General features: G+C 47.3%; 2 protein-coding genes, 1 long non-coding RNA gene and 2 pseudogenes across 3 annotated transcripts; 1 reads left to right on the top strand and 4 right to left on the bottom strand.

Annotated features, from left to right (window-relative positions):
* Positions 1 to 15,368: 15,368 nt before the first annotated feature.
* LOC120842808 lies at positions 15,369 to 63,408 on the bottom strand (annotated as a pseudogene).
* On the top strand, positions 20,160 to 30,676 carry LOC121838317. The gene is made up of 3 exons (XR_006078461.1): positions 20,160 to 20,261; positions 22,522 to 22,676; positions 30,545 to 30,676. It is a non-coding gene; the product is annotated as an uncharacterized LOC121838317 (long non-coding RNA).
* Positions 63,409 to 74,291: 10,883 nt separating the features above from the next.
* Positions 74,292 to 75,341, bottom strand: LOC115332294 (annotated as a pseudogene).
* Positions 75,342 to 108,017: 32,676 nt separating this feature from the next.
* On the bottom strand, positions 108,018 to 108,722 carry LOC120842810. The gene has a single exon (XM_040213988.1). It carries the CDS (start codon positions 108,720 to 108,722, stop codon positions 108,018 to 108,020), a length of 705 nt encoding a protein of 234 aa, XP_040069922.1.
* Positions 108,723 to 118,762: 10,040 nt separating this feature from the next.
* Positions 118,763 to 120,307, bottom strand: LOC115308240 (the record flags this gene model as incomplete). Its single annotated transcript, XM_029966084.3, has 1 exon — positions 118,763 to 120,307. A coding segment is annotated over one exon (1,128 nt), but the record flags the coding sequence as incomplete, so codon positions are not given.
* Between the last annotated feature and the right edge of the window lie 3,611 nt (positions 120,308 to 123,918).

Here is a 123,918-nt window from a genome sequence, read left to right as displayed (position 1 = left end):
AGGTAAAAGAGAAGTATATAAACCTTGACTGCCAATGAATCCCTGACATCGACGAGCATCCCTGGCTGAAACTTGTAGCCTTCCGGATGACGCTGTAACGTCCGCTCTCCTGGTAATGGCCTACCCGATCTCTCTCACCAAATCATACCCTCGTGAGCCAGAACTTAACCTGATCTTCAAGGCTTTTATCAACGTCTCCTGGCTCCATGACGACCCTCTCATTGTCTTTCTTTCCAGGTACCTGAACTGGTCAGGGTTCAAGTGGGATTTCGGACCCGACTTAAGGTTCTCCATTTCATGCATTGCTGAATGTTTTTCCTTCCGAGCTTTCACGAGTTGTCGCTGCTTTTGTTCAAGTTGTCGTTCAAGCTGAGCAATGCGCTTGTTTAGCGCGGCTTGCATTGATGCAGCTGCAAAGTGAAAAACATGTATGTGACACTTTTTACCTAATAACCGGCGCTGCAGTAAGGGGATTATTAACAGTACAATGGTGTAAAACTCACAATCAGAGCTTTTGGCTGCAGCAGGCATCCTGTGCTGATCCTCTCCCAATATGGTTGCATCTAGAACCAGAGAAAGAGCAAAGAACAATACTTGTGAGAAAATGTTCTGCCAAAGTGCTATACAACTATGAAAATGGACTCACCAGCATCAGTGCTGGCTTCACCAGAATAGTGGTATTGCTCGTCGTCCAATGGAGTCGTGCCTCGAGCTGAAAACCGGCCGAGAGCGCCATTTGTAAGAAAATGCAGGCGTAAAAGTGTGATGAAACGATGGAAACGGACTCACCAGCAGCAGCGCTAGCTTCAGCAGAAACGTTGTATCCTTCATCGTCCGGTGACGTTGTGTCTTGAGCTAAAAACAGGCTGAGAGCACCATTTGTGAGAACATGCAGATGTAAAAGCGTTATGAAACAATAGAAACGGACTCACCAGCAGCACTGCTTGCTTCACGAGAATCGTGGTATTGCTCGTTGTCCAATTGGGTCGTGTCCCGAGCTGTGAGGCCACTATTTGTGAGAACTTGTAGCTGCAAGAGTATCATGGCTTTGGAGAAAAGACTTACCATCCCGAAATGTCTGGATCTGCTGAACTAATGCTGATGCTGGTTTTTCAGCTGAAACGCAGAGGTGTAAGGCAAACTATCTGAGGCTAAATAAACTATATAAAATTTGAGTACATACCACACATCTCTTGATTTCTCCGAGAGAGTCGTCTTCTTGGTTTCGGTGGAGGATTATGAGCAAAGAGAGTGGGAGTTGCATCCCGTTTCAATTTTTTCTCCCCTGTCTTCGCGAGTATAAGGGGTTCAAACTGATCGATAGTGAAGAGATCCTGTAATGTAAGATTGAAGAAATTTATCTTTCACGCAATTGAGACAACGTTGGAATTGCGACTGTACTCTAAATTATCGAGGGCAGTAGCATTGTGAAGTAACTTAACACCTGTACCGCGTTGTTGATGTAATGAGACATAGCACACAGCGTAATCAATCACTAAATCGTACTCGCTTTCATGCAACTTCGTTGGCAAGCGGCGAGTTTATCAGATCAGCAAGACGCGTGGCAGTCGATGGTCGTTAACTCACGCGAGCGCTGCGAGGAACAGGCATGTGAGCTGACCGATTTCATTATTACCATAGATTGTCCGTTCAGGAGGTCTCGGTAATGAACGCGTGAGACACCATGAGGGCCAGGACAGGCCGTTCACTCGCGGGCGATCGAATCATGCCCCCACCCTTTCATTCGAAGACCTTGTACTCCGATCATGTTTATGTTGACAAGTCAGCGAAGAACGCGGGCACAGCACAAGATCGCAACTCAGAATTGAAGCCCAGCAAAGCGTGGAAGTGGGCCGGTTTAAGGCCAGTTGGTTGTTTACGACGTAAGAACAGTCTTGTCTCCGCGCGAGTCGAGCACTCGCGCCGCCCAACTTCTTGAGTTGTCACCCACTTTAGTGTTCTGTGAAAGCGTAGCTCCCCCAACCGCATTCCACATTCGTACCGACAGGCATTCTCCATGCGGTCAATATATAAAGGTCACATGTTTGTGGCTTTGCTTTTCTTTTTTGTACATTAAAAGCTGCGTTTAGCGCCGCCTATACAATATCATTGGTTGCAGTAACTGTTGTGACTAGGCACTGCGCAAATAAAAAACGCATTGTCATGTCGCATGCGCTTTAGGATTAGTTAGTTTTACCTCCGTTGCAAGTAGTAAAAACACGGCTTTTTTTGTGTGTAGTTTTCTCGAAATACAAAAGATCTCAAAGTATACAAAAAGCAGGGAGGTAAATGAGAAAGCATATTGTGTAATTGCGGTGAAAATCCGATTGACTACAATTATTGTGGTTACTCTCTAGGTTCACTGCAAATATTCGTACGCATCCCACTCTCCCTTTTACGGTATTTCGGACCGCAGTCAACACCACAATCCGACGGAGGCAATCTGGCAGCGCCAAAAGTGCACATTCATGGCGCTCGTCCTCTTTGTGCGTCTGCTGTTCACCGACTGGACCCGATCACTCGAAGAAAAGACACTTAAGACTGCTTACGTGTAGGAATGCGAAAGCATTCGTATACGTAGCGTATTCCTACAAGGCGTGCACCCCATTATAACCTCTGCAGAGGCCGGCCGACCGGCCTCTGGGGAGCGGCGGGTGTGCGCAAGCTGCTGCAGCGGCTAGGGAGGCTCAAGTGAGGGTGGGTGCAACTGCTAGATCGGCGATCACGGGACATGGACGCCATTTAGTTGCTAAATTTTACTGGGAGTCTATGGGGCAAAGGGTCGTTTTCTTTCCTAACTCGGGTCTTAAAAGCCCATTAAGGTGCTTGAATCATTTACACAAGGTATAAATGATTACTTTTCCATAGCCACCAGTTTTGTTGCGATAGGTTAAGTATTTTTTTAACGCGAAAAATGGTAAATTCCGCCATCTTGGACGTTGCTGCTTGTCTGGCAACTTTGCTTTCTCCGCTCGACGTTTGCAATTCTCGGAGCGAGAAGGAAGCGAGAGAGGCTGCGCCAAGGCGCTCGTTGCTTGCAATGGGAGGCGAGAGGAGGAAAGGCGCATGGAGCAACAGAGTTGCAACAGAGCGGGCGCCTGCTCTCGTGCAGGCAACACTGGCGCATATCCTTTCCCGAATCCTCTCCCTCTGGCGCCGCCATTAAATTGCAAACGCTCTCCAGGTTTTGAGTTGCGCCCACCCTCACTACAGCCTCCCTAGCAGCGGCGCGAGGAAGCAGCGCCAGGAGTGGCGTTCCTTTGAACTATCCGTCACTCACGCCACGTCAAAGCCATTAGAGAGTTTTAGTAATACGTATAGGGGCAAACGCAAACCCCCTACGTTAGCGTTAACGTTGCGTCGACGGAACGTTACGGAGCGTGTCGAATACGCACTTTTAGTACAGCGGAAAGAAGAACGCATACGTAAAGGCTTGTAGCGCCATCTAGAGGTGCTCCTGTAAACTGCTTCAAACAATCCAAGGCGGGTATTCGGTCAAGCCAATCCAAAGCCCCGATTCTCCTCGCTTTGTTACGGAAGTGCGTGTTTCCGTGTGCCTGTTGTGCACGTGTTTTGCCTTTTTTTTTTTTTTTTGTACCGACCGCACGGTAAACACCTTTTCGGGTTCGACGGCGTCGCCAACGTTCTTGGCTATCGACACCCATCTTTGTGAGTGCTCGAAAGGGTTCGTCGCGTTGACTTCTTTGAGGAGGTTGATGTCATCTTCAATTATAAAGCGAACCCGTACAATGCGCGTAGCACTTCCGCTGGTTTGCCTCACCGCCGCCATTTTTCGAACTGGACTAGTCTCGCGCTCTCCCGTGCGCGACAAGAGCAACGAGATGGCACGCAGGAGACCGCTAGGTACGTTCGCAAAAATCGATAGCGAGCGTACGTACGCAAGGCTCGCCGCATTACGTACGTATGGCGCATGCGCAGTGTGGAGGACGCAACGTCAACGTTAACGTATGGGGTCTGCGTTTGCTCCTATACGTATTACTAAAACTCTCTATTTAAAAAAAAAAACGTTCCGCGGAGGGAATTTTTCTGCCATTTTTCGCGGTTACGGACAACACCGGCTCCGCTCTATAAAATAATTAATGCTTTCGCAATAAAAAAAAAATCGCGGGATCGCGCGCAAATTTTTTTACGGAAAATGGCTATGGCCAGTGATATCAGACGTCCAAAGACGACGAGCGCCATGACGGTGACTTTTTGGTGCTGCTTGATTGTTATATACTGAACGAGTATATAACAACTAAAGTCTCTGACGTCGGGGCACCGAGGTGGCGCTGCTGTCGGCAGTGCGCATGCGCAGACGCATCACTCCTCCCGATATTCGGTTTCCGCGCACGGGCAATAACCACGCTCGATGTGGGCAAAGTGGACTTGTTTGCGAACAGTGAGTTGCTGTATACAGAGTGAATATTGCCAGATATTCCAAGTGACGACACTGGCCATGAACGTGAGTGAAAGAGATTCGCTGTCGGAATGCGCTGTTATCTGGACGACCGTCGTAGAACTGCTAGCAGTACAAAATTAATTCTGCGACGAAAGCTTTTTTTTTTTTTTCGTGAAATCCGAGCTATATATTTTCACGTCGGGAAGGTGTGCTGAGTACCTTCGTTCTGGTGTGAATCGTCCGAGACAGGGTGTCTCCAAACGTTAGGGGCCGGATTCGGGGACCTATCACAGTCTCGAGTCCGAAAAGTAGATCTGACAATATAAACGAGGAAATACTAAATAAATAAAGCTTCAATAAGCGCTCAAATACAAAATTTGAAACGTGAGCACAAATTTGTAAAGAAATGATGAGGTGGCTGAATACGTATGTATATATACATTATATTTAAATGCAATGTGTTGGAAATGAAAGTATTTCAAAATAATCGGCAGAAATCACAGCGCATAGGATTTTTGCCGTATTCACACGGAGGAGAAAACTGCTAAGAAGGGTAGATCTGACGATGACAGTAGGCATTAGATAGGACACCGGACACTAAGCTTGATATACATGAGAATGTGAAGGAATTTTAACGTAGTGACACACACATAAGACAGTAATGCTGGTGATGACAATGTACTGTACATAAACTGATATAACAAAATAAACCGCGTTTTGAGTAGGGAGGCCGCGAACTTTTTTCGATCGAAGTTTCGATGATCGAATCAAGCGGTTCGAAAGGTTCGAAAGATTTCGAGTTTTCGAACTTTCCATATCGAGAAATTCGACGGAAGTCGAATTTTCGAACTTACTAAACTAAGAAGTTCGACGCTTTTCGAATTTCGAACTTTCGCTGCAAAATTCGATGCTTGTCGAACTTTCGACCTTGATAGACAAAAAGATTCGATGATTTTCGAACTTTCGAACTTCTTGCACTAAAAAGTTCGAAGCTTTTTGAACTTTCGAACTTCCTAAGCTAAGAAATTCAATAATTTTCGAAATTTCGAACTTATTATTCTGAAGAATTCGAAAATTGTCGAACTCTCGATTCCTGAAAAGTCAAACGTTCGACGAACTTCGAACTTTTAGGGTAAAAGTTCGAAGCTCGTCGAACTTCGAAAAACCGGCGGGCGGTTTCATTTGGATTCAAGCAGTAAGGTACATTATTAATTTTTTTTTCTCAATTTTACATGGGGTGACGCATTCCTTGCGAAAGACAATACCGTTTATTTCAATCATCTGGCATGCTTGGTTTTAGAAAAATAGATTCCCGAAGGAGCGAGGAAGGACGACGGGTTTGTGACAATTGTCGTTTGTGCCATATTTGAAGCGCGCTATAGCCGAAGCTATTTATGGTAGTGATGTTAAACTTTTTAAGAATGATCTATGTATAGCCTAGGTGAGTGTCCTCTGAAGATATGATTATTGTTGTTCAAGACGAGTTTCGAATAAATATCCAAACATGTACCTATGGACAATTATGCCCTAAACTTGGTAATTTTTTTCGGCTACATTGTTTGGGTATCGCATTTAAATTAACACCAGAGACAGTACATATCATTAACATCTGCAGAATACAAAATAATGCATTTATTGTTTTTTTTTTCACGTTGAGGAATAAATTAACTCATGGGGAAAGATTTCTAAAATTGTTCAAGTTCAGCGCGTCATAAAAAAAATATTTTTTTTTCTCATTTTACGTTTTTGGGACGTGTTTCTTTCGGCCTGTACATATTTTGGAAGGAGAAACTTGTTTCATAGTTCTGGGCCTCTGAATATGCAAGAATACAACACTTCCGGCGGGTTCTTAATAGTTTTTTTTTCTTCTCTCCAGCCTTGTATTTTTGCATTTATTGATATGTTTATTTATTGATTATTTTTTACCAATGGCACAGTTATTTAGGTCGAAAAGACATAGCTTTGAACTTTCGAGCCGCCGAGCATGTGACGAGTAGTGCCTCCTCACAACGCGTTTCTAAAGGCCTGTTCACACATGCAGCGGAGCGCGACAAGCATAGCGCTGACCTCGTGCTAAGCACGTGCCGACGGGAGCGTTCACCAGCTTTGTATCGCACCGTCAAAACTGTTGCTCATGGCATACGATAAGTACCTGACGGCACGTGAGCAGCGTTACATCAGCGCTTCGCTGCATGTGAGAACCGGCCTTAACAATTAATGACCATCTACGCGATCTTTTATGCAGTGAAGAGCGACAGTAGCTATACATATGCATAAATAATTTCAGATTAAAATAAGCTCGACCATGCACTCTTTCCCGTATTGTTTTCTTTAACAGTCCGAAATATGTGGCAGGAGGGGGTGAGAAACTGGAGCTCCCTCCGCCCCCGTTTTTCCTCTTCCGACGCCATGGTATGGTAGAACGCTCCTCAACCTCACGTTGCGTCAGCTTCTGTGCTTTTTGCTCAGCATTTCTTCCGCCCCCGAAAATAAACCTCCAAAGCAATTACAAACAAAAAAATTCTCAAGGTGCAGTCGAGCTGGTGTATGTTGATCATGATGCACAATCCCGAGACTGGAAATGAAATTCGCAAGAAATAGTGTAAGAAGAAAGAAAAAAGGGGACAGGACAACGTCTCAAACTCAGCTGAGTTGAGTTCGAGATGTTGTCCTGTCCCCTATTTTCTGTCTTCTTACACTTTTTCTTTCAAATTTCATTCCAGTCTCAGGATTTTGCATCATGTCACTCGGGCGGCGTTCGATCGGATTACTACCAGCGTGCAAGGGGGTAGCGGGGCAGTTTGCCAGATCACTTCAAGTTTTTTCTGTACCTCAACCATCTGCCTGCCCCTGGCCGTTTCGAACTGGATAAGTATCATTAAACAGTGCGTTCGTAGGATCACTACTTCGTAATGCACGTAAATGAGCACCCCGGGCTGGCGGTCACATTTACTGATCTATTGTTACACGACACTGCACTGGCAAATATTCCAGCACATCCGGCGTACTCGTCGTCTCATTTAATTGCCTGCGCAGTCTAAATATCACACCTTCGCGCAGTCTAAATATCACACCCGAACTTTTCTAAACCTGATTTCGTGAAAACCAGTGAGGCGTGAAAACGTTATTTGAAATTGAAACTGTGGCGGAACATGAAAACCGGACTTCGAACTTTCCGCACTTGGACTTCAAAGAAATCAAAAACCTTCGAAGTTTTTTTCTTTTTTTTTCGAATTTAGCATTAAAAACCTTCGAATTTTTCGAAGTTTATGTAGAAAGAAAATCGAAATCTTCGAATTAATCGAACTTTGTCTTTAAAAATTCGAAACGTTCGAATTTTTTTCGATTTTTAAATCCAAAGAAACTCGAAACATTCAAATCTCTCGAATTTCACATTAGGAAAGTTCGAAATCATCGAATTTATCGAACCTCAAGTAAACAAATATTCGAAATAATCGAACCCGAACTTTTAGAAACCGTGAAAGCTTCGAACTTTTCGATTTCGAAACCCCACGATTTTGGAAAGTTGCGAATTTTTCGAATTCGAACCTCCCTACGGTCGAAAATATCGAAACTTTTCAAAATCGAACATCAGTTCGGTTCGAAAATATCGAAACCTTTCGAATTCGGACCTAGCGTGGTTCGCAGCATCCCTAGTTTTGAGTTTCTTTTGTATATCTTTGTTTGCGTCTTTAATCCGCGTCGCAACGCGATTTCTTTCTTCTTTTCTTTGTTTATTGCGCGTTTACATTTGCATTGGTTTGAGGAGGTTTGCGCCACACAAAGACCGCAGGCCGGCCCGATCGCCTCCGCGGGCCGGTGTTGGGACAACTCTGATCCTGGAGTAAAAAGCGCGATTTTCACACCGCGGTACCACCATTGCTGAAAGTTGCGAATGGAAAACCAAACACTCGCTAGTCGATCCGCGGGTGGTTCCATCACCGTTTGAATTTCTAGAACGGCCAACTCCGTCCTCTCCAAGCCGTAGTACTTGCTAAGCGCCGCTCGTGTCAACCTTCACCGCTTTACACCAGCGCTCTCACGTGAAGCTTTCGGCTTTCCACGGGCGCGAAGCTCTGCACGGGCGCTAGCACGTCAAGCTTCACCGTTTCGCATCGTTGTTCTAGGAGAAGTGGCTGACGAGGTGCGGCATCACTTTCTTTCTGGTCGATGGGGCCGGGGAGTTCGCTCAATGTTATCGAGCCACCCCTAATGTAAATCAGTGCCGTAAAGCAGAATCATTGATCTCCAGGGCTACACATTCTTTCCGTTCGAATAAGGGAGCTGAACCTCCGTGGGAATTTGATGTCAGCGCTGGTGAAAGATCGGTAAAGGTTTTATATCATGACGTTACCTCAATCAAAAGATCCAAGAGAAAGGAGGAATTTAGCTAGGATCCAACGTTCGCTTAAGGCAGCGCTCCCACGGCCCCAACCATAATACTGGTGGCAGCTGCGCTAACGCGCCTGTTTGCGGTGCGAATATCGCGTCTGTGCGCGTGTTACGTATTTCGTTCTTTTTTGCAAATAAATCACCAATTCATCATCACTCTTTTAGTGCAAAATATATTACGCATGTTTCAAAACTTAACGCGCATAAGAAAACAAAAAGTGCAAGTTTTGATATTTTCAAAGACAAACCTCTATGCATTCCAAGTTTCTAGACTTGTAATGCATCCCAGACGAGTTCTTATTTTTTTTTATTGAATAGAGGAAGGACTCGTCTAGTTTCGTGTATACGGGTTTTTCTTAATTAGCACACCCACATTTTTTTTATTATTTATTCAAAAAGAGCCTTTTTTGTATGCGATTTTGAAGTCTCGTAGCTCAGTTTCACATCATAACGCAGCAACGAAATTTAAGGGCATGCTCCTGGGAAACATAGAAACTCAGCATATGAAATATTAGAAATGCAACGCCACCCGTTTTCTTGTAAAGACAAATTGATTGTGATAAAATTTCAAAGAATTTCCCTCACGCCTTCTTGGTTTTTCTCACACAGCGTTCTGGGATCTCATCTATTTCTTTTTTTTTTTTTTTTAGTTGTATGCTAGAGGAACTGAGCTAATTCTCTATAAGCGTGATTTTTTTTTTATTCATATTCAGATTTATTTAAAATAATTTTAAATCATGGGACTATTTTGAAACTCGACTCTGTACGCAAAAAACCGGTTTCAAAGAAGAGGACAGCTATTTAAACAACGATTCTTTAATTAGAGCTTTTATCGTTCTGATTAAAATCACTTTTTATTATAGTAATTTTTTAAAACATATTAATTGTCCAAAATAATAAAAAGAACCTAAATTGAAGCAGACGACGCACACTTGCGCCATCTTTTGAAAGGTGGCTGAAATTCGAGGTTGAGAAGTTTAGGCAAAGCGGCGCTGATTCTGTCCCTGACGCAGAGGATTCGTTTCTCAAATATTTCCTCGCGCTACTTCCTCGTTCTTGCAGTGAGTCCCAATTAATCTTGCAAGAAAAAAAAAAAAAAAAAAAAAGAAAACACGAGCAGCGCGTTACAAGGGTCTCAAGCAAGTTCTCGAAACCACTTACTGCATATAAATAAGCCGCTGCCTGCCATGTTCCGACACCACGAAAGGTGCAAATATTGAACTCCATATGATGGTGACGAGGAAGGGGAATTTCTTTCTCTTCACTCCAAGATTTTTAACAGACATTCTTTTTAAGGTTCCAGCTTTCCAACCGCGCTGGTTCTGTTTTCTTCGCCATCGTGGGCGATTTGAGATTTTCAGTTTTAACGTTATTCTACTCGTAGACAACTAACGGAGTGTGTTATGTGGAAACAGCAGTGACTGGTCTTTATGGTAAGGCTACAAACAGCCAGTCGTCGTGGCTCAAATCTGTGGCTCAGGAAAAGGGTCTAATAAACACCCTTTGCGTGAAGTGCCCTATCAAAAGCGTTGCCCATGTGCGAAACCCTTACTAGGGCGTCCTTCTTTGGATTACTCTTTATTTAATTTATTCAAATAAGAACAATGTCAGACGATCAACTCTCATGGTGTTGGTTTAATCATGCAACGACTCCAAGCTTCCACTTTGCGCTTTACACCAACCAGGACTCTTGTCCTTTGCAACTAATTATAAGCAGCCAGGTCCGACTTGCTAGAAACAGCGTCTTAGTTGAGACTGAGTGAAAGAAAGCGGTGAAAAAGGTGGGGCGCGCGACTGTCTCGAGACGCTGTTCTAGCAAGCTGGCCCAGGATCACAACTTGTAAAGTTTCCTTGCGCTTCCCTTTCGTTCTTGGGAACCCCACAATGAGTGTTGCGAGATAAAATCAAGCGAGATGCTCAGTGATGCCCTGACATGTTCTTCCATGACCGGGCTAGAGAGCGGTTCCCTTGTGGTCTTCACTCCTGCCGGGCAGCAATTGGACTTCTCTTGCCGCGTATGGGTGTGCGACGACACAACCATGCCCAACGCAGCCTGAGCCATCCTGAACAACTGTTCCCCGACAACTGCGATTAAAAATGTGTGCAAATATACTTGCTTGAAATAACTGTAGTGAGCCGTTGAAATAAGTTCCGGCTTACAATAATTAAATGCTTGAATATACAAACTTGTTTCTTGGGGAGACGAAGAGAAAGACAAAAAAAAACTCCAATTGGACGTTTTAGTGATTTATACAGCGTAAGGTCGGTCTGCCAGTAGGGGCGACACTGGTTTACACTGTAGATGAATGAGCAATTTCGCCAGTGCAATACGACTGCTAACCTGGGGTCTTTTGACGTGCTCTCACGCAGTAGTGATACACGACCGCACGCCGGTGCGATGCTCATCGAGATCGAAACGGGCAGGGGTAGGGCTGGTAGGGCTCGAACCCAGGATCGATCCCTGGGTTCTGCAGCGCGAGCTTCCGCTCCACGCGCGTCGAGCTGGGTGTGCGCTTTTGCTCACTCGGCCACCGATCCCCCGAAGAGAAATACGTGTTCTGGATAAGTCCCCGAAGGCAGCTATATAAAGATACATGTAAGACGTTGGTATATTTTTTTGAACCTCAAATTATCAATAGACTTAACTATTACTGAAAAAATCCATAGAAATATAAAAAGCACTTTGAAATATTCTACCCGGTCGCCTAACAAATTTTAAGTTTAGGTCACTGGGGCTAAAAAATACTTTTACTCTTCTCTTGAAGATGCAGAATCTACGACCTCGGCGTACTATTTGAACAATATTGGGGTGGTATTTATAACGTCAGATATTTGGTAATCAAGTTTAATCAAACTATCATCAAAATGATAAGTTATATAAAGGAAACTTCTGAACACCCGTCTTGAAAAAAAAAGTATGCTATTGCTCGTTTTATCATGGATTAAGATGCAGTCAAAGACTATAAGATACACAAGCACAAACACGCATACTAAAAGCGCAAAACCATGATGCATGGTTTGCGCTTGATTGCTTTGACCGGTGACAACAAAAGCACTATAGGACGTTGAGCTCTGTGACTTAATGTTTTCTGGCTCTGCTTCATTGGCCTCATTGACCTGTTATATCGGCTGCGCTCTGACTTTCAGCGAAAATGATTTTAAACGTTCCTCTCGTGCAAAAGCTCTTTCATTCACGAAATGCTGACAAGGCATGTCTTATATATGTTCTTTGACGTTGATAACATTCTCCACTGATTGATTGACTATGTTTTTAATTCTTGAATAGTTAAAACGATAGCTACTGGTTGTGAGTCTCTAAAGAAATCGCTTTGCCAACCCTGCAGCGCGGAACAAAGTCAGTATTAAAGAACAAATTTTGCTCAGCTAAGCACTCTCGATCGGGTGGATGAGCTAGCTGGGCTCCCCTTCTGTGCGAACTGGGCACTACTAGCACCACTGGCACGTTTGCTGGCATTTTTGTCAGCGGGAGCACGCGCTGAGCACTGAACGTGCAAGGGCGAGCAGCAGAAAGGAGGAAATTAAGAGCAGAAGAGCAATATCACTGTCACGAGCCTGTTTTCTGGTCACACTAGAGTTCCTGTATAGGCTCCCTACTGGAGACAGAGTTGCGCGTTTGATTCCACGTGCCGCGTGCCGCCCTGATCCGATCGCGTGAGAAGCCGTATCACGTGTCGTGCAGCAAAGTAGACGTTGCACGCGCCCCGGCGTACGTTCCCCGGCTTTTGAGCGCGCCGCGCGCCTCGAACGCGCGGCGCCGCTATTCGCCGAATTCAGTCACGTGAGGAGCTGTATCCACATGCCATGCATGAACGCGCAACTCTGGCTCCCGGACTCTAGGTCACACGGATGAGTGCCGCCATCTAGTGGTTGAACTAATGGCTAGTTCAAGATGGCCGCCGTGGGACCGTCGTGTTAAGTCTAATATTTTCCACACAAAGAAATGACTGTGGGCAGCTGTAGCATTTATTTAAGAGAAAACAAAATAAACACTTATCACTAAGAAATACGTGCGATATTGTTTTCTTTCATGCTGTCAAGTTTGTTTCTTAGTCACAACAGTTTGAGCTATACAATTCTGCAATATGTCGAACTTATTAGATTTTGAATCTAGAAATGAGCAAAGAATTGAACTGTAGTTTATAAGATCTACAAAAGAAGGTGATACCCTTTTGTACTGAGAGTCTGTACAGCGCTTTGTTCGGTTCCAAGCCGGGCCCGTGAAGTCTAAGTTTTTTACGAAACCATTTTGGTGCACTTTTGATTACTAATGTAGCATCTACGTCTTATTAAAGGGGCGATGCAACAATTTTTGTAGTTTGCGCAAATACCGCTTAAAACGGATCCCTGACGTTCATTGTCCCCACAGCTCCGTTATCAAATTTCGCGAAGGAGAGACTGAAAGAAAAGCTCTGCTTTCATCCTTTGAATTCCGCCGCGACGGAGACGCTTCTTGGTCAGTGGTGTTGCGTTCGAGTATTCTTGGGTCCCACTAGTGCCAGGAAGCTGGTGTAAAGTAAGAAATACTCCTACCGAATGTCGTCGCACAGCCCCTTTAACTGTCGAAACAGTCTTCCCTTTTCGTTTTAAAAAATCCAAATACTCCTCAAAGCCCCTCACACTCTGATGCCACCAAGATAACCCAAATCAGATATTGTCAAAGCTCACGTAGGACAAAAGACGTAATCGCTTTGTCAGATGCAAAATAAGCGGTTGGCATTTCACAAGAATGTACCATTTTCCGTATCATTTGTATACGGAAAATGTAAGTTTTAGAGAGTTTTGCATGTGCAAAGTTGCGTGGACGTGGTACAAGCGAGCTCGGACGTGCTTTTTAAGCAAGGCAATTATATCACGTTTGCTCAATCGAGCTACTGTAACTTAGATTGAGATTTTGAAACATTTTTCTAATAATAAAAAAAAAACATGTTTCTGAATTTCTTTCTATAAAATCTTTTACATTTTTTTTTTGCCTTTCTCCACCAGGTTTTTACAATGAAGCTTTTACAGTGACAGCTGTTATGGGCCGCTCCCTGGTTTTTCGACCGTGTATACGTAAACGCCGTCAGTCGGGAGTTTTTGTAGACCGCATTCTTCCCTCCGATAAGCCCCCCGCAAAGAAGAGGCCGTAACCGCGCCTGCCCGCCAATGGCATTGACTGTAGAGTTTCGGGTATCGCAGCGGGTTGCGGAGAGCCCTTGCGGGACAAAAACTATCTACAAAAACTCCCTGGTTTCTCCACTAAATTTAGCGGAAAAATTCACGTCACGTGACCTATGCGCCAATTCGGTTTCCCCGCTAAATTTGGCGGTAAAATTTGTATCACGTGGCCTGACGTCACGGAACCTACAGACAAATTCAGGTTCCCCGCTAAATTTAGCGGAAAAATTGTCGCCACGTGACCCATGCACCAACTCAGTTTTCCCGCAAAATTTGGCGGGAAAACACATCGCGGCCTAAAAATATTTTAATCGTCAGCAACGCATCGATGTCAAATCAATGCAGTGTTATTTCAATATTAGATCACCGTATGATACACGATCGGTGCGATGTCAATCGATCGTCATCGTCTTATCGTCATCGTCTTATCGTCGAATAGAATAAGCAGCACGCTGTTGCTGTCTGAACGCATAACGTCGTGTAATCATCGCACAATCTTTTTTTCTATCCTCTCCAATGGCGCCCTTTGCTTTCATAAGTTTCGTACCAATAAATCCTCCCAGGAACGGGAAAAAAACCGAAAGTGGTGGATTGAGTGTAAAGGTGATTTGAGCCGGATTCAGGTTTGTTTAAAAGAGCAGAGGTAAGCTGTTTGAACGGTTATTAAAGAAGCAGTTGCTACATTACCCCTCAAATGTTGCACTGAAAGGCCTTTGCACTATGCTCGGACTTCACAATTCCAGCTCGAAACCAAACAAGTCATGTAAACCGTCCAGACAAAATCTGAGCTCCAATCTGAGCTCGGCAATAATCGTTTAATTATTTTGTTGTTCAGCAAACTTATTGTGTGTATGTTCATACAGCCGGAAGTTAGTCTGTCTCAGTGGGCGTCTGGTGTCTCAGCTGTAGATGAGCAATCTAGCCAGTGCGGTACAACCGCTAACCTGGGGTCTTTAACGTGCACCACGCGGTAGTGATACACGACCGCACGCCGGTGCGATGCTCATCGAGATCGCGAAACGGGCAGGGGTGGGGGATTTGCTGTTCGGAAGATATAGAAGCTGATAAAGTGGGGCATACCGCAACGCGTTTAGCCTTAAGATGTGGTGACAAAGTATTCGTAGACCCAGAAATAGCAAGAGAAAGTGTTTGAAAAAAAAAAAAAAAGTGACGGTAACAAGTAATTTTATTGGTGACAAAAGTAATCGTGTTGCTTTGGTGATTACGAGCTAGTAAAATAATAAAATGATTATTGCGAACATACTGTGCATCGTGCGCTATTTAATTAAGAATTCTTTTTATTCAACCATGAATGAAAAAACCGTGTCTGGTTTGAACGTAAGTGCACGACTTGAACAGCCAACGCACCTCCATTTCTCTCAACCGGAAACGCCGTTCACCCAACAGCATCTGCAATCGCACTATTCAGATTGTTCGTCTGTCCCTGAGCTCGCCTTTGTTTCATTCAAAGTGGACTTGCGGCAGTGCAGACGATGGTACACAAAATCGCTGTAGCCGTACGTCGATCCACAGTTGCTACACGGTACCGGCTGGAATCTGCAGCCGCGAAAGTGTTCTCCCGCCTCTTGCAAATACCCCGTATACTCGCAGCCGTGGCCGGCGTTAGGGCACCGCACACGACTTCGGTTTAGGGCGTCGTTTCCTTCCACTTTGCAGAGGCTGTCTGAAAACAGTCTGTTGTCATCTAAGGGGCATATCGCGAATCCGTCGTATTCGATGGTGATGCCGTCGATGCAGTCTGTACAGTAGAAGTGTCGACAATTTGTAACGAGCGTGCACTTCGTTACGATCCCGCACAGGTCGCAGACGAGTGCTGGAGGCACCGGCGTAAGAAACTCGAGCTGTCTCCAGTTCAGGCACTCGTGAAACCCCTTGAGCGTCCTCCTTTCGGTCGCCTCTTCCTTCTCCATCCACCACATCACTCTGGCCGTAGCCTGAACGGGGCTGTGGGTCCTTACTCCTGCGAACAGAAAAATGGTGTGTCGGCCGGTTGCCGTAAAAGAGAGAGGAGAAGGAGGGGAAATGCGGCAGCGGTTTAAACATTTTCTAGACAGCACCACAGAGGTGTGGTATGGCTTTCAAACCCCTAGCTTTTCCTTTTTTTCGTATTGAGCGGGAGATCCACAAAAAAGAAACCGACCGGCTCCCTCCACCAGCTCCTCTCTTCTACCTCCTCTCCTCTGAGTGTTTTCCGAGAGGAAGGTGTTGGAAAATACGGCACATTGATACTTTAGACCCATGTTGTTGTAAAAAAAACTATCTCTAAACTCCGGTCTAAAAACATGCTTTTCGTGCAAGGCTCGTCAAATTATGAGGCGCTGGAGAAATGCAGCCTTCTGCGTTAAGTCCTTATTTCGAACTCTTTTTGTTCGCCTTCCGCCCATTAAAAAGCATGCGGGAAGGGCTTTAGAACGCACCTGGTATCGCTGCGCCGCAGCGTTCTTCCGCAATATAAAGTTCGTCTGCTTTCCTCGCCGTCACCATGGCAACGAACGCCGAATGAATAGAAGCACGCACGGTACCGCCGCGTGAAGCCAGCAACAGCTGACGCCATTTTACGAACGCCGTCTGCTAGCCAAAGCCGAACGCGGTTTGGCCGATCAACCGCCTCCGCCGGTGCGCCGCTAGCAAAGGCGACGGAGCTGAGACACGCCGACGGCGATCGAGCAAGCAACAACACCGCGGGGCGACTGCAACGGCGGCATTTATTCGGATCAGAGGCCGCCTTCGCCGGTGCGCTGCTAGCAAAGACGACAAAGCTGAGGCACGCCGACGGCGAATGGGCGAGCAACAGCCACCGCGGGACGACTGCAACTGCGGCATTTAATCAGATCAAAGGCGCGAAATAAGCAAGAATAATTTTTATTTGAATCATAACACCCGATATCCAAATTCGGGACCACATACCTTTGCTGAGTCTTTCCTGTGAACTTTTTACAGAGACACGGGTGCCGCATTCAAAACACAGCTCCGTTTGCAAAGTATGGGGGCCCTGAAAAGGGCCTTTTAGACCGCTACCAGAACCTATAACTGACGTAACGAGCACTTGACGAGCGGTTGGCGCATAAGTCGTCTTTATGCATGCAGGCGGGTGACGGGCTCAGCGCAGCGGATCCCTCGAAGTCACCGGGGCCGTCAGAATCCTCGCCCTGTCTGCGTCGGGGCTCTAGATTTTGGCGGCCGCGGCGACGAACGACTGGAATCTATCAGTGTTTCCGCGCGCCCTGTCTCTCCTCTAAAACATGAATTTTGCAAGGTGACCAGTGAAATGGTGGCTCTCGCGCCGTCCAGATGGAAGAGAGCTTTTGACATGGGCCCAGGTGCAATCCACCGTATTGGTGTGCGCACCAGTGTTCGCGTCGACAAAGTGCAGCTTGTGGTTGACGGTGAGGTGCGTGAAGCGAGCGTCATCTGCAAGCTCGCGATAGCCTGTCCAACAATCAGTGATTATTTTTGTTCCAGGGCGGACCCACCCGGCTATTAGCCGTTGCAGGGTTTTAGCGTCACGGGTCTCCACCCGTGACGCTAAAACGTCGGTGTGGCGGTGTGGCGCGTTGCAGCACCTGCTGCAACGCGCCACACCGTCGAAAACCGCGATGGTACTTGTGCCGACCGAACATACTCTCGTCTAGTTCTACAGTCACGCCTTCGCCACCAATCATGTCTGAATGCTTAAAGACGGCATTTACCACAATCTCCCGACAAAGGGTCGCACAATCAGTTATTGTCTTACTTGCGATATCAGCCTCCCGCTGAATGACGGCGCACGGTAGGTTCTGGCATCCGGAGGATGATTTTCATGAGTTGGAGAAGCGTCAGGTGCGATCCTTCGAAAAAGGAACCGCTCCGTACCGAGACCTCGCCCCGGCACTGAACTTTGACCGGCTTCCACTTGGGCACCTCACAAGTCATCCACACACCGCGCACCCCCCCCCCCCCCCCCTCCCCCCCGTGTAGCCATCCGCAGAACAAGCGCGGACTTATGGCGCGTTCACACTGGAAGCGGATCCGCGTTCGCGAAGCGGATCCGCGCGTTCTCAACCGCAAAGCTGCTAGGATCGAGCGGTTGGAACGCGTTTTTGCCAACCGCTTCACGAGCGTTTCGCCGCAGTAAGGTTGCAACGCCTATTGGCTAAGAGAAAAAGCAAAAACAAGCAAAACAACACAAACCGGAAGTGACGAAAGTTTTTTTGTTTTGTTCATTTTTGCTTTTTTCAATTTTATTTTTTGTTTTTACTTTTTGTTTCTCCAAGTGTTTGTTGGGTGCTTTTAGGAGCGGTCGCGTCGGTCTTTCTTGTATTATACGTTGTCGTGTTATGTGCCGCCGTATTGCCGAGTGGAGTTGGTCGTGATATTCAATGCTTGGGAACGAGCGTCGGCAGTGAACTTCACAGCGCATTCATGCAAGCTAGCAGGCCCCGTCTCGCTACATGGAGGCCCGTGGAACGCTTGTTCGGAACGTCAAAGGTGAGTGGAATTTACCTACTCTGGTGGCGTTCGATCGTCGATGCGACACCGCAGTGGTGGAATCTGATAGCGCTTGGCTACCTCACGTAGCGTCGGGGACAAAGAAGATAGTAGAGATAATCAACGGGAGTGGCATGTGGCTCCCGGGTGCCGCCTGCGCCGCATTTGCATTCAGTAATCGCACTTAAAGAAGGACCAAGCGCGTTGGGAATGTCAGCTTTTGACGAGCTCGTGCAGTCACAAAAGCGTTCTGTCGAAAGACGGGATTTACAAGCAGATCAGGCTTCGCGAATTTCCCTCCCGGCGCGTCGAATTTGTGGCGGGTAATAATGTTACTGTTCATCCTGGTAGGCCTGCGATGGTGTTTCCTCGTGGTACATTCACACCTGCAGCAGAACTGCTAAGCGATTCTGCTACAGGTTAATCGCGAAGAGTTGTGCTCTTCCATAATGTGCATGTTAAAGTGACAACAAATAAGTGCCTCTCTGTTGTACTTCTTTTTTGGTATTCAACTGGTTGTATTTTCTACTACATTTTGTTCAGAAAGCCACTGCGAGACAGGCATTATTGATGTATACTATCCAAAATAATGCTTGAGCATGAGACGAGGTAACAGAAATACTTCTTTATGTGCCTGCTTTTTGTGTTTTTGCAAGACAAGGTTTTATGTGCCTGCTTTTTATGTTTTTGCAATTCACCGGCTAGACCACTGTTCTCATGGTTATTGTTTTGTTGGGTGCAAAATTTTCCACCGCAGGTGTCCGATGCTTGCGGCTGATGGCTTCTACCTACGTGCATCAAACAGCGAGCCTGCACCTTCGCCGAGACAGCAGTAAAACAGTTCTGGGTAACTGCAGCGACTGAATCACCGATGCCGTTCCACTTCCTGCACTGCACTCCGCGTGGGTCAGAGGGCCAGCGCATGCCTTTTATGGGTTGTCGCCAGCCATAGTGAGTATGGCTTGGAGTCACGTCATGCGAGTGAAATGCTTGTCACCTGAGTGACGTCAGTGGGGGGGAGGGGGGGGGGGGCGGCCGCCGCCGCCCTTGGTGGTGGTCTGCGATCACAGACCACCAAGCACCATTGCACTGTTCCTGGATGAACTAGCCGCTCTTGAGGAAGAACAGGGTGCTTTGGAAAGAGCTATGGTGTCCGCTTTTTCACTAGCTCCAGCTGTCGCCACAGACATTTTGTCGAAAGGAGCAACATCTATGAATGAGTAGACGGCGCTGAATGGCCGCAAGGGGCCTCGCTTCTGATCGAGGGGGTCAAGATAGTTCCGTTTCAACAGAGGTACCTCTTGGGGTATTGTACAACACAAGAAATAAATGGCCCGAAAGTTTTCTACCTCGACGAGGCGTGGGCTATGGCAGGACCAATTTTCTCAAAGGTGCGAGTTGACACAAATGCGGCTTTGTTCCGTGGACACCTTCATGTTTGGTGGCACGAGGCAGTCATTGCTTAACCCTGCTTAAAGATCAACGACTGGACTGGTCAAGGGTGGCATGCCTGAGAGTGGGACAGTAGACGGCTGTTATATGCCAACTTTAGACTTTATTCACCCCTTAACTGACAGGGCACTGGAGGCTACATGCTCGGTGAACCAGCCGATTGTCAGTCTTGCATCACTTATCATGCCCCTTTCTCATACCGATGTGCAGGTCGGACATGAGGCAATAAAAGCTTGGCCCACCAACCACATGGCTCCTACCGCCCTGTCAGCGTAGAGCTGAATGGAGCGTAGGGGCGGCAGAGTTGGTGGGGTCTGCTGAGTGCTTCTGGCGTAGCAGTTCGGCAGTGGTGAGTTACTAGAGCACAAAATGCAATACCGCACTTTACTCTGAATGCTGCGAGCCATCGGAGTCAATCCAGTGCCGAAGGTGCGTCACGTGGCCTGTCCGTTGGGCGGAACGGCACGTCGAGCACAGTGTCATCTGGCAGCGACAAAGAGTTGGATTGGCTCCGGTGGCTCGTTAGTCGGCTGCGGTACAACACAAGGTGAAACGGAGTAGAATGTGATGGCGTGTTGCATCACAGAAGGTGAGCAAAGTAAACAGATAAAGGTTTGATTTTTAGAGTGTCTATTTTAGGTTTTTGTTGCCCTCTTTCGGTGTCCTTAAAGGGGCCCTTCGGAGCTTTCTGCGATCGTCTTTTTATGTTGTTATATTGCGTAGTAGGTGCAAGTTAATATGTATCCAAAGTTTTAGATTACAAAACCGTTTATTAAGCAGACTGCAGAAGAAATATATCGGGACTATTTTCTCATGGAAGACAATCCCCCATTCCCTGCCCATCGCTAAAACTTGACCAATGGAAATGCTGCATCTCGGAGTGAATGCGAATGTTATTATTGCAACACTTTTTAAGCTTGTTTTCAATTAGAGTTTGAGAAAAACGTAACATGATTGTGGTGCAGGAAACATAGTCCGCAATTATCGCTCCAAAACCAGCGAACTATGTTTTCTCCCCGCAAGCTTCTTGCTAGGGGGTGATGTGTCGGCTGTCTGCTTCCCGGGGCGTCTGCAGGCGTGCGTTTGCGGGACCCGTGTTCCTTCTTCCCATGGATCCTGACTCCGAAGCCAGCTTTGCGATCCTTCCACGTCAACGAGTCAAACTTTTCCTTGTCATCTGTGCAATGTGACTGCGTATTGCAGCAGCAGCGCGACGGTGCGGTGCGACGAACGACGACTGCCGAGCACTAAGTTCGGGCTCCTTGACGACGACGGTCCGCGCGTTTTCGAGAGATTCCTTTGCGGATCGGCGGTCGGCCGCGTTGGTGACGCGCAGAGACGCCAGAATCCTTCGCTTGCTATTGGCTGACGCATAAAGAGATGCCCCTCCCATTTTCCGGGGTCATCTCAGAAAGGGGGGCGTGGCGGGGACTTTGATAGCAACTTTGATAGGGAAATCCGCCACGCATGACCATAATTTTATGATTTTTAGGATCCTTAGGGCCTGTAGATTGAGTTACCGCCTTAATTAGACCATCGCAGAACGCTCCGGGGGGCCCCTTTAAGAGCCCAAAGACCTGTAGTCCCTATATTTCCGGACTTGAGTGACTGCACGACCGAGCACCAGATCAAACTGTTCCAAATCCTGAATAGAGGTCTGCACCTTTTTCAGTAAGAAGTTTGAGGGGAATAAACCTATTGGTGCAGGTCCGTGCCCCTGGCAAGCACTCTCGCTCATGCAGCTGAATCACATTCAAAATGAGGAAGTTTCACCCTTTTCTCAACGACGGGCTGTTTTTGGCACAGTTGTTTGACTGGCTGCTAACACAGAAGCACAGTTTTTCAGCTTGGCAAACACCATGGCAGAGACTCAATGCTGGACATGGAATTTCATTCCAACTCTAGTAGCACTACAAGCAGCAAAGGTAGCCCTAGGATTACACTTGTAAAAGTTCTCCAACAGAATGTGTCCAGGACGTTGGTGCTTGATGGGCAACCAAGCGTTCGGGGGCACGAGTCACTATGCCGTCACTTGACGAGGAGTCAAACAAGCTCTTGTTGATCGCACCACGATTCTGATCAAAGCAAGTTGCGCTGCCTCTCCACAGTCCAGCACTTTTTAAAAATTATGTCTGGATTCTCGAGGGTAATAGCTTGCGTTTGTAACAAGTGTCACAGAGCTTTCTGGACAAGCGGCGATAATCAAGAATGAAACGTGCCGTACAGCTAGCTAGCTTCGAGAGTGTTGCACATCGCAGTGTCAAACGAAATGGCAATATCAGTCAACAAGACCGAGTACCACTTTACGACGAGACTGAGCCCGCCACCAAGTTCACACCCATCCAAAATAGCGTGAAACTGGTAAACAATATTCTAACCCTAAAATTAACTTGGGCTGTTCGTACAGAAGGAGCACGCTTCAGAGAAAGCGTCGTGTGGGCATCCTTTTGTTCCGCAAGGCGTGCCTAGCCTTCCAATTTCTTGCGTTTGCTCTGATCAAGCTTTTGCGCAAACAGTTTTTTTCCAGTGTATCGTTCAACAAAAAGTTACAGCTGTTTTGTACTGAGCTTGTGACAGGAACTAATGCCATCTGTAAATATCTCTTACAGCCGAGCTGTTTGAAGTCATCACAGATATAAACTGCTTGTCGCAGCAACTCACAATCGCATTCCTGCCCGTCATGTCGAACAGCGGAGCGCTAATTTCAGTTTGAGGTCTGCACTCTTACTACAATGCAAATGGTGACAGCATCAGGCTGCACTCGGTAAGTTAGTTTGAGACCGGTTCTTCATGCGGCACTCCGCGAGTGCGGTGCACTCTGGGAGATGACTCGCATAATGCCAGTGCGTTTGAAACGAGCTTGCTATAACGCCCACTACTCATGGGATAAGTTACTCATATAGTTTTTGGGCAGCTGATGAGTTATTCCCCCCTCCACAGCGACACGCATTGCTGGGTTTGGGTACGACTTGAAACCGGTGAGCAGCTCTGACAACTCTAAGGTGTTTGAAGCGGCAGGAGCAGTTCAGGGACACAATATTTCTACGTGACCTCCCTTGCAGTAGTGGTGATGGTGCGTTCAGTAGCGGCTCCCTCAGCTCCGAACGGAGTAACTCAGTTGGAGTTCTCGGTGCACCTACTGAACGTCAAAACAAGCGCAGCTCTTCAGCAGCTGAGCACAATTGCTTTATTTGATGGCTGTATTAAAGAAGTCTCAATAATTTTGTTAATGGAAAAGTGAATGTCTGTTGTGGGAGCCACTGGTTTCCCTCCCCCAAGGGAACGTAAGCTGCGGACGTGCAGACGTTCCTTCTGGGCCGGTTTGCTCATCTTGCGGCTGCGGCTGCGGCCGCGGCCAAGAGGGATTTTTACGTCACGTGACCAGCTCCATGGGGACAAGGAAGTACCTAGCCTCCCTGCCTAATGGCGGAGAGATCCGCATCGCTTCAAGCACAAAAGCTGTCGCTCGCAAAAACTGATTGCAGGGACTTGCAACTGGAGTTCGATTGACCGGCCCTTTATACTGTAGGACCGGCAGGTAAAGTTAAGGCCAGGGAGGGTAAATAGGAGCCAAAATAAAGAAAGAACCACTCGAGGTAACAGCAGTAGCAGTGAATTTATATACCTCCGCCGGCGTCGGAGCCTCGCGCCTTGTCCTATGGTCGAGAGGTTAAAGCGCCGGTTCTTGTCGTCGCGGCGTGAAACCTCCGGGTTCAAATCGCCCTAGGGACTTCTTTTTTTTCTTTTTGTATTTTGCACGTGTCTTACTCTTTAACTGTGGTCTTTTTTTAGGAAATCATCCACTTGCACTACTGCGCCTTACTCGGTTTTAACTGTTAGTCCCATCTGTTCAATCGAAACACCGGGAAGAAAAAAAAAGATCAACGCAAGTTAAGGCGCTAATACAATCATTTCATAATTTTCATTAAAAGGAAAATGTAACAGCATCGGTACGGCTTTCACACAAACGGAGCCGAAACATGCATCCTTTCCTCATCAACTGCAATTTTATCTGTTTTTAAGTAATGCTCTTGCTTCGATTACTTTCTATAACAAGAGACGCCTATTTAGGACTAATAAAAACTGCAGTTGTGACAATTAAAAAAAAAACTCCGAAAACCAAGCAAAAAAAAAAAAAAGAAAAGACTAGCAGCGGTGGATACATTGATTGAGCGAAATCCTACAGTCAAGGCAGCAAGTCAAACGTCTGAGAAAGTATTAAACCCGAAACAAAAGAGATCATACTTCTACTTGCATGTAATGTGATAAAAAGTATATTTAAACTCTTTAAATTTTGTTGTGGCAATCGTTTTGTAATATTAACACATTACTTGTTGAATTTTAGTTAGCATAGCAGACGATCACGACCGAATGCAAAAATGAATCAGGCGTCGACATCGCAATCCTCTCTCTTATGCAAACCCCTAAAATGACTTTGGATCAAGAAATGAAAGTAATTATAATTAATTCTATATGTTGATCCTAAGTCATTTTAGGTGTTTGCATTGGAGAGAGGGACCTAAAATGACTTTGGATCATAAATGAAATTAATTATTAGGAATTCGATTTGTTCTTTCAAAGTCATTTTAGGTGTTAGCATTAGAGAGAGGGTTTGCGATGTCGACACCTGATTCATTTTTGCATTCGGTCGTGATCGTCTGCTAATCTAACTAAAATTCAACAAGTAATTTGTTAATATTACAAAACGATTGCCACAACAAAATGTAAAGAGTATAAATATACTTTTTATCACATTCCATGCAAGTAAAAGTATGATCTCTTTTATTTCGGTTTTACTACTTTCTCAGACGTTTGACTTGCTGCCTTGCCTGTAGGATTTCGCTCAATCAATGTATCCACAGTAGGTAGTCTTTTTTTTTTTTTGTTTTGTTTGTTTCTTTTTAATTGTCATAACTGCAGCTTTTATTAGTCCTAAATAGGCGCCTCTTGTTATTGAAAGGAATCGTAGCAAGAGCGTTACTTAAAAACAGATAGAATTGTAGTTGCTGAGGAAAGGATGCCTGTTTCGGCTCCGTTTGTGTGAAGGCCATACTGATGCTGTTACCTTGGTTTCCTTTTAATGAAAATTATGAAATGATTGTATTAGCGCATTAACTTGCGTTGAACTTTTTTTTTTTTATTTTGTCCCGGTGTTTCGATTGAACAGGTGGGACTAACAGTAAAAACCGTGTAAGGCGCAGTATTGCAAGTGGATGATTTCCTAAAAAAGATCATAGTTAAAAAGTAAGACACGCGCAAAATACAAAAAAAAAAAGAAATTAAAGAAGAAGTACCTGGCGCGATTTGAACCCCGAACCTTCACGCCGCGACGACAAGTACCGGCACTTTAAAGGGACACTGACAGGGTGTATATGCTCGCCGAGGTTTTTAGTTGTACATGACATATGAGAGCCCAACTACCCAGAACACAATTTGCGACTCGAAATTCGGTTTCTTTCCGCCCGAAAACTGCCGATCAAGAACTGGCCGGTTCGAGCCTCGCTCACTCTCTTTTCCGCGGTCACGGGCCGTTTTCTAAGGTATCGAAGCGACCACCAAATTTAATCAAAGTCGTTGGTCACTGAAGTCAGACACTCAATATTAAAAATAGAAAAAAATATGAAACCCATTTTTTGTGACTTCTAAAAAGCTGCAAATACGTTGATTGAAAAAAAAGTTGCACAGAGAACCGGAATCATTCTGTGCGTGCGTCGTTTCGCGTATCGTGGGACTCGCGGGGACGGCGATGGCAGCGGACGACGGGCGTTGGACCTCTACTTCAGAACTGTCGTTCGCGGTACCGGCGAATTCTGTCTGCCTTTAAAAGAGAAATTTGGGACTCATCAAAAGAATTGGCATTCATCCCGTACAACACGCCCGACCACCAAGCCGATTTGCACGAAGACGTCGCCGAGCCGTCGCTCTTTTCTCGTGGCTGAAGACATCGCTCGCAGAAACGTCAAGCACGACGGGTCTACTTCGAGTTGAATATGCACGCGTACGATTTCTTTACTATGTCGCCAATGCGTAGTGCCTCCCGATTTTGACCCGGGAGTGCTTTTGCTGGATGAAAATCGGCAGCAAACTTTCCAAATTACAGTTTACTGCATTGTTACTAAGGAAGGAAATCACCCAGTGAAAAGAGCTCAGTGGGAAAGACGTCCGCTTCACACGCGGTAGAACCGGGTTCGATCCCCAATGAATTTTTTTTTTTTTTTTTGATGTTTACATTTCTCTTTTTTTATAATTATCACTGAAGAAACAAACAAAAAATAACAAACGAATGTTGTGGACGACACGTCGCTGAATTAAATGGCATGGGATCTCCTTTTTGACACCTGCGAACTCAATGTAATCACTCTCCACAAAATGCAAGGAGCATATAAATCAGGTAGCGTCCGCTTTCCGAGGTGCCCACAAATGTTCTACAGGAATTGCAGCCAGCCATTGGTCCCGATCCCGTTGATCTTTCGGAAACTCTTTCGCACAATGCCACTTTTTTTCGGATGCAGGACATGTGAGCCAGCTCTTCACGCAACATCTTGGGCGTATTCTTTTCGGAGCCGATCATGGAAATTCACCACGGGGACTCACTACTCATCTCCAACTCCTCAATGTACAGAACAGCTCATCTCGGAGTACAGAACAGCGAGCGGAACAAACATTACTGCAAAAGAATCGCGCGGCAAACAGTCCCCACTACGCCGCATGTCGTCTGCTACAAAAAGGAGAAAAAAAAACAAAAAAAACAGCACGGTCGGATGTAGCCACGTGACTTCCGCCACTCACTCTCTTCTCTCCACTTCTCCGACCTCCGTGCACGGGTTTCGGTTTCGGTTTCAAGCAGTTGCGTCTTTTGGCTTTATTAAAAAAATACGCTACTCTGCTGCAAAATATTAATTGGGTAGTCCTCCGGCACCACAATGAAGCGCCTGGCAAAAGATGAAAAAAATATTTTGGGGGGTGTCAGTGTCCCTTTAACCTCTCGACCATAACAGAAGGCGCGAGGCGCACGCGCCGGCGGAGGTATATAAATTTACTGCCGCCGCTTTTACCTCATGTGGTTTTTTCTTTATTTTGGCTCCTATTTACCCTCCCTGGTCGTAACTTTACCTGCCGCTCCTACAGTATAAAGGGGCGGTCAATTGGACTCCAGTTGCAAGTCCCTGCAATCAGTTTCTGCGAGCGACATTAGGCTTTTGTGCTTGAAGCGATGCGGGTCTCTCCGCCATTAGGCAGGGACGCTCGGTACTTCCTTGTCCCCATGGAGCTGGTCACGTGACGTAGAAATCCCTCTTGGCCGCGGCCGCAGCCGCAGCCGCAAGATGAGCAAACCGGCCCTGGAGTCGTCTGGCTTTAAGCCTGCTCGTTCCGAATCGTGTCAGGGAGAGTATGCCACCCTGCTGGCCTATTCTCGCACTCCTCTGCACGTCTCCCATTTTCGGGGGACCTGCGAGATTGTGTGGGACGGTCTTCTGAATTGACGGTCGTCTGGCGATTAGTCCTGAAGTGTGCTACAAGCGACGGGTCAAGTGCGAAGAGATCCTATGAGTGCTGTGCAATTTAGAACACCTTTAAAAAATCCCAAAGAAAGCTGCTTTTTTTTTTTTGTGGATGTCATGTCGGATTTTTCACTAGCCACTGTTGTTAAACTTCCAGAACTCTATGTGCCAAGAAATTGAGAGAGAGGAGAGGATGAGGGTGCAGGAATGTCAAAACGCAGAGCTCCGATTGGAACGATTAGTGGGTAGACCTAAAGCTAACTGCCTTTGTCTGTACTGCACGTGCAGAACGTCGGTGTCCAGCATTTCGCATTTGCATTCAAATGCGTTTGACGAGTGCAGTGGGGATAAAGGCAGCCTTTGTTTCTGCTGCACTCGTTGAACACGTTCGACTGCAGAATGCGGGCGTCCAGTGTTTGGCTCTTGCATTCAAACGTCATCGACGAGTGCAGTGGAGACAAAGGCAGCTAGCTTTAGGTGTACCCACCAATCCTTCTAACCAGAGCTCGGGTGTCCTGACCCGCGTGCTCTCTTCCACTCTTCTCCCTCATTTTCTTGACACATGCATCATGGGCAGATTTTAAGGGTGGGGGGACTAGGGCCCCCAGGGTTAACTTTTTTCAGTGAAAAATCTACATATGCCAGCTTTTGTTAGTAAGAAATGATTAGTGGCTTCCATCCATACTCGAGAACCAAATTAAACGCAATAGACTACTTCCATAAATTCCTGCATGCAACACGGCACGCATTGCACTCTGGGAACTAGTTAGCCAGGGAGGAGAGTGGCATGGTTTCGGTTTCGATCGACACGTCGACAAGAGATTATACACGGAGTGTGGACTATAAACGGCCGTTATTTCATATTTTCTGGTCCCGAGAATGCCATTTGTGGTCTTTAAACTAACCTAAATGGCCAGACCTCGAAGCTTTAGCACAAGCCTGAGATGTATAAATGCTTGTTGTATTTTTGTAGTTGAGCCTTTTTGTTAGCGTTTCGTGGTATGTGGACAAGCCAGTGCTGGGAATCTTGACGCTGCGAAGCTGGGGGATCTTGCTTGTGTACAAATCAACAAGCAGTAGCAACCAATAAGTATGCATACATCGAGCTCGCGCCTTTACATTAGTGTTGTAGATCAGGAAGTTTTTTTTTGTTGTTGTTGTTTTTCGTGCATCCATAGACGAAATATAACTTTTTGCAATTACTGTTTTTCTTAATACGCCTGAGTATGCGAAGTAAAACTCGGACGCGCCATTGAAAAGCTCCATTCGAACACACTTCTCATCTCTTATCTGTACTGCCCCACAGCACTGCACGAAGTGAAGTAATCCGCCTGCTCCCCTTCCACTAATATTCAACATCACGTATGCTCATAAAGTTATCCTGCAGTAATATAGGTACATTCGCACATACAAAAAAAGAAAGCAGAAGTCGAGCACTTGTGTGAACAATGTTGCACCGTTCACCGGAAGTGCACTGGACGGGCATGAATTCTGCGGTGCGCCGAACGAACGAAATTATTCAAAGCGCATTTGACAGTTGCTAAAAGCCATAATATTTGTTATGTGTTTGCTTTGCTCCTGACTGAGTATGCCAAGATAATTTCAGACACACCGTTCAGGCACAGATCTTGGGCGTTAGTAAAAGCTCGTCCAAGAAGGCTTAGTGAGGAGTAGGGGACGCTTGTTAGGGCCTCCGTCGTAGCTAGCCGATCTTAGCGTTTGCGAAAATTTAATCTTCTATCAGCTTAAAATTTGAGTGTGAGATATGTGATGACATGAGGAAGACATCATAGTAACTTTTGTGTAGTAGTGAGGTTTGAAAGTAAACATCTTCGACAGAAATCTGTCTGGTTTGGGGAACAATTCGAAAAAAAGAAAACTCAAACCAAAAGTTTAGAAACAACAGTTCCCAGCGTTTCGGGAACTGTTGTTTCTAAACTTTTGGTTTGAGTTTTCTTTTTTTCGAGTAGTGAGGTTGAATTTAATGTGTTTCCTTAAAAGTTAATGCGCCAACGGTGGGCTCCACTTTGATACTCCTGTGAGGATGTGGCTTGCTTTTCGCCCAATGAAGTAACAAGAAGCGTACGTTTGGCAAACAAAATATGTGTAGGGCTCAAGGTGACCAAATTTCAGTTGTAGTTCACTGGTACTGGACGGGATTACTGACACTGAGCTCAAAGATGCACTCGTGGGGTGAGGTGACTAAGCCACGTCTTAGTACATTTGCATATGCACGCATAATATCCGGTGTTTTTGGAACCAAGGAAAGTGCCCCGGTCTTCGTTTTGTATCGCTCGAGAATGAGTGTATTGTACATTCGTAAAAAAATTCAGATAATCGAAAACGCGAGCAGCGTATTCGGTTGCGGCGTGATAGCATGAGATGAAGCTGCTCAGTCAAAACCAAAACTAAGTGGCCAACTAGTTCCCAGAGGGCACTGCGTGGTATTTCGCCGCGATGGGGCACGTCGGTTTTGGAAGAAGTCTGTTGCAACGCCGCCATTTCTCCCACAGCAGCCACTAAGGAAACTCCACAGCTACACTTAGTGGTTCCGTCGAGTCGCAGAAGAGCGAGTGGCGCTAAAGTTCCTGTATAGGCTCCCTACGGGAGCCAGAGTTGCGTGTTCATCTCCAGAGCGCCGTCTTTCCTGCACGGCATATGGAGCCTGCTCCTGATGTGACTGAATCCAGCGAATGGCAGCACTGCGCGCTCAAAAGTAGGGGAACGTATGCCAGGGTACGTGCAATGTGTACTTTCGTGCACGGCATTTGAGTCTGCTCCTCACATGATCGCATCTCGGTGAGTAGCGGTGCGGCGGTACGTGGAAAACAGTCATGCAACTATGGCTCCTGTAAAGAGCCTATACAGGAACTCTACGTGGCGCCATCTCGCAGGGTCATTTTGCAGTAGCTAAATAAAACAACTTGCATGTTTTAATTCGTCGCAAAAGGGTGGCGCTGTTATCATATTTAGTTTCGTCTCGGTGAATGCCAGCGGTCCAGGTTCCAAAAGTGAGTTTTCCAACTGAGCGTTTTAGTAACGTTGGTGTTTAGTGACATAACAAATATTAGGTTAACAAAACAGATCTGGGCAACATTTTGCCCATGATATCATCTCCCTTCCCCCCCAGGCTGACCCATAAATTTGCCCCTGCTCTGCATTGCCTTGCATGTTCGGGTCAGATAATGGTTCCTGTTGACCTGATGGACTCCTTTGTTCTCTGCATTCATCATAGGTTACAGTCATGAATCATGGACCAAGACTGCACTCTTAGGCCCACTCCTTTTTGGTGGATCGGGTCTTGCCATCTTCAGCTTTCGTGGCTTCCTGTCGTAATTAAATAAATTATCATATTTTTTTCTGATGGTGGTGCATACCTCATGCCACACTTGACAAAACATAGTGTGGTGAATCCATGCCTCGGATTACTTTGAAACATGCGAGAAGGTAATTATTGAGAAGATTAAGCTCCGAAATGTTTGATGGAAAGACGATAGATATACCCCGTTTAATATTTCTGGCCACTTTAAGCATGCTGTCCCCGAAGTATTTCAGCCTATCATTGCATCGGCTCTGGACCATTCACACTTGCAAGGAAAGGCTATCAGCAAGGGTTTCCAAGTCTGTGTTCTGTTTGCATTTAATTACTGAAACAAGGTTTATAGACATTACCAAGTGTATTTCGGCACAACTAAATGTTCAAACTTTAGGCTATTTTGTTGCCATGATTTTAGTTTCTGCTAAGATGAATATGTGTTCCTTACATTAATTAAAACAAGAAAACGAAAAAAAAAGTGATTACATTTGTCCTCGGAGTTTTTACAGAAGACCCATCGCTATCACCATCACTATTTTGATTTTTTCAAGATGGCCGTTTTGTTTCGTGAACGTTCTGTGACTTCGGCGATTTACGCGACTTACGAACAGCACTGCCTAATTGGTACGTTAATTTTGGTGGCAATTTATCGTGGTTATCTTGTGTTTGTACAGAAAGTAGTATTTCAGGTTCAGATTGTTCTTCGTACAGCGTTAGGTCGAGCTCGGTGGGTCGTGTCTTCTGAACTGCTTGCCTTTTGTCTACGTTTCTTTCCTTCCCAAACCCATCACACTCTCTGGTTAATTTTCCTGTTTTCAATACCTGCTATTTTGCTAGCAGATATCCAGAAACGTAGGTACCATGCAGCTCTACCTGCACTATTCTTTTTATGTTGCGCAATTGCAAGAACCGCTTTTGTTTTGCCGAAGCAAGACGGTAATGGTGCTGGTGCGAAACTGAATAGTACCCTTTGTTAAATATTTATTTATTTGCTTGTCTGTTCGGCAGTGCCGCCTGTACCTGGACAATACCTTGGAAGATAATGCAAATATGGAGACAAAGCTGTACAGTGGTTATACTCTGCATCTGCACTCTGAATAACGTGATGTCTCGGTAACCACGCACGCTTTGTTAGAGAAATTTGTTTCGCTACCTGCTAGGCATCACTGAGGTGCTTTAGCTGTGTGCCTTTATTTTATGCTAATAGAATGTACTGCACCTACAACAAGCAGTTGTAGAGGAGCGCCGTTTAGTGAATCCATTCGATTGTCGTAAGCAAATCTGAAAGACGCTAAAGGCTACCGCACGATTCAATGAGGCTTGTTGACCTATACTTTGAGCACCCACTCTTCTTTGTTAGGCCCTAAACCAGGCAGAAGGTAAAATTATTATTGTGAAAACAGCAGGGTTGTCACTTGCACGAAAACTTGTCTATCATACTCTGAACATGCTGGCCACCCAAGCGACCGACTTGCTGACTGACCGGCTCGGCTTTGTCATTCGCGAAGGCGGAACAAGCAAATGCTAGAGCATGCAGCCAAGTTCAGTGGATTGCGTATTTCTAAAAACAATTTTTCTAAAGGGTTGTTTGTCACCATTTTCTCTTAAAGGGCAACTCCGGCCAAAACTCAAAATGAAATAAATTACCGTTATCGCTGTAGTGACACAAAATACGACCCCAGCCAAAATATTACGTCCGTGGGACGCCGCATTCTCAACTAATGCTGATGATAAATATGCGACCCACCGCGAGCCGCTGCTCCTTAGCGGGCGGCCGATCGCTAAAGCAACATTGGGCCGTGACGTCAGTATCATTCTTTTTTTTCTCCAGTCCAGGCGTTGCGCGGAGTGCGCTTCTCTGAGCTGCTACCACCGCTACTTTGGCTTGTGATTGGCGTGTTTAGCCGTTGCTTTTATCTGTAGCCCATGTAGCTTCGGTATAGCCTTTTGTTTATTTGCTTGCGAGGACTCCAAGACTCGTTTTAGCGAGCAACTCGGTGCGCCCAAGACTGCCCAGCTGTTCCTCGAAAGATGCCGAGTGAAATTTGTAGCGCTGTGGGATGCTCAAACAGCCCGCTGCGCAGCACGGAGGTGCTTTTTCACAAGTTTCCAATGGACCGGAAATTGGAGAAGGTGTGGGTGAACGCTGTTCAGCAAATGGACTTTGGACTCCGGCTTTTACGCGCCTGAGGAAAAAAAAAAATAAAATACAGACGTGTACAGCCCAGCACACATGTGTTCGGGCTTTGAGGCTTCGTGTCTCAAAACTCACCCGCCGCGCGAAAGCGAGAGGACCTCCAGTACTGTACGTCACCGGCAGCGCAGCGTAGACCAACGCCGCTCCATCCACGGAGCCTCGATGACAATTTAGGCCTAGCGACAAGTACGGAAGACTGCACACACGGCTAAAGCCGCCGAGTACGGCACCGAACGAGTTGACTCGTTTTGCAGTCGCTAGCTTTTGGGTATACAAGCAACGGGTGCGGCATAGCGCACGCACAACGGCGGCCGCCGAGTACGGCATTGTACAAGTTCACGGGTTTTCCAGTCGCTAGCTTTTGGGTATACGCACTAACTCTTGCTGCATATGCTGGATAACTACCATGTACAGCGAATTAAAACAAAATCGGCTTACTTCCTATCTTTAGACGACTAGCGCAACAGAGGTAGGTGCCGCTCGGCCTGTGTACTCGTTGAACGAGAACGATCCTGACGTCACGTTCACATAGCAGCTGATTTCCAGTGTTGCCGGGGCCTCTAGCGGCTAGTTTCGGTTTTGTTGGCCGCGCCCCAAACAAAACTTTAAGGCGTCGATACCTTTGAAACTACGCACAATAACGAGAAAAAAATGACACCTTGCAATTCAGGGACGCTGACTGCACTAAAAACAGTCATAATCCCAAACTCGAAAGTATGGAGTGGAGTTGCCCTTTAACTGAGCGTCTTCTTGAAAGGATTCAAGAAAAGGGGGGTTTCAAAACCGGTGCTTGGGAAAACAGAGTTCTCCGCTCAGGCGGTACACGCCAATGTTCTCATATCTATCGGTTGACAAGCTCCACGGAAGAGCAGCGTTAAAAAAAATGAGACGTTTACAATTCTCTGTAATGCGAAAGGAGAACACAGCACTTGACGAGGAGCGGAGGGTTTACATCTCCTTTCCCTCCAATTTAGCAGAAAATGTTTGCTATATTTCCTGCCCAATTTAGTGGGTTAAGTTTCCCCGCTAAATTTGGCGGGGAAATTGACGTCAGGTGACCCAACACAAATTTAGTGGGGAAAATGACGTCAGATGACTAACACCCATGAACAAATTCAGTCTCTCCGCTAGACTTAGCGGGAAAATTGACGTCACGTGACCTCAACACCAATTCAATTTCCCGCTAAATTTAGCGAGGTAGTTACATAGACGGCAACACCGCTAAATGCGGAAACAGGTGCCCAAGAGCCTATAAGAACCACAATAAAATCACTTTTCACTGCAGGTAATGTGCATCGAACATTCCACCGGATCTGTCCATAGGGCGGGCTGATAGTGTGGCAGGCGCCACTGAACAGACGCACCGCAAAAAGGCGTCTGGCGTTTTCAGAAGCTTGTCAACTGACCTAGATGTGAGAATGTTTGTACATGTATTGCTACAATTGCCCAGCGGGACCGGATATTGTTGGAGATCTGTGTTTGCTGAAAAATGTTTTTACAATGTTCACACTTTGGTCAATGCAAGCACATCTTTTTTTTTCACCAATATTGACTAATAGCATTGCAGCAATCAATCCAGATGATACCAAAATGTTATAAGCAATAAAGAAATTAAAACCAGGCTGTTCTGTGAGTGCAGATTTTATATCTTGTTTCATTGTTAAGGGCGGCCGATTTGTTTTCCCCTTTATTCAAGCATGCATTTCATCTCCGAGAAATCATGATCTTCCATTGTGCTGGAAGAGGTCTCGTAGTACAAGTAAAGGACGCTGGTGACATGTATAGGGTAGACATTCATTGCCTCGTTTCCTTACTGTATGCTCGTTTGAAAGTGTCTAGATAGTTATACACAGACATGGGTCTTTCTACTCCAGTTAAAAAGCGGCACTATTCAATGCAATTTTTTTTCGAAGGTTGCTCAGGAAAAACTATTTTATGTAAATTTGAACACACAGCACCATTTGTTTTTGACTGAAGCAAGTTCATATAATTTATTTTGATTTATAACGTGCTTTTGATAAGATCAACCACAAATTGGTTTCGTAAAAACCTTTATTGCATGGTGTAGCATTGCCACTTTTAAAAGTCGCTCACGAGGTGAGGACACTGGGAGAAACCTCAGTTCTCTGCCTCCAGCATGAGCTTCCTACCTTCGGCAATGCATAGAGGCCGGACATTTGTAAGACACTCCCAGCCATTTGCATTCCGTTAACGACGATATCTAACATATCGCTCGAATTGTGTCTGGGTGTTCAGTAGACCATCACATGTTTTTGTACCAACTTGGAGTGTGCCTGGAGGACCAAATGTAAGACGAGAATGGCAGGGAGGAGCTTCCTACATTTGGCAATGCTTTGGCATCTTGCAAGCCTCAACAATCTACGCAGAGCGAAAGCGTGAGAAAAGGCGATAAGTGCTTGCTGGAGGTTGGGCATTAAGAGATGCCCTGCATTTCTCATCTTGTCAGCGACTATTAGCACAGAGATGTTCTGGTGATATTCTTTTTTGTTTGCGACATCACGGGCAGTTTGATACTTCAGCCCCATATTCCAGGTAAGAAAACGAAAAGCCTTTCATGCAAGGCTTGTCAAAATATTAGGTGCCAGAAAATATCTGCCATCTACTTTCAGTCTTTATTAAGAATCCTATGTTCTGCGGCCGCATTGAAAAACACTGCAAAGGAGCCCACATACTCACCTGATCTCACCACACCAGTCTCCCCCTGCACAATAAGTTCTGTCTGCTATGGTCACCTAATGTCAATAGATGCACATTCCAATGCAGCAACTGAAGCTAGCTACAGCCACACTGTCTTCCAAATGCAGTCTGCTGCTACTAATGCAACAGTAGCTTGGGCTACAAGCTAGGCTTCCAAACAGGCTGGAGGTCACCCCTCGCTTTGGTTAGGGGGTGACCATGTGGTCAGCTGCTGCAGTTTCCTAAAAGTTTTCATACCTACAGTAAATCAAGCAATAATCAAAAGTTGAAAACTATCTGCTATAAGACAGTGGCATATAACGAAGCCTTAGCAAATAGTTTGAGCATTGAGGAAATATATTTTTCAGAACATTGGTGGTGCAAATTCTCTATTTTGATGAAGTAGAGCGCAGCACAATAGGGCAAGCACTTTGGTACAGTGATTGCATCAGAGTGATGGTGAACCCGTCGCATCCGAGCCAGCAGAGCAGACCCCTGCCAATGGTTTCATGCCATCCCTTCAATTTATTTCTAAAATTCTAGATCTTTTCACCCACCGTTGCATAGGCGCTGTCATCTTGGAATCACATGACACAGCCGCCATAAAGTGGCTTCAAATTGTCTCTCCCCTCCGCTCCTAGGCAAAGGCATATTGTTTTTTGTTGTTTTCTTTGCCGCATTTTATTGCAATTTTCTGTTCTGCTTTGTGAAGTGTCGTCTGACACTTATTTTTATTACCTAACTGCATGCCATCATTATGTGCACAACTTAGGCACCTTATTTTATAACAGGTTACGACTATTTGCTCTATCGGCATACCAGTGGTCCGAAGCGAGAGCAGGGAAAAAAAGCAGACGATATGCTATGTTTTTTTTCTTCTTGCTTTGCGGCCATGCGATAGAGTTGTTCAAAGGCTTGCCGACTTTAGGCATACTTTAATTCAATGCCAGTTGTTGGTGTTGTTTGCACAAACAGAAAGCTTAAAAGAAGAAAAGAATTATATGGCAATTTATAAAGTTTACTACTTTGTATTTCTGAAAGGACAATATATAATTCTCATTTTGATCAAACCAGTCTCATGTAGCTCTAAGTGGTGGATCCATGCTCTACGATCGCATCAGGCAGCAAACTGTACTGTGCCTCGGTGAAACTTGGCAAAAGGCGAAAACTTTTTCTCGGTTAAGTCCTTCAAGCAAAGTAACGGCCACCACACCACCACCAGCTGGTAGGGCACACTAGTTTTTAGCTCCACACTGTGATAAAGGAGAGTGAAATTAGATGTGTTCTATCTAAACCACTGTGCAGGCCTACCGTAAACCTTGGTCAAGGTTGAGCTGCTCTACCAAGAGCTATGTGCTATCTGTTCTACTTTCACACATTCTGGCAGACAGATTGGACAAATGTGGTTCAATATGCCTCCCAGCCTTCTAATTGAGTGCAGCCTACGTAAGAAACTCGTTTTCAAAAAATGCTGCCACAACATGGCAGTCGAGCAGCCCGCTAAAGCTGCAATCTTGTTCAAACAAGTGTAACAGTGGTCTTTGTATGCTGACTAAGCGCACTTTGTTGTCAGGACGAACAGAACGGGTTGCCAGGAGGCCCGGGACTGGCCTCGAAAAGTAGGCCCACACAGTGCCTCTAATGTGCACCACCATGGGACCAAACACAAGCGAGGATCGGCAGCTCTGCTGGCATTCAGTCTGTGGCAATGGACTTGCGCTTGTCCAGGGCCGGTGCTCAGTCTATACAGTACATATCCAGAAAGAGGAGATCGTAATTGAACTTGGCAGCTTACAGAATCGGTTTGTTTCTATTCCTTTATTTTACCCTCGGAGCCAGGGGCATTACACAGTGCAATTGTAAATGCAACCATAGGAAACAAACATGTTAAACAATGGTGTGAACAAGTTATACAATAGTGGTTAAAATGCAAGACCAAAATATATGAAACTTAAAAGGGTAGGGAAACGAAATTTCAGCGCTCATTTTTTAACTTTAATGTGTTGCATGTCGCACCCTAACCTCAAAAACACCAGTCTTCCGTTGAAAAGCACAAGAAAACTAATTTTAAAGCTAAATAAACGACTTTCAATGTGCACCTGGTGGATGCATGCGGAGCCTATTTGGGAGGTAGTCTAGCAACGTTGTGAAAACTGCTACGTAGTCGTGATGTAGCAGTTTCCTTCGGAGCAGCGCCGCTCTTTGGCATTTCCACGTTTTCCTCCTGAACTCACAAATCGCGTATTGTACCAAACGGTCCAAGAAGACGGAAAGGGAGGACTCCTCTCTTTCTCGGACCCTCGTTCGTGCAACCGGAAACAACCATTCTCCCCCTAGAAGATTAGCCCGTCCCTCAAAACTCGAACAAAAGTCGCTTTCCCCCCCTCGTTCAGCCCTAAGCTGACAGTGTTGTGGAAGCTACGTGCTCCATGGACCAGCCACACGCTCGTCACCCCACGGGTACTGCGAACGGCTCGGTTGTAACGCGCTGACGCTATTAACACCACCACAACGCTGACAACGCCACCAAGGGCAAAGCTCATAACCACGTCTGCTTTGCTACTCCACGAACGCGGGAAATCTTTTCTTTCTGTTTTTGTTTGCGCCGGATATCCCATGACGCATCGCGCTCTCCGTTCGCTTCTCTTCGAGCGCTTGCTCGAGTGCACCGTTTGGAACGAAAAATATAGCCAATCGTTCAAAATACAAACGTGCGATTATCATTTACGGTTATTATCCGTCATGCTTGACTCATTTCCGAACGAAATCTGAATATTTCAATTTATGTTTCCGTACCCCTTTAAAGGACACATCGTAGGAAATCGCATACTGCCGCCGATACACCAGATCCCACGTGGTCCGTCAAACAACCAGAGTCCAGCCTGGTTCTTTCACGGGAGCGGGAATTTCGCTCCCTTTTATTTGTTCCGAAAACACAACGCTCAAAAACTCTCAATCTAAACTGCAAAGACATGCGACATTACACCGATATTAGCACGTAAAGCCAAAGCTAAACACAAAGAGGGCCCCCAGGCCTCGTCTCCCACGATTACCCGAAATCCGGTCGCACACACTTGCCTGTTCTCGGAACCGCCCAGTCCCCAGAGGCCCTTCTACCCCCGGTCCCCCGTCAATATATCGATGGTCGAGGAGGTTTCTTCTCGCCCATCCTAGGGCGCCTGTGATGCGCTCTAAAGGCACTATAAAAATCAAACTTTTATCTGTTTACTTTGCTCACCTTCTGTGATGCAACACGCCATCACATTCTACTCCGTTTCACCTTGTGTTTGAGCCACCGGAGTCAATCCAACTCTTTGTCGCTGCCAGATGACACTGTGCTCGACGTGCCGTTGCGCCCAACGGACAGGCCACGTGACGCACCTTCGGCACTGGATTGACTCCGATGGCTCGCAGCATTCAGAGTAAAGTGCGGTATTGCATTTTGTGCTCTAGTAACTCACCACTGTCGAACTGCTACGCCAGAAGCACTCAGCAGATCCCACCAACTCTGCCGCCCCTACACTCCATTTACCCCTACGCTGACAGGGCGGAAGGAGCCATGTGGTTGGTGGGCCAAGCTATTATTGCCTCATGTCCGACCTGCACATCTGTATGAGAAAGGGGCATGATAAGTGATACAAGACTGACAATCGGCTGGTTCACCGAGCATGTAGCCTCCAGTGCCCTGTCAGTTAAGGGGTGAATGAAGTCTAAAGTTGGCATATAACAGCCGTCTACTGTCCCACTCTCAGGCATGCCACCCTTGACCAGTCCAGTCGTTGATCTTTAAGCAGGGTTAAGCAATGACTACCTCGTGCCACCAAACATGAAGGTGTCCACGGAACAAAGCCGCATTTATGTCAACTCGCACCTTTGAGAAAATTGGTCCTGCTATAACTAGGGTGTGCATTTCCCGGTTTTAACCGAAAAACACCGATAAACATCCGTCGGTGACGAAAATATAAAATCGGTTAAAACCGAAAAACACCGGTGATTCGATATTTTCGCCCTGGTTAAAACCGAAAAACACCGGTCGTTGCTAGTTTCCGACCTAGCGAAACCCTTTCCCCGTAGAGGTTCGTCAAACATGTTATCTCGTGGATCTTGCATTCTTCCAGTGGCTATACATGATTTTCACGTGGCGTCAGTCCGCCCTGCTTTCTGGGGGTCAAAAGCGTCTAGTGAACGCAATGGAAGCTAAGCTCTCATACGCCTTTCCTCCATTGTGTCTCCCATGGCCCCCTTTTGGGGAAAAATTAATGCAGTGGAGGGTAGGCTCTCACGTGCCTTTTCCTCATTGTGTCTGGCCAAGTGATGTCGGTGGAAGCCATGTATTTAGAGGTTGCTGTGGTTCCACGTCCGTGCTGTACAAGAGCTTGCGTTTTCATAATTGCGGGTTGCGAACCGCAAGGAACGTGCTGCTATGACGGCAGCGCGTTCCTTGCGTGTAGATGCAAGCATGAAAGTATGCTTGCATCTACTATAATAACCAAGTGTGAGAAATAGTTGCTTCCTAGAGAAGAAGTGTATCAACTATGTGAATAAAATTGGAACTCTCTGTCTGTGATCAACCGCTTTTTTTTCACCGATAATCACCGATTTTAGCCTCATCATGAGACGTTCCACCGAAATACACCGGTGTTTTGAAAATAAATAAACACCGAAAAACATCCGCCGATTTTTTTCACAAATAAACACCGGAAAGTACACACCCTAGCTATAACCCACGCCTCGTCGAGGTAGAAAACTTTCGGGCCCTTTATTTCCTGTGTTGTACAATACCCCAAGAGGTACCTCTGTTGAAACGGGACTATCTTGACCCCCTCGATCAGAAGCGAGGCCCCTTGCGGCCATTCAGCGCCGTCTACTCATTCATAGATGTTGCTCCTTTCGACAAAATGCCTGTGGCGACAGCTGGAGCTAGTGAAAAAGCGGACACCATAGCTCTTCCCAAAGCACCCTGTTCTTCCTCAAGAGCGGCTAGTTCATCCAGGAACAGTGCAATGGTGCTTGGTGGTCTGTCATCGCAGACCACCATCATAGCCCCACCAACGGCAGCGGCGGCGGCAACCCCCACTCAGGTGACAAGCATTTCACTCGCATGACATGACTCCAAGCCATACTCACTATGGCTGGCGACAACCCATAAAAGGCATGCGCTGGCCCTCTGACCCACGCGGAGTGCAGTGCAGGAAGTGGAACGGCATCAGTGACCCAGTCGCTGCAGTTACCCAGAACTGTTTTACTACTTTCTCGGCGAAGGTGCAGGCCCGCTGTTTGATGCACGTAGGTAGAAGCCATCAGCCGCAAGCATCGGACACCTGGGGTGGAAAATTTTGCACTCAACAAAACAATAACCATGAGAAGAGCGGTCTAGCCAGTGAATTGCAAAAACATAAAAAGCAGGCACATAAAACCTTGTCTTGCAAAAACACAAAAAGCAGGCACATAAAGAAGTATTTCTGTTACCTCGTCTCATGCTCAAGCATTATTTTGGATAGTATACATCAATAATGCCTGTCTCGCAGTGGCTTTCTGAACAAAATGTAGTAGAAAATACAACCAGTTGAATACCAAAAAAGAAGTACAACAGAGAGGCACTTATTTGTTGTCACTTTAACATGCACATTATGGAAGAGCACAACTCTTCGCGATTAACCTGTAGCAGAATCGCTTAGCAGTTCTGCTGCAGGTGTGAATGTACCACGAGGAAACACCATCGCAGGCCTACCAGGATGAACAGTAACATTATTACCCGCCACAAATTCGACGCGCCGGGAGGGAAATTCGCGAAGCCTGATCTGCTTGTAAATCCCGTCTTTCGACAGAACGCTTTTGTGACTGCACGAGCTCGTCAAAAGCTGACATTCCCAACGCGCTTGGTCCTTCTTTAAGTGCGATTACTGAATGCAAATGCGGCGCAGGCGGCACCCGGGAGCCACATGCCACTCCCGTTGATTATCTCTACTATCTTCTTTGTCCCCGACGCTACGTGAGGTAGCCAAGCGCTATCAGATTCCACCACTGCGGTGTCGCATCGACGATCGAACGCCACCAGAGTAGGTAAATTCCACTCACCTTTGACGTTCCGAACAAGCGTTCCACGGGCCTCCATGTAGCGAGACGGGGCCTGCTAGCTTGCATGAATGCGCTGTGAAGTTCACTGCCGACGCTCGTTCCCAAGCATTGAATATCACGACCAACTCCACTCGGCAATACGGCGGCACATAACACGACAACGTATACTACAAGAAAGACCGCTGGAACCGACGCGACCGCTCCAAAAAGCACCCAACAAACACTTGGAGAAACAAAAAGTAAAAAAAATAAAATTGAAACAAACAAAAACGAACAAAACAAAAATCTTTCGTCACTTCCGGTTTGTGTTGTTTTGCTTGTTTTTGTTTTTTTCTCTCAGCCAATAGGCGTTGCAACCTTACTGCGGCGAAACGCTCGTACCGCTTCGGCACCGATTTCTCCCAACCGCTTTTACGAACCGCAAAGCGGCAACCAATCACAACGCGACGCTGACGTGACGTCAGTGACTTTCGAAACAAGATGGCACCTGTCGCTGGTGAGGCGTCCAAGGCGCTGTAGTCCTAGCGATGTAGTCTTAGCTTTCGACAAATCAACGGAGAAACTTGATGTTCACGCCCGTCACTTGAATCCGCCGCGAAAAGAATTTACTCGGTAATTTTAAAGGACTTCGCACCAGTGATTTGGTTCGGGTAAGAGTTTGTTGATTATTCGGGGTGCCACAGCCCAAGCTCGTTGCCTTTTTAACCTCTGCCTGTAGAACGTCGGAACCCGCCCCTGAACGACCGAAATGTCAGCTTTTCTACCCAGTAGGATAGTCGCGTGAACTATTGAAAGCTTTCAACACCGCGCATGACCACCACGAAGGCCGATAGAGACATCGTGAGCTTGATTGCGTAGCCAACGCACTACCGCGGAGGTACAGAGTACCTGCGCCAGCTCGACCTGTAACGTTTACTACTAAAATAAATAAATAAATAACGTGAACTCACTCAAAGAATGAATTGTACGTACCAGACAATGCAGAGGTAATCCATACGGCATTTATTTGAGCTTAATGTCAAACAAACAGTAGACTCGATCGACGAGCGAGAGTCGAGAGGGGAGACCGTTACCAACGAAGCCACGACCGGCTAGCACCGAACACATTCCCCCGCACCACGGTCCACCCCACCGCTCACAACTGCGAAAATGATAAGAGCGAACAACAATGAGGGGGGAAAACTGGCCCTCTATCCCGAAAACAAGGTCAGCTATACACCAACTCATGTTTACAAACAAACGGGAGCGCCCCTAGCGGACGCCACCGGCGCCGCGCATGCGCGGTGGATGGTGGGCAAGAAGCCCGCCGTCGCCCATAAACAAACCATTGAATTGCGTTGTTGTTGGCGTCGGTGGGAGTCCCCGTGCTTTTTTTCGCGTTGGAATTGTTGATTCTACGTCCTCCTAGCAATCTCTGACTACTTGAGCGGCTTCAGCAAAACTACCGAGGCAAAACTTTGCGTGAATAATGTGACGTGCGGCGATTCATTTCACGTGGACGCCGCAGAATGGGCGCTAAAGCCTGACTCCCACGATGAGATTCCGCTCGCTATTTTCAGTCGCGACGTCGCTCGGACTGCAAAAGCGTGGACCGTAGCTGAGATAGTGGACATCGATACTGAAAACCGCAAGTAGAAATGGGCATTACAAGTCGGTGATGGCCACTGGTAACAATGATCAACAACTTCTTGTATTTGTTTACACTTAGACGACTTACTCCAGCCAACCTTCAAAAGTGTTTTGAGGCCTGCACTTAGTTCTTATCGCAATTGCCGGGTCAACGTTTGGTTTACGGGCCGCTGTCGTTTGAACGAACTGACGACAAAAAGCAGCCAAGTTTGAAAGAGCAGACGACAGTTCGAACGCACGCGCAATGGAGTACGGGCAAGAAGCACCGCGTCCCGCGTCAACAAACCATTCGAATGTCACGTTGTCGGCGTCTGTGTGAGTCTGCATACTCTTTTTCGCGTTGGAGTTGTCGATTCTACGTCCTTATCGCAATGTCTTACCACTTCAATCGCCTGAGCGAAATTATCAAGGCTCGTTACGCCGCTAAACTTTCCGTAAATAATTTGACGTGCGGCAATTCATTCGCATGAACGCTGCAGAATGGACGCCAAAACCATGATAAGATCCTTGTAGCTATTTTCGGTCGCGACGTCGCTCGTGCTGCAAAAGTGTAAAAGATAGCGGCGATGATCGACGTCGATACTGAAAATCGGAAGCGGGAACAGACTAAGCGTAACAAGTAGGCGATGGCCACCGGTACCAATAATTAACATCTTGTATCTACTGTTTACACCGAGCCTACTTAAGTCTTTTGAGGCCTGCAATTAGCTCTTATTGCAATGACCGGGTCAAAGTTTGGTCTACGGGCCGCTTTTGTTTGAACGAGCAGACGACAAAAAGCAGACAAGTTTGAAAGAGCAGACGAAAGTTCGAACGATCAGGCGGCCATGTGAATTTGAAGACGCACTGAATCCGTGGGTGGTCCGGACAACTTGGGGGTTTTCTCTCGTTCATGTTGGAACAAAGCAAATACATCTGGCGACCACAAATTGTGGCCCGCACACGCAATCGTAGTTCGATAGCGACTGGTTTGCCCTTTTCACGGCTGCTATCCACGTTCTTGGACGAACGGAGGGTTCAAAAACACATGAAAACTGATCTTCAAACCTTTCCAGACTCTCTTGGTAAAGCCCCCATCGCAGCATTTTGACGAGAAGGCAGGTTTTTCGTCTCATTTCTTCCAAAGGTACACAGGAATGCATGTCTGGCACGGCGACTTCTGCCCACCGCCCCAGACCGGAAGTGCGTCCGGCGCGCCACCACCGCGGCGTGACGTAGGAGAGTTGAGTTGGTGGCTCCTTGCATTGACGTCACATCGCACACAATTGCACACCAAGTAAAAGGAGGAGAGGGAAGCTGCTTTTGTAAGAAATTTGAGTGAAGGGTTAATCTTCTATAATCTTCTGGGAGGAGAATAGCGACGCCTGTGCAAATCCGGAAGGCACAAAGGAGGGTCCTGATAAGAGGGGAGCTCCTTCTCCCCCTCTTCTCTGGAGGGTTTCGGAAATGACGTTGTGTGCAAGGAGGCTATTCACGCGGGAAGGGTCCACTTCGAAGAAAAGGTCGGGGGCATCCTGTTCTGAGTCAGCAAGGCGCGCCTAGCTGGGCTTTGCTTGTGGGCGAAGTCGAGGGAATTACAGGCGAGTTTGGCAAGTCTGTGCTTCTTTTTTCTTGTAAGCAGTGAGAGAGTGCAGGCGAGCTGGTAATCAATCGACATCTTGTAAACCCTGAGATGGAGAACGATAAAAAAAACGGACGAACACAACAAAATCTCAAAATCTTTTTTCGCTGCCTGAACTCGTGATGCGCGCGAACATCACGGAGAAAAATATTCCGAGTGCCAAAATAGCAAAAGTTTGGCTTTGGATTTTAAATTAAAGTGGATTTTGGATTGTAAAACAGGGTCGCCAAAGACAAGTCTCAAGAAATCACGCATGATCGCCGAGAAACCGCCAACCGGCTCTCGGTGTGTCTGAACGGGGTCGCTCGCGAACCGCATCCGCGACCGCTTCGCGAACGCGCATCCGCTTCCAGTGTGAATCCGCCATTACAGCTTGTCATCGCAGCTTCGCACTCTGGACACGCACGGAAACCCAGGAGCCAGGAGCAGGCCAACGCGCTAAAGCAAATTAATTGCTTCAAGAGGGTCTTTCATGGCGCCATGAAGACGGCACAAGTTGAACGCCATGGCACTGCGATGCTCGCCTCTGGAAGAATAAAGCGCCGAGGGGGAAATGCGCGCTTCTTTGTAATTATTATTTTTATTTCATCCGCCATTTTATACCTCGTGACACAATTCTAACAAACTCATTGATTGATCGGTCGGACCACACAATCGCGCGACAAAACAAACGCCAAACGTATATCCACAGACGGCATCGTCACAGAGAAGGGAGCAGTCGAACCCAATAACAAAATGAAGTAACAAAGTGAACAAAAAGAAAAAAAATAAGAAGGGACCCGTTGGAATTTCGGACAGAGTCTTCTTTGATGAGAGGAAGTGCTCTGGCCAGAGTGGCCAGAGCAGCCATGCTGCTCTGGCTGCTCGAAATATTCCTTTTTTATTCTTTTTTTTTTTTACTCTACAGGGTGCCACGACCATTATTTGAAGCTGATTTGTTAAATTAATAACAAACAACGCGTTGGAACGGAGGAGGTAGAGAGTCTTGGCGTCAGAGTTTGACGTGGTAGAAAAGAAAATAAAATAACGAATGCACAATACATACCGTATGCCAAGACCGTTATACTCCGCACTTGGCGAGGCCTTATGACGCCTCCGACGACCGTTAGGTTATTTTGTTTCTTTAGATTTTTTATCGTGGCGACTACTCCACTGTGCCTCGGAGTCTCCAGCGGAGATCCGGCAGTTTTTAATAGTTATTATTATTGTCGTTTCAAGGGCACTCTTCGTATGCTGCTTCGTTCCATTCGCCGTCGGCGTGCCTCAGCTTCGTCGTCTTTGCTAGCAGCGCACCGGCGAAGGCGGCCTTTGATCCGAATAAATGCCGCCCTTGCAGTCGCCCCGCGGTGTTGTTGCTTGCTCGATCGCCGTCGGCGTGTCTCAGCTCCGTCGTCTTTGCTACCGGCGCACCGGCGGAGGCGGTTGATCTGACACACCGCGTTCGGCTTCGGCTAGCAGACGGCGTTCGTAAAATGGCGTCAGCTGTTGCTAGCTTCACGCGGCGGTACCGTGCGTGCTTCTATTCATTCGGCGTTGTTGCCATGGTGACGGAGAGAGCCAACGAGGTTAAGGGGCTTAGAGTGATAAACCGGAAGTTCGGAGGTGGCACCCCCCCGGTTGCCGCCATGTTGTACGCAAATGTGACCACTGGTCACGTGACCTCTCAAGAGCCGTGACGTCACAGGTAAGAAGGCAGCGCCCATAGCTGGCGGATGCGAGTTTGTTCTACGCGAAATGTATACGTCGCGTTAGGGCCTAGGGGGAGTTGTTTCAGCCCTCCGTCACCGAACAACCATAGCAACTTTTAGCAAGGAAGCTCCTGCGATTTTTACCTTTTGTGCTAATCCACGATTCTACATTCGATCGCTTTTCTTCCTTTTTGTGTGTGTGAGGGCGAAGTGCACTTTTTTTTCAGCTACGAGGATGACGTTTTATTGAATGTGGGGAAGAATAAATCGTTGCAGGCACCTGCTTCAAAGCTATTCGACTTGCTGTAAGAACAACTGTTTTGGTTAGGGTGCCTTCATGCGCGCTAGTTTTGGTGCATGCATAGATTAACTGCACACTTTTTCTTTTTCGTAGGATTTATTGCAGCAATACTCTTTTCCATCAAGAGTGCATTGTATTAGTCGGTCAATTATTTAATTGTTCTAATTACCTGGATAATATGATTCATATTTGTGTTCACCCTTGCCTGGAGAGCAGTCCTGTTGAAAAATGTTGACTACCATTCTTTTCGGTCTCTTCAATAGACTCTTTTCAAAAGTGTGGGCTGCCTATACTTCGTATCACCGTAACTTGGAAAAGGCCAACCGCCACAGCCCCCTCGAGCCAATCAGAGAGACGGAGCGAAGGTGTGTGACAAATCTGTGCAGACGAGCACTCTGATGACATGTTGTCATGTGCCTCTCTCCAACGTGTGTACTGACTCACCGAGACTGTAGCCTTTGCCATCTTCCAAATTCTGCTGAAACAAATTACACTAGCTACTACTCTAATTACCCCAGGCTTTGATACTTTTTGCATTTGTTCGACAGGAATGTTATGTCCGCCATCCCTGTTAATTCGGCTCAGCACCTTTTGGACTCGAATGCTGCATTAGCGTTCGACGTGAACTGGGGCCCATTCGTGTGCTTTACGCCGAAAAAAATGGTGACAGTTGTGTTGCTTGATGGGGTTCTACAAAGGGTCTATTGTGTCATACATATAGGAAGTGACATGCTATATAACAATGCATCAACACATACTACATACTATTAAACTATATTCTTAGAGGTGTGTTTGTTTTTCCAATCAACAAATTACGGCAGTGTGCTCTAATGTTATTATCATGTGTGTAGTTTTAAGTATCCTCTCTGCATTGCCAACGAAGGACCCTGGAGGGAATAAATTAATAAATAACATTTTCACATCACTGGAGTTGGTTTTCGGACGCACCACACGTTCAGGAAAGGTTGAACGAGTGCAACCCGATGCAAGAAGTCTGCCAGTCTGGTATGTCCCATTCATTAATATTGAAGGGTCAGAGATGCGAGTGTCCTCGTAAGGTCCAGAGCGTGCAGTGAACACAATTCTCGGTGTATAGACTCTCAAGCCGTGAAGGCAAGCGGAAATATGTTTGTCTGGTTAGTGTATCAAATATGTTTATTTCCACTTGATTACATAATTATTGATTCTTAGTAAATGGCTCCATAACGAGTTCTTTCTGCGACAGTCTCGTGTCAGGCGTTCAGTCGTAGTACCTGTGGACCTTGTTGTCGGATGACGCTCCTGGCACGTCAGTGTTCAGTTTGGTCAAGTGGCAACTTTGACCGACTGATGCTGTCTTGTAATCATACGTCATGTGCGGCCACTGACGTCTGATGCACTGAAGCTGCAGGGCTGGCTTCTAATCCGAAAATTTTCCTGGTAGTTTTCTGCATCCATGCAGCAAAATTTGGCATGTATTGCTTACGTGGCTGTGCCTTTTGCTGTACCGTTGACTTGATAGCTGGCAACAATGTTTATTTGCTATCCGAGTCTGGTGATGCTTGCAGTTCACTTTTGAGAGCAACCAACCATTCTATTCCTTCAAGTCACTCAGGGGAATTCTCCCTCAAAGTTGAAAATTGTGTGATTCGTGGAGTGGACACAGATAATTGGTGTCAGCAAATTTTAAGGTATTGTCCGTGGACAACAACGGACACCAAAAATCCACTGTCACTGCATTGCCGCTCACCTTCTTTGTCGTGCTTACATCTCGTTGAGGTCATGGACATCAGGAGCTTCGGGGTAATCAGGCATTCAGCATCTTCAATTCAGCACCTTCGGCATCAGGGATAAAGGTCGCCGAAGGTAATCCTTAATCTCCCGTGGTCGCTCCTCGAGACGTGATTGAGGGTCGTTCACCACGAACCCTCGCAGACCAATCCATTGGTACGGGCAGCTTTGGTAGACATGGTCGGCTTCATGCAGTGGTAGCAAAGTGGTTTTCGGTCGGCCATTTGCATCACCTACGTTTTCCTCAGTGTACTTTGTTAAGCACAGACCTACACACGATGTTGGGAATGCTTCGGCGTTGGAGTGTCTCACTGAATTGGCATTGAATACTAAGGGGCAGCCGGTGGCGGTCGTTGTGCCATTGTGGGGTAAGTTGCCCTTGGTTTGTCAGATGCCGCTTCGCTCGCAGAAGTCTCGGTTGAAATACCTGTCAAATTTGTTCCGAAACAATCTCGGCAATAAAAATAAAAGCCGGGCAACTGATGGCAGGAAATAGCTTCCTGATCTCCTCCCAGACAACGTCGTGGATGATCTCGTGGATGCCTGGAAGGCTGGCGTCGAAGTAGCAGCTGGACAACTCGAGTGTCGAGACGCCAAGAAGTTGTTCATAGTGACAGGCTCGGGCATGCAATGCACATTCAATGTTGGAAGCCTCGGTGATATGAACACTTCGACTGTTGTTGGGGGGTTGCAGACACGGCTGCCGAAGGTGTTGTCCCTTACATGAGGGGCATGGGATTCTTAGATTCTTGTCTTCTGTAACATCAAGGTCGGCGTGGGCGTGGGCGCTCTATCAAGCCCAAAACACCCTCCACGAGTGCAGTGGCGCTCTCGTTGGGGCAGTGTCCTGTACAGAATCAAGAATGGGGCTCTCTCTCTTTGATGTTGGCTGACGAATGCGCGCTTCAGCTCGATCTTGCAAACTTCCCACGACGTTAAGGAGGATCCATGGTTCTCAGACCAGCGACGGCAGTTTCTTCCACGAGAAGTATAGGTTCTGCAGGAGTTGGTTGTCTGTCCACCCAATGTGGCGGGCGACACTGTCCTATTGTTCAATCAAGTCCTTGACGTCTTCATACACCTTGCGTGAAAAAGCGTCGGAGTGTGATTTGCGACGGGCATGCAAACAATGGTGGGAGGGGACGCGGTTTGCTGCTACAGGGTTGTCATTGTTGGCTTAGTCAGCTTCGGATTTTCTGGCAGGAGACCGAATTCCGGTGGTTTTTCCTGGTAGCAGCTACTGGCTCGGATTTCAGGTGCTTCGTGGTGTATTTCCGAGGTTACTCCTCGTGGTACTCGCTCGTCTTGCGGTTGTTCTGCCAGGCTCGGGTTAGGACTTTGCTTACGGCTCGCCGGGGATATAAGACAAAGGATAGTCAGCCACCCGTGTCTCATTACCGGGCAACTCGGCTGAGGAGCCGCCGAGTTCACACAGAGTGAAGGGCTATGGGTAAAGTACCCAGCACCTCCACCAGAACATACGATGACAGCCGAGCATGACCTGCAGTGTTCCAGAATAGTGAATATTGATAGAAGATAGGACTGAAACAAGGATCCGTGACAATATAACAAAACTCGCAGAAGAAAGTATCCTGACCACTGAAGAAGCTGCATTGCTCTAGTGGCATTCTGTCCGAATAAATCCTCTCCTTAGGGGTTTGGCGACTGCCGTGGACGAACTGAACTGAAATGAATGTGGGACCACTTTTTTGGTAATGAGCCACTGCAGACTGTTGCCGCAAAGCGGCGTCAGCTGGGTAGGTAACACGCCCGATAAAATGTCCGTACAGCTCGCAATTCGCGTAACGAGTGTGGATGAAACGTTTCTGTTGACGAAACGTGCGACAGACCAGCGGGATCAATACCAACTGCAACACCTGCGCTCCGTGAAAGTGCACGTCTACGCCGGAACAATTTCGGAAGCAGCACAGCATCACCTAAAGCATGGCACAGGAACTACCAGCTTGAAGGCAGCTCTTCGGTGCGCCGCACACCTGTGCTCCGTGAAACCGCACGTCTACGCCGAAACAATTTGGGAAGCAGCACAGCATCATTCAGCACGGCACGGGAACCACCAGCTTCAAGGCAGAATTCCGGTGCGCCGCACAACCAAAGTGAGCCCTCGGTCATTTGACCGAAGCTGCACCACGATTGCACACCGCCAAGCACGACTCACGCAATTTCCGTCGCTAAACTGTGTATCCAAATATATTGCACACGCTTCACTGCAAACCTCGAAGATTCCGATGGTCCACGAGAGAACAGAAACGTCACCTTAAATTTTCTCCTAGCGGTATCCGAATCAATCCGAGGTCCGAGCAACGTAGGTCAGATTGTCTCTTCCGTGGCAATATCCCAGTCGGTCACCAGCGAAATGCACACGGTCACCAGCGAAATGAACACCGTTCCTCTGTATTTTCACGTTATACCTACGTCAAACACCACGCTGAATTCTGAACTCGCTTTCGACCGGCCTCATACGACGGCTTCCGCGTCTGAAATCAACTCGCCGAGACGAACGACAACCAACAAAGCATCCGACAAGCTCCGGCCCAACTTGGGCCAGCCGCTGCATGGGCGCTGCCATCTTTCCTGTGACGTCACGTATATGGTTTGGTCATGTGACGTGTGGTCAAATTTGCGTACAATGGCAGCCGCCTTATGGGGGTCACTTTCGAGTGCAGACCGGAACCACGGTTTATCGCTCTAAGCCCCTCTACCTCGTTGAGCCAGCCCAACGAGGTATAGGGGCTTAGAGTGATAAACCGGAAGTTCCGAAGTGGCACCCCCCCGGTTGCCGCCATGTTTTACGCAAATGTGACCACTCGTCACGTGACCTCACAAGAGCCGTGACGTCGCAGGTAAGATGGCAGCGCCCAGAGCTGGCGGATGCGAGTTTGTTCGGTGCGCGGCAGCCGTGATGTGCAGCGGATTTCCGACGATTTCGGGCTTTTTCGTGCTCGCTGACGCAGGTATATTGTGAAAATATGAAGAAACGAGACTTCATACTTTTTTTGCGCAAGATCGCTCTGGATCATGTGGATATTAACACCTGTGAGACAGCATCAGCCGTATCGCCGTACCGGTGCTCGGATTCCGGGATGTGTTCGAGGATCGATAGAACTTTGAGTGCTTTTAGCATGAAATTTTCGCGTTCTCTTAGCTTTGTTTGAACATTGAAATAGCTATGAATCGACGCGAAAGGTAAACGTCGCGTTAGGGCCTAGGAGAAGTTGTTTCAGCCCTCCGTCACCGAACAACCATAGCAACTTTAAGCGAGGAAGCTCCTGCGCCCTTTGTGCTAATCGGCGATTCTACATTCGATCGCCTTTCTTCCTTTTTTGGTGAGTGCGAAGTGCACACTTATTTTCAGCTACGAGGATGACGTTTTATTGAGTGTGGGGATGAATAAATCGTTGCAGGCACCTGCTTCAAAGCTATTCGACTTGCAATAACAACAACTGTTTTGGTGTATGCATAGATTAACTGCACCTTTTTCTCTTTCGTAGGATTTATTGCAGCAATACTTTTTTTCATCAAAACAGCATTGTATTAGTCAGTCAATTATTTACTTGGTCTAATTACCTGGATAAGATGATTCATATTTGTGTTCATCCCTTGACTGAAGAGCAGTCTTGTTGAAAAATGTTGACCATTCCTTTCGGTCTCTTCAATAGCCTTTTTTTGAAAAGTGTGGGTTGTCTATACTTCGTATCATCCTAACCTGGAAAAGGCCGCCACAGCCCCTTCGAGCCAATCAGAGAGACAGAGCGAAGGTGTGTGACAAATCTGTGCAGACGAGCACTCTGAATGACATGTTGTCATGTTCCTCTCTCCAACGTGCATATTGGCTCACCGAGAAATGATGAAACAAATTACACTAGCTACTACTCTAATTACCCCAGGCTTTCATACTTTGGTCATTTGTTCGACAAGAATGTTACGTCTGCCATCACTGTGAACTCGGCTCAGCGCCCATTGGACTCGAATGCTGCATTAGCATTTGACGTGAACTGGGGCCCATTTGTGTGCTTTACGCCGAAAAAAAAAATGGCAACAGTTGTGTTGCTTGATGGGTTTCTGCAAAGGGTCTACGTATAGGAAGTGTCCTGCTATATAGCAATGCATCAACACATACGATTAAAGTTTATGCTCAGAGGTGTGTTCAGGAAAAGTGGAGTGAGTGCAGCCCAAGGCAACAAGTCTGCCAGTCTGGTATGTCCCATCAATTAATATTGAAGGGTCAGAGATGCGAGTGTTCTTAAAAGGACCTGTGCGTATGGTGAACACAGTTCTTGGTGTATAAACTCTCAAGGCATAAAGGTAAGCGGAAATAGGTTTGTCTGGTTAGTGTACCAAATGTTTATTTCCACTGCATTACATAATTATTGATTCTCAGTTAATGATTCTAGGACGAGTTCTTTCTGCGACAGTCTCCTGTCAGGCGTTCAATCGTAATACCTGTGGACCTTGTGGGATGACGCTCCTGGCACGTCGGTGTTCAGTTTGGTCGAGTAGCAACTTTAACCGACTGATGCCGTCCTGTAATCATACGTCATGTGCGCCTACTGACATCTGATGCGCTGAGGCTGCAGGGCTGGCTTCTAATCCGCAAAATTCTCCTGGTAGTTTTCTGCATCAATGCAGCAAGCTCGGGCATGTATTGGTTATATGGCTGTGCCTTTTGCTGTACCGTTGACTTGATAGCTGGCAAATATGTTTGCTATCCAAGCCATTTCACTTCCATTTCGTAATGGAGATTTATTGTGCATCCCACGACCACTGCAACTTGTGCAAGTCTTGTGTGGCAAAGTGAAGTCTCGTGATGCTTGCAGTCCACTTTTGAGAGAAATCAACCATTCTATTTCTTAAGGTCACTGAGCGGCATTCTCCCTCAAAGTTGGAAATTGTGTGCATCATGGCGTGGACACAGATAATTAGTGTCAGCAAATTATAAGGTATTGTCCTTGGGCGACAACCGACACCAGATCAACTCTCCTTGTATTGCCGCTCACCTGCTTTGTCGTGCTTACCTCCCGTCCAGATGAAGTAGATCACGAGCTTCGGGGTAATGTCGGCACCAGGGACAAAGACCGCCGAAGATAATCCTCAATCTTCCCCGGACGCTCGTCAAGACGTGGTCGAGGGTCGTTCGGCACGAACCCTTGCCAGCCAATTCATTGGTACGGGCACCTCCAGTAAACAAGGTCGGCCTCATGCAGTGGTAGCAGAGTGGTTTTCGGTTGGCCATTCGCAGTACCTCCGTCTTCCTCGGTGTACTTTGTTCAGCGCGGACCTACACTGGTTCTTCTCGATATCGGGAATGCTTCGGCATTGGGGTATTTCGTTGAATTGGCATTCAATAGTAACAGGTAGCCGGTGGTGGTCGTTATGACTTTGTGGCATAAGTCGCCCTCGTTTCGTCAGATGCCGCTTCGCTCGAAGAAGTCTCCAGTTGAAATGCCTGTCAAACTTCTGAAAAAATCTCCGCGATCAAAATTAAAGCCGGGCAACTGATGGCAGGAACTAGCTTCCTTATCTCCTCCCGGACACCGTTGTGAATGATGTCACGGATGCCTGGGGGGCTGGCGTCGAAGTGTCAGCTGGACGACTTGAGTGTCGCGACGCTGGGGAGTTTTTAATAGTGACGTGCTCGGGCCTGCAGTGTGCATTCAATGTTGGAAGCTGCATTGATATGAACCCTTCGACTGTTGTCGTGGGGTTGCGGACAAGGCTGCTAAAGGTGTCCCTCACATGAGGAACATGGGATTCTTAGCTTCTTGTCTTCTGTAGCATCAGGGTTGGCGTGGGTGCTCGATCAGAAGCAAAACATCCTCCACGAAGGTGGTGACGCTCTCGTTGGGGCCGTGTCCTGGACAGAATCGGGAATTCGGCTCTCTCTTGTCAATGTTGGCTGATGAACATGCACTTCAGCTCGGTCTTGCAAACTTCCCACGACGTTAAGGAGGATTCGTGGTTCTCCAACCAGTGCCTCACAGTTTCTTCCACGAGAAGTATAGGTTCTGCAGGAGCTGGTTGTCCATCTACCCACTGTGGCGGGCGACACGGTCATATTGTTCAATCCAGCCCTCGACGTCTTGTGCACCTTGCGTGAAAGGGCATCGGAGTGCGAGGTGCGACGGGCATGCAAACGATGGTGGGAGTGAACGTGGTTTGCTGCGACAGGGTTGTCATTGTTGGCTGAGTCAGTTTCGGTTTTTCTGGCAAAAGACCTAATTCCGCTGGTTCTTGCTGGTAGCAGCGCCTGGCTTGGATTTCAAGTTCTTCGTGGTGTATTTCCGAGTTTCGCCCTTGTGGTACTCGCTCGTCTTGCAATTTTGCTGCCGGGTGGGGGTAGGACTTGGTTCACGACTCGCCGGGGGTTTAAGACTCGGGATAATGTGCCACCCATGTCTTGTTATCGGGCAACTCGGCTGAGGAGCCGCCAGGGCAGACACAGAGTGAAGGGCTATGGGTAAAGTGCGCAGCACTTCCACCAGAACATACAATGACAGCTGAGCATGGCCTGGAACTTTCCAGAATAGTAAATATTGATAGAAAATAGGACTGGAGCAAGCATCCGAGACAATATAACAAAACAGACAGAAAAGAGTCTATCCTGACCACTAAAGAAGCTGCAGTGCTTTAGTGGCATTCTATCCGAATAAATGCTCTCCTTCGGGGTCTGGCGACTTGCGTGGACGAGCTGAACTGAACTCGATGTGAGGCCACTTTTCTGGTAATGAGCCGCTGCAGACTGCCGTCGCAAAGCGGCGTGAATGGGTGGACTGGGTAGGTAACGCGCGCGATGAAATGTCCACACAGCTTGCAATTCGCGTAACGAGTGTTGAAACTTTGGTGTCGACGAAACGTGCGACAGACCAGCGGACTCAATACCAACTGCAACACCTGTGCTCAGTGAAGGTGCACGTCTACGCCAGAACAATTTAGGAGGCAGCACAACATCAGCACGGCACAGGAGCTACCAGCTTGAAGGCAGCTCTTCGGCGCGCCGCACACCTGTGCTCCGTAAAAGAGCACGTCTACGCCGAAACAATTTGGGAAGCAGCACAGTATCACTTAGCACGGCACGGGAACTACAAGCGGCAAGGCAGCTCTGCGGTGCACCGTACAACCAAAGTGAGCCTTCGGGCATTTGAACGAAGCGACACCACGATTGCACACTGCCAAGCACGACTCACACAATTTCCGTCGCTAAACTGTAGTGTATCCATACATTGCACACGCTTTACTGCAGATCTCGAAGGTTCCGACGGTCAACGAGAGCACAGAAACGTCGCCTCAAATTGTATCCTAGCGGTATCCGATTCAATCCGAGGTGCGAGCAACGTAGGGCAGATTGTCTCTTCCGTGGCAATTCGCAACTTTCACGACATAGGGGGCGCACTGGTGCCTATCAAAATGGCTGTCATCTGGATGATCGTCGTAGAACAGCAGTATTAGGCTAGGTCCGCGACGCGAAAGTAATTCTAGTGTTGCTCTATACGAGCAGTTTTAGAGCCTTACATTATTTTTTCACAACAAAAAGGTGTAGGCAAGCACCTTTATTCGGAAGCCTATCATCAAGGAGGTAGGGAGCACGATTCTCACGCCGCGGTACCACCATCGCTGAAAGTTGCGAATATCGCCGTCGGTCACCAGCGAAATGCACACCGTTCCTCCGTATTTTCACCTTGTACCTACGTCAGACACCACGCTGAACTCTGAAGTCGCTGTCGACCGGCCTCATATGACGGCTTCTGCTCCTGAAATCAACTCGCCGAGACAAACGACAACCAACAAAGCATCCGACAAGCTCCGGCCTAGCTGGGGCCAGCCGCTGCATGGGCGCTGCCATCTTTCCTGTGACGTCACGCATTTGGTTCGGTCATGTGACGAGTGGTCAAATTTGCGTACAATGGCAGCCGCCTTATGGGGGTCACTTTCGAGTGCAGACCGGAACCCCGGTTTATCGCTCTAAGCCCCTCTACCTCGCTGAGGAAAGCAGACTAACTTTATGTTGCGGAAGAACTCTGCGCCGCAGCGATACCAGGTGCGTTCTAAGGCCTTTCCCGCATGCTTTTGAATGGGCGGAAGGCGAACAAAAAGAGTTCGAAATAAGGACTTCACGCAGAAGGCTGCATTTCTCCAGCGCCTCATAGTTTGACGAGCCTTGCACGAAAAGCATGTTTTTTTCGGCCATCCCGCGTTCTGTTTTTCTTATCCGTAACATGGGTCTAAAGTATCAAACTGCCGAAAATACTTTACTCGTGCGACAGGAACGAGACCGGCGATGCGAAAACGAGAATGATAAGAATATCGTCCACGTCTTCTCATCGCAGGTCTTGCGGCTGCTGCACGTGTGGTAACTTAAGCGCGATCTCCGTGCTTCCCCCAAGCTTTTTAAGGCGTCTTGAAATTGACTAATTTATGTGTTTTTCGAGGACGACGACGAAGCGCTCGTTCTAACGGACGTGTTTTTCCTAGCTCTGGCGACATATATTTATAACTCCGAGTATAAAAGGCACTCGCGCCCCGGAAAAGGGCCCCATGGATCAAGAGCAACCCTCCGCCACCCTCCGACCGTCGATTTTGGATCCGGGAGGGACCAGTTTGGTGAATATAGAACCCGAGACTATGGACACCTCGCTAAACCTAACGTCTGGAATGCGAAGCACGGAAACTCAGGCTGCCGCTACAGGGACAACCGCGACCACGGCGGGCCCATCGACGGAAGGCCTTCAAATTGTACTGGACCTGAAAACCCTCGGCAAATTGAACGAATTTCGAGTTGCGAGGGAAGATATCGGAAGGCTCGTTGTAAGCTTCTTGACCTACCTCGTTACCGCACAGCAAGGAAAAGGCGCGCAACCAGCCGCAGCAGAAAAGGTAAGCTCAAGCCTTGGACAAGAATATCCCACGATAGCTCAAGCAGCACAATTCACGAAGACCCCGCTAAAGAGCCAGAATGCTAAACCTAACGAGACAGAAGCCACCCTTTTGGCGGAAAATATCGAGGACAACTCCTGGACACGCCCAGAACAGGCGCCGCCGTAAACGCTCGCTGACGTCAATTGAAGAACCCGAGAAGAAAGCCGCTGCTATGTCCATCGACGAGAGGCCAGAGAGTAAAACTACCAGGGCCATTGTCCTTAAGCCGGTATGTAAGGAGGCAGTAAATGGCTGCCTCCTTAGGCAGCCATTTACGAGACAAGCAGGCCGCGGAAACGGCAGGAATTGAAAGCCAAGAGGATTTCAAAATCCCTCCTCCCCAGCATCAGACAAAGACCAACACTATTACGCTCACTACGCAAGAAGAAGGCACGGCAGAAAAGCTGCTACGGCTTAAGGCAATAGAGAAGAACGGCAAGCAGTATGCAGTTTGCCCCTGCAGAGCAATGGAGAAGAACGAGATCCGCGGTGTCATATACCCCCCGGGAGACAACAGCCAAAAGACACCAGAGACGCTGCTCGCAGGCATGAAATGCGACAAGGCAAGGATTATCGCTGCCCGACTTATGGGTAACGGCACAAGTGCGGTGTTAGTTACCTTCGAAGGTAACAAACTGCCCAAGAAGGTCGTCTTCTGCCAAGCAATCTTGAGCGTGAAAGAATACCGCCCGCTCCCGATCGTGTGCTTTAGCTGCCACGAGCTCGGGAATAAGGCGGATGTCTGCCCTCGCAAGGAACGAAGGTGCGGTCACTGCGGGAACGTGCACGACGAAGGAATGAACGAGTGCGACCGGGAACCAAAATATCGTACCTTCGACGGCCCACATCCGGCCACCAGTAATGACTGTCCAAAAAGAAGAATTCCCGACAAAAAGAAGATGACACCCAAACCTCCGGCGCCAAATAAGGAGAGTTACGCTGAACGTGCCAAGTCCATCACGGAGCGACCCAAGGCATCGGGGAAAAACGATCAAGACGAGCTTCCCACATGGATACCGGAATGGGCGAAATGTACCCAACGACTACAGCCAAGTCAGCAGGCATCAGACTTCGACGCCGAGAAAGAGATGAATAAACTCAAGAACGACGTACACATCGGCTTCAAGATGATCTTCAAGGCCATCGGAGAGATCAAGAAGGAGCTGGCGTTTATGCGACGTGGGAAGTAACTCCCACAGCAGTACAGGACAGGCCACCACGGAAGAGACCCGCATTATCCAATGAAATTGCTGGACATTTTCGACCAAAAGTGCAGAGCTGAGGTTGGGATTCGAGAGGCAGCCCGCCGCCGGATGTACTCCTTCTTCAAGAAAAACGAACTCCGAACCTAACGTTCCCCTGCTATAGTTTCTACACGAACCCGACCATAGTAACTACCCCAAGGCCGAGCGAAAGGAACCCAAAGACGAAGAAAGGCTGGGCAGCAGTAGCAGTCCTGCGGCACATATATCACATCCTTAGCTCGATAGGGCGTCACTTTGCACTGGCAACAGAGAATTGGTAGCCGTAAGGCTCAGTCACAAACGGAAGAGGATGACTATAGCCTCCGTCTATATAAGACCACGAACGGCAACGGAAGAGGACAAGGAAGCAGCGGCATGGATAGGCGAACTTGTCGGTCTAGCCGAAGGGGATCCGATTGTCATAGCCGAAGACTTCAACGCTCGACAAAAAGATTGGGGGTACTCCAACAGCACGAGAAAAGGCCGGCAAATTAAACACGCAATGAAAACTGCGGGCCTTACACTTCGCAACGAGCAGTGGCCCCGGACCTCTCCTGGGCCACTGCAAGCCTAGTGCTCGACTGGTCAACGTGGAGAGACAACCTTGACAGTGTCCACTTTCCGGTAGAAATGAAAATTCATCACGGACAACGCAACAGTGGCAAAGAGCAAAGACCAGTAGTCAAATGGGATCGTTTTAGGAAACTGCTTGAGACAGAGGACAGCCGAGACATCGAGGAGTGCATTCGGACGGCTCTGAGCGAAGCGAAGACAAAAGTTCTAGGAAAGCCTGGAGCCCCAACACCGGACAATCACCTACTAATCCTCTGGCCAGCCGTCTACAAGCACTGCAGCGGTACCGAAAGAACAGGACGCTGCATCTAAAAATCAAGCTCAAACGACCAGCAGCGAAAGCGAGGCAGTACTCTAAACAGCTCGGTCGCGAGAGGTGGAGGAGGACCCATTGCGGGTCCTTTAACGCACGAAACGGGCTGGGAAGAGCTTGGAGAGCTTACAAGGGACTGAACGGAGCAAAGCGCAAGACAAGAAACGCTGCGCAGAACCTGGCCCTCAAGCTCAATATCAGCGAGGCAGAGATGGCGATCAGGGCTGGAGAATTGTTCTTTCCCCAAGAAGAAGATAGCGCAAACCAGACACCGGATGCAATGAACACCCGCACGCCAGAAGAGGAAGGAATGGAAGACCCACTAAATATGGGAGAACTAATCGAGGCAATCTACACGGCGAAGACCGGTAGTGCTCCTGGCCCGGACGGGGTGACGTACCAAACTCTCAGAAACCTACCAGAAGAATCGAAGCAGGAACTTCTCGACAAATACAACACAGTATGGGAAGAGGGTATATGCTACCGAGAGCCTGGAAACTCTCGTGGGTCACTCCAATACCCAAGCCCGGCAAACTGCTTGATCGCATTGAAAATATGAGACCTGTATCTCTAACATCTAATATCTGTAAGACGATGGAGAAGATCGTGCTCAGAAGGATACAATGGTATTTGGAAAAACATGAACGCCTGGATCCCCGGCAAACGGGCTTCCGCGAAGCAATGGGGACACAAAGTAGCCTCAGGTTGCTCTATGACGAGGTGCTGGCTGAAAAAGACAAACAAGACCCACGGCTCGTGGTAGCCCTGGAAATACGCAAAGCGTTTGATTCAGTGCCGCGCTGGGCAGTCGTCCGGGAGGCAAAAGCATGCGGCATCCATGGAAGAACTCGGAACTTTATTCGAGACTTCCTGCGCGACAGGAGGTTCCAGGTGAAGATCGGAGGGACCATGGGCCCAGAAACGCCGATTAAAAGAGGAGTGCCCCAGGGGGCAGTTCTATCGCCGACCCTTTTCAATATGGTAATGGCGAGTCTCCCAGCTCGGCTTCGAGTCATCGAAGGGCTGGGATTCACCATCTATGCGGATGATGTGACGCTCTGGACCCGAGGGGGATCCCTGGGGGAACAAGAGAGCACGATGCAGCGGGGCATAGATGAAGTAGCCACCTACCTGGCAGAGGTGGGGATGGAAGCGTCATCAGAGAAAACGCAATATATGATGGTCGCTCGCCCTAGGGACCACAGGAAAGGAATAGCAGGCTCAGTAAGGCTAGAACTCAATGGACAAGAAATCGGCAAAAAACCACATATCAGAATCCTTGGAGTTACCTTCGAGCAGACGGCAAGAAGCACGAGATGGATCCCGGAGATGGAAAAGGCGTGGGCTCAGGGTCTCAAGCTCATAAAGAAAACAACAAGTAAGTCCTGGGGAGCAGATGAAAAGGCTCTGCGTATCCTTATAGAGGCCCTTCTCACATCACGAGCACTGTACAGTAGCAACTGGCTGAATCTCAACCAGACGCAGTGGAAGAAACTTGAGAGACTTAACAACCAATCGAGGCGAGTAGTCACGGGCCTTCCCAAATACACGCCACTCGAAATGCTAGAAAAGGAAGCACAAATGAACAACATAAGAGACAGGGCCGAAACCCAAGCAATCGCTCAGTTTCAAAGGCTAGAGCGCACTAAACATGGACGTAGATTCCTGCAAGACCTAGGATACGAGACAAGCAACAAGCCGCCATTGGAAGAGGCGCTACCTCCGTGGCAGGACGAGGTGATAACGGATCATCGGCCTCTACCTCAAGTTCTGAACCAAAAGAAGAGGGCTAGAGCCGCTAAGATGCACGCGGCATGGAGCGAAACACATGCGCCAAACGAAGAGGTACGGTATACCGACGCCGCAAAGAACGGTGACAAAGTGACATCTGCCTGGCACGACGCAAGGAGAGGCAGGACACAAACCGAATCACTACCGTCGGGCACGACGGTGAGGGAGGCCGAATTGAGGGCGATATTGGCGGCGGCCTAAAATATCGCAGGAAAGAGCGCGACGGCACCTCATGCCAGAATTTTTACAGACTCGCAAGCAGCGATTAACGCAACACGCAGCAGCAGACCAAAGGGCCGAACAATAAAGAAAATTAAGAAAGTGGCGACGGAGCTTCGCATACGTGGCACCGACCTGCACATCACACGGCTTCCCGGGCACAGCGAAATCCCCGGGAATGAGAGGGCACACAGGGCCGCAGCGGAAGAAATATTTCACGGCTCCGCGACTGGCCCGACCTCTCATTCTGAAACGAATAACACGGTAGACCCTAAAGAACAGGCTGAACTTTCCAGGCAGGCGAGGAAGGCCTACCTCAGGGGGTTGCTGCCGTCACAAGAAGACAACATACCAACGAGCTATACCAGATGGGAAGCTGTCCGAGTTCGGCGGATCAGGACCGGAACAGCATTCACACCGGCCAAACAAGCGAGCTTCGGGCTCGTCGACATCGAGGGCTCCAGATGCAAGGCCTGCGCCGGGAACAACACAGCCACCCTACGCCCCCTCCTCTGGGACTGTGCAGGCCTGGAACGGCTCAGGAAGAAAGCGATCCAATCTCTTCGGGAAGAGATTGGATCGCTTTCTTCTCGCTCCTGGATCGCTTTCTTCCCGGGAAGAGATTGGATCGCTCGAGGAGTGGTCGCGACCCCAGGGAACACCGCAGCACAGAAAAGCAATCCTCGGTTCCCTGATGAGCTACATCAGGGAGACGGGGACCCATCATCACATTTAATTTTTTTTCACATCATTCATTTCCTTTTTCCCCTAAAACCCCATGCCTCCCCCCCCCCCCCCCCCCCTTTCCTTTGTCAGGCCACCCCACCGAGACAGCCGAACCACTCATCTCATCAATAAACGTAATTCAACAACAACAACATGTGCTTTTCATGACGTTCAGCAAGTTTCTAATCAAAGCAATGTTTTTATTTTCACTTAAAACGTGAATGTGTCAATTTAGTTATCCTTTAGCATAATAGGATTTTTTTATTTTTTGCTATTCCTGACGTTTGCCGTGGCTGGCAATTTACTTCCGAAAGGAGTTTTTCTTTTTTTCTCTCTCTTTTTCTAAGCCTTCCTAGTTTTATGAATCTTTGAAAAGTCTCCGCAGAAAAACCCGCTATTCACCACATTCGGTGGGAGTTGATACCACGAGGGCGCCACAGTATTTGGTGCCCCAGTAGACTTCCTGTAGTATATTTATTTATTCTTCAGCAACGCACAGCAGCGGTCGGGTAAGAAGAGTTTCCTTCAGAGAATTGTCTGTAGTAGGTTTGTAAGAACATTAGTGCATTGTACAGAGTAGTACATATAACAAGAGGATGAGAGACAAATCGAAAAGAAGAGGAAAACCGGAAGCGCGCAGGGGTCCGCCGATAGGGGGTGGTAGTGAGCTCGTTTGCAAACAAACATCGGTGAATATATTCAACTCCGGCGGGACACAAAACATTATTGGTAATGTCACATGACCTTCGAAAACGTCGCGGGTTCTGGAGCTGGAGCCCGCTATTTAAATTAAATATAACCGAATCAAGAAACAAAAATACAGACATTTTTGGTGTCAAGGAAGCAAACATGGTGAGAAAGCAGCTTACCTTGGAAGCGGAGTGGGGCTGCTTCCTTGACCTTTCGAATGTTCCAACAGACGACACGATAGAAAAAGCTTTCTCGTTATCCTCTAATCGGCTCCAGGCGCTTGGAGCTCTTATCTGAGGCCCCGATAAGTACTCTGCAAATAAGAATTCAGCCTGATCCGCCCTCGGCCCTTATAATACCTCTGTCAGACGGGCACTTAAAAGGACCCTTACGCCAAAGGCCTTTAGAATTTTCAAATGACCTTTAAATTCTGCCGTGCCAGACAGCGCAAGTAAATGCCATTTAGACGATGTTTACAGCGATTAAGGTCTCGAAGTTCGTTCAAACGCCTAAATCACGTTCGCGTCAAAATAATAACAATAATAATATTTTTGCGATGTAAATTAGTTTTTAGAGATTTTTTTAAGGCAACAAAATATTAGAAAAGACCAAATGGCGAGTTCAGTCGAGGGATTACAACAAACTCCACTTTAAGCGGAGGGAAGGTGTTTCTTCTTTCTTTTTAATTATTAATTAGCGGCAACCCTAAGCGCCTCCCTGTTCACTCAATCCTAACGTTGCTCAGTGCTCCCGCTCCTTTCCGTACTTTTGCCACGCTTTTACCCTGTTCGGTTCGGCATCGTGCTCGTGCTTGAGTTTCATCGCACGCATCGGAGGTCCTCCAGCCGATCCTCCCAAAGTCGTATCAGCGCCCAGGTCGCCTCAACGCTCCAATGGAAGCGCGGCGACCCCTTCTTACTCGTGGACGCTCCTCGGTCGTTCGACATATCGCACGACGCGAGAGTGAGATACAGAAATATATAGGTACAAAAATATTAAATATACAAATTACAGTTAGAAATACACTACTAAAGGATGATAAAATATATAATAGCGAAATAAAATCAAGATAACTGTGTTACACACAGTACAGCGCACTGTTGCAAACAACACTCACTCCTTACACACGAAAAATAAAGGAAAATTCAAACTAACCGCGCTGACTTACAACTCGTTTTTATATACTTTGTCTTCTTCTACCTCTTGCACTACCGAATTTCCAGAATCACGCGCACCAATCTCCTAGACGCCTAAAATATAGTGCGCTGTAGTGTGTATAACAATGAGCAACCAACTCGCCCAAGCTGCTACGTTAACAAGATAGCTGTGGTTGTGAGGAAAATCGAGAGGAGGAAAACCGAAGTGGCGAAGCGGACAATGCGAGCAGGCGAGCAGCGGGACGAAGAGGCCTACCAGATAGCCGGGTCCGTGAGTACAGAAAACTATTAGCAGAGCAAGGTCCGTAACGAATATACGTGAAACACGCTCTTGTTTAATAATAAAGATACAAAGGCATTGTTTCTAGATATCAGTACGATCTTTTATTTCAATTCTCTAGTGTAGACTGCTGCTGACGAGAGTACGCCTTTAGCAGTCGTAAAGGAGTTGCGGGAACTCAGGTTCACGAAGAGGACTTTCACGCTAAATGCCATTTGAGCTGCTGTTTTCACTGTTTAAATGACATTTACACTGAAGGTCCTTTTAGGTGCCCGTCTGACGAGGGTGTAAGCCTGCATTTTTTTTTTTCTCCGGCTGTTTCTTATCTACATTTAGGGACCAAATATGGACGAGTGCCTATGCACCGAAAAACTGGGGGAAGGAGGAGGCGAGAGGGAACGTTAGAACGCGTTCGAATGCGAGAGCCAAACACCGGACGCCGGTGTTTCGCGTTCTAACGCGTGCAACGAGTGCGGTGGAGGGCACGGGGACAAGGGCGAGGAGGTCGTTCAGGAAACCGGACAGCACAATCCAGGGTCATGTCTATGAAGCAATACACCCCGGAAAAGAAACCCTATCGCCATGACAGGCACGTAGCCAGAATTTTGTTTCGGGGGAGGGGGGCGGGGTAGGGGGGGGGGGGGGGGGGGGGGACGCCCATGGCAAATTGCTGTATGAGGGGAAGGAGGAGAGGAGGCCCCAGCAAAATGAAAGATTTCGAGTCGGGGGCAGGGGGGGGGGGGGCCGGGCCCCATGCCCCCCCCCCCCCCCCCCCCCCCCCCATTGCTACGTCCCTGACCTATGAATATTTCACTCGGTATGGTCTGAAAAGTGTGTTCATTGAAACAAACCAGTTTTGTTTCAATGTTTCAAAACAAACCTGTACTCAGTGCTTCGGGAAAGATGGGCGCGAGCTTTATATTCTGCTTTAGCTGGGAACTGGGTTGACCTCAAAACGATCCCTGGCTACCGATACAAATAAGCTAGAACACAAAAAGGACTGTTTGTATTACGAGAATAACAAGTGATAAAATAAGTTTTTAAAATATTTTCACTTATTATTATGATTGCTGTGTGATTACAACAGTGAGTTCGTTCTTGTAAACAATAGAATCAGTGCGGTGAATAAACGATTTGGTGAGAGTATGATCGTTCTTGTGAACTAACCATTCCGATGTCAAAAGTAATATTTAGGAACCTACTAAATATTTATATTAAAATAATTATCCCAAGTGCCCTGAATACAAACTAAAAAAGAATAAAAAATCGGAAAAATAGTGTATTGAAATATCCGACCTGACCTCACATTCTTCGGAGAGGGCTGGCGCACCAGATTTTTCAATAGCAGAGGCTTGTATTCGTCGGCCTCAAAGTTTGTATTTCGTAACCATGCAGTTAAAAATTCGGCCGATCTCAAAAAGTTCCTGGATGAGTCACGGGAGCTCATATTTGAAATGATCAGCGAATGCCATCAAAATAGTCGAACCATATCCACTTCGAGACAAGTTTACATAAATATGGCTTATTTTAGATGATTTGCGTGGTAGCAGTATATTGTTGAGGGCCCTAATTTTTGTGTTTGATCAGCAATTAACTTCTCGGCCGCCACGCCACTTGCTTGGATACTCGCGATAACAGAATGGTACATTTCTTCATGCGGCACTGAATAAAACAAATCCTCTACATCAATAGAAAGAGTGTAGTCAACAGAGCTGTTAATTCTTAATTCTTCAATCCCTTCTAAAGTGGATGTGCTAGGGCATGACTCTGATTTAAACGAAAATAAACATTGATGACAAGGCTTGCATTCTTGTCTGTCCACTCTGGCTAAGTCCTTGTCCGCTGTCAGCAAAACAGGACAGCAGAAGCAAGGTGGGAGCACGGAACAGCGTTAGAGTCAACATTTTGACTAAGCACGTGATCCTCTCGATGTCATCCTACCGGCTCTCGGCCCAGTCGAAGACACCTCGGCGTTTCTGATTCTCTCAGCATTAAGGCTGGTTCGCACACTTGAGTCGAGTCCGACCGAATGTGACTGCAACGGCCTGCGACCCTTTTATGGGTTGCTATGGCAACAGCTGCGTTGGCTTCAACAAAACGGCTCAAAACCCAGTTCTGTTGGAGCTGACGCAGCTGTTGCCATAGCAATTAACCCGTACGTAGGAGGCTATTGGAGTTGCACTCGGTCGGACTCGACTCAAGTGTGTGAATCGCCCTTTAGTCTTGGACGTGCTCCACCGAGATGGCGCAGCAGAGCACTGAGTGGACGTCTCTCGGGGCCACTACCTGGGCGAACAGGGCGTCCCGCAAACCGGGGTCCCTCGCCACCTGTGGACAGCTCGAGGATCTCCGCCGCTTCCCGCGTCAGGTCCGCATGCGCCATTTGCGCCAAAATTCGCCGTCAACGAAAGTCTGCTACATCTTGAGCCTAAGCGCCATTTTTAGCTAAGAATCGAATCATACCTGTGCCGAGGTAAGCTTGAACAAAACAAAAAATCTAAAATTCCGAGGACACCTAAGCACTTATTAGTTGTGAATGCGAAAGCATGAATGTCGTTCTTCCGCTTCCTTAGCTCGTCTGCAGTGTAGTGGCGTGGACGTCCACGCTTCGCTACTGCCGAGGTTGTGGCCGCCGACGATATAGATGCCTCAAGCGTGTTTCACATGCAGCAATTCTGTGGTCGAAATCGCTGCCGCTATAGCGGCGCGGCGGCACGGATCGCGAGGTTTCATTTCACATGAGCGTTTTCTGCCTCGGTTTTCTGCCGTTGCGATGGCGAATGTTGCTTGCAGCAAGCAGATGCGCACAGTCGGTTACAGCGGCTTCTAACAATTTTAATGCCTTAGTTTTCAGTTTCCGCTTCCATTTCGCCTTAATAAAACAAAACAAAAAAACGTTTAGAATACTAAATAAACCTTGGTCTTATTTGTTTGTTTTCGTTTTTTTCTTTTTTCTTCAAATTTCGTTGTTACGGAGGATGAAATGTCGGATCATCCATGGCAGCGTCACGGGCAGCACCTTCCTCGGATATAAAGACTCCAACTGATATGGCCGGCCCGCACCTTTTGGACCCGAACCTCCTGGACCCGAACCACCCGTTGTAGTGCAGTGGTTTCATACCGGTCTTGGGGACCACTTTCACGGCCTCAGTCACCTCTTCCCAGAGTTTCTCTTTGGTCCCATTGTCCCTAATTTTTTTGAGCTGCGCATCTCAAAGAACCCGACGCTTCGACACTTCACTGATAAGCAGGTCATTGAACTGGGCGCAATACATTTTGTCCTAAGGTCTGTTCACAGGATGCATCTTTTAGGCGCGCAACAGTTTCGCGACACTCAAGTTTCGCGAAATGTGCTCGTTCACACGTACCGCTTCACGTGCAATAACGATGACGTTTAGACTCGCGAAAATAGTTTGGGTGTTGACCATAAAGTGGGGGTTCAGTTGAAAGCCAACATCATCATCATCACCATTAGCCATTCAGCGTCATGTTCTTCTATATGGGGGCACAGCCGCCAGCATCGCCGGCAGCTCCGCCGCCGCTGGTTCGAACACTCCTCCGTCCCCGCACCGTCCCGTTTTCGGCACGGCGCCCACGGCGCTTTCGCCGAGACGGGGCGAGACGCCGGCTGTGTGAATGAGGCCTAATTGTCTTCGTCCATCGCCGGATTTTTTTCCGATATGCAACTCACTTTTCCTTCAGTGCTGCTTGACGTGCTTGCGGAAGCGCCGGCAGTATCCATCGTTCGTGGTTTCGGTTTTTTTTCGGATTTGGCTCCGCTACAACACCGGCGGTGAAGTTGTCTTCTCAAACAGCTCGCTCCCCCCTCATAGACCACGTGAGAGCGTTTCTGAGCGGTCATTGGCGGCGCCCTCAGAGTGATTGACAGGACTCGGCAAAGTTTCAGAAAAAGCTCGCTCCAGAAGCGAGGTGTGCGCGCAACCTTTTTTAGATGCGCGCGTCCTTTTCGGACTCATTCAGACGGCGCAACCATTTCGCGAAATGGTTGCGCCGAATGCGCGAGAAAAATGCATCGTGTGAACGGACCTTAAGCCCCAAATGTGTAAGTGTCGTTACTCTGAAGCGTAGCTAACTTAATGGCGATAGTTGTGGCTATAGGAAGTATTCACTGGCGGCCATAGTTGTGTGCACAACTGCTGAGCGCGGGCTAATGGCGAGACGCGTTCCATGAGCACCGCAGTTTGCGCGAGCGAGGTGCCGGTGGCCGGGCACTCTTGGCCATCACGCGGTACGCGACATGGCTGAGCTGTCCGAACGTCACGCAAACTGGCCTGCCGGGAACATGAGAGCCGTCAGGGCGCCCTCACGCTTCAACGAGGGAAAATACTTCTGTCCAAGGTAAATAAACCTATCCTTTTTGCTTTGTTTTTAGTTGCAAAATGGCAAATTTGGATGAATCTGGGTTGGCTCAATATTTGACCTATTTTGCATATTTTGCACATGGTGCAACAAACATACAGTATATCTTTAGGCCGATCACGGTTTTTATTTTTTAGGAATGTGAGTGCGTCCGTGCATGCACGTGTTTCAGTGTGAGTGCGCCATACATTGGTAAATTACTTTCAAAATGTAATTTATTTACAATTACAACTACTTTGCTTCAAAAGTAGTTTAACTACAACTGCAATTACTACTACATGAAAAGTAATTAATTACAATTACAAATTACTCTTAGAAAGTAATGCAATTACTTTACAATTACTTATTTCTGAGAGCGACCCGACTTGGGCCATATAACTTTAAACGAGTTGTATAGAATGAAACGTATTTGTTCATTACTTTCCCCAATGTTTGAGGAGGCTTAAAGGGGCACTCAAGCGGTTTTTGGAGAAGCTACGTTTTGGTGCGATTGCGTTAAGGAAGTGTCAGTGAATAAGTATCTTCAGTTTTAGAAGGCAGAACCGCCTATTAATCACGCAGGAATAAAATTCGTGCGGACTCTTTTTTGTACTTGCGAGGACCAATGAAATTATCGTATGTTTGAAAATTTTGGCGGTCTTTGTAAAGTTTCGTTAAAGAAACAATTTTCAGTTCATTTAAATATGTTGTGCATGATAATTTCACAAGACGTAAAATATTTCTAGTTTAGAATACGCGATACAGCAATTATCGTTTCACAAACAAGGAACTACGTTTTCTCCTTGCCTTCCTCCGCGGGGGGTGAGTTGCCCGTTCCCCAGGCGCTGCCCCGGCATGCGCGGAAGCGCACGTATCCAGGGTTGCCAGGTTGGGCTACTTGGTCATGCGTTTGGCGTAAAAATTTGGCGGTTGGCTATGTGGCTATTTTGGGCCATTTTAAATCCTAATGCGGACTTGTTTTTTTTTTGTTTTTGTTTTATTTTTTTTTGCTTGGTTTAGAGTAGATGCACAAAAAACACTTCAGCGCGGACACAAAGCGACAGTCCAGCTATTCTGGATTCCCGCTCTAAGGGATTCTCTGCGTGAAGATTCGTGGGCGTGAGCTACCGTGACCTAGATTCAGCTCCAACGACATCGCTTTTGTATCCATTGTAGCTTATTTTATGCTCCCAAGCTCTCTCTGCTACCTACTGGCGTCTCTTATTTCCTCGAGTTTCCCACCATCCTCTACAGGAGGCACCTCATTCGAGGAAAAATTATACCAAAGGCAACCCCAAACATGATGTCGCCTGATAACGCGTGCTATACCGGATATAACAGAAGAGGCTTTTCCGCAAAACGTGGAAGTTTCTTAAAGCACAATGAGCTATAAGAAAAGACAACAGGTTTTGGACCATGAATATTCCGAACAATTCCAAGATCGATGCGCAGGAGCAGCCCTGTTTCCGTTGCTATCAGAGCTTGCCATCGCGCTCCCGACACTGCCCATGTCGAATGCCACCGTGGAAAGAGTACTCAGTCACGTATCCCTCACAAAATCAGGCCTAAGGAAGAACATGCGCGTTCCAACTCTTCAAAACGTCCTCTATGTAAAGTTTGCTTTCCTTGGAAAGACCGAGTGCTGTAAGGACATCAACTTTCCTAAAGAAGTTTTTGCCCGTTTTAAGACGGGAATCATGTATGAGGCGAGTATAAGCCGGGCACGAGCGAGCGCTTCACGACTACGTGACTGCAAAAACGCGTGTGGAAAATTTTTTTGAACTGTTGTGTTTGAAATAAAGCGTTCAATTCATTTCAAGATGTCGTAGATCTTGCAAGCTGCTCCCAAACCCCAGATATACACACGCAGTGCCTTCGAATTGAGCTCGCACAATCCAGCGCACGATATTTTGGGTTCTGCAGAATATGGCTACTTTTTGGCTACATGAATCTCTTGCATTTGGCTACTTTTGGGCTACACCGTCTGGCATTTGGTGGTTTGAGCTAGAAACTACCTGGCAACCCTGCACGTATCTCCGCGCGTTGCAGGCGGTGGTGATGGGCAGTGTGAACGGCGTGATGAAAGCTCATCGTTCCGCGTAAAAGCGCTATCCTTTTATTGTGAATTTTCGTCGTGTGTGGCTATGATAACCCAGCACGTACTAGTAGGGAAGATCTTTCTAAGCATTTGTGTCCTCGAACATAGCCCGGATTTCTTATTTGGCGCATTTCATGCGTGTGCTCAAGTTCAAGGTATTACTGGCGCGTACCGTATAAAGGATGCGAATTTTCACGCGTTTTCATCACCGGAGAAAAGTGATTAGTGTTAGCAATCCTGAACGCTCGCAACGTCTATCTGATCACGAAATCATATTTCTACGTTGCTATATCGCTGCTAAGATTACATTGTCTTTTATAATCGTAGAAAAGGCGTGTGGCGATATCTGTACTATTTCAATGTCGTGTATTAGTCGTGATCGTCCCAGACGGCGGACTGGATCTTTTTATTTTCTTTTTTTTTTCGTCCACTCTACCCTGGAAGGCTATCAAGACAAAATAATAAAGCTTTAGGCTATAGAAAACTGTCTGTCTATATTCTGTTACGGCATTGAGTAGTAGAGCGTCCCCCTTTTAGAGGCACCTCTGAAACAGCTGACGGCGGCGTATAGAAGCGGTCGCCGTGCTGACGACCCGCTGCGCTTGTTGTAGTGGTTGCAGGTGTGTGTACGCGCGGCGCAGAGCGGTCGTTCCGTCGCTCCGGTTGCAACGGACGCAGTCGTAGGTACGCGCTCGTTGCACATGTCTGAACCAGCCTTCCCCCCGTCCTCCCGAGGCGAAAGTCAACGTGGCGACATCGTTTGACATCACGTACCAGAGGTAACGCTGCGATGTCAAACGTTGGTTTGGTTACGACTTGCCCCAACCGCAAATCGAAGAACGCCCGAAAAGGTCTGCGTTTCGTCGTCCTCGGAGCCCGAACATGACTCCGAAGCGCTGCTATCGTCCACATCGGACGTCGGAGTGGCGTCATAGGAAATCATCCCCAGGTCAGCCGTCCGCCGAAGAAATTCAACCTCTAACGGCGTCAGGTCCTCGAGCGTAACTCCGCCATGATCGAAGCTCGAATGACAAAGAGGTTCGGCCGATGCGGCTACCTCGGGATCACTGCGCGACGGAACGTCGTCCAACGCGATTGGCCTGAGATCCTTTTGATAAGCGTGCGAGGACCAATGAGGGTGTATCCGAGGTTTGGCGGCCTTCAATTACATTTTTATTAAAGAAATAATCACCGTATGACTATACTTTTTGGTTTTTATGGACACTTAGGGCGTCTAAATTCAGCTGTCATCATCAAAACACGAACTCAAAAACCACTTGAGTGCCCCTTTAAGAGACTGAAGCGCCAAATGTTTACGTAACTTACTATAAAAATGCCATATTCAAACCTATAAACTCAAGTGCTTTGAGGCATTCTGGCGTGCCCAGCACGGGTCAGAAATAGCCCAATACTAGCCAAATAGCCAACTACCACTTTTTCCCGCCATCTGCAAATAAAACTAGCCCGGTTTGGCAACCCCTGCCTATACTGTGTTTCACGATGACTTGGCGAACTGCGGGGCACGTGATAAGACTCCATGGTCGAGGCAACGGAGGCCTTAATAGTGCCACAGCAACAGCGCCGTCCACGACAAAAAGTAGTCATAGGCTTCTTTTTCTTTTAACAGTGATTGAACTCTTGCAATTTTATCTCCATCGAGAATATATAGAAAATAACGAATAAATATTTGCGAATTTATGAGTCACTTTTCAACCGCAAAAGTGGCACCGTATCCATTCCCAATATTTTTTTTTCTTATAGCACCATAGCTGTTTTTTATATCAGCCATGTAATTGATTGTTTTTGCTAAAAACATCGCACTAGGCCCTTGCATTACCAGTTGCCACAGATTTGCGGGGAAATAGTGCATATCGTTGACTCATGCTGGTAAAGAGCTCGCTATTCTAGCGTACGACAATGTTGCGGCGGTGGACATTCATCTCAAGTTGCTTGGTTTTCGGCAGACAACACTTGACCAGCAGACGACAGACGGTTTCTCTGGGGCTTGCTTTGGCGGAGTGACGCGCGTGCCCCCACGACGTCGTGTCGCCTGCCTCGCTCAGACACTCTTAAGGCCCGTTCACACTCTTGCGACCTCTTAGAACTGGGTGCCTTAAAACCTCTTACATTCAGAGGACACACTGGCGTCATCTATTATGTAGCAGTGTAAACTTGGCGGTCCGGCATATTTTCTATTTCTAAAAATTGGGTTGTGTGTGTGTTTATACAGCCTAGAACCTGGTCTGCCTCACAGGGGCGACAAGTCTCCCAGCTGTAGATGAGAAATTTAGCCAGTGCGGTACAGCCGCTAGCCTGGGGTCTTTAACGTGCATCACGCAGTAGTGATACACGACCGCACGCCGGTACGATGCTCATCCAGATCGAAACGGGCAGGGGTGGGGCTCGAACCCAGGATCCCTGGGTTCTGCAGCGCGAGCTTTCGCTCCACGTGCTCCGAGCTGGTGTGCGCTAGACCACTCGGCCACCGATCCCCCCCTTTCTATTTCTCTGGGGCATTATCCGTTCTTTCTTGGCTCGAAAAACTTTTGTGAACGTTATAAACGAGCCTTTCTTACAGGTATTACGCACATTTGACCCCGGGAATCCCGCAAAACCTTCGTTCTTGTGAAATGCAGTTCCAGGGTCACCGCATGGATGGCTCCCGAATGCCAGTGTGTTCCCTCATCCCAAGAAAGTGTAAGGGTTTCAACAGGTCTCGTCTCCCTCGGTCGTACTCGGTTGCAAGTGTGTGAACAGGCCTTTCTTGGGTCGCGGGGGCCGCAGCCTCTAGAGTTCGCCAAGTTGTGAAACAGAGTGTAAAGTGAGATGCAGCATAGACAGGTGCCTCCCTGTGACGCACTGTCTGGCACACCAGGACCGTAGTGACGCAGTTTGCCAGGTCACGGCAAGACTGAGTAAAGATCCATGGTAAACTCTGCATTAAAACAAGATCTTTGCAGCTGGGCTGTTTGTGAATGGGCTATTCAATTTAGCCTTAAAAATCAAAGTACATGTCAATTAGATTATGATACCTAGAATAGTATTGGAAACGGTAGATCAACCTGACGAGGGTCGCACAGTACGCGTGGATCAATACGGACACGAATACTTTTGAATTCGTATGTAGCACTCACGATTCTCACAGTGAATGGGCCTCGGAATGAAAGTCCCGTTGGGAAATGAAACCTCAGGACCGCACTATTCTCCACAGGGGAGGCTATGGCGTAACCAAACGTAATACTGAAGAGCACCTCTCTGCCTTCGAGAACAAAGCGATCGCTCTTAATCCTTCCCACTGCTAACTGCTCGGACGACGGAGTGCAAGGCCAGATGAATTTTTTTGGACCTTTTGGAGTGTTGCAGCCCACAGCAGGATGTATGTTCCTTTCGAGTTGGACATTAGAGTTAGGTTCCACGGCTGTATTCTTTTCTTCTGAACAAACGCGCCTGACTTCACTCGCGACAAGTTTGAGTTCAGCGAGAGTCTGCTTGATCTCAGTACTAGCATTCTCCATGTCTTGAAGTAACCGTCTTCCATGGGGAGACATGTCTGGCTGCGTTGTCTGAATCTCCCCCAGGTGTCCCGACACAGCTTCAGCGACTGCTTGCCTCGCTTGTGAACGCCCGAGGTTGATGTTTTGTGCGACTATGTTGTTGACACTAGTCTGCAGCTCGTAGTAGCTATCCTTGAGTTCAGAAATGGACTGCTTGATCTCCGAACTGGCTTTCTCCAAGCCCTCAGTTAGCCGTTCTTGGTAACTCGCATCTGACGGCGGCACTTGCGCGCTTCTGACAGGGTTGCAGTCGTTGAGGCAGTGCTGCGCGAGGCTTTGCCGCGGCAGGTCCCGGTTGCACCCAGCGCAGGCGGCAGTGTGGTGAGAGCAGTCTTTCTCGAAGTGATCCAAGAGCTCGGCAATGGGGCCGACGAAGTTGCAGCCATGGGCAGAGTTCCAGCAGAGCACCCTCAATTTCAGCAGTTGTCCCGGTCGCAACCTCAGCTCTTCCACGCGTTCCTGGTCGAAGACGTCCCTGTCAAGCGGACACACGCAACCGAAGGTCACGCTGGCCTCGAAGCAGACACTGCATAGTGTGTGGGAGCAAAGCAGCTCCGCCGTTTCTTTGGACACCACTCCACAAACTTGACAGACCCAGTTGGGGGGCAAGGGGTGCTCGAAGTGCAGCGGCCTCCAGTCAACTCCTGGGAGGAATTCCGTGGACAGCGTAGCACAAGTCGGCGCCATTCCAAAACGAGTTACGTGCGCCTCGCCCACTTCTTGCAGCTGTTCCGGGGCCCTAAGGCCCTAATCTGAACACTGGCGAAAAAGTCGGCCTCCAGATTGGAGCCCCTGTACGACAGCTTGGGGGCGATAAAGCTGAAACGGGGTACACATGCATAACGAGACCACGGTCGTAAACGCCAGAGCGTGCGGCTGTTATCAACATATAACCGACATAACTCTATGGTTATCAAACCATGGCCTCCGAGATCCTGAAGCGCGCGCGCGAAGGCTTCTCCGGCCGTCCCATTCGTCTCGCTTCCCAGCAGAGGAGTGTAATTGCGCTAACTCCGTCGCTCGCCGCGAGGCGGCGCTCCCAACCCAGTCATGGACAGCATGGCGCGAGGCTGAAGAGTTCAAGAAACAGTGTTGTTACGTCGAGTTACTGCAACTTATACTTACAAATATTTGTGTATTGTGGTAGAACGGTGAACAGCTGCTCTGGGGACGCAGATAGAAAATTTGTTGTGCTTATTTAATTACTGTATTTAATTTGAGATATTCACCTGGACATGTTGCGGCTAGCGCTACAAGCGATTGCAATCTGTAGGGACCGGGCCGGGTACGGGCTGTGTATTCACATCTACAAAGGGGGCCAAAGCAAGCCAAACCGACCATTACTTTCTTTTTTAACGGCTTGTTCTTTGGAATTATGTTCGGGGGTTGGGACAGGAACCACAGTGGGGGATAAACAGATGCTGAAGCATGTGCGTGTGGGCATATGTTTTTGTATGGTTCGGTGTGTGCAGCGAATGCTCTTCCAGAGGACTAGCGGCACGGCGTTTCTTTTTGTCCCCGTCGGCGCCGCCATCATACAAGCGCTTCTCACCACAAACACGCACATACACGCGCCTAAACAACGTGTGCACCCTCGCCGGCGTAAACCATCTGTACGCACGAGTGCTTGCATCCCATAGGGGTGAAGAGGTTTCCCGGAGGGGTACTTTTCCTGAACGATTTCTCGCAGACCACCGCAAGCGACAACGACATTGCTGTTTTTTTTTTTGTTTTTTGTTTTTTGTTTTTTTAGGGTTGTGCGCAGCGAAAGTGGCTAATTTAGAACTTTGCCCGTCTTTTGTCCAAACCCGTCGCGATGTGTCCCTTCCTTTCCAACTGTGACACGTGGTTTTGTTTACTTCTACTTGTCATTTTTGTTTTTTCCGTTCTATCCGCGCGTGTTTGGTCGCAGAACAGGAAGATCGGGTGATTTTTCTTAACAAGCTGCTTACGCCTGCAGATTGGTCGGATAATAATATCAGCAAAAATAAAATGCTTACAGTATTTACTCTAAGCATCGTAATCAACCTATGTGTAGCAGTCGCAAGCGAGCTGCCATGCCGCGCGATTTGTGAGCTATTTATACTGGGATAAAATAAAGCACAGCGTGCCCGTGAAAGTTAGCTTCGGGTCGGGCTGCGCCGGCTGTCGGAAATGGCCAGAGTTCTTTTTCTTGAGATCCCATCAGTGGCGTACAGAGGGGGGGGGGGGGGGGGGGGGGGGGGGGGCTGGTTTGTCGTCGCCTCGGAGCGGCCCCCTTGTCCCTCGTCTTAATTGTTCCTCGAGAACCCCCGCTCTGGGTGCGAACCATGCGCTGTGCCCCGCTCGAGCACAGCGGGGCCCCTCCATGTTTTGGAGCCTTTTTTTATTTTGAGAAGAAGCGTCGGTAGTGGGTACTGCTCTTGCACCCCGACGAGGTTTTTTTTTTCTCGGAGCGATGTCCGGCTGACGGTCGACAGTTAGGGCGAAGGTTTTTGGAAGTTTTCGGGGGTATGTGTACATGTACTTTCTAAATTGGATTTTGTATTATATATGTTTGTTTTGTACCACGTGGCTCCCATCGGTCTAAAAAGAGCGATATATGATTGGCTCCTTGATTGGCGGGAAAACTCTTAACAAAGTGAATACAGCGCCTAAAGGCACGGGCTTTGCGGTTCAAGGCTCGAGTACGGAAGTTGTCATCGGCAGTTTGAGAACCGCGCGAGATAGGGGCGCGAGTGTGTGACCTGCTGCCTCAGAACGAGAGCCAATTACAATATGTGAGTGTACAAACCATTTTCCAGCGTTCCTTTGTTGCGTCGTGTGACTTCCTTGACTTTCTTTTGTGAACGGACTTCGAAAACCTTAGAAATCGACACCAACGAACAATTCACGTGATATTTTTGTTGGTTCGATCAGGTTAAGATGGGAAGTAATTTATGGTGGAGCAGCTTTACAGATGTTTATCGTCTATCCATCAAGGTGTTCCGTGTTTCGACTCATGCATCATTGCTTTATCAGCCCCGATGACTGGCGGCTTTGTGCATTGGAGTCGTGCTTTATATAATATTTGTTCTTATGATTCTTGTTTTCTGCTAACTCTGGTGCCTTCTGTTGACGTGACTTGTAAATAAAAAAAGTAAAGTGCAAATGCCTTCCTGGTGAGGAATTTCCGGGGCACCATTTTTATGTATCATAATCATCCCAAAACCAATATGACAACTTTAATTTAATTATTTAATAGAAGAATGCATAGTTCTTAAAAAAAATGCTTTTATTTCCTCTTGGACTTTTTTTCTATCTTTTTACCTTGTCCCTTTTTACCCCCTTTACCCCCTTTACTCCCTTTACCCCCTTATCTTGTCTCCCGTTGGTCCGGCCCCCTCCGAAATGAAATCCTGCGTACGCCACTGGATCCCATTGTTTGTTTGCATATCAATTAAGTTATATCACAAAGTGCATTACGGGATACGGTGGTCTGTGCTACATGTGCCAAAAACTAGATGTTTACAAGATAACGCCCCACCTTTTCAATGAGTACCTACAATTATCACAAAGTGTATAAAAAAAATGGCGAAATCATTGCGAGGTGGTTGTACCTCACCGCCAAAGGTTTTTCCCCAAACCCGGCGTCACGCTGCTTGTACATCATACAAAAGACAGTCTGTGAACAGATTCACACTCGAGTCACCACGAGATCTGAGCTTCGAATGCCGCAAGGCAGTTCAATTAGACAGTTGGCACGCAGCGTTTGAACCACGGATATCGTGGTGACTGATATCTGCAGACTGTCTTTTGTATAATGTATAAGCAGTGTGACCTCGGCTTAAAGGTACTTCTAGTAGAAGCAAACACCGCAATACGACCTGCAAAAATTGCATAATATTAAAAATATTAAAACAATGACAACACGGACTTCATATATAGTATCAAACCTCGTGAGGCTCAAAAAGCTACGCCAAACAACGTGCAAAGATAAAAAAAAAAAAAAAAAAAAATTGCAGCATGAATATTTTTATTTAGGGAAGTACTAATTTTTTTTGTATACGGAGCTTTTCTTTCTTTAGTTTTATACGTGCTACAGATTGCAATCAAATATATCAAAAGGCGCGCTTGTAGCGCTAGCCGCCACATGTCCAGATCAATATCTCAATTTAAATAATTACATAAGCATCACAAATTTTCTGTCTACGTCCCCCGGAGCAGCTATTCATCGTTCTACAACAATACACAAACATTTTTAATTATAAGTTGCAGTAACTCGACGTAACAACTCTATGAATGGGACGGCCGGAGAAGCGTTCGCGTGCTTCGGGATCTCGGAGGCCATGATCAAACCCATAGAGTTATTATAATGTACGCTAGAGGTTCAAGTGGCGCTAGTGTGCTGACGCAAATTGAAGCAGAGAGCAACCAGCCTAAAAGTGATTTCCGGTTATGCATTTCTATGGGAAAAAGTGAGTGCATTTTCTCCCTGCGCTTGATCATAAGAGCCAATATCCGCAATAATTCGTACGTACTAGGTAGTTTGGAACATTTCTCAGTCAGGCCGACGAAAGAATTGGTCAGTTACGGCGTTTTTCTTTCGAATTCATCGCATTAAAAATGGTGCTAAAACGGCTTCATACGTGTATTTATGCGCACTGTCGGACATTGTTAGCGCGAACGCGGCGTCGGCGATTTCTAGCATGGGGGTTATACATGCCAAACGAACGTAAGACATCTGGAAAATCAAGAGCGGCGGCAAGAACTACGCAGTAACACTGGATCAGTAACTCGCAGTGCATGTACGATCAAAATAAATTGAAGGCCACGTAATCTATTCCGATTTTAAATAAGTAAGTACCGCTTTATTCTTTCTGCCCTGAGCGAAGCTGCTTGTTCTACGTTCAAAATATCACCCGCGCGTTCGATATCTTTGAGAACAAGTGCGCGATAAAAGCTGCCCGGCAGAGAAAACAAAACGAAGAGACACCTTTCATAGCCCACGGACTTTATTATCTACGTTTTGAAGGTTTTTATCCGCTCATGCACGACGGGATCATTTTCATATAGTGACAGGACTGGCATATTATCAATATACAATCGTCACCGGAATGCTGGCGAGCCTTGAACCCACTCTATATTTGTTTCGATTGTAATTTTGCTTTGAATCGTCGCTTGTTTTTACACACCAGCTGCGGAACACACGTCTGGGACTGAAATGCAGCGAAGTTAAACATCGTTCACTGATGAAGAAAAATGCGCTTACTAAAGCAATTACACTTTCACAGTGTTAATCAAGGCACATACTATTCGGTACAACCCAAATAACCAAAGTGTTCCGTGTTATTTTCCGGCGAAGAGGAAAAATGCATGCGCGTTTTCCCATAGGAATGCACAGGAGCACCGCAAAAGTAGACTGGTTGGTGTCTGCTTCAATGGACCTTTTCCACATACCGACGGCACCAGGCGGTGGCTGCACGAACTAAAAATCGAGGAAGTGACCTACCTGCGCTACCAATCGATAACGAGAGCTACGCTACCAGTTTCTTCGCTCTCTGAGCAGCGGCGCCTGCCCAACGCGACTTTAAAGAGGGGCATCCGTGGCGTCCACCCAAACGTCGTGTTTTCCTTTCAGTCGACGTTCTTTTTTTGTGTAACGCAATTATATATATGCTGCAGTTGCGTGTTCTACTCACCTAATATACAGCCTCCTTCCGAGTTTCCTTGATTTTTCGTTCAGACTTCCGCCGCTTGGCATCGGGCGCTCGCGCGTGCGCTGAACGCTTTTTGGAAAAGGTCCTTTTGCGTCATGGAAGTCGCATAGTATGGTGGCTGGAAGGGGAAGTGTGACGGGCGCCATATGCGCGCCATGTCTAAGGGGGGCGCGAGTTGCGATGAAAATCTTCGCCACCACGAGGGGCGCTGCAGTCTGCAGGAGAGTCGGCGGGCTCGGGTGATCTGTTGGTTCGCGGGCGCCGGCGCTCTTCTGATGCTGCTACTAGTTCTGCTGTTTTGGCTCTTCTGCTGTTTTGGCTGCGAGTAATCACAATATACATTAGGCTCGTAATAAATAAGTGTATTGAGATAAGCTCAATGTAATCAAGAGTCGACCTAATGTCGTTTCGGTCTAATTCAAGTCCACTGGGTTAAAAGTAACTCAAAGAAATCAAAAGAGTAATAATAATGTCAACTGAGTTCATTATAGATCAATTGGAGCAATAATAGCATGAGGTAATCAAAAGAGTAACCAAAATGTCAATTAGGCCGAATTAAAGTCCATTTGGTCAATAGTAACTCAAAAGTAATAAAACAACTAATTGCAATGTCAATTGAGCGAATAATAAATAATTTATTAAATATTAGCCCCCCAAAACTATAACAGTCATCGCAATATCAATAGGCCAAATTAAGGTCCCCTGGGGCCTGGATCAAAAGTAACTCGAAGTAATCAAAAGACTGATAATAATGACTGACTGAGCTCACAACCGATAAATAGGCGCTATAATTACACAAAGTAAACAAGTCACCAAATGTCACTTAGGCCGAATTAAAGTCAGTTGAATTGAGAGTAACTCAAAGTAATCAAAGTAATCATAATGTCAATTGATAATCTTCACATAAAAATTAAGTTTGTTGAATATTAGCTAAAAGTAATGAAAAGTCATTACAATGGCGTTTAATTCGAATTTATGACCAATGGGTCAAAAGTAACTCGAAGTAATAAAAAGAGGAATAATAATGTCAACTGAGTTTATTATAGACCAATTGGAGCAATAATAGCAAGAAGTAATCAAAAGAGTAATCATAAATTGCAATTGTACTTACATCATCTGAATCGCATCAATGATAAGTTGAGTAATAAAGAATATTAAACAAAATGTCCATTCAGCTAAAATAAATTCGAGTGCGCCATAATAACTCCAGGTTACAAAAAAGGGTAATAAACATATCAATTACGCCTCGTCAAAAGTGGGACTAGTAAGTCCAAGTTGTCACAATAGTGATCAAATGATCAGTTGTCCCCCCAAAAAATCTAAGTGTATAAACAGTTATTCTAAGTTACCAAATGTGTAAGCAAAACACGACCACTGAAGGCAATCAGTGCATATACTATATATTCTGGATTAAATTGACTGACCCCGGGATTAAAGTGGGTAGCGCAAGGATTAGTTTGTGTGGCGCTTGGATTAAATTGGGTGGTACTGGGATTAAATTGGACGTCGTTTGGATTAAGATGTGCGGGAAAACCTGTAGTTCAGTGTGTGGCATCTCCGGATCAAGCGGCGATCAAACATTTGTCTGCACGCGCACTTTTCCTGGACATTTTTTGCTGACTTATTGAAATAAGATACTCGGCGCGCTTACTAACATCTGTCCATGCACTCTTTCGAGAAAGAAAAAGACTGTCAAAACAAAGGCTGCTTCAGAAGCAAGTAGTTTCTTCCTTTGGCTTGTATTCTTGACGCAATATCAGTAAGAGTAAATAAAAGTGCGTTCTAGATCCTATGCCTTGTCCGGCACATTTTTCTTCTGCTGCACTCTGAAGCATATTAAGTGTCCACGATTCATAAAGTTATCAAGTAATAAAAAAAAGAAAAAAAAGACCAATTTCTTTAGCACATAACATATAGACCGACACGCTGTTTACTAACAAGCCCGCGTTTGCCCACACAAGGTGTGGGCACTGCGCGTGCCCAGAAACGGAATTCGCGTGAAGACAAGCATCTGCGCATGCGCAGTGCCGCCGACAGCGCCACCGCAGCTGCATGACGTCAAGGCCGCGTGTTGGTCTATAGGCGACAGGGTGGACGTTCACCTGATCCAGCGCATTTGTTCTAAAAGTAAAGCAAAAATAGTTTTTTTCTTCCCTTTTTATTGTTTAAAAAGGCGTCAGTAGATTCAGCTCTTGAAGAAAACGTCTAGTTGTCTTTTATTTGCGTATAAACTATTTTACAGTATTCGCAAGAAGGGAAAAATATCGCGCAGCGCTCCATTCCCATGCTCGGCACGCCAGCGCTAACTCGCCTGCTGCGCACAGCGCCCTCTATTATTTTCATCGCAAGTCTGTGCAGCCTTTTGCTCCCGGCCGCCACACTTGGCTGCGTATTTTCGGCACCGATTTGAAACACAGGGGGCGTGGCCACTGACGTCACGGACGTCAAAATATGTTATTTTGACGTCCGTGACGTCACAGTGGTTGATATTTGTTGTTTTTTTTACCAAAAAAAAAAATGGCGTGCAGCGTCGGGACGTCGGTCGGGCGCTCGGCGGTGTCCGCACTCGACGTGCAGCCTGTGCTCGTCGCGTTCTCAGGAACATCAGTGGGTAAGTGTCTTTCATTTTCGAATTTCGCCCGGTTTCGAGAAAAGAATTATGTAGCTCGGAGTTGATTTGGAGGAGATCCGTGTCGTGTTGCCCTCCTTGTCCCTACTCTCCAGGGTTAAAATGTCTGTATTCAAGCTCGCCCGCACCCTTGCTTTAACTTCATTACTTCTACCTAACGCAGACATTGTCCCAATATCTACTTCTGTTCTTCCCCTAATGAATCCGAGAGACCTCGAGTTGCATGCGCTGTTTGTTTTACGTCAGATCGGTCATCGTGCTGCGTACGGAGTCGGACGCAAGCTACTTCAGCCTTGTACTACGGAAACAATGTGGTGGAGGTTCTGATTTCAGATATCTGACTTCTGCAAACCTTCAGTTGCGTTTTAAGGGAAGAATCCTCAAGTGTGATCAACTTAAGTTCGTTCATGAAGTGTCAACTAAGCTGTGGGCTGCTGTCCCCGGAGAGAACTAAACCTCCTCGCAGGACTTCAAGGCTTGGTATCGACTGAAACAAGTCTCCTATCATCATCGCCTTTAATTGTCGAAAAGAACCCAACTGTTACAAGTTTCGCGGAGCTAAAGTACGCAAGCTTCAGACCTTCGTTCTACATCTTCAGCGAGCAGCCTCATTGGAACCTTTCGTAGCGCACCGGATTTCGAAAGGAGTCAGTAAAATTTATGATCCTTGTGATGTACCCTTTTCTGCCTCGCGTTCCCGTGTATTAGAAAAAAAGCCCCAAGGTTTGTTTAAACGTAAAACCCTCAAATAGCAGCAAATATTGATGAGGTAGCACACAAAATCTCCTCTGACGATGAAAGGTCAGCCTTTATAGACCAATCTGAAAAGGTTAAGTACCATTGTTGACAGTTCGTTTAGGACTAATAGTCGTGAATATAGAGGTGTGCGTGATGTGAGAAAAGAATTATGTAGTTCAGAGTTGGTTTGGAGACCTGTGTCGTGTTGTCCTCCTTGTCCCCATTCTCCAGGGTTAAAATGTCTATATTCAACCAGCTCGCCTGCACCCTTGCTTTAACATCACTCCTGCTGCAAATGAAGATTACGTGTACCGGAGGCGACAGAGCCCAGCCACAGTAATTTTTTGTATGCACTTTTCTGGAGCTGTACCTGTGTGTAATACGACGAATTATCACCCTTGCATAAAATAGCTGCAAAGGCCGTGCAAGCGGTGAGCGAGTAGGATTCATTACCATGCCTGGAGCACCCGCTGCAGGAGCGCTCGTACCACGTGATCGTAAGCAATTGCACTAGCTCGCACTTTTAGCACACGCGGTTCAGTGAATTCAGCCGCTGACTTCCCTTTCATTGCTCAAGTGTCGTGCGTTGCCTTACATCTTAGCGTCTCCTGGTGCTCTCGTCGACCTGATGGCTTCTTTGTTATCTGCACTCACTGCAGAGAGCAACTTCAGATGCGAGGCGGTTTAAAGGAAACCTTGGTACGTGAGAACTTAGGCAGGCACCTGTCGTCGGCCCACTGCCACGAGTCTGAGCAGCCTGACCATCTTCAAAAGCGGTGATTGGCAGAACCTACAAACAAGCAAAGGTAGAACGCCGTGGCGACGAATGGCCAAAGAAACCAGCAGAGACGCTGAACCCAAACAGCCAGTGACCTTTGTCCGTTACCGTCCCTGGGAGCAGTGAGGCAGTGACACTGATCCCATCGGTATGCCGTCATGCTTTTGGGTGGTGGGGCCATTATCTCTCTTACATGAGACTTTTGCTTTAAACTCCCGAAAGCGAAAGAGGTAAGCCTCAATATGTGTACACGCTTACAATTACCCTCTGGCACAGCATCCTCACCTGGAGGAGCCCTGATGCTGCAAATGCAGCTTAACAGGAACAGAATCAGCACTGTGAAATTGTGGTGCCCGTGATCTTGGGCCGAGATTTGATTGCAGGCAAAAGCACGACACTTGACTTTTCTGGCGGTGGCTGCCGGTTGGGGCAACAACCAGAGCTGACCCTGTTCACTCGATGAGAAGACCGCACCTGTAAACCAGAGCCGTATATGTAGAGTTTGGCCATTCGTTGAATAGTAAAGGAGACAAATGAGGAGGCGCCATTGGCCGAAAGCGGGCCGGGCGTGTTCCAGGGCATCTTCAGAAATTCGAATGTGGCCAACCATAAGCCGAAAATAATACCCTGGCGGTGGTCGCAAGAAACAAACCTTACGAGTGCGTCGGAGTAACTTTCGGTGACTGAAAATATGGTGCACGTGATGTTTTAATCATGGTGGAAGAGTGTGATTAGCGAAACGATCGACATAATCCGTATGCCAAGCGCCGAGGGCCGGGAATCTTCCGTCCGAGCGGTCACACTGTGCGAGCAAAACGGAGTTGAGTGGCGCATTCGTTTCTTACATCTTATTGCATGATCATGATCGAAACATCACGTGCACCCTATTTTGAACCATAAAGGGTTACTACACTTCACTCTCACGCACTTATTAAGACCTTATACCAACATATACCTTGGACCAAAACAGTTTCTCGCTACCACTGCTAAAGGATTTTAGGCTTCTGGTCGGCCAAGGGAACATGTCTAGCCCACTTTCTGTGTCTGGTGCACGCCCTGGCTCTGCCCGCGCCTCCCATTGACCAAACTCTCTGTATACATGGCTCTGCTCTAACCCACCGACGCCAGCCGAGCTTGCCATGATACCAGATGCCTTGCGTGCCAGCAGCCAGGGCTAACTGTGCTGGTGAGCCCTGGATGCCAATGAGCCCTAGATTTTGACAGTGACAGTTTGTGTGTTAATGGCTATGTCGAAAGTGTTAGTTACATGTTTTTACTTCTTGGCAGGGATATTGAGACTAATTTTTGCCCTATTAATAAACTGTAAGAAGCCCTGCTTAACAAAGCCTTTGAAATCGTTCTGCATTATGTACCTGCCAGACTAACCTTCTTCAGGAGTTTAGAGACTTAAAAGAAAAACTGGTTTGAAGAATCACTAAATGCCTTGACCACATGATGACGGTCTCTTTTCAGCGTCACATATTATGTGCCTCGGGCACTTTTGTCAGGCACTCAAGTTTTCTTTGACACGTTTTTCACCCCGCGTGCCAACCCTGTGTGTCTAAATAAATTATTTGTATACAGTACCCCCCCTCCCCTTTACACGGCATTTTGTTATTGGCGGCCCCCGGCCCCCGGCCCCCGGCCCCCCTCCCCCCCCCCCTCCCTCCCCGAAACAGAATCCTGGCTACGTGCCTGCGCTGAAGTATCAAACTGCCTCTGATGTTGTGAACGAAAAAAGATGTCACCAGAACATCTCGGTGCTAATAGTCGCTGACAAGACGAGAAACGCAGGGCATCGGGCATCTCTCAGCGCCCAGCCTCCAGCAAGCACTTGTCGCCTTTTCTGATGCCCTGTCTGCGCGTGCATTCTGGAGGCTCGCAAGACGCCAAAGCATTGCCGAATGTAGGAGGCTCCTCACTGCAACTCGTGTTGTCCTACATTTAGTCCTCCAGGCACCCCCCCCCCCCCCACCCCACGTCGGTACAAAAACATACAATAGTCTATTCAACACCCAAACACGATTTGGGCGATATGTTAGATATAGTCCGTAACAGAATGAGAACGTCTGGGCGTGTCTTACAAATGCCCGAGCTTGAAGCATTGCCAAAGGTAGGAAGCTCGTGTTGGAGCGAGGGCAACTGAAGCTTCTCCCTGCCGTCCTCATCTTGCGAGTTTCTAGAGTTATTAAACAAATTTAAATTTGGCAATGCTACACCATACAATAAAGGTTTTTACAAAAGCAATTTGTGGTTGATCTTATCAAAAGCTTGTAATAAATCGAAATAAATAATATTGACCTGCTTCTAAGAAAGAAGAAATGGCACCGTGTATTCAAGTGTACAGAAACTAATTTGTACTGAGCGACTTTCTAAAAAAAATTGCGTTCCATGGTGCTGCTTGTAACGAGTAAAAAGACCAATGTCTGTAGAACTATCTCACACTTTCAAACCAGCATACAGTAGGGAAATGGGGCAATTATTGTCTACCATAGACATGTCACCAGTTTCCTTTACTGGTAATACGTATACAGTCAACTTTCTCCACAACGATGGAAGATCAGATTTCTCGGGTGATATGCATGCTTCAATGATGGGGCAAACAAAATCAGTGCTGTTCTTAACAATAAAACAAGACATAAGATCTCCACCCAAGGAACAGCTTAGATTTAATTTCTTTATTGCTTTCAACATTTTGGTATCAACTTCCTTGATTGCTGAAATGTTAGTCAATATTACAGAAAATTAGTTCGGCTATGCCAGGATATACGAGCGTGAACTCTGGCTCTGGCGTGCCAGCTGTGCGCCGTGCGACGTCGCTGCTCCTCGTGCATGCGCAGACCGGCAAGGTGCGCGCGGTGGCGGCGGAGCGCGCGGCAGCAGCTCCGGCGCGCCGTGTTACGTCACTGCTCCTCGCGGTTGCGCAGCACAGCACACGGCTCATTATGCGAGCCACACAAAACTGCTCAACCTCGGCCTGTGTAACTCACGCTATAAAAGATGTGCTTGCATTGACCTAAGTGTGAACATTGTAAAAACATTTCTCAGCAAACTCAGCAGATCTCCAACAATTAATGTCTGGACCCGCTTGGCAATGGTAGCAATGTGTGTACATATGTTCTTAGATCTAGGTCAGTTGACAAGCTTCGGAAAACGCCCGACGCCCTTTTGCGGCACATCCGCTCAATGGCACCTGCTACACTATAGGCTCGTCCTATGGACAGATCTGGTGGAAGGTTGGGTGCACATTACCTGTGGTGGAAAGTAATTTTATTGTGGTTCTTACAGTAAACATAAGGTGTTCACAGCACTTAACGCAAAAAGAGTGTAGTTCCAAAAATGTTCTTTGTTGACCGTGGACGCATTGACGCTACGAACGTTATCTACCTTTACCTGCTTGCGTGCCAGCAACAGAGAACTGTTTTTGAACGCTGCTTTTCTGTGGAGCTCGTCGACTGATAGACCTAACAACAACGTGTAGGGCCTGAGCGGAGGCACCTATTTTCTCAAGCACCGGTTTAGAAACCCCCATTTTATTGAATCCTTTCAAAAAGACACAGTTTAGAGAAAATGGCGACAAACCTCCTTTTAGCAAATTTGTTTTCAGGAAAACACAATTCACCGAACTCGACTGCTTGCTCTGCCTTGGCCGACAGTGAAGCCGAGGCAGTCAGGGAATCACTCGCTTGGGCGGCCAGCACATTCAAAGTATGATAGATATGTTTTTGTGCACGTCACAACCCTGCTGTTTTCGCAAGAATACTTTTACGTTTTGCCTGGTTTACAACTGAAAGAGAGAAGAGCGAGTGCTCAAAGCATAGGCAAACATGCCTCAGTAAATCGCACTAGCATTTAGGTGCTTCCCGATTTGCTTATGGCAATCGAATAGATTCACTAAATGGCGATCCTTTTTCAATAATTGATGTTGCTGTAAACTGAGCTTCAATAAAATGTGCCCATACTTGAAAACATGCTTCTATAGAATGGTGTTCGGTCAACTGTCATAGACACCTGCACGAGTGCAACTAAGCAGTAGTTGTAGGTGCAGCACATTCTATTAGCATAAAATAAAGGCACTAGCCAAACAAAGCACCTAAGTGATGCCTAGCAGACCAGCAAACAAATAAATATTTAACACTGGGTACTATTCTGTTTCATATCTCCAACATCACCACCCCGCTTCGGCTCGTCACTAGACTGTTGACAGCTGCCCAGCAAGGATGCTTTCCGGACATACGGAAGTGAAACATCTCAACAGAAGTGCTATCCACCCAAATAAAAAGTGACGGTGATCCAAATAAGAAGTGATGGTGATAGCGATGTGTGTTCTGTAAAAACTCTGAGGACAAGTGTAGTTTTTTTTTCTTTAAATTTATGTATGGCAACCGCAAACTCTCTGGAAAACATACTTCCCCCAGCAAAACCTCATTAAAATCATGGTGACAAAATAGTGTAAAGTTTAAGCATTTAGACGTGTTGAAATCCACTTGGCAATGTCTATGTGGAGTGCAAGTTTGTCCGTTTCTTTTGCAGGGGTTGTGGTGATGTCAGAATGCAGAGCTCTGATTGGAGGATAGTGGGTAGACCTGAAGGCAGCTAGCATTGTGTACCCACCGTCCTTCAACCACAGCTTGGCATTTCGACGTCACCACAACCCCTGCAAAAAAAGCAGACAAACCTGCGCTCCGCATAAACCTTTCTCAGTAATTATGGCAAACAGAAAAGACTTGGGAACCCTTCTTGCTGATAGCCTTTCCTTGAAAGTGTAAATGGTCAAAAGCCAATGCCACGATACGCTGAAATACTTTGGACATAGCATGTTAAGGTGGCAAAAAAATTAAACGGGGATATCTATCTATCTTTCCATCAAACGTTTTAGAGCTTCATCTTTTGTATAATTACCTTCTCGCATGTTTCACAGTAATCCGTGGCATGGATTCACCACACTCTTTTTGTGACGTGTACCAGTAGGTATGCACCGCCATCAGAAAAAAATAGAATTTATTACGACAGGAACCCACAAGAAGGGAACATGGCAAGACCCGATCCACCAGAAAGGACTGGGCCTAAGAAGAGTGCAGTCTTGCAAGGCTTCGTCCATGATTCAGGACGGTCTGAAACCTATGATGAATGCAGGGAACAAAGGAGTCCATCAGGTCAACACGAACAATATCTGATCAGAACATGCAGGGCAATGAAGAGCAGGGGTGAATTTATAGGTCAGGCTGGGTGGGGTGAGAGAGAAGGGGGAGCTTGCAAGGAGATACCTATTTCACGGGCAAAATATAGCCCAGATGTGTTTTGTTGACCTAATGTTTGTTATGTCACCAAAAACTAATCATTTCTTCCTAAGAAAAGCTGGAGTATGTTGATTTTTCATTAAGAAAAAGATAACCTGAAAATGAAAGAACTCATCCCCCCCTCCAAAAAAAAAAGAAAAAAAATCTGTCCATGATGCAGAGCACTTGAGTATGTACCAAAACACTGAGGGAGAGGAGGACACGAGAGAGTGTGGGAACGTCAGAACACAGAGCCCTGGTTGGAGTGACTAGTGGGTAGACGTAATGGCTAGTATACCGCTAGCAGTTCCAGAGGAAAAGCAGGAACTCCCCTCTTGCTCATTGTGTTTGGGGCCCTCATTTTTGTACCCGGACATCACCAATCTTCCCCTAGAAAATTAGCCCTTGATGCCCTTCGCTCAACATTCAAACAAAAGTTGTTTGAATGTTCTCCCCCCCCCCCCCCCCCCCCCCCCCTCTCTGGCCTGTAGCTTCCGCAGTACTACGCACAACTATCCTCCGTGCACCCCTAAGCTGACCGTGCTGTGGAAACTATGTGCTCTTTGGGCCAGTAGCACTTCTATCTTTTGCCACATGATCACGCTCCCTCGCATATAGTCACATTCGCAGAATGGGGTCAGGTGATGGACAGGGGGCGGGCGAGGTTTGTCAACTAACGTCCCAACTTTCCACCTCGCACGGATGGCGACAGAGATCTCGCCGTAGCTGACGATTTTTCTGAACCTTTGTTTATCCACTAATGTATTTCAACGTTTGTGCGGCAACAAAATGACTGAAAACTTGCAAATAAAGCACAGGTTGTTGATTGCTTGCCTCACAGAATAAATAGCCCAGCTCGCGTCCGATTTTGTTGCCCGTAAGACATGCTTCCTTTTTTTTCGGTTCTCCCGTCTCTTATGGCGGAAAAACCCCAGTTGTTTGCTCTCGTTCCTCTCGTGAGTGATGTATGACAGGAGTGCATTGTGGTGCACACTTGATTCTCAAGGTGCAGCGAGTGCATGGACGCGTGGAGTGGCAACGCCGAAATGAACTACGCATGGGCACGAGCGCTCATGAGTACATGTAGTCGTACACTGGGCACGAGCATATGGCTTCGTCTTGCATCTTGTTCGCGTACAAAAGTTGCATTGACAGCTTTGCAGAAATTACACTAGCCCTGACAATGAAGTACAAAGAGGTTTGTGCCGAGTCTAAACACTGCTGCAAGACCGCCGAGTTAGAAACTGAGCCGCCACTAAATATATTCCGTTTCAAAATGGCTTAATTGGCAAGACTGTACAGCCACCAAATGTGTTCTATTGTAGAGTGCCAAAGTACATTACCAGACGTGAGTGTCCAAAATATATACTTACAATGGCTAGCGACGCCTCATAAAAGTCGTGCAATGACCCTCTGCTTGGCCAGTTAAGCCACACGCAGTGCCGTCCAGGGTACAGTACGGCATCCATGAGCCGGCCGGTGCAGTGACCCAGGGTCCCGCCCATAGTGTTCCTCTGCTGCCTAGGACAAGGTGAAAGCCAGCTCATTGATGTCCTGGTCCTTCGGGACCTGTGGTGTGTAACCATTGTGTTTAAGTTTGATAGTCACCGACCAATATTTCGGACTCAATGGGGATCACGCAAAGCTCAGATTAATCGAGCAGTCCGAAAAAATGAATTCATCGTAGAATACCGGCCATCCGCCCATTGCACATTAAGCACCCATATTCAAATTTCTAAGATATGAAAAAGTATGCACAGTACATTTATATGTAAAATTGATGACCGGCCAAGTGCCCATCCCCCATTTTTTCTCGATTATCTCTAAACTTTGAGTGGGCGCTTGCCCGGTATATTACGGTAGCCTAAAAATCACTTTATTGCGATGTTAAGTACAAAGTTGCTGAAGAAAGTAATTGATACAATAGGCTAGCATTAATTCAAACTCGGATATTTCATACTTCCGGTTAATTCAAACAGATTTGAATATTTTGGTTGTCCCGCTATGTTTTTAATGTATTTATAAGACGCCTAATTCGAACGGCGTTTTCGCTTCATTCATACCCTTTTGTTCTCGCGGCCCCATGCCCGAGCACCGATGCACTGCAGAGAAGCAATACCTGCGGAGGTTGCTTTTGCCAGTGTTGCTTCTCTGCAGTGCACTGGTGCTCGGAAAAATGCGCACTCAATGGGGCTCAAGCGGGCACACATTAGCGGAAAACAGCATTCACATTATGTGCTTCAAGACTAGCAATGATGACCAAGACGATATCGAGGATAAGGACCAGCTCAATGGCATCATGCCTTCTGGCCTTGAAGCACATAATGTGAAAGCCGAGCTGGCGGAATATGCTAGTCTTGACGACGATGCGTCTGTTTGTCGTGATGACTCATTAGAGGACATAGTACAAGAAGTAATGCCAGCACAGTGCAGCAGTGAGAGTGAAGATGACGATGAAGAAAGTGATGACTTCCTACCAACTGTCACAGCCACAGCTTCGAGCACATCGCTCAACTCCAGAAATTTCTGTCTGCGAAGGAAGAGTCCCGTAAAGAGCTACTTGCGTTGGCTGGTATTGAAAATTTTGTTTTGAGATCGTATGTGCTGTCTAAACAGTCCACAATCGACAACTTTTTTGCCGGATGAATAAACTTAACGTCACAGCTCTTTCACCAATGTGTTATGCCTGTACTTGCTTATAATTAGGCCTATGTAGAGGAAACTGGCAAAAATCTGCTTTGTATGAATCCATGTAACAAATCATAATGCACGATGCTGGCAACTGTAGGGTCAGTCGTTAGACTTTGCCCTTGGCGATGGGCAAAGTCCGGTTTGAAACACTGTGTCACTGGAGCAAATGCACAGATTGATTGCTACTTCCTTGGCGATACAACCGCTGCCTTCTCACGTCGACACACGAGAAATACCGCAAACAAAAGCAGACACCGTCACGACTTCGCAAGGTGAAACCGGAGAGGTCAAGAGCGGAAGAATTGCTTTGAGTGTCGACGTGCTATGTGGCATCAACAGCAGAAACCTGCCATTAAAAAAAATACTAGTTTGTAGTTTTTTTGCTGGACGTGACGTCGCAACAACTGACGGCAGCGACTGGCTGGCGGAGTTGATGTAGATTCTTTTGGGGGGAATTTGCCACTGAATTCATAACCTGTCATCAAATGTAGTCTCTAAACATGGCAGATATAATCAGGCCAGTTTCCTTCCAGAATGCTGCCGCGTCTGTCGCACAAATTATTTCCGTTGCTAAGGGGCAATTGGGACTTTACGTAAACGTAGGCTGGACGTGCGTGTAGGAAAAATAACATGAATGACCGACCACATCATTGACTCTTTCAACATTTTTATAATGCAATTAAATGCAAAGGTGCAAGCGAGCTGGACAAGAATGACGAAAATAACCCCTGAAGAACGGGAACAAGAGGGACAAAGGACAAACACAAATTTCCAAACACAGCTAGGTGACTGGTGCGCGACCATACGTGTTTGTCCTTTGTCCCTCTTGGTCTCCTTCTCCAGGGACTATTTTCGTCGTTCTTGTCCAGCTCGCTTGCACCTTTGCATTTAATTGCATCATAATCATAACCTTGAATTGCAAGCTTCACCCTTATAGGTGTTAGACTGTTGAGAGCTGATAAAACCCGTTTGTTCTACTGACGTCTAACGCCTAACCCCTGGTTAGCTTGGTTGGTAGAGCGCTCCACCTGTAATGGAGAGGTCACGGGTTCAATACCCGGACCAGGCGAATTTTTTCGGTCGCGCACCGTCACCTAGCTGTGTTTGGAGATTTGTGTTTGTCCTTCGTTCCTCTTGTTCCCCTTCTCCAGGGATTATTTCCGTCTTCCAACACATTGAAAAAAAACAAATCCGACAAGTCAACATTTTTTTTGTTTTTTCCCCCATTTTTAGTGGCACAAATCCGACAAGTAAAATAAAAAATAAAAAAGTACATAACGTAAGGCGTACATGAACTCTATAGATATAATACCAGTCCCAATGGTTTAGCAGAGGCTGGTCTTCTCAGAAAACCCCCTCTCTCACTCGAGTCCATATTATCATTATTGAATCTTAAAAAGAAGCTGCCCCGTAAAAGCTGCAGAAAATGCACAAAACAAAGTGACCGTGCCTAAAAAGGTCACACCTGCCTTTCACATGGCTTTTTGAACTACATGCAGTGCAGGATGCAGAACGGTACCCATGGGCTAGTTAGCAGCAGTTGTAACCCAGTGCTTGTAGTATATCGCAGCTGCTTGGAAGGGAGAGAGGCCACCTCCTTCCTGCCGTGGTACCGGGAAAGGCAATACCGATGGGCCACAGATGTCGAGCACCTTGGGTATTTCTGTGCATCCACGAAGCAATTCTGGGACAGCAACAACAGAAAACTTCAGTAACACAGTGAACAAAAAGAGACCAAAAGAGTAGGCATGCAGGCGAGCGTGAATTGTGAACACAGTTAAAACCCAAGGCACAAGGAAGCAGAAAGAGGGCACATGAAGAGGCCTCGACTTCCTTGCATGTCGGGTCTGAGTCTCGTACGGGGTAGTAAAGAGCAAAAATACTGGTTCCCTAGCCTTTTCTGCCTCAAGAAGCCTTGAAAGAAAGAAATCCTATTGGTCATTTATCTTGTTTTCTCTTCTCGGGCGGATTACAGTGCACGCTGCGGCAGCAAACCGCCTCGAAGGGGCTCAACTCACACTTTTAAGAATGATTAGCGAGCAATTTCTCCATTGTGTACTACGTGCACTCTATATTTTAAAGGGGAACTCCGCCGATTTTTGGGTAGACTTCGATTTGGCTGGAAATTTGCAGACCGCATCAATAACCCTTTCTTAACTGATAACCAAAATATTTTAAAGAAATAAAATTTTTTCGTGAAGTTATGAAATTTTCAAGTTACGCCGGCTGCGAGGGTTCCAGGAGCCACTGGCAACAATGAAAAATCCCTAATTTCCCTACCCGCGTAAGTCACGCATGTGCAGGCGGACAAGCGACTCGGGCAGCCGCGAAGTGGCTTTCCGAAAGCCTGCGATCGAGACAATTTTTTCGCAGCTTCAAGGTTGAAAGTTTCTTTGCAATGGGTAGCAATCTGTGCTCCACAATAGATTGTAGAAACAGTGCTGAAAAAAAGTTTCTTTTTTACCCTTGTTTTCGTGGAAGAAAAAAAGCGTTCCCTGGCAGCAATGGAGGCCAGTCACGTCAAGGCGCTTTTGCGCGAGCTGTGTGCCGAGAGAATTAAAGCCCGCTCACACTCTTGCGACCTCTTAAACCTGGGTTCCTTAAAACTTCTTAAACCAGAAAACACACTGGCGCCATCTATTGGGAAGCAGTGTAAACTCGGCGGTCCGGCATATTTTTTTTTATTTCTCGCGCATTATCCTTTTTTTCTTAGCTCGAAAAACTTTTGTCAATGTTATAAACGAGCCTTTCTATGGGTATTACGCACATTTGACCTCGGAAATTCCGCAAAACCTTCGCTCTTGTGAAATGCAGTTCCAGGGTCACCGCATAGATGGCGCCACAATGCCCAGTGTGTTCCCTCATTCTAAAAACATTTAAGAAGTTTTAAAAGATCTCGTCTCTCTCAGTCGTACTCGGTCGCAAGAGTGTGAACGGGCCTTTAGTGTCACGTGAAACATTTTCACTTGTGCTCGGAATACTTTATAGCTGCGAGTTGAGTATCCTTCAGCAGCTGGAACAGCTTCAAGAGCGGCAACCGCAAACTCAAGCCGGCTGTGACCATTGCGACATCCGTCCAAAGAAGAGCGCTAATAATATTGCGAAAAATAGTACACTAGCACTATAGTCGACATTTGGCAAAGTCACATTTGTTATTCACAATTGGTTCAGTGATTTTTTTTTAAGTTTTAGAAACACTATATTTGTTTCGGACGTCGAATCTAGCTCAGGCTACTCTCGAAGTTCCACTCACAAGGCCGATATGTTGAAGACGAGAAGTGAAACGTCTAAACAAAGTTCAAGACTGAATTTAGACATGACTTTCGACATATTGCTATTCCTCTCTGCTATTACAGAGGTTCACGGAGCAAGTGTTGAGCTCCATTAATATACGATAGAGCCTTGCCTGGTTTGTCAAATGGTTGGCATGCAATATTCACTGCAGAAGAAGTGATGAAAATGTCTTTAATTTATTACATTGCGGGGAAATTTTATATAGGGCTGAGTTGTTTTTTTTAATTATGAAAATATTAATGTTGTTAAAGGGAGGCATGCAAATTTACAGCTGATAAAAACTGTGCTAAACCACCCTAAAAAGAAAAAAAAAATCTTATATAGAGTTACCCCCTTCCCATGTGCTTTCGTGGATGGGTGTTTGAACGTGCTGCATTCTACTCCAGAAGTAAAAAGAAAAAATATCGGTACACACTTTTTAGTAACTTTTGTTAACACATTTTGAATTAAAAGATATATGATGTCTTTCTGTACCTCACACACTATTGTATCTTCAAGCAAATAATTTTTATTTGGAGATGAAAAAAAAACTGGTTTGCCCTGTATGTATATACAGCCTTAATTTTTATTTGGAGATGAAAAAAAAAACTGGTTTGCTCTGTATGTATATACAGCCTTGATGGAGATGCGCCTCAACGGGTAACTGGTCTCTTAGCTGTAGATGAGAAATTTAGCCAGTGCAGTAGTTTTTAACGTGCATCACGCAGTAGTGATCACACAAACGCGTACCGGTACAAAACTCATCCAGTTTCTTCCATTCTCACCCCGAAATGTTCCATTTTGCTGGGACCTCCTCTCCCCCCACTTCCTCGTACAGCACTTTGTCATAGGCGGGCGCCCCCTTGAAACGAAATCCTGGCTACGTGCATGCCGTGACGTCACGGCAATGAAAAGCGCAAGTATATTGGAATCTTGGTTTTTGGCGTCATTTTCATTTGCTGATTTCACAATAACTATTTTGAATTTCGCGATAGTAAATAGCATACCGGAAAGAGTAAAAGATGGCGATTTCGGAAATATAGTTAGGTGGGGTTGCTCAGAAAATCGCTGGAGTACCCCTTTAAGCAGGTCATCTTTTCTGGGAACACGGCAGTGGTAGGAACGTTACTTGTGTCGAGCTAGAGAAACCATATTGGGGGCTAACCCAGCTAGGTTCACACTGGCTTTCATGGCGATTATGTGCAATGCAGACAGCTTTCACTATTTCAACTGAGTGCCTAGGCAAACACAGAAGCAGCCACATAAGACAATCAGGGGAAGACGCCGAGTTGTACAGGCTAAGGAGGAAGGACATAGTGCAGCGAGCTATCTAGTCCAGGCTATTCCTCTGAGAAATCCAGTCCGTGGAAATGTAGGTCCGTTATTCCCGCCACTAATTTAGGTAACTAATGCAAACATTACACTATTTTGCATATTTCTCTACTGCAATGCTAGTCACCCGCAACGGAAAAAACGCCACAAACTAAAAGGAAGTCTGGTTGCATTGTTAACACGGACATCAAGTCCATTAGGAAAAGCCACCTGTGCCATCCACGTGTTCATAAGCGAGCTGGAGTTCATCAAAGCACAACCGAGAATCTCTTGGAAGCAGGGGCGGATTAAGAGGGGGGTCCGGATGTCCTGACCCCCCTCTTGATTTCTGCGTGTGTAAAATTTAGGGTAAAAGGAAGGAGAGGGGGAAGGGGTTCCTAAACATATGGTACGCTGACCAACACCTGACCCCCCCCCCCCCCCCCCCCCCAGCAAATTCCTGCATCCGCCCCTGCTTGGAAGTACTTCGTTCCTTGTCAGTAGTTATTGAACGAAAACACAGTGCAGTGGTGATTACCACCAGCACAGCCTTGCCCTTGGCACTGCTGTCCCTAGGGTGGCACATGAACGACATGGCCTGCAAGCCACATATATCCCTAAAAGAAAGCTGCATAGAATGCACTTACCATGGCTAGCGTCGCCACCCAGAGAGCTTGCACAAACCCTCTGCATGGCACGCAGTGCTGTTCAGAACAGAGCGGCACTGGCTAGCCAGTTGCTGCGAAGGCTTGTAGTGTCTTGCAGCTGCCTTGGAAAAGCTGCAAATCACCCCTTTCACGCTTTGTGGTACCCATCAGCTTCAAGATAAATGCTGCTGATGAATCGCGACCAGCTATAACCTGTCGCAAAGGGAGAAAAAGGTGTGAATGTGCAGGCTCCTATCTGTTTGCTTAAGTCTCGCGTCTGAGTTTTGTTTTTTTTAGAAGAAAACAACAATGACACGGGCTGGGCGTGTTCCAGGGCGTCTTCAGAAATTCGATTGTGACCAACCAGAAGCCGGAAATAATACCCTGGCGGTGGTCGCAAGAAACAAACCTGATAACTGCATTGGAGTAACTCTCGATGGCTGAAAATATGGTACACGTGACGTTTCAATCACGCTCATCCAAAATGATGGTGGAAGAGTGCGACTACCGGAACGATCGACATATCCGTACGCCAAGCGCCAAGGGCCGGGAATCTGCCGTCCGAGCAATCGCACTCTGTACGAGCAAAACCGGGTTGAGCGGCGCATTCTTTTCTTACATCTTTCTGCATGATCATGATCAAAACAACACGTGCACCCTATTTTCAACCACAAAGAGTTACTACACTTCACTCTTACGCGCTTATTAAAACCATTTACGAACATAGACCTTTGATCAGAACTGTTTCTAGCTACCACCGCTAGGGGACTCTTTTCGGCTTCTGGTTAGTCAAGAGAGCATGCCAAGCCCTCTTTCCGAGTCTGGTGCACACCCTGGTTCTGCCCGCACCTCCCATTGACCAAACTCTCTACATATACGGCTCTGAAGCGCCAGTTGAACCTGTAGCGTACATTATAATAACTCTATGATCAAACCATGCTTGATAGACCGCCGTTGGATGGATGTTAATGGCTTCATAACGGGCGGTAGCTTGCCCCACCCAACCGACACATTAAAAACCAAAAGTATAATTTCTTTATTTAATTTTTTTATAGATGATTTCTACCAGCTATTAAAATACAGTGGACTCGAATACCGGGTATTGTTTGGACCGGCGGCGGCGCGGCTCCACAATGGGAACTTGTGAAACTGCCCATGTAGACAACAGTCGCTGCGCTGCAGGCAACTGGGGGGCTAAGCTCGGCGCGGCGAGATCGAGGCGAGTTCTCCGCCAAACTCGCCGACTGCCGCGATTGGTCGGCGCCGTGCATGACGACACGCGCCGACACTCCCTAGATCGTGACGTTAAACGGAGGGTTTGAGGCAGTCGGAGAGTTGCATATTCGGAACTCGCGGCGAGATGCGGTGACGTCACTGTGACGTGGCAGAAGCCGCCGCGGATGGGAAAAGCTTGCGGGCTCCGACCTACGCGAGTTTGGGCGAGTTGGGCGCGAGAACAGGGAGAAGCGTCCAAAATGGCAGCGTTTTCGTCCGTGTTTTGCCGTCGGCATAGGTATTTAAACCACGCCAATGTGTTTGACATGGACGACGTTCATTTCCAACAACACTATCGCCTCTCGAAAGACGTGGTAAGGTGGCTGTGCGATGAACTGCGTGGCGAACCGGGCTTGAGGCGATGGAGCCGTGAATGAACCGTCGCCCCCGTCGTGAATCCTACATCCAAATTCTACAAAGTGAATCCTAGAAACAAATGTGTTTTTACGGCAATCTGCAACCAGGAACGCAATTTACCATTACCTACAGGCTTTTACAATTATTTTGATGGGTTGCTGTGCTGCGTAGATGCAAGGTAAACGCACTTGATAAAATTCAAACTAAAACAGATGATAGAAGAAAAGCAATATACATGAATGGCGCAGACTAACAACTGTGTAATTTGTTTCTCATCTTTCTTCTTCCACACCGTATTTTGACAAACAAATTGGCCGTTAGTTGTTTATACAGCAGGAGAACATGCCAGAACATTGCGACATTGTCACCTACTGTAGATAAGCAATTTAGCCAGTGCAGTATGACTGCTATCCTAGGGTCTTTAACGTGCACCACGTAGTAGTGATACACGACCGCATGCCGGTACGATGCTCATCAACATCGAAAAGGGCAGGGGTGGGGGGTGAATCCACGATCCTGAGTTCTGCAGCGCGAGCTTTCACTCCACGTGCACCCTATTCTGAAAAAAAAAAAAAATTGGGGTTGTGTGGCGGTGTGGGGGGAGAAAGATGAGAAAGAAATTACACAGTTGTTAGTCTGCTCCATTCCTGTATGTTGTTTTTCGTCTATACTCTGCTTTAGTTTATATCTTTATCAAGAGCGTTTCTCTTGCATCTACGTGGCGCAGCAAACCATCACAATGTCTAGTCAACTAGCCCCCATCCAAGCAATGTTTGTATAATTAGTATCCCTGCTGTTACCTATTCTTATTTGTCATTTACGATTTAAATAAAAAAAATTGGGGTGTATGTATGTTGATACTGCCTAAAACTTCGTCTGCCTCAACGGGGAAGATTCTCCCAGCTGTAGATGAGAAATTTAGCCATGCAGTGCCGTACAACCGCTAGCCTGGGGTCTTTAACGTCCATCCCTCAGTAGTGTTACAGAACTGGGGGGCTAAGCTCGCCTCCGGCGGGAATCTCTCCGATGCCACGTCACGAGGGAGGGGAGGAGCTTCTTTTGACTCCGCCCCGGCGAGTTTCCCACTCCCCCTCTTACATTTCCGACCCCCCCCCCCCCCCCCGGCGGCGGCGAGTTCCCCAGCATAGCTCCGATTTTTCCCTACGCTCCGTAGTAAAGGGTTTTTATTTTATTTAAATCGGGGGATCGGTGGCCGGCTGGCCTAGCGCACACCAGCTCGGAGCACGTCGAGCGAAAGGTCCGTTGCAGAACCCACGATGCTGGGTTCAATCCCCACCCCTGCCCGTTTCGATGCTGATGAGCATCGTACCGGCGTGCAGAGTCGCTAACCAGCAGAACGAGTGTTATTGCGCTAACTCCGTCGCTCGCCGCGAGGTAGCGATGTATGCCCATTCATAATACAGGGGCGAGCGGCGAGCCAGGCGAGCCGTCCGCGTCGCAGGTAGAGATGCACTGGTACGGGCCAGACCGCGGTCCACGGGCCGGCTCGGCCCGCAGGCCGTGCTCGGGTTTCACGGCTACATTCATGAAGGGCCGGGGCCGGGTACGGGCCTTGCATTCAAGTCTACAAGGCGGGTCAAAGCGGGCAAAGCCGGCAATTACTTTTTTTTAGCAACATATGTTCTTTGGAAGCGTGTTCGGGGGGTTGGGAGAGGAAACACGGTTGGGGGATGAAACAGATGCTGAAGCATGTGTGTGTGCGTGTATGTTTTTGCACGTTTCGGTGTGTGTGCAGCGAATGCTTTTCCAGAGGGCTAGCGGCGCAACGTTCCTTTTCGCCCATCAGCACGCACACATACGCGCACAATGCGCACCCTCGTCGTAAACCATCTGTACGTACGAGTGCGTGCATCCCCAATATGGGTGAAGAGGTTCCCCTGAGAGGGGCGTTTCCTGAACAATTTCTCGCAGACCACCGCAAAAGACGGCGATATATATATATATATATATATATATATATATATATATATATATATATATATATATGTGTGTGTGTGTGTTTTTTAAGCTTAACAGATTTGTTGACAGAAAGCCGTGAGTTACACTTATGCCGCTTGTGGAGGTGAGTTATACGGCCAGGGGGATATATTATAGGGGGCTAATCGTAACAATCAGTTGACAAATCAACTAAAATTCGTTAATTATCTTTTTAATTAAGGAAATAGACAAATGGTTTCAATTAGAAACTTGCTCAGCGTCATCGAAAAGCACTCAATCGTTCATTTTCAGAAAGACTGAGCGCGTGAGAAGCGTAGTAGTGCACTAAAGTTACAACTCGTGGAGCACGTACAAAGCTAGCGGTTGCGATAAGGCGCCCGCGCAATTTTTCCGTCTCTTATCTAGCCCCAGCCTTGTACCTGCTCCACGAGCGGTAACTTTAGTACAATACTACGCTTCTCACACGCCGAAAGTCTTTCTGAAAATGACTGATTTAGTGGTTTTCGATGACGTTGAGCAAGTTTTTAATTGGAACCATGTCTATTTTCATTAATTAAAAAGTTAATAACGAATTTTAATTAATTAGACGACTGATCGATACGATTATCCCTCTATAATACGTCCCCCTGGCCCTATAACTCACCTCCACAAACAGTATAAGTGTAACTTTCACGGCTGTTTTTAAACAAATCTGTTAAGCTTAAACAAAAACAGCCGGGATATATATACTGTAAACGACTTAACTTTCGCGAGGATATTATTTTCGCGAATTTCGCAACTCGCCTAAAATTCGCGAAAAATAGGTCCCGGGAACAGTTCCTGTAAAACGTAAACAGATTGGAATCTATATTGAGATACCACCGTGTCGCGAAAATTAGAACCCGCGAAATATTCCAACACCTCCGCTTTTACCTAAATCGCGAAATACTGAGCCCACGAAAAAATAAGTCGTTTACAATATATATATATATATATATATATATATATATATATATATATATATATATATATATATATATATATATATATATATATATATATATATATATATATAAGGTGTTTCAGAGAAAGCAGGCCAAATCGTTCCGGCGAAAACTACTCATTGCAACGAAAAAAGGCTTGTGGTGTTTTGGTCCTGGGCCAGGGGCCCATTTAGAAAAATTATTAAAGTCCAGGATAATTAATTTTTTTTTATTATTTTTGCGTAATAACCTTTTTTAATATTGTGTTTAAGGGCATGATTTAAATGAGAAAATTGCTCAGCATCATCAAAAAACACTAAATCAACAAATTGCAGAACGATAGAAGGCACGCGAAGCATTTTACGGCTTTCTGAAAAACCGCACAAAATCGACGGGTTTTTAAGTTTCGGTTTGCTATCGGAGCGCATCTCAGCCCCGGCGGCGCCGCGCCCCGTGGAGAGATAGTGTAGCCAGCCTCTGCTGCGTCGCGCGATGACTGTGTTTAGGGGGTGGGGGCGACGGGGGCGGCCGCCCCCCCCCCCCCCCCCCAAACGAAGTCGACTCCCCCCTTCCCCCTTCTCGGAGGGAAATTTGACATGGGTGGACCCCCCGATGCACACGAAAGAATAAGAGAATAGTATTCTTACAAACTTTGCCCCCCCCCCCCCCCCCCCCCCCCCAAACGGAGTTCTGGATCCGCCCCTGTGTTGAAGAGGGATGGTGATAGTATCCCTGGGGTGTCCCTCTGTCTATCGGGTGGCTGTCTGAGGTGTAGTCGTCCAAGTGTTCGGTCAGAGAGGACATTTTTTCACGTAGTTGTACATCTTGTGTCCGGGGTTTATTTCTTTTAGGTTCTTTAATATAGCCGCGTGTGATATTTGGTCGAACACCTTGCTCATGTCGATTCCCGCGACTATTCTAAGTTTTACCGTGCTTGGGTGATTGAGTATTTGTTGTTTGATCCTGATTATCATGTCTTGCGTGCTTACATGTTTTCTGAATCCTATCATTGTCTCCGGTAGTGATTCTTGACTTTCCATGTGCCATTCTAGCCTCGTTAAACCCTTTTTCTATTAGCTTTCTCACACAGGATGTTAAGGAAATTTGTCGATAGTTGTCGATGGCTGAGTTTGATTGTTTCCCTGGTTTTGGGATTGGTATAATGACTGCCTCCTTCCACTGGGTTGGTAAGTTACCTTTGTCCCACACTCTGTTAATTTCTTTAAGTAGAAGTGTTAAATACTTGTCTGGGAGATTTTGTAGCATTCTGTGTGTTATGCCGTCCTCTCCCGAGGCAGTATTTCTTTTGAATTCACTAAGTGCGCTTCTTAACTCCCCTTCACAGGATGGGATTCCTTCCGCGTCCTCGATATTATATTCTGTTTCTGTGCCAGGGAAAGTTATTGTGTCCTTGTTAGGGTAGAATTTGTACAGTAATTTTTCTGCTGCTTGGTAATAGAGGCATAGTTTATTTGTAGTGTGTTTTGTTTTAGGTTGCCCTCATAAAGTTCGAAGGATTTGCCATACTCTCGGGGTGTGTAGGCCGTTTAGTTGATCGCAAGTTTGGAGCCGATTTTCTTGTGCCATCTCATTTGCGTAATGATATGCTTCCTCTGTGATTCTTTGGATGGCTTTCTTGAGACCTGCGTTGGATTTATTTATTTTTTCAAAATTTTAGCAATCCTGTTTTGCTTGTCCCATAAGCTAAGAAGATGCGAGTCTACGTACGGCGCTTGTTCACTGTTTGCTATCCATTTGGTCTTGTTTTTGTAGCTGCCCTGTATTTTATCTAGTCCCTGCCTCCACGTCAGGTCAGGAATATTTTCTACGTTTTTTTTAAAGTTCTTTTCTTATTTCGTCCCACTTGGTGATTTTGCTTTTCGTTCCCGCTGGTGTTTTCTTGCTTTTCCTGCGTGTTCTTATAGTAATGTTAATAGTGATCACTACCTAAGCTTTGTAGGTGGTTTTCCCAATGGCACCTTGGTTTGCCTTTGTACCAGGTTAGGTCCGGGTTGGTGTCGTCCCTTTGTACGCTACTGCCTGTCCTGGTGGGCATCGTGGTGTCATTCATGAGAGTTTATTGTCTGTTAGTCATGATGTTTTCGAGTTTTCTGCCGTTAGGTGAAGAATAGCTGTAATTCCATTCTAGACGTGTGCTGTTAAAGTCGCCTGCAATTAGTATTGGATATTTATTGTTTTGTTGTATAAATCGATCTAGGTCTTTATTATGTTTGAACTCTTTTTCAGTGTCCAATATGCGTTTAGGAATATTATATCTGTCTCCATCGTTTGAATTTTAATTGCTACGTGTTCTTGCTTTTGAGAGCTAAGGTGATTAGTGTCTATTTGTATAGCCGCAATGGATTTATGAGTGCATGTTATTGTCGCTCCTTGTGGGGGGCGGGGTTATCTTGGTTCCTTTTTAGGAGGTTCCTTGTGATACTGGGTTGGGAGCAGACTTGTGCCTATCTCAAATACTCTACTTAAGATACTGTATTTCAAATACTTTTTGAAGTATCTTGGTATCTTGCAAATACTTTTGATCGAGAGTATTTGATACTCTATTTTAATTACAATTCCGAGTATCTTGCACTCATTATCTCAAATACATTTTTGAAATTCCGCCATTTTCCGAATTTTTCGGTATGATGTGGCGTGGGCGTGGCACCAGCAAACGTGGACATTCTTTCGAGCAACCAAATCCTGTTGCTAGCTCCGATTAACTGCGGTGACTTTGATTGCGCACGTGAAAACGAAGTTGTCTTTTTCCGATTCTGACTCATATTTTAGCCCAAATTTCGTACAATGAAGGTTGTCCCCTCGCCTTCCCAAAGGCACTTTTCGTTTCCATGGATTCCCCTCCCCCCCCCCCCCCAAAAAAAAAAAAAAAAAAGAAAAAAATCCTTAAACAAAAGGTGTGGTTTTACGGAAGTAAAGATGCCACCCTGAAGCGCAACACAGACCATGAGCGACCTACGACAAGAATGCAGTATTGAGTGTCAGTAAAATAACAAATAGAAGAAAATGAGAAGTGGACACACACACAAAAAAAAATTGTTTTGCTTTTTTGTATATTTGACCCCGCTAGGGCAAAACGTCGAGGTTTTCTTTTGTTGCTTTTCTTTTTGTGATCAGTCCGTCACTTACTCCTCTCGCGAACACCGTCTGTAAGCGAACATTGATAAGCAGAGAACAGTACAGGAAACGAACTACGAGCTGGATGACCTCTCAAAATGCCAACAAAGTGTCCCCCAACGTTAAGTGCCTTTCTGAACCCAACCTACTTGAAGAAGGTGCGACCACTGCCATGGCTATTATGTTCGTTTTCTTTGTTATTCATTCACTCATATCCGTATCCCAAGTTCGTTTATAGTGAACTCCTCATATAGGAAATATGAATTGTAGTTGAACAATGCATCTAAGGTGTGCTGCAGGACATGATATGTAGCCATGTCACTATTGGCGAGGCGCTCTGACCCGTTTGTCATCCCCACTCCTCGGTGTTTACCCAAGACAAGGCCTTGTAGGCATGTTCATGTCATATTTTTTTAATGGAACGTGGGGCACAGTGTAATGTAAAAATACTAACAATTAGTGAAGTGACGTTAAGTGCCGGATCTCTCCCGAGAGCAGTCTTCAGAGGATGCGAGGTTGACCCACTTGGGCTTTTGTGTTTAGCTGGGCACCGTGCATGCTGCATTGTTCATGCAGGCCAGAGTGGTAACAAACGAGCCAATCCTCCCCCTCATCAAGGAACATGAACTCCAGCCGAACGCTGACACCGCGTTCGGTTAAGACAGCCGAGCGCTGAGTCATTGTATTTGTTGTACCCATCCATGTAATTCTAAAGTTAACCGCTTGGGCGCCACGGTCTGATATCCTCCCCAATCACTAAAGCGACCTCTTTCTTGTTGTCCCAGAAACATTTTTGTAACATGTATCAGTAATATTGCCACGCGCGTTGCCCAGCGAGCGCGTGGCCGAAAGCTTACCGAGCTTGGCTCTCCCCCGGGGGCTCCGGGTTCGATACCAGGTAGCCGGACTCCTGTTTTATTTTTTCGTTCAACTTGACTTTCTCGTAAGTTCGAGAACCTTGTCGTCTGATCGAGTTACGAATGTCCTACGCGCCGAACTTTCCACTCCGAATGTTCCAGAAACACACGCGGGTACAAAAGGTGCTCCGAGTGGCGGTCCGGAGTCAGTCTCGCCCCAACTCTCGATCCTGCTGTTTCGCCGACATCGACGAATGCGACGCTAGCCTTTCTCTATTTTATCTTGGGCATATTTGCCCCATTAAACATTTAGTTTCTTCAGTTATTCACCGCCTCATCATTTGTCATTCGTGACAATATCCTGCTCCTTATAGTTGGACTGCATTAAATAGCCCTGCGATACTTTTCTTTCTTTTTTTTGTTTTGTCTTGTTGCGTGCTAATAAGCCATTCTGATAACCCAGATTTGCGCCGCTGTATAATTGCTGTTGTCACTGACGTCGATACAAATTACGCAATGCGGAAGTATCTTCAAAGTAATTGAATTACATTTCTAAGTATTTGTACTCTACTCAAGATACTTTACAGCGAAAGTAACTTGAGTAGTATTCTAAATACTTTGTGAAGCAGGTATTTAGTAATTTTAATACTTTTATCGGGTATTTTGTCGAACAATGGTTGGTAGTGAAGGTCGTAGCCCGGTATGGTTGAAGACCCCGTTACTTTCTTGTACTAGTATAATGTCTGGCTGTTCTTTTGATTGCTGTATGTATTGTTTCAATAAATTGATCATTTTACGCAAGCCGCGGCTATTCCATTGCCAAATTATTATTTCGCCATTTCGGTACAGCTGTTTGATCTTATTCATGGTTCTTAGTTGTCTCAGTGTCCTGGTTGGTGTCCTCTGTGGTAACTACTTTGTATGGGATACTTTCGATGTCAAGGCTCGGTGTTTGGGGTCTTTTTCTCAAAGAATTGAGTACGGATTCTAATTTAATGAGCGAGCTTTCAAGCTGCCTTTGTCCAATTTCCAGGTTGACAAGTTGTGCAGCAAAAAGGGTATCTCTTTTCTGGAGTTCTTGTTGCATATATTCTGTATGATTGTGTCCCCTTTTTTAGAATTCCTTTTGAAAGAGTTCATTTCTTTGTTGTAGTTTCCTTTGAAGAGAGTCTAGATTTCTAAGTATTTCCATTGTGTTATGTTTGTGTTAGGCTTGTTTCAGTCGCGTGTTTGTTCACGTTGATGCCTGCCTTCATTGCTCTAACGATGTTGATTTGTAACGGTGTTTCTTTAAATGCGGATAGTACGACCGCACATTGCTTCTTGGGGCCCTCTGCGGGGGTTGCCGAAAGCTGGATGTTGGATTTGTTTGGGGCAGGGGAAGGAGATGATGCACTCCGAAGGGGATGATGCCGTCGTCTTCTGTAGGGCCGGTGGGGTTTACCTGAGGGGTTGCCGTGACTTTTTGTTCTGGTATTTCGCTTGCTTTTCTCGGTGGTCATTTTTTTTTTTTTTTTTTTTTTTTGTTCTTGTGGGTTTTCGCTCCTGCTTCTTGATCTTTCGGTGTGTCCTAGCATTGCGAAGCTGTTGCGTGTCAGAAGCCTGGGCCATTGGGTGCTTGAGGTGCTCCTGTCGTGGATGTGCTGTAGTTTTCTCTGAGTGTTCCGCCTACTTCTTGGGTTTGTCACGTCTACTTGTGGAGGTATATTTGGTTGACGCTAGCTTCGGGTGCGCATTCCTTCTCTGCGGTTTCTGTCTGCCTTATGGCGTACTGGACATTGTGGGTAGTCTGCCGGGTGTTCTCAGCGGCAGTTTTGGCATTGGATTTCACAATTGTGCTTTAATATCGCGTTGGGATCAGATGGAAGTTTAGTTCCGCAGTGTAAGCATCTCTGGTAGTGTAGTTTGTTTGGGCAGACATCTGCTTGGTGACCTATGGTGTCGCAGTTGTTGCAGAAGAGGCTCCTTGGGGTGTAGGGATGGAGCCTCATGACTAATCTGCTGTAGAGGGCGAATTCAGGTAGGCGGGTTCCCTCCATGATGGTTAGTACGGAGTGGGATGAGCCTATTCTCCGAGCTTGTATGACCTTGGTTCCTTGGATCTCAAGTTCCTGCTGAATTTCTTCGTCTGGGACTGACATTCGGATGCCATGTATAACACCTTTGACTGTGTTATTTCCACTGGTTTTGTATGCGAGGATGGGGTGTTGTTTGTTGAGGACTAGTATTTGGCGGAGGCGGAGGAATATCTCTCCTGCATGCGTGCGGTACGTGTCTATCGTAATGCGGTTCGGAACGGCTCTCACCTTCACGTAGGTGTCCCTTTTTTCTGTCGTGGTGAGTGCCGCCGCTTGTACAAGGCTTCGCTCTATAGCGTCGGGTGGTAATTTACTGAGGTCTGCGCCGTCTGTGAGTGTGATTATCACTGTTATATTTTCTTCGAGTCCTTGGTTTGGCGCACCTACGACTTTCCAGACTTGTTCTGTGGCGATTTCTTCTGTGTCCATGCTTGTTGGAGGTGTCAGGGCGGGCGAATGAATGAAGATGGTGGCCCTTTCCGCTCAGCTGGGGGCAGCCGGGAGTTCACGCGCATGCGCTCACGCCTCTCGCTCTGCGCTGCGGGCTGATGGCTCAATCGGGAGGAGGGCGTTACGGCGGCGAGATCATAGAGTGGCCAAAGTCTCCCCATATACGGCTCTGCGCTACTCCAAAGCCTGCGCTACTATGCTCCGAATGAGCTATAGACTCTTTCAGGCAGCTGTGCATGCGCGCCGCCATAACCGACCTTCAGTTTTCGTTCCCTCTTATTCCGTTCGCCCCACTTCATCATTACCACAGCAGGACAGGTTATTGACATTTTGGATGTTACTGCGTCCTTCTCCCTAGCATAGGCCTTTGTAGAGGCTTGTCAACGTCCGCTTCCGTGGCTCGGCATCTCGGTAAAGACCCGTTCACAGAGTTGCGTTCGGAGCTACCACTACGCTTACGAACGAATGCAACCGATTGGAACGACGATTTACCATAGCAACGAAGCGCCAAACGGTCGTTTCGTTCGTGTCCGTTCGTAACGCAAGGAGTTGAGCCGGGCTGAACTTTTTCGTTACGTTTGGGAACGACGGGAGCGACATACCGATCACGGGTCGAGGAGACCTCGGTCGCGCGCGTTGCATGCGCGTCGTGCTGGGTTCCTTCTATCTGCAAACATGGCGTCGGTGGTGATCGTCGGCGCGGACGGCGTGGTGGAAGCTCATCGTTCCCCGTGAAAGCGCTATCCTTGACTGTGAATTTTCGTCGTGTGTCGTTGTGATAGCCCAGCACGTACTAGAAGGGAAGATCCACCTACTCGTGCGGCGATCTCGTGGCGACACTCTCAAGACAGCAGAAACGCGCGTGCCGTTGTGTTCGTTAACTTCGACTACAGTGGTGCTTTCTTAGCATTTGTGTCCTCGAACATCGCCCTGACTTCTTTTTTGGCGCACCCCATGCGTGTGCTCAAGTTCAAGGTATTACTGGTACGTACCGTATAAAAGATGCGAAGTTTATCGTGTTTTCATCACCCGAGAAAAGTGATTAGTGTTAGCAATCATGAACGCTCGCAACGTCTATCTGATCACGAAATCATATTTCTACGTTGCTATATCGCTGCTAATATTACATCGTCTTCTATAATCGTAGAAAAGGTGTGTGGCGATATTTTTACTATTGGCAAGGTCTTGAATTAGAGTCTTGATCGTCCAAGACGGCGTAGTGCATCTTTTTCTTCTTTTTTTTTAATTCACTACCCTGCAAGCGTATCATGAAAAGAATAAATAAACAGACCGTCATAGAAGGCGGTCTGTCTGTTTTCTGTTACGCAAGTGAGTGGCAGAGCGTCCCCTTCTTTTTGGAGGCAGCGCTGAAACAGCTGACGGCGGCGGAGAGGCGGTCGCCGTGCTGCCGGTCCGTCCGCTGCGTTTGTTGCGGTGGTTGCATGAGTGTACGCGCGGCGCAGAGCAATCGTTCCGGTCGCTCCCGTCACAACGGACGCAGTCGTGGATAAATGGTTCGTTTCAGATGTCTGAACTAGCCTTTACAGAGCTATTATAGGCGCACAGCCGATGATCTTCCTGACTGTATGCCGTAGCCGAAACCTCCGGCTGCTCCGGTGAGGACCTCGCGCCAGGCACGAAACCGTTCGCCATGTTTGTAGCGTAACTGGATTGCTTACAATTGGCTAAGAGCAAGAGCTGAAGCTCGTTTCTCATTGGCTGTTGATTCGTGTGGTTGCATGTGGTTGCATGTGTGTGTACACGCCGCGCACAGTTGTCGTTGAAGTCGCAGCGGTTGCATTCGTTCGTAAGCATAGTGGTCGCTCCGAACGCAGGTGTGTGAACGGGCCTTAAGAAAAGAGAAGGTCGGCTATGGCGGCTCAATTTGGCGCGTGTTGAAAGCGTCTATATAGTCAAGGAGGTTAGAAGTACTAGGAGGGAGCACGTTTCAATATTTGTGAAGCCTAGTCATAAAACGTTTGAACGATGTTGTGGCCAACGTGACCGTAGATCTCTCTGGCAATTGGTGTGCGTGAGATGTCACGTGTGAGACGGATGGTTTATTGTAGAAGGATTCCTTGCAGGCTTGCACGCGCTCCGTCCAGTAGGTTTGATCAGATCGAAGGCTAACTACGGTCACGTGATGTGGTCACGTTGGCCTGAGAAGTGAGGAGAGTAAGGAGGAATGTGAGAAAGAGGTGAGGCGTCAAGGGAGCATGGCTGGTGGAGGCTACGCGGCTGACGTCATGCCCTTTCCTACCCTTCTATCTTCCTTGTATATAGTGGTCTAAGCAGTAGCGGCGGCAGTCACGATACGCGAGTTTCGGTTTCGAGGCCTCATCAACGCAGGCCTACAAGTGTGTATCGTTCAAATAAAGGCGGAAACACTGTGTCCTTACTTTCTCTGCAAATCTCCGTTTCGTGCGCGAAAAAAAAAAATTAATGCAACAGCTGCTGAGTTGTTGCCAAAAGAAATAACAATATTATTGTAAATGTTTTTCTATTTAAGTCACATCAGATTTGCATGAAAGTGCGCCCCCATATTCACAATGTCTCGTTTGTAATTTTTAAAATGCCGGTTGCTGATGTTAGGACACACCGGATGTTTAGGAAGATAGTAAGAGTTAGGAATGGTTGGATGTGCTACGGTCGAGCATAATAGTTCTGCGTTTAGTTTTATCCGGATAGATGAAAACCGCGAAATAACGCTAATTGAAAAGCGATATTATTTTGTTTTGGCACAAACTGCATGTGAGCCGAAAACAGGATTGCTATAATGGCGAGGAGTGCTTTAAAGTAGTTGCCAGTCAATGTTGCAACTACCTCGTTGCATCACTGCAGAGATCAAATGAAAATGACGTTATCCCGATTGTACCACGTCATTTGTCACTTGCGCAGTGGACTACGTCGTTTTTGCGTCAATGTCTGGTCGATCTTCTGCTCTTAAGGCAGAAAATATTGAAGAGAACCATACTCACAAGGGCTGTCGAATAGTGATGGGCCGAACTTTTGCCGAATTGAAATTTCGGCGTCGAATCTTAGGATTCGGCAAAGCCAAATTTTCGCCAAACTTTTCTAAAGATTCGGCAAAAATACATTGTCGGCAGACCTAAAAGTTGATGTTTCGTTTTTCCAAGCGCAGTGATGTGATTGGCCGAAGTCATTTTGGAGCCTTTCGGAGCAGCCAGAACAGTGTTTTGGAGCAGAAAATGTGGCAGTTGGAGCAACCAAAACAGTGTTCTGGAGCGGCAAAAGTGGTTTTTGGAGCAAACATTCTTTGAAAAAAATATATTTGTTTTAAGTGTACAATCGAAGGGCACTTTGTGTTGTGTTCTGACGGGATGTGTTGTGACTGAACTCCCTGCTCGTGTTTTTACTGCTGAGACATCCCAGAAGTGCACAGTGCTGTAGGCATTGCCGAGCAACTTCGAAAAACCGCTTGCCACCGTTTTTGCTGGTTCCCAACGTGCCAGATTTTCGTCAAAAGTAAGCGAACGTAAAACAATGAATTGCAAGCGTCCCGGCTGGTGCCTCTTTCGTGCAACCATGTTCGCATGCACCTATAAGCAACTTCGGCAGGCTTGCAGTTGCGCCTGGTTCGTCGCGCAAGCGGAGACAACAGCTGTTCGATCGAAACCGAAACCATGTCGCTCCGCTCCGTCGCCAAGTGATTCCCAAAATTGTATGCAAAATGTAACTGCCGAGCATACGACAAAAAACAGTCCAGCAGCGCGTGCTTGCCACGCCGGCAAACAAGGTACAAGCTAAACACACACGCACACACACACACGCACACACACACACAAACACACACACACACACAAACACACACACCCACAAACACACGCACGCACGCACGCAAACAAAAAAAGAACCTGAGTGCATCGATGCAAGACATCGCGAACCGCGGTCAAAATGTTCTTGGAGCGCTTTGTGCAACGACTGAACCCGGGACAAACAAGCGCGCTGTGCGGGTTCAGCGTCCAGACATTGCCTTCTTTGCCTTTAGCTTACTTCTCTTCACCAACTTTCTTCTGAGGCAGATTTTTCACGGGGGTACCTCTCGAAAGAAAGTACACCGATGGAAACCTAGATAATTAATACTTCGACACAGCTGTCATTGAGTTAAAGAGGGATTTCTTCAATAATGTATGATTTAAACAAGAACCGGAATGTTGATGAACATGCGGCGATACTTAGTTTAATTTTAAAAAGCGCCATATCTGCAGCTACGATGGCAACACCCGACATCGCGCGACCACGGTGACTGGAAGGTAAGGAACAAATATAGTCTTCCCACGCCCGTTGCTTTCAGGAGCGAGTGCTTCAGCTCACAAAGGAACTCCCGCAGCGCAAAAATGTGGTTTTGTTTCACAGCATGACGACATGGCTGGCCTGGTACCTGGCATGCTAGCGTCGGAGCGTCCGCACACACCCGCGTTTATCGTTCAATATACTTTTAAAAAATATGCGAGACGAGACCCACGAGACTACGAGAGTGCGGAACGCAAGACGGCGGGAAAACCATGGAAGACTGGATGGAGAATTGGTGCAGGGTACTTTGTGTCGGGCGACCTCATGCGCCCCATAGCATACGCATGTTCAATTTTGGTACTGAGTTTAGTTTCGGTTTTGAAAAACGACTGAAACTGTTTTTTTTTTGTTTTTTTTTTTGTTTTTTTGGCGCAGGCTTGGCGCAGATTATCTATATTTTGGCAAAATGTAGCAGGATGTAGCAAGGTTAGTCCCTTGGCGCAGTTTGGCGCAATTGGCGCAGCAATCACATCACTGCAAGCGACAAGTTTTTAGTCTTTTTTTAAGGCACTTTGACACAGTTATTAATAAATAAGGTGATATTCAAGTTGATAATTGTATCGCTGTCATTATTGTGTGTGTACTGGTGTGACATTTTGCAGAAGTGGTGTGGCAACGAGGTGGGTGGTAGTGGCGTAGCGGGCGCAGTCACGAATCACGATACCCGAATTTCGGTTTTGAGGCATCAGCGCAAGCCTGCAAGTGTGTTGGAGTAAAGGCGGCAACACTGTGTTCTTGCTTTCTCTACGAGTCACCGTTTCTTGCTCGAAAGTGAATGCAACGGCTGCTGAGCATTTACCTGAAGAGATAACAATGTTATTGTAAATAGTCCTTTTTTTTTTTTTTTTCTAATTCCAGTTATTTCAGTTTTGCATGAAAGTGTGTGTCTCATATTCACAACGTCTCTTTTTTAACATTTAAAATTCCGGTTTCTTATATTAGAGCACACGCGGACGTTTGGGAATTAGGAATATCGTATGTACAACGCCGAGCATGATAGTTCTGTGTTGAGTTTTATGCGGACAGATGAAAACCGCGAAATAACGCTAATTAAAAGGCAATTATATTTTGTTTTGGCAGAAACTACTTGTGAGCCGAGAACAGGATTGCTATAACGGCGAGGAGTGCTGAATGTTGCAAATACCTCGTGCATTACTGGAAATATCAAATGAAAATCGCATTACAGAATGTACCGCATCATTTCTCATTTGCGCAGTAGACTGAGTCGATTCTTGGTCGATCTTCTGTTCTTGGGGCAGATAATATCGACAAAAAAACAGACTTACAAAAGCTGATAAACAAAGTTACCGTATACTCCGCACATTGACGTAACCGCTGGTAGTACTGCACTGTCTGTACGATGGTAACCGCACGACTGCACAGCGTCCATTTGCAATCCATGGCCCCGCGGGCCCATCGCGTTCTCACCCGTGCGCAGGCGTTTGCCGAAGTTTTGCCAAATATTTGCCGAACTTTCCTGCAGAAGTTCGGCATGTGCCGAACTTTGCCGAATCTGAAGTTCGGCAGGTTCGATCCATCACTACACACTTAACACTGACACCCCCCAAAAAAAATTTTTTATTTTTTGCCAGGCGCTTCATTATGGTGTCGGAGGACTACCCAATTAATATTTTGCAACAGAGTAGCGTATTTCTTTAATAAAGCCAAAAGACGCAACTGCTCGAAACCGAAACCGAAACCCGACGGAGGTCGGAGAAGTGGAGAGAAGAGAGTGACTGGCGGAAGTCACGTGGCTACACCCGACCGTGCGTTTTTTTTTTGTTTTTTTTTCTCCTCTCCGGTAGCAGACGACACGACATACGGCGTGCGATGCGGCGTGCGGGAACTGCTTGCCGTGCGATTCTTTTGCACGTATGTTTGTTCCGCTCGTTGTTATCTACTCCAAGATGAGTTGTTTTGTACATTGAGGAGTTAGAGATGAGTAGTGAGTGCCCGTGGTGAATTTGCATGATCGGCTCCGAAAAGAATAAACCCAAGATGTTGCGTGAAGAGCTGGCTCACATGTCCTGCATCCGAAAAAAAGTGGCATTGTCGAAAGATCATCGGGATCGGGACCAATGGCTGGCTGCAATTCCTGTAGAACATTTACGGGCACCTCGGAAAGCGGACGCTACCTGATTTATATGCTCCTTGCATTTTGTGGAAAGTGATTACATTGAGTTCGCAGGTGTCAAAACGGAAATCCCATGCCGTTTAATTCAGCGAAGTATCGTCCACAACATTTGTTTGTTATTTTCTTGTTTGTTTCTTCAGTGATGATTGTAAAAAAAAAAAGAAAAAGATACGTAAACATCGGAAATTGTTTGCAAAAAAAAAAAAAAAAAAAAGTTCACGGGGGATCGAACCCGGTCCTACGGCGTGTGAAGCGGACGTCATTCCCACTGAGCTACTGGGGCTTTTTTTTTTTTTTTATTATTAAAAGTATGTTTATTTACAAAGTTTTAAAATGATCACATTGGTTGCCATACACTTATCATGTCAGTGAGCACTGTTTGACAGGCGAGGACCGCGATTCACACACAAATTCAATATATATCTCGCTCAATCATTTCTCTGTAGCGTCACATGCACCCCAAGCAGCCACTCGCGCAGCGGCCCGGGAATCCTTGTTTACCACTGAGCCTTTAGAGCGCGGTTATGCATACGCGTTCCAAATAGCGACCAACATTCAAGCCCTTGTTGTTCCGTCGCCTCAAGAAGGCTGCTCACGTACAGAAAGCCGTCGCAGAAGTGTTCCCAGGCGGGCTTGGATCCCTCTCGGACCTCCAAGTGATCCGTCCTCGACCGCCACAGCGCATATAGACCGAGGAGTGCCAGCAGCTCCCATGCCCTACTCTGTGCACTGTCGCCGAAAAGCAGAAATTTCGCGCTCTTCCACTCTACGTAAAGATCTATCTGCAGCACTGCTCGAAGCTCTGCCCAAAAAAGCTCCGCATTCGTACAGTACAAAAACACATGTTCAAGTGTTTCGGGAAACGGACACAACGCACAATTTGTTGACCACGGTTCAAAGAAACCTTTTTTAACCAGCCACGTCTTGACCGGCAGTACTTCGAAATGGAAGCGTAGGAAAAAATTCTTGACTGCCGTTCTGACAGGGTAGCTACGTAAGCGACGATATACATCCGATTTATCCACACTTCCCGGAAAGCTGCGATAGAGTGGGGGCGGTATGAGCAAATCAACTGTGTCCCAGTATAGAGATTTCTTTTTAACTTTCTGCAGGTACTCGTCGGAAAAGCGGGCTCGGAAAAATTCCTTCGCCGCTGCTGTTTCCTGGTAAAACTTCAGAGCACGTGCTCGGAAGTCTCCAGTGTCCCCCTTGAGCCGCGGCCCCAAAACGCTTCCTCCCAGCTCCTTAAACGCAGAAATCACGAGAGGATTGCCTTGATCGCGGAAAAATAGGAAACGCTGTACTTTCAGCTTAAGTTCTACGTTTACGAGGCCCAACCCTCCTTTCTTCTGGCTTACAAATGGGTTGTCACGCCTCATACGTTCAAAACCCGAGTCCCAGATAAACGTTGCGAAAAATCTATGCACCTTCGCCACGTCACTTTGGGAGCACGGCAACACTTGTGCCGCGTACCAAACGGTCGGGAAAAAAACAGAGTTACAAATAAATGCGCGATTGAACAAAGAGAGTTCCCTAGCATGCCAGTCAAGCACCTTACTTCTGAGGCGATTAATGTCCAAACCACCGCATCGGCCACTCAGTTTCTCTGCGGTCAAACTGAGCCCTAGGTAATTCGAAACGCTCGTCGTCCAGGTGACACCGAGGAACTGCTCCGGTTTCAAGTCCCAGTCTCCAAGCCAGGCTCCGACAGATTTGTCTGTGTTCATCGCCGCACCCGAAACACTGCAGAAGTCTGCGATGTGTTGGGTTACAGCGCGCACTTGCATCCTTGACGAGCACAACACCGTGACGTCATCTGCGTAGGCGAGCACTTTCAGCGTACCCGACGCTAGGGACAGCCCACGAATGCTCGCGTCACCGATAATGGCCCAGCACAACGGTTCCAGGTACAATGCGAACAGAATTGGCGACATCGGGCAGCCTTGTCGCACGGATCGGGTAACTGCAATGGGAGCCGTCCTGTTGCCGTTGACCAGGAGCCGCGTCGTGATGTCACGGTAGCACAGCTGCACATATCGTAGCAGTCGCACCCCGATCCCACACTCCTCCATGAGCCGGAAGAGGAACGAATGGCGAACCCGGTCGAAGGCTTTGCTCAGATCTACCTGAAGCACTGCCACTGGAACCTTCAACACCTGCGCTGCCTCGCACACGATTCGCATCGCGTGCAGGTTGGTGCTGATGGTCCGTCTCTTGATGCCGTAGGCCTGATGCTCTCCGACGACGTCCCGTAGACCCCACTCCAGCCGCTTTGCCAGAATCTTGGCTAAGATTTTATAGTCGCTTGTTAGCAGACTGATGGGCCGGAAATGGTCGACCTTCGCGGTACCCCTTGAGTTTTTCTTCTGGATGAGCACCGTTACCGCCTGTCGCATGGATGGTGGCAGCAGTCCTCGCTTCAGTACGTCGGCGTACACGTCTCGTAGGATAGGACACAGCTGGGCTGAGAACGTCTTGTAGAACTGGCTACCGAGCCCGTCCACTCCTGGCGATTTGCGCGGAGCTAATTCCTTGATGGCTTCCTCGACCTCTGATGCCGTTATTTTCCGGTTCATTTGTTTTCGGACCTTTGGGGATATCTTGGGCAGCGCCACTCCAGTAGTTTGGAGAACGCCGTCGTCCTCCACTCTCGTGAACAGGTCGGTGTAGGCCTGCAAAAACGCGTCTTCGATTTCCTCTTGCCGGGTAACCTCGACGTCGCCTACTTGGAGCTTCCCGATCTTGTTGCGTGAAGCGTGCTGGCGTTCCTTAGTCTTGAATATTTTGCTCGGCTCTTCATCTCTCTCGAGGAACAGCGTTCTGCTTCGGACCATGGCACCGCGGTACTCCTTCTCGAGAAGCTCCAGAATATTGCCTTTGCAATCGCGGATATCTTGACTGAAGAGTCCCGGGGAACGATTTTCCTCTGCGATGAGGATTTCCAGGGTCTTCATCAAGCGGCGCTTTTCCGCCCTTTCGCGCGCCGCTTTTTCCTGGCTGTGCCGGAACGCTTTGAGCTTGACGTCCTCTTTCAGCTCCTCCCAGGTTACCGCGTTCATGGGCGCACCTCCCGTTTTGCCATCGAGAAGCTCCTTTATCTGCGTGCGCAGTTGTTCGTCTTCGATGAGGCTTTCGTTTAGCTTCCAGCTACTCCACCAAGAGGACTTCCGGGTTCGCGGCACGGGTCTGCCCAGCGTTACCGTGACCAGAGCGTGGTCCGAGAACGCCAAGGGTAGGACTTCTAGCACAGGCGTCATTGCTGAAAATTCTCCCGAGAGGTAAATACGATCCAGTCGAGCATGGCAATTTCCTTGCCAATGCGTGTACGTTGGGTCGGCTGTTTTCTCGTTGTCCTTAGCATCCACCAGGTCGAAGTCGCGGAGCAGTTTTCGCAGTTCCAGCCGGCTGACGTCCGCTCTCAGCCGCTTTGAGCAATCCCTCTCGGCCAGCACACAATTAAAATCGCCAGCGAGGATCGTTCGACAAGGTGTGTCGAGATACTGGCGAAGATTTTTGAAAAAGTCCCGTCGCTCAGTCGCGTCATTAGGCGCATACGCAGATACAAGCCTGTGAAGCTGTCCGCAGTGCAGCATTTCTACAGCGCACACCCGTCCGTTTCTGTCTCCCTCCCAATCGGGGCAGATTGCGATGTTTTTCTTCTTGCGAATCATTATCGCCGTTCCTCCGCTCTGTCCAAATGCCCTCGACAGGAAGATGACGAAGTGACGATCAAAAAAGCGCGTCAACTCCTCCACTTGACCGTCTGTGGCAATCTTGGTCTCTTGCAAGAAAGCGACATCAACCCGCTCGCGCAGAATCGTGTCCAGCACCCATTGCTTTCTTCTTCTCGCCAGAAGACTTACACAATTGAGGGTTGCAAACTTAAGGGCTCGCATATTGTGGAAAAGGGGGTGCTGGTAAAGTCATGCGACGAGGACACTTTCCAGAGATGAGTAGTGAGCAGAGAGAAAAACAAAAAAGAAGTGACCTACGGAAGGGCCGGCCGACGTCGCTCTTCCGTCGGGATGCGCGGCTTCGGGTTAAAGCGCTCCTTCCGTGTGGTGTTCTTGTGCCACTTGAACTCAGAGCGTGCTGATGCTTCCCCTGGCCGCATGATGCACGTTTCACTGGCGTCGCTAAGGTCGGAGTTGTCGTCGCTCAAACTGACCTGGTTCGTGTCTTTTGATTCCAGAGCTTGGATGGCCTCTACGTCTTTTGATATAGACATTTGGACGTCGCTCGATATGACAGGGCTGCTGCTCGACGCTTGCGCATGGTCGAATTTCATGGCGTCCCCCTCGGGCTGCAACTGTGGAGGGTGCACTTCTTTCAGTTCATCGACCGGGGCCTCTTTCGCACCGACTGTGGCGGAAACCTCAGTTTCGACGTCCCTTGCGGCCTCCTCTGCCTCTTCCTCGTCCATGTTGAGGACACCATCTCCATCCGCCACCACTTCCTGCGTCACTGTAGCGTAGGTACGGACGCAGTTGTCTCGTTCATGTCCAAAGCGATGGCATTCGGCGCATCGCGGTACGCGACACTCTCGTCGAATGTGTCCCGTACCTTTGCAGCGTAGACATAATGGATCACGTCCCGGAATCACGACCAGAACGTTGCCACCAGCAATCCTCAACTGGTGCGGAATGCGTTCTAAAGTGACGCCCTCCTTTAGGCTTAGCCGCACCAGTCTGGTCGTCGACTGGACGCCGATGAATCCTTCCGCCTTCCATTTTTCACGCGTCAGGTCCTGAACCTTCCCAAAGGGCTCTAGGGCCCTCCTGACGGTTTCGTCTGACGCGTGGAAGGGGAGCCAATGCAGTTTCATGCGGACGTCTGCGTTCTCCGGGTCCACGACGATGCAACGCTTGCCCTTTACCTCCAGTTCTTTGGCGGTGACCAGGCGCAGCTTGGCTTCCTCCGTCTTGAAGGTCACCATCCATAGATGATTCATTTGATAGGCGCCGAGCGCCTCGATGTGCCCGATCACACCAAGACGTTCCATCTCGGCCCTGAAATCGCCTATCTTGTATGGACGAGCACTCACGTCACCGTGCAGCAGCACAGAGTTGCGCACAATGGCTCCTGATGGCAGAGGAGGCAAAACAATACGATAATCCGAGTTAGCTGAAGAAACAGATGAACCGCGGCCGGCGAGGGCCGTTATCGACGCTCCTGAGGAGCTCATGATTCTCCAACCGTAGTGCTCGGAAGCCGGAAGTAGAATGCTGAGCTACTGGGGCATCTCGTTTCTGGTGGATCTCTTTCCTTAGTAATAATTCAGCCGGTAAACTGTAAGTTTGAAAGTTTGCTGTCGATTTTTCTCTAGCAAAAGCACTCCCGGGTCGAAGTCGGGAAGCACCACGCTTTGGGGACATTTGCACCTAGTAAAGAAATCGTACGCGTGCATATTCAACTCGAAGTAGACACGTCGTGCTTGACGTTTGCGCGAGCGTTGTCTTCAGCCACGAGAAGGGAGCGACGGCTCGGCGACGTCTTCGTGCAAATCGGCTTGGTGGCCGGGCGTGTCGTACGGGATGAATACCAATTCTTTTGATCAGTCCCAAATTTCTCTTTTAACGGCAGACAGAATTCGCCGGTACCGCGAACGACAGTTCTGAAATAGAGGTCCCACGCCCGTCGTCCGCTGTCATCGCCGTCCCCGCGAGTCCCACGATACGTGAAACGACGAACGCACAGAATGCTTCCGGTTGTCTGTGGAACTTTTTTTTTTCAATCAACGTATTTACAGCTTTTTAGAAGCCACAAAAAATGGGTTTCATATTTTTTTCTATTTTTAATATTGAGTGTGTGCCTTCAGTGACCCACGACTTTGATTAAATTTGGTGGTCGCATCGATACCTTAGAAAACGGCCCGTGACCGCGAAAAAGAGAGTGAGCGAGACTCGAACCGGCCAATTCTTGATCGGCGGTTTTCGGGCGGAAAGAAACCGAATTTCGAGCCGCAAATTCTGTTCTGGGTAGTTGAGCCCTCATATGTCACGTACAACTAACAACCTCGGCGAGCATAAATACCCTGTCAGTGTCCCTTTAAAATTTTTACACCCTTATTCGTGTAAATGGCTCGTCCTCTGGCTAACGCCTTCATTCGTGTAAGGGTGTTAGCCGCCGGAGGTGGTGAAAATCGTGTTAACTGCTAACACCCTAAAAACAATATGTTGGCCAGTATGCGACAGGCGATACGAGCCTGGCGAGCCGTACGCGGCTTCTCGCCGGAGCAAGAGCATACGGCTCGCACGCTCGTTTGGTGTCATCTGTAGGCGCAAAAAACTTTCCAAACATCTCTATGTCCAAGCGCCAACACCGCAAATAATACGAGTAAGGCCGAAACCGTTGGAGACTGAACAGCCGAGACTGTCGCCGAAGCCTCGCTCGGCCTGCTCAATGCCGGTCGCATTTTCATCGCATCAGAAGCGCTTATAAAGAAGGGATAGCTTTACAAAACACTGACAGGCTGGCTTTATTGAACAAAACGCCCACTTGCCGTGGACGACAAGTTGACAACGAATCGCTCCGACACTCTCTGTCGATAGCGGCTAGGAGGTATCGCACTCGCGCTCCGTGTGGCTCTCGATTAACTATTGCCTGTGCTCACCTCTGTTACGTGCGTTATCCACTCATGAACGTTTGTGCGTGAACAGCGGCATTCAGCACCTAGAACACGCGCTAGGGAAGCCGCCTAACCTCCTTTTGTTGCAATCAGGCAGCATAACACGGCAACACAGCTACCAGCGGAACCGAACAACTCGGAGCGATCAACACGACGGATGGACTAATGGCATCCAGCCCTCTAATAGTTATAGATCACCAACCGCCACACTTTTCAAATTGGGCGGCGACAACCCCCATGTAGCGGCGAAAAAAAAAAAGTGATAAACATTTGAAAAAAGAAAACAACAGTCTTTTTTTTGCTGCCGGCCGCGTGGTTACATCTACTCACGACATGGACCTACGCACAACACTGTACATACACACGCGGATACAAGCACCGATGAATTGCACAACACACACGAAATAGTACATACATCCTACTTATACAAACCAACAAAAAAAAATTGGCTTGCTCTTTATGTTTATACAGGGAGATGAGCCTCAACGGGTAATCGGTCTCTTAGCTGTAGATGAGAAATTTAGCCAGTGCTAACCGCTAACCTGGGATTTTTAACGTGCAACACGCAGTAGTGATCACACGAACGCGTACCGGTACGAAATTCATCCAGATCGAAACGGGCGGGGGCGGCGGGGATCGAACCCAGGAGGCTCCCAGCGCAAGCTTTCGCTCCACGCTCCGAGCTGAGACGCGTTAGCCCACTCGGCCACTTCCTCCCTTATAGCATCCTCGATCATCAGCACCGGTGCGCACCGGGGCACTGAGGTGCGCCCCTTCATCTTCGATCAAGTGCACCGGTGCGCACCGTACGTCCTCGATCAACGAAGCGCACCCTCCCGGTGCGGCTTTTCGTTGCCCCAACGTGCACCAAGAAAATCGGCGGTGCGCCGGGGGGCAGTCCCATCAGGCATTGCGGCCAGGAGCGGGAATCGAGAAGATGGCGGGAGTGGCAGGCGCGCAGACTATCGAGATGGCGATCTTGCAAAAACGAACACGCCCTGCAGCTGCACTAGATGATTTCCTCGGGTCTTCTGACGGCGAGACGACGAGCTTCTCACCATCGCCGCGATTACTGGCGATTGCTGCGGTGGCAAGGAGCGCCCGAACAGCACGAACTTCGTGGAAAACGGCGCGAGGCGTTTCGATGACAGCGAGGTACGGCTATTATCTGGTGTTTCGTTTTCTTGAACTAATAATGATGGCCAACATATACATGTGGAATTGTCACCCGCTTCGTGACCCCATCGACAATCATGTCCACGATGTTTATTTCTGTGGGACCGTCAAATCCGCGAGTAAAAAAAATAAAAAAATTGACAGCAGACGGGCACCGTGCGCTGACCTACGCAAGAAAACACGAACAAAACGCGAAGTGACGCAAGCTGGAGCTCGCCGCGGTGAACCGGCGCGGCGCAGTTTGTCCTCGATATTGCGCCGACATCGCGCTGCACGACCGAGGAGCGCTGTGCACTGTGCTGGTTTCAGGGCGATTCCGGTGCGAGTTGATCGAAGATGCTATTACAAACCAACAAGTGCCCCGAGCGGTATATATGCCCTCCTATTTCGCGCATCGGTTAGCCCAGTGACCACGCTAGTCTTAATCAAGATATGAAAAGATTACGCCAATTTTATTTTCCAATAATATTTTTTCTGCATTTGTCTTAGGTAGGTACACATATCCCTTAATAACTTCTTACAGCATAATGTATTATAATGCTACGCGCCTAACTTCTAGTAACTCAACGTGAGTGACGAGAAAAAAAAATCGTGTGAATTCTGTCTGGCAACCACACTCGCGGCGTGGTTGCTATGGCGACGCGCGCCGGCAGCCGTCCAGCTGGTTCGGCCGTTCGGCTACGGCCGAGTGCGCGAGTCCACGGTGAACGCCGCGAACGCAATCGAGAAAACAAAGCGTCCACTACTGAAGCTGTACGTAATCGAGTTTCCGCCCGTTCGCTGCCGACTTCTTCGTAGTCTTCTTCCGCCCGTTCGAAAGGGAACAGCCTACCAGTCCGATTACCGCCGTGGCTTCAGTGGCTTCATCTTCGGAGGGAACTGTCAACTGAATTAGTTCCAAAACGCGGGTGCATCAGGCAGCG

The sequence above is a fragment of the Ixodes scapularis genome, unplaced genomic scaffold (genome assembly GCF_016920785.2).
Source record: "Ixodes scapularis isolate PalLabHiFi unplaced genomic scaffold, ASM1692078v2 PGA_scaffold6__148_contigs__length_123643588, whole genome shotgun sequence".
NCBI classification, from domain to species: domain Eukaryota; kingdom Metazoa; phylum Arthropoda; class Arachnida; order Ixodida; family Ixodidae; genus Ixodes; species Ixodes scapularis.
This window is presented reverse-complemented; position numbering and strand designations above follow the sequence as displayed.

Bases quoted from the DNA above. Each gene is read 5' to 3' on its own strand.
- LOC120842810 (XM_040213988.1), bottom strand. From the start codon at position 108,722: ATGGACACAGAAGAAATCGCCACAGAACAAGTCTGGAAAGTCGTAGGT.